Genomic DNA, 144,179 nt, shown 5'->3' on the forward strand with positions numbered 1-144,179 from the left:
TTTAGGAAGATAGGCTTCCTCATTCTTTTCTCTTCCTCTCTTTTCCTCTCTCCCACCTCCTACCATCTCTTTATGCCATTTGCTATTTCTGACCTCTACTTTCTTTGTCTTTCTTTGACCCATCTCTCCTCTTGGAACCACATGGCCATCCTCCTTCGAGCTCCTAGACCTTCTAGGGAGTTCAGACCAAGTCGGAGGAGAAACTACTAGGGACCCTTTGTCTCTGAAACACAAACCTAACACCCAAGGGAGTGGCTTCTCCCACTCAGGTTGACCGTCTGTAATCTAGACACGGTGGTGCCTGAGATGAGCAAAGAAGCTCCCTGATGGGAAGGCCTAAATTTAAAGCCATCCTCCGCTTTGTAGCAGCTGTGTGACCTCAGACAAGTAACTCTCCTCTTCGAGAACTGTTTTTTCCTTATTTTTAAAATGAGACTATTTCCAGGGTTAATGGTAACGGCAACACGGTACCTGGTTGGCATTTGGTAGGTGAATAAGAACCGGTTGCTACAGTGACTGTAATGGGGGTATGTGGTGGGGACTTGATCATGGGGGGAGTCTGGGAACCATAATGTTGCTCATGTAATTGTAGATTAATAATACCTAAATTTAGAAAAAAAGGAGAGTTGGTAAATAAAAAAAAAAAAGAACCAGTTGCTAGTATTGCAGTCATACTGTTCCTTACCAAAGAATCACTTATAATGTCTGTTAGGATTATTTTGCACGTAATTTCCCTGCATACATCAAATGTCATACAATTTTCAATATGCCTTTCCTTTTCTACTAGAAACTTGGAAGTTTTCCTTTTCCAACAGACTAATTATATGTACATCCAAGGTGTGTTTTCTCACTAAAATGGGCAATGCCACTAAATAAAAAGATGTAAACAAGGAACGCCACCAATGTTGGGCTGATGGAAATTATATGCATCCCTACAGTAATCCAAACAGCACATATCTGAAAAAAAAAAGTGCACCTCAATAACCTCACATAGCAAAATGTACTTTTAAATAGCCCTTCCATGCCACCAAAATGTTCCTATCATTTACTCAAGAATTCCACATTAGGGAATATAGGCATATGAAAATATTCTGAAAGGCTTTAAATACGTTTTAAAGATGTTTGTCCCAACGTTATGTATTACTGGATAAAATTGGAAGCAAATGAAATGTCCAAGACCATGAAAATGATTTAGTAAATTCTGATAATGTGGGTGATAGAACTCGTGTAGCTGTTTACAACTGAGACAGCTTCCAAGGAAAAACGAACAAACAGGGAGGAACAGTACACAGTGGACACTTATGATTATGTAAACCTAACAAAAATATATGGGAAAGGAAACCACTAGAAGGAAGTACAGGAGAAGGTGAATAGGATCTCTCTCTGGATGGTGGGGCTATAGAGTAAATATTTTCCTTTTTCCAAATGCTTGATAATAGAAAGATCATACATTATATTTTTAATTTTTAATTGGGATAAAATACACATAATGTAAAATTTACCATCTTAACCATTTTGAAGTGTATAGTTTAGTGGCATTAAGTCCATTCACATGGCTGTGCAACTATCACTACTATCCATCTCCAGAACTTTTTCCTCTTGCAAAACTGAAATTCTGTACTCATTACACAGTAATTCCCGTTCCCCAGCCCCAGCAAGCACCATCCTGCTTCATGTCCCTGGGAGTTTGACCCCTCTAGGTACCTCACGTAGGTGAAATCATATAGCATCTGTCATTTCATGGCTGGCTTTTTTTCCCTTAGCTCAGTGTCCTTGAGGTACCTCTGTGCTGCATCATGTATCAGAATTTCCTCCTTTTTATGGCCAAATAATACTCCTTTGTTAGTATGCACTACATCTTCTTTACCCATTCATAGTCATTTTGGTTGCTTCCACCTTTTAACTATTGTGAAAATGCTACTAGGAACATGGGTGTACGAATAGCTCTTCCATATATTTGTTTAAAGATTTTTTTTTTCCAAAATTGGCTCTTCCTTTCTATGTCCCATCATGTGGTTATTTCATACCCTAGACTAAACTGTGTTGCTATGCAGAATGTTAACACACATGAAGTTATGTAGGTGGGCAATCTACCTGGGGGAAATGGCCAACTGAGCTATTCCTCAGAAAATAATGTATCTTTTTCTGTTGTTCTGATTTCCATTACAGGACAAATGCCTTAGTTTCAACTTTCCAGCCTGGACCCCCCTCACACGGAGTCCTCCGTTGTTATCACCCTGCTTCTGACATTGAACTCCTCCTGACACCCTGCTCTGAGAAGACTGCCAAAAAAAAAAAAAAAAAAAAAAAAACCCACCCCAGCCATTTCTCTTCATTCTCACTAACAATTTGGTAATGAAGTATTGATTTCCACTTCTCTGCTTATGGACGATATTAGATTTTCATTGATAAACTGCAATGGGGCTGTCTTGTCTCCACGGTCCCCTTTTCACTGTCACAAGAAAACAAAGTGCCACCGAAGAAAAATAATGACTGAGGACACGGGTGTACTTATTTTGTTGGTTTGTTGGTTTGTAACACTTGACAGGAAGAGGGCAGTGGGGGGAGGGGACCGACATAAGTCTTCACGGTGTAACTGCCAAGTGAGCTGCGAGATGCACATGCCTGGAAGCTTCCTTTTCATGGTAATGTCCATTTCCTATTTATAACCCCTCTGGGAACGTTTGTCTAAAGGAAATGTTTCTGTTCGGTGCAACAATTACGGTTGCACCTGGATTGCCCAGTCCTGCCCCGGGAACCAGGGAGCCATCAATCACCGCAAAGTGGAACAATTATTAAGTTAAACCAGAGTTTGAGCCAAGAAAGCCTCTAAACAATGTTCACCGTGTGCGAAAGTGGCTCAGACAGTCAGGCTTAACCATGTTGCTGCCAAAGACTTTCTCCCATGCAGTCGTGGGCATCTTTTTTTTATCATCGTTATCTTTATTGGTTTAAAAAAAAAAAAAGTCCTAAGCACGCACCACTGTCCTAGGAGACCTACAAAGTGGGAGGAGCGGGGACATGCGTGAGATGTAGGATGTGAAAGAGAGGACGAAGATGAGACCATTGCAGGGTGGAAGGTTCAGCAGCAGCCTTTCCTGGTCATCTCTTTCCTAAGACCTGTTGTTTATGGGCTCAAAAACACACCTTAGCTTGAGAAGCAACAGAAAGCATGAAATAGGGTGTCCATTTTAAATGTGTTCCTGCAACTTTTTTCATTAAAACTTTGAGGGCCCAATTTTAATTTGTGGAATATTCCCGTTAATAATGAGATCTAATTAAGACATCCATTAAAAGCCCGTTAAAGTTAATTTAACGTAAAAATTCCAATAGAACTGTATTAGATTTTCTCCATTAAATTAACGTTATGGATTTTTAACGGATGTCTTAATTACACATTATTATTAACGGGAATACTGTATTACACAGATTAAAATCAGGTCCTAAGTCAACTTGGAAAAGCTAAGAGCATGTTGTAATATTAAAAGTCATGCCTAACTAGTGCACAGTTTGGAAATTCAGGGGTAGATCTGTTTACTCTAGTTGAGAATTTTCCATACCACTGAAAGCAACCTGTAATAGATAAATCCATCATTGCTTTAAACGATGAATTTCCTTATTCTCAAAAGACAAATAATTCTGGATTGTGTTGTAAACTGCTACTCAGCTATACATGAAATATTTAAACTATTCTAGGTACAACACTAGGAACTAGATGATTCTTAAACAAAAGAAATGTTTTTTTGTTTTTGCTTTAAGTACCAAGGTTATCACACAAAACAAATCTCAACACCAACAAAATGAAGCCAAATATACCCAAATATACCCTCTTCACCATTTCTCATGGAGGCTGCTTTTTGGAATTGCTTTGGAAATTTTGACATGATCCCTAAATTCAACACTGGGATTAAAAAAAAAAAAAACTTCTTATTTACCTCCTAGGGAAAGTGTTGCCCTTATGCCACATATAATAGCAAATTGCTTTTTTTATGGCATGCATAACCTAGATGGGAAAAAATATGGCGCTTCGGGGAAGGAGGGAAAAAGTAAATGAAGTTCCAGGAATGTCATTCTGAAGTAATGAGGCATGGACAGAAAATATACCCCTCACATCATCGGATTGAGATGGCAGTCGAAATAGCTTCATTGAAGTGTCAGCACTCATCCATCAATCAATCACCCACAAGGAAAAATAGCAGCAGTACAACGGGGCGGCTTTTATGGGATTTACTCATGGGCATAGGGAATAGCAGCTCAAATGTAGTTCTGACATGAAAAGCAAGGTGCTGATATTATTTTTTATGATGGGAGGATCATAAAGTGAATTGAGAACAGCGAGGTCTGTCTTTGCTTAACCTATTCAACCAGAAATGAATGGAGCTCAACTGGAAAGACACAGTCTTCGGATGGGTTAAGATTGAAGGGTGGACTCTACTGAGCACTGTCCTTTGACAACGAAATTCTATTAAAGGAAAATCAATGCATTAGCATTGGGGTTTTTAAAGCTGTTAAAAATTGCCTGCTCCAACCCAGGGTTATTAGATAAAGTTACATAATTCAGATTCTGTCGCAACCCTCCAAAAGCAGATTCTTGAGCTCCTGCTCCAACTCGGGAGCAACAATATAATTCTCAATTCCATGGAAATTGTTTTAAGAAGGAAAAAAATAAATCATCCCCTTCAACATACATATAATCTATATGGTTTTGTTAATGCAATTTCTACGGCGGGGTGGGGTGGGGCACAAGAGACAAAAATATTGATGAATTTGGTAAGACTCATGAATTGTCGCTTGGTAACCGTAAATGTCACTGCTGAGGGACAGCTGCTAATGTTCTCCTTAGGAAACAAGATCTGGGCTCACACTGTGAGATACACAGCTCTCAGGATATTCCTAGAGACCAGGCCTGTCTTCATTTGGCAAGCCCTATGAGGCTTCTAGAAAGTTCCTTCTGGAGGGAAAACTAAATAACATGAACTCAGGAGAATGTTTTTATCTGCTTCCTCCCTCTGAATATATGTAGTTTTGATAAGTTGGAAATGGAAAGAAAGATGACATGCAAATATCATGCAAATTACACTCGAGTATCTCCATTCTGTCACCAACCCTTGGCATCAGTGAGGGTGAGAGATTGCTTTCCTTCCCCATCCCTCCTTCTAGCTAAGGCTACTAACTAGCTGCAAACTGAAATGTCCATTGAAAAAAGTCATATATAAATATTTAAGTTTTATGTATGTAGCCCCATTTTGTAATTCAGCAAATTCATTAAGTGTATGGCATGTCACAAAGCACCCAGGGCACAGGGCATAACAAGAAACACAATTTATTCAGCAAATTCATTCAACAAGTATTAGTGGGCATCTACTGTGGGCAGGACACTGTTCTAGGTGCTCTGGGAAACAACAGTGAGTAATTCACACAATATCCGGGTCCTCCTGTTGTTTGCAGCAGCTCCTAAAGGGAGCTGAAGCCAGACCCCCAGGGGAGGTGTTCACATAGGTCCAACTCTCTCTGTGTTGTTTGCATTTTATTCCTGTTTTCCAAAATAACAATATTTTAGAATAAGGAATTCTCCTTCTGGAAAGCATTCAGGGTTACAATAGCTTAAAGGTAGGTCAAGGCCTAAAAGTAGAATATAATCACAGAATATATTGGATAGCCCAGACAGTGCCCACAGAAGTTCTTTCAGGTCACAAGCAGATTTCTTAGAACTCACACCCCAAGTGTGCCTGCTCTGTTATTTGAGTCTTGCATAATTAATGTCATAGCCACCAGCCGCTGAACTTAGTTGAAATGCAGAAAACAAACAAATGAAATGACATATTTGGGAAGCATTTATGTAACTCTGGTTAAGCCGGGAGGAGGTGGGTGTGTGCATGTGTGAATTCATTTAGGTAAACAAGAATTACACTGTTTCCAGGGTCTATGGACAGTGACACAATAAGAGTCTGATTCTCTGAAACTTTTCACAGTAAATCCAAAGATTACAAGGCCTTAAAAGGTGCTTGCGTTCTGTTGCTTTTCCATCTGTCATGTCCCCAGGTTATTCGAGTGCGTTCAAACCTTTTTCATTGGGTTTCATTTTTTTAAGCTTGTTAAATGTTTTTGTTTAAAAACAAAAAAACATTAAAAAATGTCACTTTCACATTATCCTCTATTCTCTGCAACAAGAAGTGTGTAGATGAATGCTAAAATAATAATTTTTTATTATTAGGAAGTACTGAAGGCTTTAACACAGACATGCACATATGTAGATCTAAAGAGCAATAAAAGTAATATCTATGTTGAACATGCATTAGGAAGAAAAATTACAACTAAAGTTTCAGTTTATTTTTTTCCCCTGTGAGATGTTAAAATGCTAATTTCATTTTCTCCCTTCCTGTATGCGGCACTTTCTCAAAATATCCATGAAATACTTTTAGACAAGGATTAAACAGGAGAAAGAGATACAAATTTCCATCCCCGCAGACAGAGAGACATGCTTCCATTGTAAGGAAGCATTAAACATTTTGAAACTTGTGAATCATCTTCAGAATTTTTACAGGGGAATTTTACCTCTTCACCCAAAGTAAAGTCACTTATCTCCTTTGGTTTCCTGTGACAGGTTCAGAGACATATGCAGATGTACAATTTCCAGGCTCTACTTAATCTTCTTGCAATAGTTTCGAACAATGGGCTAACGGGTGTGGGTGTTTCTCCAAAAATTATTCATGCGCAAGGCAGCCCAAAGCTTCAGGGAAAACTAGAAATGTTTTATGGATTAGAATAAGACTGTTTTAAAATGCTAGTACCAGGTGGAATGCTATTTCTGCACCAGGACTCTGTCCATTTCCTTTGGAAAAATATATTCCAAGTAAAATGGTTCTTCCAAGTAATGGCAACCAGATATGACACCTTTCAGTATACAAATGATTTTACCAATAGCCATATGATTATCATTAAGGCCTTTTAACAAGTGATCTGTTTTTATAAGACAGATTAAATAGTCACAGCTCTTTGTACAATGTTTATTTGCTTAAATCTGCATTTGGAAGTACAAATAACAACTCCTTTATGAGAACCCCCAGGGGAAGTTGAAAAATTCGAACAAATGCATTCTTAAAAAATGAAAATCTACCACTCCCTTAAACCCCCCCAGAAAATGAATTTCAGTGTTTCACTGAATTATCTGGGACCTGAAACCTGCATTTGGCTATTAGTCTCCAGGCAAAGGCTTATATTTACAGAACTTGAACAATCTTGAGTATATCTCAAATGTGAAGACTTTGTACAGTAATATTTTCACTTTCTCAGTGACCCTTAGAACATTCAATTATGAATGTGTATGTATATTTTTTAAATACTCAAAGTTCAACTGGTCTGCAGAGAAGAAATAAAAAACTGTTCCTGAGATAAATACTACAGGAACACTCCAGTTTTGCAATACATTTTGGCTTATAACACATCACACTCTATAATGTGCAGTGCAAGTCAAAAATAAAAGCTGACATCTGAAACAATTCTCATTGGCTCAGGGTTCTTAAATGTCATAATATCTTGGGATATAATATACTTTTTGGTCTCTGATATACTGGTATCCTTCGAATCCCTTCCAACTTTGATTCCTAACAGCCAGGCACTGTCAGCATGAATCATAAACTTCCAAACCCCTTTAAAATTAAGAAGGTAGTTGATCACACACGGTCTTTTTAATGGTCAGCCAGTTCTTCATCTGCAGAACACTTGTAGCTTTTTAGGAAATTCGGTACCAACCATGTTTACATTACCTATTTGCCCTCTTGTGTTAATTCTGGACTTTCTTTTTCTTTAGAAAAGGCAGTTGGGGCGGTAGGGCCGAGTGAGTTGGGAGAATTACATTCATCCTTGCTCTGAGGGAAACTGTTTATTTGCCAGCAAAGAAAGGCAAACACATTTTTATATTAGGAAAGCAGACTAGTCATTTTCAAAGAAAAATGACCACAACTGTACCTGTAGAATGTTTCTGTGCAAGGGCACTAATTTTCTATCCCCTGCATGCTGTATATAATACATTTGCCTGTCTATTAGGAGGAAAATTCAGGCTGTTTTCCTTGTGTACAATGCAGCTTGGATGGCTGGGAACATAAGCCTTCCGTACATTTTTATACTGTACATATTTGTATATACTAACTATATCGCCATGTATGAACACAGATTTCGTTATATTTGCTTGTTTCTGTTTCCTACCAAACTGGCCCACGATGGGGATTCTTTTGTATAGAAAAAAATATGCTTGTAATTTTTTCCTGATCATTCTCTTTCAATAGCTTCTGAAAGAATTAGATCTGAGTTTACAAAGAAATTATGAGAACCAAGTTTGTCTGTCTGCATGAGTCCCATCCAGTTGCTGGATCTAGGGAGATACCAACATTCGGATTCAGAGTTTTCCTTCAAAGGCATGCTTTACCCCTTGGGGAAACTGCAAACTCATCCATGTAGAATTATCCTCTTTGTATTTTATCTAATAGTGCCTGAAAATTTTTTTAATGTCTTCTTAGAGGAAGAATTCATAATTGTCAAAATTTGAAGCATTAGCTTAATTTTGTTTTTATGACCTCGCAATTCTTCTCCTTATTTATTCGGTTGCTATTGTAATGGGGCCCCAGGCCATTCCTGACATCGGCGTGTTCTTCTTCTGCATTAAGGATGTTTTTAAAATTACAGAGATTATTGAGCCAACAGGCTGTTTTAATCAAAACCATGTTTCACTTGTTTTTGATGATTATAAATTGTCCTTGCTATGAAAAAAAAAAAGAAAATTTCTGCTAGGAAAATCATACCACCCTGTGGCCAAACGGATTCATCACAGATAGGCATCCATGCCCACTTCTCTGGGATCCACAAAATTCTTCCCTTGGCTGGCCATACTTTCTTTGACTCCCCATCACTCCAATGCTAGTATAGTCACTACTTGCAAATGTCCAAAGGCTTGGCCATATTGTCGCTGCCCGATAACAAAGAGCCCAGCTGGGAATGATGGCTTTCCAGCTTGAAAAAAAAAATGCAGGGATTTTCAGAAAAGGTGCTACCTGCCTTTGTCCCTTGGTGCCACCATCCTGTCATCCCTCCTAATTATAAACAATCTGGTCTTGACAGCCCATGTAACTTAAGTCAGGTCAAAAGAAACATTCAGATCAGCCCCTTACTGACTAAAAACGACTTGTTTAGACGCACTCAAGATGTGTGCCTGTGTATGATCTGCCGCACTGAAATCACCTCTACCATGAAAGCTTATTTTTTAAATGCAGTTTTACCAGTAGAAATAAATTCTGATGGTGGAGATGAAGAAAACCCTTAAATTATATCACAGAAGCCATTATTTTTTACATCTAAAGGCGGTTTTTTTTTTTTTTTTTTAGTAAAATCATTCTACTTTGAGAACTGTAATTAAAGCCCTAAATAATAGATACTATTTCTTTTAGCTTTTGTGAGAAAATAGTAATACACTTGCCAAGGTTATATAGAGCCCCTCATTTCCATCAAAAAGGTTTCTATATTATTTACATTTTTAAACATGATAACTCTTTCCTTTGTGATGAAAGTCTTTTTTCTTTTTTTTCCACTCAGTGGTGGAAAATAGACTGTTCCCATCTGAAACCTTACTGTAATTTGCATCAGGAAACCCAACTGCCGACATTTAGGACCTGGGTGTGCTCAATTATGATTTTTCTGGAGGTTGTCCCTCATTTTAAGGTGCTGCAGACATTGAAGCACCTTTCGGAAACCTTGCTGGTACAGGATAGCCTAGACATGCCCCTCAACACCATTAGTTTTGCAAATGGCTTCACTTCAGTCAATGCCGACTTCCGCTTTGGCCAATTGAAAAATGGAAAATTAAAGGAGAGAAGAAGAAGAAGAAAAAAAAACACAGATGCACTTAAAACATGAAAAGAATTATTTATATGATAAAAATATATTTAGATTTTCAAAGCACAAGACTGAATAGAAGTGCTCTTTTTATGCTTTCTGAAGATGTTCCTGTTAAATGTCTTTCTAAATCAGGCTTAATAAATCTGTAATGACATTTGATGGATTGATTTCTGCCTATGTGTGTTTTTTAAAGATGGCAAGAGAGGAGCGAGGCAAAGGAGAGGGAAGGAGGGAGTTGGGGGGACCGGACTGACCTCCAGGGAGGCCAAGCAAGGAAATGATTGGCGGACCTCTCTGTTGCTCAGACCTACTGACCCACTTCCAGCATCTGTGCTCATCTCCAGCAGATTTTTTCTCTTTACAAATGCCACCACCTCTTGCTTGGTTCCGGGACTGCCTTTGCATGCTCTCAAATCCAGTCAGCTTGTGCCTGAGTAATTTATGATGTCGTCTCAACAGTGGCAGCGGGCGGCTGTCTCACAAATGCAAAGACACAAGGCAGAGGGTGGAAGTGGTGGAGGTGACCGGGACTTCTCGGCCTCGGAGCCAGGGCCCTGCTTGACACTCAGTGTCCCTACATCCCCCCGCCTCTTTTTCCTTTAAAGTCCGGGGGAACATGCTTCATACACAAGCTGCCAGAGCAGATCCTGATGCCCCACAGCCAGCTGGCCGCCCCCATGTTGCGTGGCTGCATGACCCCTTAAATCAGGATGGCCACGATGGCACCTGTAGCGCCACTTCACTGCCATGGTCCCATGTCTAGGCCATAAATATAAGAGGCCAGAGGAGAGAAAGCAAGACAGGGCAGGAAAGGAGGCAGCCAAGGTGGAGGTGTTGGGAGAAGCAGTTTGGACCAAACCAAGGAGTTCTGGGTCTTCATTCAGTTACTGCCAATTGACTGAGCACCTACTATATGCTGGCTCCTAGGGTTACATGGATAAGCCAGTGTGGTGATGGTCATGACAGCTGGTCTAGGAGGAAATTACACTAAAAACCCAGGCTGTGTCATGTGCTATCTCCGTGATCCAAGGTGAGATTACAGGAAGAAGAGACCATGAGAGGGTGAGCAGAGAGATTGTAAGTGCACACAGGTGGCCCCCGGCCAACCTGAGAACCCACAAAGGATTCCTGGAGGAAGTGATGCTGAAGAAGGAGTTGACTCCTTAAAGATGCATAAGACGAACACAAAGCGCTCAAAAACGCTTGCCTTACCCACCCCCTTCCTCCAAGCGATCAACAAGTCCAGTTGTTTCTAACTTCAAGATACACTCAAACCCATTCACTTTCTCCCCTACACTTTGGCCGTAGTGTCCCAACGGGTCCTGAAGCCTCCAACCCCAAATCCATCCTCCACGCAGCTGCTGGAGTGACCTTTTAATAAAGTAAACCAGATTGTGCCATTTTGCTCCTCAAGACCAAAGGTGACATGCATTTTCTTTGAAGGGTCAGATAAATATGTTCGGCCTTGGGGAACCTCTAGTCTCTGACAACTCAGCTCTGCCAGCATAGTGAAAAGCAGCCGCTGACAACAGTAAACAAAACAGGCAACAGGCCGGATGTGGCCCATGGGCCATAGTGAGCAGATCCCTGCCCAAGATCCTCTAACACCCAGGATTTCCTACAGAAACAGCCTTGAGATGAGCTGCGAGGACAAGTAGTTTGCAGGGGAAGTGAATCCAAGGAACACCAAGTGGGGAGCAGGGAAGGGAAATGGGAGAGGAGAGGATGCCAGTGAAGGGGCTTTCAGAGCAATGACCACAATGGGCAATGGGCCCAGCACCCTGGGAACCTGCAAGACAGGGCAGAACATGCCTCGGCTATTCCTACCCCACCTCTGCTCCATTAACGGTTGCTGCCAGGGAGGGTGGAAGGGCTTTAACTCTCCAGCACTTCCGGCCTGCCCACGGGTCAGGAGATACAGGCTTCTGGGGCCAGAGACCTCCCCCCAGGCATGGATGGAGCCATGGGTGCTCAGAGCTGGAAACAGAGATGAGCAGCACACAGTGAAAGGGCTGGTGCCAGGGCTTGACAGGGCTTCCATCTCACTGTGAATAAGACCCAAACTCCTCCCGCCCCGCCTGGTGTGTGTCCTCCTGCCTCCCCGTCTCCTTGCACACCCAGCCCCGGCTACGCTTCCCCCTACAGTGCCCAAGGGACACCTTATTATTTCCCCCAGCAGGAGTATATATCATCCTGCTGGGCTTCACATTCCCAGGAACCCAGCTGTCTGAGCCCCTGTCTAAAGCACCCCATTGCTCCCCCAGAGCCCTGGCCGTGAGCTGCTGTTGTTTCATCCGGGTATTGTTAGTTTCCCCAGCTGGCCCCAGGAGAGAGCAGAAACTAACCTGTGTCCTGTTACCATGTGACCAGTTCCCTGTTACATATTACCAGTCTGAGGTGCAGTATCTGGCATACAGTGGGTGTCCAACAGATATTTGTTAAGTAAATGAATGGTGTTTTCTTGCAGACCTGAGAACTCCCCAGTCACTCTCTCTGAAATGCTCCCGCCTTATTCCTGTCCACTCTTGCCTGAATCTTCCAAAATTCACCTCTTTCTTCCCACCGCCCTCGTAGTGAGCATTTCTTAAGAATTTCATGGGGCCAACGACCATGATCGACTCCATCTTGGGATGCACTATTGAGCCAACTTAACCACGGCCTCATTGAGCACCCTCTTGAGTGAGCTGCTGTGGTCTCAGGGAAGAGCCAGAGAGGAGGAAGTCGGCACTGTGCCCAGCAAAGTCCGCAGACTCAAGGCAAAACCTCAGAAGTCCAAGTGCAGAAGCCACACCCAGGCAAGCCCCGAGGAGGCCAGGCCACAGCTCCCAAGGTAAGAGGGGTCCCACATGTACCCAATTTGTTGTACAACCTGCACATTCCAAATCGGAACCTATATTGAACAAACTGGCATTTAAAAACACAACAGTCATGTTGAGTTTTCTATTAAGTGCACGTATTACCTTTTGAAAATTAAAGAACAAATAAAGATGATAGACTAGCAAAAAAATATGATGAAGGAAGGTACCTATTAGGTATGAAAATATCCTATCAAGCTGTAATAATTTTAAAATGCTGGACTGGCACAAGAGGGAACAAACAACTCAATGAAAACAAAATAACATCCAGGAATATGTTAAATGTTTAAATAAGAGTTTAGCATATTATCAAAGTAGAATTTTTAATTTGTAAAGAAAGGTACACTGATAACCCATAAAATAGTTCTCAATTGGCAAACTTTACAGGAAAAAAAAGTTAAATATGTATCTTATGCTATACATTAAATTATATTTCAAAGGAATTTAAAGAATTAAATCTAGGAATAAAATCACAAAACAATTAGAGGAAAATATAAGTCAACAGTTACCTAATATCAGGCAGGGAAATTATTTCCAGGTACAAATGCTAAGGAAGAAATCACAGGAACTAAAATTCCAGGGGTCAAAACAAAAAACATAAACACAATGAAAAGTCACAGTTGAGGGAAAATGACTTGTGCTAATATATGATTAATGGTGACTGGCATAATTAATTATATAGAGAGTGTTTATTATCTCTAAAAAAATGAATAAATATCCAAATAGAAAAATTTTGGCAAAATTCATGAATTGACAGCATGCAAATAAAGAAATACAGATGCTTAATGAACATTTAAGAAAATATCAAATGACAGTAATCACCAAAGAGACATATATTAAAACAAGGAGAAATCATTTTCACTTACCAAACTGACAAAAATAAAACATAATGTTTTCATTATTATAGAGAGCTCAGGGAAGAGATAGCCATACACTTTGCTGCCAGTAGTCAAGAAAATGAGTGTGCTTGAAAAACTGCCACAGGTTGGTTCAGTAAGCAAGTTTGTAAGTTGTCCTTGTGTCCTAACAACAAGCAAAAATCTGAAAAATCAACAATGGCCCCATAAAAGAGGGAAGGACACAGGGTAAACCTCTACCCCCAAGAATAGAGAGACAGGCCCAAAAGGGAATCAAAGCTTAGTAAAGAGGAAACTCTAGTGCAAAACCACCATGAGAACCAGCGCCACATTGGAAAACTCAACTGTAAAGGGCAAATCATTAGAGGCTGAGTGCAAATAAGTCTGAGAGTTAAAAACTCCAGGGGACCCCTGACATTGGGGGCCCCTACAATATTGTGAGATTTACCTCCAAGGCCTCAACTGGATTCCTACAGTAAATATCAGAGAAAAGTCTCCTCAGGCTTCTAGCAGGGAGAGGGGGAAAAGGAACCGTTTTGACATACAGTTCACCCTTGAACAGCATGCAGATTAGGGATACGAACTCCCTGGGCAGCCAAAAATCCACATACAGCTTCGGACTCCCCCAGCATTTAACTACTAATAGCCTACTACTGACCTTATGGGTAACATAAACAGTTGATTAAAACACATCTTGTAGGTAAATATATTATATACTGTATTCTTATAATAAGGTAAGCTAAAGAAAAATTTTCCAAATTGTTGCAAATCTCAAAAAAAATTTCCAACATATTTATTGAAAAATATCTATCATGTAAGTGGGCCCATCCTTTTCAAACACATGTTGTTCGAGGGTCACCTGTACACCAGAGCATTCTGTTCTTAACTAGGCCTCACCTCCGGGAAAAAGAACCAGAGCCTAACTGAGCTGGGGAAGGGAAACACCCAAGCCCAGCCCACTCGAGCCTTCCCATCCCACACAAGGCGGAGGGAAAAACTGCGAAGCTCTTGTGAGCACAGTCCAGGGGCCCAGGCTCACTGAAAAGCTTTGACCTAATCAGAGGCTATGGGATACTTCATATCCCCTTGCATCTCACCCCATTACTACAGTCCTATTTACAGCAGTTCCTTTTATCCAGTATATCATGTCTGGCTACTGAGAAAAAATTACAAGGCATACTAAAAGACAGAAAACACAATTTGAAGAGACAGAGCAAGCATCAGAACCAGACATGGCAGATACATTGAAATCATCAGACCAGAATTTTTAAACAACTATGATTAAGATGCTAAAGGCTCTAATGCATAAAGGAGACCGCATATAAGAACGTATGGGCAGTGTGAGCAGAGAGATGTAAATCCTAGGAAAAAAACAGAAGGAAATGCTAGAGATTAAAAACAAAACAAAACACTAACAGAATTAAAGCATATCTTTGATGGACTTATTAGTTGATTGGCCATGGCTAAGGAAAGAATCTCTGAGCTAGATGTATCAATAGAATCCTCAAAACTGAAAAGCAAAGAGAACACAGACTAAAAAAAAAGTACAGAATATGCGAGGATTGTGGGGAAACTACAAAAGGTGAAACATATGTGTAATGGGAATACCAGAAAGAGAAGAGAGAAAGGAACAGAGGAAGTATTTGAAACAATAATGAATAAGTTCCCCCAAAATAATGTCAGACAACAAACCACAGACTGAGGAAGTCTGAGAAAGAGAATAAATACCAAAAGAAAAAAAAAAAGGAACAAGGTGCATCAGACAATCAAAGATAAATACTGAGAGAAATCAGAATAAAAAACACTTAACCAATACAGGAACAAAGATAAGAATTATATCCAACTTCCTCTAGGAAGCCATGCAAGCAAGAAGAGAGGGGAGTGAAATACTTACACTGTTGAAAGTGAAAAAAAAACAAAAACAACCTAGAAGTCTGTATCATGAGAAATAATCTTTCAAAAGTGAAGGAGAAATACACACTTTATCAGACAAACAAAAATTGAGGAAATTTGTTGCCAGTAGGCCTGCCTTACAAGAAATGTTAAAAGAAGTTCTTTAGAGAGAAGGAAAATAATGTAAGTCAGAAACCTGGGTCTCCATAAAGAAAGGAAAAGCATTAGACAAGGAATAATTGCAGGTAAAACAAAACTTTTATTTTTCTTACTTATAATGCTCTAACAATATGTTCAAATGATAAACCCAACAATGTTATTTGATTATGCTTGCATATGTATGCTACACACACACATGCACACACACACTTCTGTACACTTGTATGTAAGTTAAATGAATATTGAAACTTTCCCACTAAGATCAGGTACAAGGCAAGGATGTTCCCTCTCATCACTGGAAGTCCTTGCTAATGCAATAAGGCAAGAAAAAGGAAAAATAATGTATACACATGTGAAGGAAAACCTCAAACTGTAATTGTCTCAAACAGATGACATGATTGTCTATATAGAAAATCTGAAAGAATTGACCAAAAAAACTTCTGGACTGACAAGCAGTTATAGCAAGGTTGCAGGTTATAAGGTTAATATACAAAAATTAATGCTTTTCCTATATACCAACAATGAACAAATAGAATTTGAAACTAAAAACACAATAGCATTTACATCAGCACCCCAAAAAAATGAAACACTTAGGTGTAAATCTAACAAAATATGTATGAGATCTATTTGAGGAAAACTATAAAACTCTCATTAACAATATCAATGAAGAACTAAATAAATGGATAGTCCATGTTCATAGATAAGAAGGCTCAATATTGTCAAGATGTCAGTTCTTCCCAACTTGATCGACAGAGTCAATGTAATCCCAATCAAAGTTCCACTGAGTTATTTTAAGGATAACAACACATTGATTCTAAAGTTTACATGGAGAATCAAAAGACCTGAAGAACAAAGTTGGAAGACTGACACTATGCAATTACAAGACTTACTATAAAGCTACATAATCAAGACAGTGTGGTTGTGATGAAAGAATAGATAAATAGATCAACAGAGGAAAATAGAGAGCCCAGAAATATCCTCCATAAATATAGTCACCTGATCTTTGACAAAGGAGCAAAGACAGTCTCTTCAACAAGGTACCAGAACAACAGGACATCCACATGCAAAAAAGTGAATCTAGACACAGACCTCACGCCCTTCCCAAAAATTAACTCAAGATGGATCTTATACCTAAACGTAGTTCGATTTTTTTCTCACCATCCCCAAAACCAAAAATATTTACTATCTGGCCTTTCCAAAAAACATTTGCTAACCCCTGTTACACTCACACTAGAGGACAGGAACCAAATCCTGCTTGGTTCACCATGGTATCCCCAACTTCTAGGACACTCTATCGTGCCTCACACTTCACAGATGGACAAGATAATATTTGTTGAAAGAATCGATGAATGAATGAGTGCTCATTAATATCTTAATATGTACTATATACTGATGCTTACCTAGTGAGTAAGATGTAATATTAAGAAATGTCCCAGTCCTTACAATGACCCCAGGAGGTACCTACTCATACCCCATTTTACAGTTGAGGTGACCCAAGTTGTCCCATATCCCATAGTGTTCAGTGTGGTGAACCTGGAGTTCAGACCTAAGTTGGTGATATGGGAAAGAAATGTTAAAAGAAGTTCTTTAGAGAGAAAGAAAATAAGCTCTTAGCATGAAGCTTGGCAAATGGTAAACCTTTTTTAAAAGATGGTTTATCCACCACCATCATGATCCCTGGGCCTAAGTTCTGTGGTGTGAGCAGAATATGTCCCAGGACCTCTAAGGGCCAGCAGTGAGGTCTGCAGAGCTGCAGGATGACAAACAGGAGAGACACACTGGCACAAGGCAAACGTGACAGGCAACGATCTTTGAAGAATGAACTGGGGTCTCATTTCCCCCTACATTACGCAGTCCCCCCTTGGTCAGCTTCTCAGGATCCAGAGCTAAGATCCTCTCATCCTGAGGAAAATGGGAAGATTTGGGAAAACACATGATGTTCTAAGATGTAAAAGCCAGTTTCCTGCACCCCCTTCTACCCACCTCCTCCCTTGATTGATTACTTTCAATGGCTCCCCATTAAATGGCCTGGGGTACAGCCAACAGCCTCACTGGCCTGAGACCCTGCCTGGCCTGGCTCCTGCCATTCCAGGACACTCACCTCCTCTAGCACATTCTACACTCCAGCCAGGCTGGAGTCCTCTCAGTTCCAGCACCCACCAGGCGCTCTCCGGCCTCAGCAAAGAGCACTTTGCTCCTGCTGTGACCCTGCCTTTTTCTCTGGCCCTCAGTCTAGGAAATGTCCCTGGCCCTCTGGTGGCACCTGGACTGCCCTTTTGCATACAGTGACTTGTGCTGTCTGCTTCCCTACTATACACACCAGGGGGTGGCCGGGCAGGCAGCCTTCCCCTGGGCCTCCCAGCAGCATGCCCGTGGCCATGGCGTGGCACGCACTCAGTGTTTGGCACAAATGACAAAGCTCTGGGACGGTCTTCCTCCAGGGTTCTTGGATTTACTCTTTCCTGCACCGTAGAGAGGAGAAGCGTGCTGCGCCCAGGGCAGAGATGAAGACACAGGGATCCAGAAGGGCTAAACCACGCCCCCAAGGTCACAAGATATGAAATGAACTTGAAACACAAGCCTCAATTCAAATCCTCCTGAACTATTGCTGTTACAGGCCCTCGGCACCCCGAGCTTGCTTCTGAATCTCTGCCTTCTTCTGCACCTTTGTGCTTCCACTCATACCCAACATGCAGGTATAAGACTGAGAGTATAATTAAAACATAATGCAATACAATGCAATATAGTACAATATAACATGCAGTATGCGTTATATTCTTTAACGTAGTTTATATAACTCACATTAATACTTAACAGTTATCGAATATTTACTCTCCATCAGGTCTCGCCAGAAATTATCTTTCTTAATCCTTACAGTTGTCCTAAAATATGCATTCTCAACAGGGTGATCTCACTCCCATGCAGGTGAAAACTTGTTCTTCCGGGATGAAAAATCTTAGCTATTACAATGCTTTGTGTCCCTCCACAGGGCCACGATAAATAAACAGACATATCGGGTCCTTGTGGCATTAAAATTTGATGGGGAGGGAGATAATGAGAGGAAAAAAGATCTAAAAAAGTTCTTCAAGCAGACAATTTTTTTAAAACATGTTGAGTAATCCTGCCCCAAAATAAAAGTATTCTCATTAACCCCTGGCTCAGAGAGGTGAGCTCTCACTTGCCCCAAACCAGACAGCCAGTGATTTGTGCAGCCAGAATGCAAACCGAAGTGTGTCTAATGCCAAAAGCCAGGCCCTAAATGACTTCTGAAAGGAGGAACATCCTAGAATACGGGGTCTGCAAACCGGCGGTTCACCTGGGAACTGGTGAGAAATGCAGAATCCCAGGCCCAGGGCCCACTCTGCACATTCCTACGCAAAGGGCGCTGGGATTCCCGAGGTCACAAGTGAATGACCCTCATCGGCGGAAGACAAAGACGCCTGCAACTGTTCCCACATCTCAGGCCCCAGGCCCTATCGGAAATTCCCTTGTCAGACTAATTATATTTAAGGGTGTTTTGTGACTGGCTGTATTCCCTGAAAAAGAAAGAAAAATGAAGTTCTCTTTCAGGTTTTCAGTGTAGATAATGTCAAATATTTACAGAGCAAACATCATTCTAGAGGCGTGCCATTCTCTTCCCGCTGATTAGGGGCACTGTCAATCACGCCTCGAGGAGAGGGCCTGTCAGCTGTTCTCAACAGAAGCCACCTGTCATCTCAGCTGAACTATGCATGCTTGCCATGCTGGGGAACGCAGGAGGAGGGGTCTGAAGACAGGCCTGCGGAAGCTGGGCGCTCAGGGTTGCACAAGACCTACCTTTGTGGATGGGACGGCTTGAGGCTGGCTCTTCACTGAAGTTGCTGAACAGGAGGTGGGAGAGACGCCTTGAGTACAGAGGAGACTGGCACGCTCTCATAGAACATGCTGGCGTCAGAACCACCTGCAGGGCTTGACAGAACCCAGATGGCTGGCCCCGCCCCGGGATTCAGGAGTGTCAGCCTGGGGCCTGAGGATCTGCATGTGTACCCAGTTCCCAGGCCATGCCGCTATTCTGAGGACCATGCTTTGAGAACCAGGACAGAACCTTTGCTACCCAAAGTGTGGGCCACGGACCAGCAGCTTTAGGGACCCACAGAAGCTGTTCGAAGTGCAGACTCATGAAACCCACCCCAGCTATTGAAGAGAATCTGCATTTCAACGAGATCCACGGTAACCAAGCACACTGAACTTTGAGAAGCACTCGCCTGTATCTCATTACAGATCAGAATCATCTGGAGCAACTGCTAAACAGATTCCTGGAGCCAACTCTGCATTCAAGTAATCAGAGTATTTGAGGGACAGGATCAAGGAAATAGTCTTTTTCAGAACACACCCAAGAGAAGGCTCCTAAAGTTGGCACCACTGGTCTAGGCAGTGCCATGAGGGTGTCTGCACCTGTCACCAGACAGATCTGAGTTTAGTTAGGTAGACAATGTACACATCCTTTATGCATACTATATATATACTTATATATGCTATTAATAATTTTCTACCCACAGCCATGGAGCTCTTGCTCACCGCTCACTGGACACCACGGGGAGCAACAGTTACATGTTTCTCGGGAAACTGTGCCAGTCACTTTGCTTAAACACCCTCATTTAATCTTCACAACAACCTACACGGCTGAGATCACTCTTCCCATTTGACAGATGAGAGAGCTCAAGTTCAGAGAGGGGAGGGAGCTGCCCACAGTCACAGCTTGCACATTACTGCTTCGGTGTTCATACCTCTTCTCACCGTGTCGTCAGCACTCAACCGCGATGCTTCCAGCCTGGGGTCACCACATGCCGGGGCTCTCTGCAAGGGACCTCCCGAGAACAAGGTCCAAATGCAGGTGATCCCAAGCAGTCTGGGCTCCGTTGGGCTCCCTGCAGCACCTGCTAAATACTAGGTCCTGTGACAACTTGGAGGGGCCCAAAGATGACGGGGGCTTGATCTCTGCCCCTGAGTTTATCCGTGTATAACAGATCATTTCAGTATGATCACGGATTATCGTGTTTTAAGTACTAAGACCTAGGTACACAGAGGGTACGAGCGGATAGGAGGGGCAGCTGAAGTCTGGGCTCAACCCTTGGCCTTCCTCCATCATTGCTGCCGTCTCCTGCTCTCACTTCGCCTCCTAACTGGTCGCCTCATTTCTCCCCCCCCCACCGTACAGTCTTTCATGATCAGGTGGCCAGTGTGATCCTTGCAAACCAGGAAGGATCAGTTCACATCAACCCCTGCTAAAAACCTCCAGCGGCCCCCATCTCACTCAGTTTACAGTCCCAAGACCCTTCCGTGGGCTCCTTGCTCAGGTTCCCAGCTGCTACCTTGCCTCCCCAGACACTCTACCTCTCCTCTCTAACCACTCAGGGCTCCTGGCCCCTCCTCCCTTAGACCAAGTCACCCCACCACAGGGCCTTTGCACTGGCTACTCCTCGGCCTAGAACACTCTCCCAAGGTGTAGCTTGTTCCCACACTTCCCTTATGTCTCTGCTAAGAGCCACCATGTCACTGATTCTTCCTTCTCTAATCCTTAACCCACTTTAAAGGTTCCTTTGTAGCACACACCACCACCTGATGTGGTGTTACATCATTATTTGTCTTCATCACTGGTTGACGACTGGGCAATTTTGCCCCCCAGGAGACACTGGGCAATGGCTGGAGACAGTTTTCATTGTCAGGACCAGGGGGTTTGCTACTGGTATCTAGTGGGTGGAGGCCAGGGATGTGGCTGAACATCCTTCAGCCCGTAAGACGGCCCCAGCAGGGAGTGACACAGCCTTCAGTGTCAGCAGTGCTGAGGTGGAGACCCGAGGTTCACATGTTGTCTCTGGGTGATTGGGACGGTGCCTGCCAAATAATAGATGCTCAAGAAGTACTTGTTGGATGGGTGAGTGGACAGACAGATGGACAGACAGTGGCTCAGTCTGAGAACTCAGAAAAGGTATTACTCATCCCTCACCTCCTTGCCTGCAACCCTGATCCAGCTTACATGAGGCTTCTTTGACTCACAGCACACACACACTCTGGGTGAGGTCCTCCTGGACGCACTTACCAGCCCTCTACTTTCCCCAGTAGCCCTGATCGGACGGCCATAATTATTTGTTCACTTGTCTGCGCCACACTGCCTCCCCCACTCAACTACCCATTCCATGTGAAGAGAGCTCTGCCTGCCTGTTCACCAATTAATCCCCACAGTGCCTGGCAGAGTAACCACTCCCCACATTTGTTGAATAAATAAAAATAATTTAGGGGAAAAAGCTTTGAAATGTGGCAATAAATATGTCTGTTGAACAAATGAATTTGTAGAAGGATTATTTACTGAAATATGAATTTGTCTTGTTCAGCCTGAGATGTAGAAATAGCAGAAGATATTTCCATTGCCCCCCTCTTCTGAAAGCAGCCTGGGCCCCAGGGTCTCTTTTCCCCAAGAGAGAATGAACAGACCTTTGTTTCCAAATAGAAGGTGCTGGAAGGAGCTGAATGGCCCAAAGAGAGGATCTCCAAGGGTTGGAGGAGGGGAGCAAGACATCAGTGGCCCAGATCTAGGAACAGAGGGTTCAAGGGCAGCTGGAGGACAGCAATGCTCCAACATTACCCCCAAGGCTTCCAGAGGAGGCTGACCACCTAGCAGAGGTGCCAGCATGGAAACCTGCAGCTCCCTGGATGAAAGGCACCATTCCTTGATGGCTAGACCCAGTGCTCAAGCTTGGAATATAGTGAACCACCTGGCCTTTGAAAGGGTGAAAATACTTTAGACAGTGAATATGTCAGTTTTGATCACAAGGCAATCAAGACCAGGCACCCATTTCCTCAATTTTCTAGAGCCTGGAAGCTTTGCTTCACTCTAGGGAGGGTGTCTTGCCAATGGGTTTCAGCCCCGGGCAAGTTTGTTATGGATTCAGTGTGACCAAAGGAATCGACAGCAAAACGTTCTTGGGGTGAAAGGGTTTATGACCAGGCTCGTTCTCCGGCCGTAGGTCGAGCACTAGCGTCTCTGCCTCCGCGCAGAGCACTGGGCCGAGCTCTCTACATAGCACGATAATAGCTTATTGCCTAAAGGTGTGGAGGCGGCAGCCCAGCAACAGGCCAGTTACATCAGGTGGTTTAAGTTCAGTGAGAATCCTGGCCATAGGAACCCCAACTTTCCCACAGAGGGGAAGGAATTCCACCTAAATAAGACGGAGTAGAAATATCCCTAACTATAGAACAACAATGCCCAACAGAGATGCAACGCAAGCCATATATGCAAAGGGTCAAATTTTCTAGCAGCCTCATTTTAAAAATAAAAGAAACAGGTCAATTAAATGTAAGAACATTTCATTTAACCCAATATATCCAAAATATTTCAACATGGAATCAATATAAAAATACTGATCAATATTTTTCTTTTTTTTTTCATTCTAATTCAAGATCTGATGTGCATTGTATACTCACAGCACCTGCCAATTCAGACCAGCCACATTTCAAATGCTCAGGGGCCACATGTGGCTGGTGATTACTGTATTAGCTCATTTCTACTGGATGGCAACTTGTAATATATTTGGGGATCTTTTTTTTTTTTTGATGGTATAGCATCCATTTTCCTCTTCTAATAATCATGCCCACATTTCTTTTGGGGAATTAACTCTCTACATTAGCTATCTCCTGCTCGTTGTTGGGTTAAATTATGTCCTCTCAAAAAAGATATGCTGAAGTCCTAACCCCCTAGTACTTATGAATGTGATCTTATTTGGAAATATGGTCTTTGTGGAAGTCATCAGTTTAAGATGAGGTTAGGCCTTAATCCAATATGACTGGTACCCTTATAAAACAGGGAAGTTTGGACACAGACCGATAGGCATGCACGAAGGGAAGATTATGCACACAGACACAGGGAGATGGACATCTACAAGCCAAGGAATGCCTGAGGCTACCAGAAGCTAGGAGACAGACTGGGCACAGATCCTTCCTTCATGCCTTGGGAGGGAGCAGAGACCTGGTGATGTCTTGACTTTGGACTTCTGACCTCCAACACCGTGAGAAAATAAATTTCTGTTGTTCTAAACCACCCAGTTTGTGGCACTTTGTTACAGCGGCCCTCAGAAATAATATGCCATCTAAAACATTTTCCCAAAATGTAGCAACTCAAAACAACAAACAATATGATCTCACGGTTTCAGTGGGCCAGGAATCCAAGTGTGGCTTGGCTCAGTCCTCTGCTACCGGGCCTCCCACAGTTTGCTGTCACGGGGTCATCGGAGCTACGGGCTCTCTCAAGTTCCAACTGGGGAAGGATCCACTCCAAGTCAAATCAGTGGTGTGGGAAGGACCAGGTCCTCGTGGGCTGTTGGACGAAGGGCCTCAGTTCCTCAGTGGCTGTTGGCTGGAGGCCTCAGTCAGTTCGTGGCCATGTGGGATTCTCCGTAGGACAGCTGACACATAGCAGCTGTTTCATCAGAGCAAGCAAGTAAGAAAACAAGAGAGTGTGATGAGACAGAAGCCAGAGCCTTTTGTAACCCAGGCAGGAAGGTGGCATCCCCTCACGTGTGCCCCGTTCTGTTCAGGAGAAGCAAGCCGTTAGTCCAGCCACACCCCAGGGCAGGCAGGAGCCCCAGGAAGTGGGGATCAGTGGGGCTGTTGCAGAGGCTGTCTGCTACACTCTCCCAGACTGTCTGGGGTGCCAGGGGTGCCGGGCTATCACACTCTTTCTCATCCAGGAGAAACTGGAACCGCAGAGCGGTGCTGTTTCCTGCCCTCCCCAAACCCCGCCCTTTGCGTGGCAGCTTGTCAGCTGCCCTGTGCCGTTTCAAAACGGATGAGTCGATTTTGTTTCTTGTATCCATCCAACTCTGACTGATAAAGGACGAATTTGCCTAATTTAGCAAGGGAATGAATTAGAAACCTGAATCTAAGTATTATAAAGCAAATGCCCACCTGCCCAAATGGATTTATAAACGGATGAATGGATACATGGGTGGATTTGAATATCTATGTGACATGTCCCCTTTCATCTGCCCAAGAATTTTTAATAGCAAGGTCATGATAACATCAAGCTTCCCATTTCAGTTATATTCCTTGGATTTTATTTGCTTAAAGCAGAGTAGCAGCAACAAGAGTGGATGTGTGTGTGTGTGTGTGTGTGTGTGTGTGTGTGTGTGTGTGTGTGTGTGTGTGTGTCTGTCGTAGTTCACATTTATTGGCTTTCTTAGGTATTCCGAAATTAACCATGCCTGCTAAGGGACATTAGTAAATATTTGGTCATAAAGTATCCTCAGAGAACCATTTTCTGAGTTTTTAACCACACCTGATAAAACCCTCTTGCATCACTGAAAGGCTTGTCTGGCTGTCAAGCAATGAGATCGTTTTATTGAAAAGACTCATGATACAGTGAACAAAAGCTTAGGAAATAAACTCTAATCCCCAAAGGAACAGTCAATACAACTCTACTCACACTAAAATATTCAATTTATGGCCCATATTGAATCCTATGTCTATAATTTACTGCCCTAACTACAAAGTAGTTTTTTTTTAAATACAAACCAATTTCAATATATTTTACTATTTTCTTTGCCTCTTTTAAAGCAGAAATAACAAATTTTGCTGAAAGATGAGGAGACAGATGCACTAGAGATTCCCAGGACTGCATTTTACAATGCCCTAGTTTGCATCAGATTCTAACTGGGGGCCTGGGATTGTGTTTGGTGGCCTGTGCACCCCGAAGGGCATTCTTATTTTTAACTGGCTTCCTAGGAAGTCCTTATATACACCAAAGAAAATAATTTCTAGGAAAACAACAATATGCTTGCTCAATAAATACTTACAGGGTACCTACCATGTGCAAGAATCATTCTGGGTGCTGGGGACCCAACAATAAAACCAACTACACAACAAAGTCCCTCTCTTTAAGGAGCTATCATTCTAGAAAGGAGAGAGAAAATAAATCAGTAAAATTTGTTGTTTTCCTTTGTGGAGGATGCCCAGGAGTCAGAAAAGTCCTCACTAGAAAGGTCGTATTTGGGAACAGATTTGAAGGAAGTTGAAGGAGGGAGCCATTCATAGATCTGGAGCTACTGTAAACCATGAGCCATGAGGGGTTTGGAACAGAGGAATTGACAACTGGGCTTATATTTGTAAAGAATCCTTCCAGCTACTATATTTAGATTCGGCTGTAGGAATACCAGAGAAAAGGGGAGATTAGGTAGATGGCGATTGGAACCAGCCCAGTGAGAGTGATGGGGGATCACCAGGACGGGAATGGAGGATATGGGAAGACGTGAGTGGATTTGGGGTATGTCTTAAAGTCAGGATAATGGGGATTGCTCTTACATTAGATATGGGTTGTGAAATTAAAGACAGGCTTGAAAGATGTCTTCAAGATTTTAGTCAGAGGAACAAGAACTGTGACATCGCCATTTCCTGAATAGTGAAGACAGAGGAATTTCAGCTTTTGACATGTCATGTTTGAGATGCTGTACTATCTATTGTTACATAGTAAATTTCCCCAAAACTTTGCATCTTAAAACAACAAATTTTATTATCTCGGTTTCTGTGAGTCAGGGACATGGGAACAGCGGATGTGGGTGGTTATGGCCTGGGGTCTCTCACGAGTTTGCAGTTGAGATATCACCTGGGGCTCCAGTGTCACCAGAAGGCTTGGCTTGGACTGGAGGGTTGACTTACAAAGTGGTGCCCTCACATGGCTGTTGGCGGGGGGTCTCAGTTCCTTACCAAGGGGGCCTCTCCACAGGACCTATTGAATGTCCCCACATGATGGCAGCTGGCTTTCCCCACAGTGAGTAATCCAAGAGACCAGGGCAGAATCACAGTGTCTTTCATGACCTTGTCTTGGAAATCACATGCTGTCATTTCCATAATATTCTGTTAGAAGCAAGCCATTAATTCAACCCACACTGAAGGAGCTTCACTCCTTGAAGGACATTGTATCAAACAATTCATGAACATTTTTTTAAGTTTTCACAGATTCCTATTAGACAGTCAGAGGGAGATATTATCTATGCACTTGAATATACAAATCTGGAGCTCAGTGGAGACGTCTGGAAGGCAGATTCAGTCTGGGAATTGGCAGTATGTGTTTCTCATCATTATTGGTATATTCCCATACCATAGTGGTTATGAGCACAAGCTATGGTGTTAGGTCTGAGTTCAAATTCCAAATCATGCCTCACTAGCTATATGGTCTTAATCGCCATATGGCAGTCTCTTGCAGTCTTCATTCCTTCTTTATAAATGGAGATGATAATACTTAGCTAGTCTTATCCCCATGGAGCTCTGCTCTACCCAAAACCTGAATGTGAGGTAGGCTGGTGTCCCAAAGAAAATACAAATTGCAGTACCGGGTTAAAGAGGAAGGGAAGTAGACAAACAAAACCAGCAAACCCTACAGACCTTTTAAGCTGAGCAGTGCCAACCCACCCTGCCAAATATGTTTGCCTGTTGGAATGTAAAACCTTTCTCTGTTCATCTTAAGAAATGATCAATGAAGTCCTTAGTACCTACTAAAGGATGGGTCTGAGTGGGTGTTTGTGGTTTAAAATGAAGGAGAGACAGAGTTGCAGGGAGGCAGGGAAGAGAAAGAAGTTCAGAAACCAGAGCCAATAGGAGGCAACACTCTCTATTCCCTAAACCCCCAGGAATTAGCAGAAGTCTCTGGATGAGCTTTCCAATTACACGGCCTTAGGGAATGGGAACATCAGGGCCTGGTTGCCTCACATCAGGGGGCAGGGAGTCCACTCACTGTCATCCAAGCAGTATTTAGAATATTGATCATGCTTTTCTAACTGCCTCCACCAGCCCACCCAATAGAGATTAGGAAAATTCACCTGAGTTACGACCTTCCAAACTTCCGACCTCTGGTACTTGGGTCCAATGGGTGGAAAATGGAAAAGTTAGGATGACCGACAACTCCAAGTATACAAAAAAGCTAGTGGGATGCAAGACAGACGAATCCAGCTGTAGAAAAGTTTAAGATCAATAAATGTGTAGACATAGAGCTGTTCTGGGAGAGGTTTATTCATTTTTTATAATGATTTTATGAATAGCTGAGCCATTTCTAATGAAATGTTTCAGATTTATAAAAAGATATTAGAGAATAATAGAGCAAACACCTATGTTCCTACAACCCAGTTTTTTAAAAAAGAAGAAGTTTAGGAAAGAAACCTTGTAGAATAATTTGTCTTTAAAGCATGGGCTTGGATGGCTGTGATAAATGTAAAAAAATGAAAACAAGTTATTAAAAAATAAAACTAAGAGTAGACAGAGCAATAGAAGGAATTTTAACAGTAAAACTATAGTGGCAGTGTGTATGTGCTCATAATGGACTATATTTTTAAGCAGCTGTTTCTCTTTAATGAATAATCACATCCAAACTTTTTTACAACAGACCTTTGTGAACCTCTCCACTGTCTGATCATATTTCTCTCCCTCTTCCCTAAGATAACCATTGTCCAGAATTTGATATTTTTCATTCCCATTCAGATCTTTGTATTTCCTGTTTTTATCCTTACAGCTATGCAGTGTCATTTTGCATATTTTTTGAACTTTCTATCAATGATAACATTCTGGATTTCTGCAACTTGCTTTTTTTACTCAGGGTTAGTTTTTGAAATGTATCCATGCTGCACAGCATAGCTCCACCTCCTTCCTTTATGGCTCAGCATGGCTGTGTGTTCTCTGAGCACAATACAATTAATCTATTCAGTCTCCTAATGTTGAACCTTTTCTTCGTTTCCAGTGTCTGGCAGCACAGACATTCTTGCAGTTGACTCCTCGTCCACATGTGATTCTAGGTACCTACCTAGGATTCAAATCGCTGAGTTGTGGAGTGTGCCCCCTGGAAATCCACTTTGCTCTCATCTTTTACAATTCTTACCAAAAATTTCAAATTAAATTTTGCCTGAGTTTTTTCATACATGCAGCAAAATTGCTCCAAATTTCTCAGCAGAGGGGCCTTACCTCCACCATCTCCCCAGTCCGTATGCCATTCTTTCTTAGCACCACTGACACACTGCTCTTTCTAGAAAATTCTGGCATCCATATTCCTTCTCAGTCTTCCTCCTCAAATCCTTGGCACTATCTGACCCTGTTGACCCAGGGTCCAGCAGGGAGAGAAATTCAGCGAGTAAAGACACATTTTTTACCCACAGGCAGCCTGCGCCACAGAACAGCATTGTCCAGGAGAAATACAATGTGAGCCACACACGTACTTTAAATTTCTAGTAACCACATTAAAAAAGAGAGAGAACTAGGTTTTAATAAAATTGTCCGTTTAATCCAATATATGCAAAATATTATCATTTTAACCTGTAATAAGTATAAAAGTTATAAAATATATTTTATAGAGTTTTTAAAAATAAATCTTCAAAATCTAGTGTGTATTTTACACATACAGTACACCCCAGTTTGAATTAGCCACACGGCAAATGTGCAAGAGCCATGTGTGGCTAGTGACGACCAGGGAGACACATAGCCATCCTGACTTTGTTTCTCAGCCAGGATACCACCCGAGATGGAGTGTGACCCCTCAGGAACAGGGGGTGACCTCATTCTCTCTCCTCACTTGCTGTCCTGGGCTCCACATGGAGGAGAGGCCACACAGGGAACAGGCAGGCCAGGCAGGGTGGTCTCTGCCTTCAGCAGTCCCTCCCTTCCAGCAAGAACACCAGCAGGTGTTCAGGCCCACCAAAATGTAGGGTGAACACAGATGTCTCTTTAGGGAACCAATCTTCCCCATCTCTTGTACCTCAGTGTCAAATCACCCACATCTGCTGTATCCAGCTCAATCTAGAAAATTCTACAAAGTAATGGTGAAGAACATGAGGCCTGGGCCTACCTGACAGGTTCAGTTCCCAGCTCTGCCAAATTACTGGAGATGTGATCTCAGGAGAGTTACTGGACGTCTCAATTCCTCCGTATCTTCGTCTGTCAAATGGGTCAAATCATGGTGACTTCCCAGGGGTGGGAGGGTGAATGGGCGCATTGGCTGCACGGTAGGTGCAGTGAAGTTAGTTGTGGCTATAGTCCCTTCACGATCACTCCAGTGAAGAACAACACTTAACTGCAGCAATTTGTGCTTCTACGCTAAAGGGTCTGAAAGACCAGGAAGCAGCTTCGACTGACAAGGCTGACATGCTCGGTAAGCACCTGTCCCTCTACAACTGCTAAGCTGGAAACACTCTTGGAATAGTAATAATAATACATATCGCTGTCAATAACTGAGAATGTAAAATGTTCCAGACATTGCTAAGTCTACCTTCCGGGCAATCTCATGCAAGCCTCATGACAGCTCTACGTGGGGGGTGCCATTTTGGTGCCCTTTTAAAGAGAAGACCTGAGAGCTCAGTGAGGTCCTGTGATTTGATCACCTTAGGAGGTAAGTCACCAAACCAGGGCCTCCATTCTCCCTGACCCCAAAGGCCATGTTCTTAATTGTCAGCAGGGTCGCAGTGCTATATAAAGTGGTGAGATGCTCAGCTGTCAGACTGGAATGAATTTAGTAGATTGAGAATATTCAGCTTTGGCAAGAGTGTGGAGAATGGGGTATTGTCAGACCCTGCTGGTGGGCATGTAAATGTGTGCACCTATGTTAGAAGCGAATTTAGCAATAAAAATTGAAATTGGATATGCACATACCCAACAACCTGGCAATCCCGCCTCTTGGGAGATACCCAAGAGAAATGCTCTCACATGTGCACAAGTGGGCAAAACAAGACTATGTACAACAGCTCTGTGTGCAAGGATGGACAGCTGGAAACAGCCTCCAAACATACTAGTAGAGGAACTCCTGCACATATTATGGATACACCCACTGGCAGGCTTCCACCAGGCTGTATATGGGATAAGTCTAGGGGCACACCAACCAAAATCCTATATATAATGTTAAAAGTGAAAATTAAGCAAATTACAGAAAAAATATGAAGAGAATGGGGCTATTTGCATTTTTTTAAAACCCTACACCTCTATGTAATGCACGGGAGAACACCATGGCAGACACCCATCAAACTGCTAGCAGGGATTATCCCTGAGGAGGGGAATGGATGGGGGGAGGGCAGAGGATTAAAGGGTGACTTGCTTTTCTGCATTATTTGAATATCTTACAAGACTCTGTTTATGTTTTCTTGGGAAGATTTTGCAGAGTGGTGGGCTGAGATAAGGTTCGGTAAAAAGGAAAACCAGCGGGCAGAGATTCCTCATCTTCCTGACAGCTCATCTCACTGAAAAAAAGTGTCACACTTTGCACATCTGTACACAACTGCTTTCAGGACATTCAGAGATTCCCTGGAAGCTGTCTGTGAGATCCAGGAACCTCTGGTTTAAAACACTTGGAGATGGAGAGAAGGAGTATGGCAGATTAATGCCCCAAGATTCTCGCTGCTCTTCCCATGGACAGGCAGGGTCTGATCCCCCCACCTTGAATCTGAGCCAGCTGAGGTGATTTGTTTAGCCAATAGAATGTGCTACAAGTGGCATTCTGGGACCACCTAGGCTACTCATGAGAAGCCTTGCTTGTATCTCTGCCCAGACCCCTTGGGGCTCTCGTTCCTGGGGAATCCAGCCTCCATGCAAGGACACTGATTTCCCGACATCGCCATGTTGCAGAGGCCACAGGGACTAGACAGTCCCAGCTGAGCCTGGCCATGCAGCCATCCTCGCCAAGACCCCAGACACTGAGGGAAGCCACCCTGCTCCTTCCAGCCCAGCCCATCCACCAGCCTTCAAATCATCTCAGATGACACCATGAGGAGCAGAAAATCTGCCCAGGTGAGCCTGCTGCCACTCCTGAACCACAAAATCAGGTGATATCATGCACTGGCTGTGGCTTTAAGCCACTGTGTGTTGGGGGAATTTGTTCCTAAGCAATAATTGGAACAAGAAGGGGAGGCAGTCCTACGATCTGAGGTGAAGGCTGGGATCCCACCCATCCTGGGCCCTGGGGAGAGGTCCTCCCTTCAAATTTGATATTTTAGTTATGTCTTAAGCTCCCATTGGGAAAACTAAATTCCTCCCTCCCTCCCTCCCTCCCTTCTTTCCTTCCTCAAACATTAATTGCACACCTTTCAAATAAGTGCAAAGCATGGGTCAGACTCTGGGGAAACACAGATCAGTTAGCTATGGTCTCCGTCCTCCAGGGACTCACAGTCTAAGCTAAACAGATATGCAAACACATATGTGATGATATGCATTTTATATAATATGTAATATAAATTACAATATGTTTTGAAATTATATAGTAACCACTGTTGTTTTATAATGACAATAATAACATCTTTTGCATTAATTGGCTTTATACAGATGAATTTATTTAATCCTCAAAATAATCCCCTGAGGTGGGCCCCGTTACCATTTCCTTTCATCCGGTAGGGAAATCGACGCACACAGTCGCTAAGAGAAGCATCCAAAAGCACACGCATAAGAAGGAATAGAGTCAGAATTTACACCCAAGCTGTCTGGCTCCAAAACCATCAGAGCCATTAGGGGAAGGAATGGACTGTGGGGCCCTGAGAAGTGGGGAGCCCCCTGAGGGGGCGAGGGCAGCTGCTCGGGTCTGGGTCATGGTGTTGGCACTAGCTGGGACAGAAGGGGTGGAGGTGGTAAGAAGTGATTAGGTTCAAGTGTATGTGGAAGGGCGGCTAGAAGGTTGGCTGATGGTTGCACTGAGGGAAAGAGGATAGAGATAAAAAAAAAGGGCAAGATTGGGTGGGAACCCCGAGAGTTCAGTTTAGGATGTGTGATGCGGTACCCACTGGAAACCCACACACATTCTGGTAAATGAGCCACTTTTTTATAAAGGAGGAAAGTTCACTCTTTAACAAATAACCTGCTCAAATCAGAGGCACAGGAAGTCACGTGGTGGGTGCCAGGGGCTGTGGGGAGGCAGTGAGGCGTTCGTGTGCAGGTGTGTGAAGATGAGAAGTTCGGTAGACCGAGGGCAGTGATGGACACCCTGCAATATGAAGGGACTTAAGATCACAGAACGGCATGCTTAAAAATGGGGAAAGTGGTCAATGACATGTTATGTGTATTTTACCACAATTAAAAAAAAATAACCTGGATTTCCGGACTGTCCTGAAAAGTTGGGGGATCTGGCAAGACCGTGACGCTGCTGCGGGTCGCCACAGCCCTCCTGGTTGTAGGCTCCTCAGGAGGCCCGGCCTGCTTCCCAGACTCTGTCCTGGCTGCAGACACCCTGGGCTCCCGCCTGCGCATCCCAGGCTGCTGTGAGGGACGTCAGGTCCCGGGGGCAGAGGAGGGCCGCCGGCTGGGACATCCTGCCTCCCGCGGGTCACTCATTGTGACGATGACTGTTGCCCAGGGATTAGCTGGCCCTGCTGCCAGCATCAAACAGTCATTTATCAAACCCTGAAACTCCTTCCTCAGTGGAAGAGCGTGGCCCATGCCCTGCACCCAAGCAGACAGGGGCCACGCCAGTCAGCCCTTGTCAACGTGGGGGCCGGGGCTGTGGCCTGCTGGGCACTGGACGCCAGCATGGAAAAGCGAGGGCAAGGCCACGGGGCACGGCGAGGGGACACGTCTGCCTGCTGCCGGAGTGTGTGCATGTGCATGCTTGTGTGTGTGTGCGTGCTTGCATGTGTGCATGTGCGTGTGTGTGCATGTGTGCGTGCATGTGTGCGTGCGTGCACATGTGCGTGTGTGTGTGCATGTGTCTGCTTTAGCACTCAGAGCCCCTGTTACCCATGGGTGAGGCCCTGTGTGCTCGCCTCCTGGATTTGGCAGCCCCCAGTCTTGGCCCACAGACTGAGGGAGCTAAGAAAGAGCAGCTATGTTTTTCTTTCTTTTGAATTGTTTTTAAGAGTCCTTCTGTGTGTATTTCCCAGGCTGCTACCACAAATGGCCACAAGCCGAGTGGCCTAAAACAATGAAATCTTCTTTTCCCACAGACCTGGGGGCTGGAAGCCCAAAGCCAGGCGTCAGCGGGGCTCTGCCCCCTCCTGGGCTGCAGGGCAGACTCTCCCCTCCCTCACCCAGCCTCCCGGGGCCCGGGCTCCCTGGCTCACGACAGCGCCACTGCGGTCCCTGCCTCTGTCCTCACGCGCACCCCCAGCAGCGGCCGCAGGGCCTCCCCCAAGCCAGGCTGACCTCGTCCGGAGGCCCCTGCCCTAATGACATCTGCAGACTCCTGTTCCAAATCAGGGCACATTCTGAGGTTCCACATGGACCTCTCTTTTCCGGGGGGCATACAATTCAACCCACACACCCTCTAATTTCAGGCGACGGTCCTCCAGGCCACCAGGCCTACGGAATACATCACCTCAGCCCTTCTAAGTCTCCCCCCCTCGGAGGGTGTGTAGCACAGTCCTGGGGCCTTAGGCACGGAGATGAGGTGAGAGAGAGAGAATCTGGTCCTCTGCCCCCAGCTGACCCAGGAAAAGACCAAGGCTGCCCTGTCCGAGACTGCGCAGGACCTCCAGGGTCACCACGCGACACCAGACCACCACACCACACACCTTCTCAGGGCGCCATGCCCCAAAGGCCGTGAGGTGCACGGCCGCACCCCCAGCTGCAGCAGGCCCCTGGCCACATGTCCTTCAGGGTTGCATCTAAGGGCAGGGCACTTAGGTTCAAATCCTCACTCAGGCACTTCCTAGCTATGCATCTTTGGGTTGCTTACCTAACTTCTCTGTGCAGCTTCCTCCTGTGTAAAATAGGGGTAAAGTAGTACAACCCCTAGGATCAGTGTAAGCACTGGGTGAGTTAGCGTAGGTGCACCTGTACGGCAAGTTCTGGCTGTGTGTGTCTAGTGTTACTCTCGGCATCACCATCCTTCGAGTGGCATAGGCCAGGATGTATCAGTTGGAAGCTCACAAAGGTGTTTCACTTGTTTACATATGTCTTTGACATTTTGAACCAGTATTTTTTGTAAAGAGAGATTTCACATAAAAATCCAGATTTCTGGCTTCTCTAAAAAATCTAAAGACTAGGCAAGCATAGGATTTGCATTCCCACCTGGTCCCCAGGCCCCTTCCCTAATCCCCAGGGGCACATACCCACTCACACACCTGAGCCACTGTGTGGTTCCCTGGCCCCGAGGCACTGGAGTTGCCACCTCTGCTGGTCCGATCCCTTCATTTCCCCAGTGAGGAGCCTGATGCTCAGATAGGTTGTGTGGCTCACCCAAAGTCACACAGCAAGTCATGATGGAACTGGCCTGGACCCCAGGCCTCCTGGCTTCCAGCTTCCTTGTTGTCATTACAATATTTGTAAATGTGGGATGACCCTACTTGATGCTTCAAAGTGATGGGCATAAAAAAGACATGTGTAGCTTTCTCTACCTGTTTAACTTTCAGGCCAACCATTTGCAAATGATGGAAGTTGGTCCAGAGCAAATGTCCTTGAAATAGAGGCCCCTGGGGCAGTGCGATGAAGCCCAAGACCCCTGCGCAGAACAGCATCTAAAACCACATGAAATAAAATCCATAGAATCACAAGCAAAATTAATTCTTTTTAAATGTCATTAAAACATTTATAAAAACAAACTTGAGATACTGTAACACATGTGCTTCTTCATTAATGCATTAAGTAACAAGATGCAGAGTAGAGTTTAGTAATGACCATAATTCCTAAGTAAGGATGAGGGAATAGTATTTTTAGACACCCACCACTGCTCTAATATGGTAGGAAAGTACCCGTGGCATCTCTAGGTGGAAGGGTCTCAGGGACCCTCCTGCTCTGTGGCTTGCTGCAGCTCTTGCAATCAAGGAAATGCTACATTAGAATTAAACCTGGCGAAAGAAATGTTTGTGATTTTTTTCCTATGCAAGTTCATAGAACTGCTGGATTCTATCCCTGAGCAGCCCAGGCTAAGAATCCCTATCAGAGGCCGACAAGGAGATGAAAAAGGCAGAATGAAGGGCTGAGTGAGGAAGGTGATACACAGAGAGGTGGCATAAGTAGTATTACTTGGGCAGAGCTGAGACCAGAAAGAGACAAGAGGGTTACTCACTTTGGGCACCAAATGTAAGGCGGTCCCCAAAGATCTCAGTAACCAAGGTAAATGATATTCTAATGCAATGTTTTTTTTAAAAAAACAAAAACAAAATTAATACCCTCAAAAATCCATACTGAAGAAAATACCAAAATTTTACATGGAGACAGGACTGGGGGCCTGGGGATAACAGTGGCAATCAGTTGAAAAGGAAAGCCTTCTTGAAGCTTCCGCAGGTCACCTGTCTCGCTCTGGGCCCTAAGGACGGGTGGCCCTTGGAACTTCCGAGATAGAGCCCACCACGGATGCTGGCATCTTCAAGGCATCCCAGCGCAGCAGAGCTTTGCTCCTGAGCCTGAGTGAGACCTGCCCCAGGGATGTGCCAGGAGGCCCGTGGAAGGCAGGGAGGTCCCACTCTCCCCAGTTATGGGCTGGGAGCCACTACAATTTAAACATCAGTGAGAGAGTGAAACCTAGAGGTGTCAGGTGTCCTTCCAACACAGACGGATGCCCAGCATGTGCCAGGCACCTACAACCCCCTGTGCAGCTCCCAGTCCGGAGGCAGAGGCAGGAAGAGGATTAAACCATAGTCACGTGCACTGCAAGCTGTGAGGCGGGGCTCAGTGGAAGAACAGAGAAAGGGTCCAGGTCAAGACCCTGGGCTTGAAGACAAATAAGTTCAGGAGACCTAATGTACAGCATGGTGATTCTAGTTAACAATACTGTATTCTCTACTAGAAAGTTGCTACAAGAGTAGACCTTAAAGGTCCTCACCACAAAAAAGAAATGGTAATTATATGACATGATGGAGGTACTAGCAAACCCTATGGTGGGTTTTTTTTGACAAATATTTTGCAGTATGTGTCAGTACATTGTACACCTTGAATTTACACAGTGTTATATGTCAGTTGTATCTCAATAAAGCTGGGGGAAGATAATAAAGGAGGTTAAAGAGGATTAAAAAAAAAAAGGATTGGCTCTGAGAAGTTGCCAGAGCTCAGGTCAGCCCTCTGCCTTCCCTCCCCTCGTGCTCTTTCCAGAACCTTCCTATTCCCTCTTGCTCAGCTCCCTCATTCTCTTCCCTCCTTTGCCCACACCACTGGAAGTTCCCAGCCTTGCTCAGCTCACTGGGAGAACTCAGGGCCAACAGGCTCATCATTAAAATGCTTCTGATGTGAAAAACGTGGGAAACAGGGAGGAAAGACTCAGTGGTGTGCATTCGGATGACCGAGATGATGTAAAAAGTACGTTCACTAAAAAATAACAATCACTAGAAGACAATGACGTTGATCCTTGTGATGGACTGAATGTTTGTGTTCCCCAAAAAGTCATATGTGAAACACTATTCTTCAATAGGATTTTGGGGAGAAAGTGATTAGCTCCTGAGGATGGAGCCTTTGTGAAGCACCAATTGCCTGTGCAAGAAGGGACAAAGGAACTGTGTCGTGTCTGCTCTCCGCCATGCGAGGACACAGCTGTCCTCAAGGCAGGACGCGGGCTCTCCCCGGACGTCAGCTCTGCCAGCACCTTGATGGTGGACTTCCAGCCTCCAGAACTGTGAGAAATAACTGTCTGTGGCTTCAGCCACCCAGTCGGTGGTGTATTTATTCCAGCAGCTGGAGCTGACTGAGACCATCTTGTCTTGGAATGCTGAGCTCTTGAAAAAGAAGCCCCTTTCTTTGGACCGACTATTTTCCCCAAAAATAAAATATGATTTTTAAAAGATGTTTTGCTTAGACTTAGGCTCCAGAAATGACTAAGGAGGAGATAACTTTCTCTTCTCTCACAAGAAAATGTATAGGTGATATTTCTGTGTATATAGATTATATCATATGGCCTTTTATGATGACATTTTAAAATGTATGTTCTGCCTCATTTCACAAAAAGATTAAAACAGAAATTTGGGCATATTTTATGGAAACAACTGACTGAGACCATGCTTTGTTACAACATTCAAAGACTTTCTTTGAGGATTAAATGTTTAATGGCATGCACAGGCCTTCTAAAGAGCAGCTAGCTTAGGGACAGCAAATTTGTTCTGTGAAGGGCTGCATATTGTATCTGGTTACACGGTCCATGTTACCACTACTTAACCCTGCCATTGGAATACAAAACAGCCACAGGCAGGGCCAAGGGACACTGTTTGGGAAGCACACCTCTAGGTCCTAGGGCAGGGTCCATCAACTGTTAAATTTTCATGCCAGATACTCCTTGGGGAGGTGGGGGGCGCAGTGGGGGTGTCCCATGCCCTGGAGGGCCTTCAAAGACACAACAAGGAGGGCCCTCAGCCTACCACGCTGGTACCCTGAGCTCAGACTTCCAGGCCCAAGAACTGTGGGAAATAAATGTCTGTTGCTGGAAGCCACGCAGTCTGTGGGATTCTGGTCTATCAGCCTAAACTAACTGAGGCACTAAGTGTAGGACAGTAGAGTCAAAGCACATGTTTCATTCATTCAATAACAGACGCTGCAACCTTCAAAATTATGGTATGGAGGATATTAAAAGTTCAACTTAAAAAAAAAAAACCGTTCTTTTAAAACCACATTAGCTGCCTAAACACTGGGAGTTCACAGGTGGTTTTCTTGTTTGATAGTCAATTGGGGCGGTGGTGGTGGTTTGGTATACCGGGAAATACTGCTTGTCTTTCTAGAGCCCCGTGACGCGGCGTCCCCCAGGGTTAGGGAGGGGACCTTATTGCTGCCAGTCTGTTTGAATCCCAGCGGCACACCCTGTCTAGCTGTCTGCACATTGCAGGAACTCCTCAAGGTCTAGTTCTGGTGCCTATTCCACGGGAATGATAAAAAGTTTGTACCTTGAAGGGGAGTTTTGAGAATTAAATGAGACAGTGCGTGGAGAGGCCACAGCCCTCTGCATGTGCTCAGCAAAAGTGGACTCTTCCGGGCAACGTGCTTGGGGAAATCCGGAGGAATATTCATCCTTTCTTACCTTGATTTCTTTGAGAACTTCCTCCCAAACCAAGAGAGTGGCACCTTTAGAATAATGCCTCCCAGCACGCGTCTCTGTGGGAGCTTTAAGCTTTCACTGCTTGGTTTATCGGGAGGCCAGTGGGTTTTGCATTTTTTTGTCCATTTAAAGGACTGCCCCTTCCTTAGTCTCCAGTTACATTTTCCCTCTGCCTCGCCCTCTCTTTCGGTGAAGTGCTGGTGATAGTGAATCCCAACGATATATTTTTTCAATACACTTAACTGGCAAGATCAAAACGTGTATCCATCCCTAGAATGACAACCGTTTTGCCAGTGTTATTGGTTAATGAATTTCAAAACGCTGAGCACCTCTGCCCCCACCAAAATGAAAGGCCATCCTGGACGTCTGCTTCATTCCGCTTTTGGCATAAATTGTGCCATGCAATGACCTGCCCTCTCAGAAAAAGAGGCATGAGCAGGTTCGTCCACAGGTAAGCAGTGCCCTTCCCTTTGGGTCCTCCTCTGTCTGGGACAGCCTAAGTGCTCGGGGATTAAACCTGGGATGGTGTCCGGGCAGCTCTGGACACTCATGTCCAGTGGGCAGTTAGGAGAGTGTGCTGAGGCCTGTCAAGGAGGTGCAAATCCACGCTGTGATTTTCCGAGCTGATGCCTGGTCTCTTTCACAGTTGTTTACCCAGAGTTCTGTTGTTGCTGATTAATTTCCTAAAGTTGGCCTAGAATCCAGGAGCCAGCTTCTCGGTGGGTAACCGCAGCCTTTTGTTTCCAAGTTACAGGAATTGCTACTCTTAGCTCATCCTGCCCCCATGTGGACAGAAGCTGCATTACTGTAGCCTGGGGAAAAACCTTCCCTCGTCCACCCTTAAAGTCACCTTAATGGGCTTTCAGTGTAATAAAAGAACCCGTGTCTGGGGTCTGAGCGTTCCAGAGTTCCCCAGAGAAAATAACCCAATTCAGTGCTCTAGGATGTGGGTGTGCATCTAGACTCCTCTGCTGACAGGACACCCCTTCGGGCCTCAGTTTCCTAACCAATAAAATGGAACAGCAGGCCCCATACTAATTATAATGATATATAACAATTATAATTAGTGAGGTCCCGCACATAATTTGTGAGGCTGAGATAGAAAAATTAAAAACCAAATATAGCCTCTGCCCTTCGGCATGAATAAGGGCTCAGTAAACATTCACTATAATTCAGTTCCTGGAGAGACTCAATTACAAGCCCAGAAAATAGTACACATACAACAATTTTTCAAATGTTGTAATTACTAAGGTACAAATTCACTGGGCTAGCACAGTAGATGTCCTGGAGTTTTGGGTCATTAAGGGTTTTCTCAATGACTATCATTCATTTATTCAAAATATATCTATTTAGCACCCCTGTTTATCAGTCACTCTTCCAAGCATTAGAGACTCAATAGAAAAAAAAAAAACATGCAATTACTATCACTTAGACTAAAATTCTGGAGGAAAGCATCGCACTGAAAAAGAAAACATTTTCATGTTTGAAAAAAGTAAAACAAGTCTGTGGGATACAGTGGCCTGTGTGATGAAGGATTTCCAAAAGAAGGGAAAATAAGGTTTCAAACAAAAACCTGGACGTCACGTTCATAACAACCCTACTCACAGGAGCCAAAAGGTGGAATCAACCTAAAAATCCATCAGCTGGTGTTTGCCATGTGGGTACTGTGTACCCCCTGCCCTCCCTTCCTCATAACAATGTGATGGGACCGCCCTCCACCTGTCATATACTCCCCAGAACCCAGGACCCCAGGCTAATTCAGACAAAACAGCCCGGACTGGGCACATGATACCGACCAACACTGCTCAATACTGTCCACGTGACAAATAAGGAAAATCAGAAACTGTCACAGGCTGACGGGGCCTGGAGACATGACACCTGACTGCAGCGTGGTGCCAGAAACTGGTCCTGGGACGGGAAGGGGGCCATTGGTGGGGCAAGCGGTGCGTTCTGAGCAAGGCGATTTGCCACGTAACTGCTTGGTACCAACAAAGGCAACATGGTTAGACAAGAAGCGAGCATTCGGGGCACCAGGACAGGGGTCCCGGGAACTCTCTGTACTATCTTTACAACTTTCCTCTGCATATAAAATCATCCCCAAATGAAAGGGTTATCTAACAAATTTAAATATATGATCTGCTCAGGTTGCTGTAACAAAATACCACGGGTATTTTTTTGTGTTTAAGCACAAAATTCCTGTGCTTAAACAACAGGAATTTCTTTCTCACAGTTCTAGAGGCCAGAAAGTCCCAGGACTGGGTCTGGAGCAGAGCCCTCTTCCTGGCTGCAGAGGGCCACTGTATTGCCGTGTCCTCACATGGCAGCGGGAAGGGATGAGGACCTTGTGCCTCTGCTTGTGAGGGCGCTGACCCCATCATGAGGTCCCACCCTCCAACCTGTCAGCTCCCAAAGGCCCCACCTCCTAATCCCATCACCCTGGGGGCCAGGGCTTCAGCATATGAATGTGGAGTGGACATGACTCTGTCCACAGCAAACAGATGTGTGTGTGTATGTGCACGTATGTGCTGCATGCAGAAACCTGTGAGCTGTCAGCGCTGTAGAAGGGACCTTACCAGAGCCTTGGAGTCCTTTGTCATCTCTAGCCCCCTCCAGCTTTCCAAGAAGCAGCTCAATCTTCCCAAAGTGAATTTGCTGAAAAATCAAGTTACCAAATGATCATTTTGCCAAATTCACTAATTGTGATTTTAACACCTTTAACAGCTTTTTTAAAAACTGGAATATTTTAGCAGCTTTAGTGGGAAAGTACAATTATATTACTGCTTATGAAATGTAATTGTCTGAATATTAACTAACCAAAGCTTGATATGCTATCTGAGAAATTGTTGGAAAAATCCTAGAAATGTTATAAAATAGGCAAAATTGAAATCAATACAAACTAAAACATTTCCTTATGATGTATTGCTTTTCCCAATCAGAATTCAGAGCATTCTCTATATACTAAGATGTCTGGGATACCCACATTCGGCAAATTCTACTGAATGATGACTTCTATTCTTTTATGCAAAATTTAGTTCTCTTTTGCCAATTGAACCAATAGCATAGCAGTCTTAGATTTCTAAAAATGGGCATTTTTAAAATTAAAGTTTCATTTACATCATTTTATTTCTTACACTTACACCTCCAGCCCCTACCACATACTGGGCCTTATGCTGTGCGCTGGGCAGAGTCATGAATGAAACAATCACCACCCTTGCCTTCCAGGAGCTCACAGCTTGCTGGGGCCTATGGGTGAAGAAATAGTGATTAGAGCCCCACAGGGGCGGTGCAGGTGCTCCTAGCAGCAGAGAGCTAAGAAGGGAGAGACAGCTGGGCCCCCAAAATGGATGGAAGCAATGCGGAAGGCAGTGGGACATTTTAGGGGAAGTCTCAGAGTTGGACAGAACACAGGGAGCATCAGAGGTCAGAGAGACAGCCGGGAGGAGCAGGGGTCCCTCAGGCCTCCTTGCCCCCATCAACCCACTTGGTGCCCTTTTCTCCCCGAAGTACAGAAGGCACTGGACAGAAGGTGAAGGATCTTTTGGGGCTGTCTTGCCAATGGGTTTCAGCCCCGGGCAAGTTCGCTATGGATTCAATGTGACCAAAGAAAATGACACTAAAATGTTCTTGGGGTGAAAGGGTTATACCCAACTTTATTTTCAGGTGGCAGGTCAGTCACTAGAATCCCATTCTCTCAGAGTGAGTCTGCAGGCAGCAAGCTGGTCTCTGCCTCTGGGCCTCTGTGTCTGCACAGCTGTCCTGCACAGCCATCCTCTGGGCCTCTGTCCTCGGTGCTGCCACCACTCCAGCCTCTGCTCTGCTCTCCTGCAGCCTTGCAGCCCTGCCACCGTGTCACACCCAGAGCACTGGGCAGAGCTCTTTATATAGAGTCAACAGCCATGTATTGCCCACAGGTGTGCAGTGAGCTAGTCAACCAGGGCCAGGTGAGAATCCTGGCCACAGGAACTCTCATTTCATCCACAGGGCCCAGGGGTATGTTTTCATTTTAATTTCTATTAAAATCAAGAAAGAAAAATGAATATAATAATAATAATAAATATATAATAATAAGCCCATCCAGCCTGGATTATATTCATCTTCCTACCAGTGCCGGGGCCAGAGATCGCTCCTTCCACCGGGTCTTTTCTTATTTGTGTGTGCACGCGCAGGAGGAGAAGCAGCCCACGCAGGCAAAAGTTCCCAGGGCCCACAAAAATCCTGAAGTGCCTGCAGCTCCTCATATCCCAGCCAAGCCCAGCTCTCCTTCCTTCTGACATTGCCTAAGCGGTCAGGCCGGGTCCTGGTCCCCAGAGAGGCCAGGTGGACAAGGCCAGCTCGGCCCTCACACAGCTCTGTCTCGTGGGCAAGAACAGACAAGAAGATACCCAAATGGTAAGACCAGGAGGTTGTGGAGTATAATAAAAGAGGAATGATCAGAGCATCCGATTGGGCTGTTCAATAGACAGCATTTATTTGCTCTAACTACTGATTTTTCAGCATTTGGAATCAACCTGCATAAGCATGGACAACGGTCTTTTGGTTCCAGAACCCAAACCTAGTGTCACACGTCTTGAACATGGAACAGAAAGAGTACCAATGGCAGAAAGGAGAAGTAGAAGTAGAGACTGGGGAGGCCAGAAACACAGATGGGGGGGAAACAAAAATGAGACGCCACTATAGAGAGTTACAAAGGTAAGTGTTCTCAGCTGAGGGGAGGGAACACCCACCCAAAGAACATTTGGAAGCGATTCCCTCCCGTGATCAGCAGATCCTCCACTTTGGGTGGGGGTGGGGCAGGAATGCTAACGTTCCATCTTGAAATAGATAGACAGTCCCACCTCTCAAAAAGCTGTCCCACCCCTGATGCCAGTAGGACCAAGTAAACGGGCATTGAGATGCACTGCATTGGGCCAAGTAAAAATCCTGGCAAAACTCAACGGAGAGGATTCAGGAGGCAGGAGCCAGCGATGCCGCCAGGAGAAGCTTGGCAAAACGGAGGTCTTGCATCTGAACAGGATTAGGCTATGGAGAGGTAGAGGAGACTCTTGTTTTGCATTATCAGTACTATCTGATTGCTTTAACTATCTGCATATATGATTGCATTTGTTTTTCTTAAAACAGCAATGTCAACAGTATGGAAATGGCTACAACAGAAAGGAACCCCATCGCTGTTCAATTAAGGGATCAGCTACAACCTTTCGTTTGAATTTTTAAATGTTTTCTTTCACCAAATGGTCTTTGATTTCAAAAGCATGAGCGGCTGCGTTGTTTTTTAAGGGACGAAAACCCAAAACTCTCAACTCATTTGAAGCTACCTACGTCAAGCCTAAATCCCCAGGGGATCGCCCGCATTTCTGGTTACCTGACGGTGGGCGCCACCACGCGGCAACGAGGTTTACCGGATCTTTAGCTCACACCGCCTGAAAGAAAATCTCTTGGAGAATTTTTATTTTTGTGGGATTCACACCATTGCAGATTTGAAACCTGCGATGGAACTCTATTTAAACACGTATCTAATTCATAAGTTTAGATTTGCATAATTCAAATCTGCATAGAATAAGACCTCGCTGTGTCAGCTGGGGTCCAGTCAGGCTGATGTTACGTCTAAAAACCTTTAAAGCTTCTCAGCTCCAAGTGCCATTTGTATTATAGATGCAAGGAAGCCCTCGAGCCGGCTGTAATATATGATTATTTGTTTTATATTAAGGATCAGCAAAAAGCAATAAAGAGTCCCCTTTAGAGGACTCCATTTTCCAATTCACTAGCTTGCTCACCTTCAAATTCTAGCTGATAATAATTTAATATTATTTAAATAGAGTGAGTTGATACAAGTTCAACCAGAAGTTCAAGTCTTATCTTTGATTTTTGACGTTGCCTTTTGGCTTCTGATCGATAAAACTGTGGATCTTCTTCACCAGCTTTGTGGCTGAATATCTCCTATTGGCCACAAGATGATGGGAAACCCCTCAGCCAGCTGACCGGCGCCTCTTCAGCCTCCTGAAATCCTTCCTGGAAGAAAACTCCACTCACGTGGTTCCCACCTACCAATGATCTTGGGTCTTGATACCTTCAGCTTCCCAGAGCGGAAGAGCAGAGCGAAGAGCAGGTGCGAACCCTCCCAGCTCCTTAAGCAAATCTTGAAGTAGATGGCACTTCTTCCAGGAAGCCCTTCCAAACCTCATGGGGGTCAAATGTACCGACAGCTGGGTGCTTCCAGAAGCAGAAAGCTAGCTCATCTTGGTGGAACGAGCAGCCCCACGTGTCTGCTTACTGCATGAAGAGTCAACCTCATTTGGGGGTAGCAGCGATTCAATGACGGTGGTGGGAGCTGGAAATGCAGCTGTGATTAAGTCCAGTCACGTTAATCCTCTGCTCAACCCCCTAGGGTCCCCTGCCCTGCTCAGAGCAAAAGCCAAAATCCTTCCAGCAGCCCAGCAGCACCCCACCCCCACTCCTCTCCTTGGCTGCCTGGCAGCCAGCCCGCCGCGGCTCCTCGCTGTTCTGGAGTAATCCAGGGCCTTTGAACCGCATCGCCCATCACCCCGACCTCTGATGGCAGGGGCTACTTTGGCCTGGTTTTGTCCTTTACGTAAGTGGAATCCTACAAAATGTTCTCTTTTGTGCTGGGGCATCTTTCCCTCAAAATTAAGGTTGTGAGTAATTCTGTAGAATTTTAGATGGTTCAGTTCCACCCTGTATAGTGTTCTCCGGTAAGGAGATGCCACATCTTATTTATCCATGCTATTCCCGGTAAGCATTTGTACCTAGGCTGTTTTAAAGTACCAAAATATAGATATTATTGTTCATATAATACCATCATTTCTGTACTTTAAAAAGGCCTAATATCAGAACCATTTCCATAAGGTGGCACGCCTGAGGGGACATTTGTCGCATTAAACTTGTATCTGACCAGAAGTCCAAGAAGTCTTGTGACCACTGTTACCCTGTTGTTTTAATTCCCATTCGGAGGCAATTGGTGAGTTTGATCATTTATCCATGTTAGTTTTCTTTGGGGACCCTGGGCCATCCCCAGATCTACTTCTGGAAGTTCCTGATAGAGGATCTTAGAATAGGGGGTGGAGGGAAGAGAAGTGGGGATGGGAGAAGCAGGAGTGGATGTGGTAGAGAAAGAGGAAGGAGACCGCAGGCTCACCCTGCCCTGTGTGGAACCTGAGAGATTCCCTTCCCGCAGGACGAGATTTTCTATTAGGACTTCACACCTCACCAGGATAATCGGTTTGAACGTAGACCTTCTTACCTAACATCCCTCCCTGCCAGCCAGGGGGCAGAGGCACCTGCCCCATCTCTCAAAAGCCAACCACTGAGGGCAAAGTGAAGTAGACAGTGTTTCTTTCTTTTTTAAAAAAATTAAACTGGGTCGTGGGCATTACTGGAAATAAATACCAAAACAAAAATGGGGTCATTTTGCTTCAATGTTGAAGTCACTAAGCACAAGGACTGAACGAGGTCATGAATGTAAAGCCTAGCTCACAGAATGTTGAAATATTAAAATGTTAAACACCTCAGTTAAACTCAGAGAGACAGTGCCTGGAAACCTGTGGGATTCACATCTGAGAAGTTTAAACATTCCCATAATATATAGAACGGTTTACCTTGGACCCTGCCAATCCAAGCATCATTGATCAAGATTAACATAATAAAGCCATTCTGAAGACTTTTGGCTTAAGAATACCTATACACTCTTCAAAAACTCTGAGATTAATCATATTAATACAGTCCTGTATTTCCTGCAACATTTGATATAACGTAAACATCGGTCTGTGAAAATTTGTCCCAAACAGTTGAATATCAAAGCTGGCAGGACCAGGAAATGAAGTGTGTTTACAACAGCATCACCTGGTGGCGGGCGTTTAACTCACCAGTGTTAAAACGGGTCGTTGGTCAGTTAGTTTTGTGGGAAAGTCTTGAATTATTCAAAGTGTTCATTATTAACTGTCTTCAGGAATGCACCTCTTGCATAGTTTGGCAGAGTGTCTTGTGCTCATTACCTTCCTCGTGACTAGAAACAGGTTTGGTTCCAAATATACTGCTTCAGCTAAATTCACAGAAATATCCACCTTTTACAAAACTCACCTATAAACTGTAGCCAGCTACCTATCTGTATATTAAAAGCACAGATCTAGCTTAGTCCCTTTACCAGCCATGGGCAAGTTACTTAACGTCTCTGGCCCTCAGTTTCCTCATCTGTAAAATGGTGAGAATAAACTGCCCACTTAAGATAATGCATGTGAAACTCTTTAGTGCTCCCTCTAGCACAAAGTAAATGCTCAATGCTTAAATATTAAGTCAGGGGGAAAAGAGCAATTTTCAAAAGGCTATAGAATAATCCCATTTCTGGTAATAGTAATAAATAAATACTAGTATGGGCATAGAGAAAAACCAAAAGACATAACTTCTGAGCTATTGAAGTTGGTTATCTTTAGATGAGAGAGGTTTTACTTTCCACACTATAAAGGTACATGAGGCTCACTTTTTTACATTAGGCTTATAATTTTAAAAGTTTGGGGGCTTTTTGTACTGTGATAAAACATACATCACATAGCATTTACCATTTTAATCATTTTTAAGTGTACAATTCACTGGCATTAAGCACATCCACTTTGTGCTACCGTCCCTGCTATCCGTTTCCAGAATTTCTTCATCTTCCCCAGCTGCAACTCTGTCCCCATTACACCCTCCCTCCTTCTCCCCCACCCCTCATCCCTGGCAATCACCATTCTACTTTCTGCCTCTGTGGACTGGATGATTTTAGGGACCTCATGTAAGTGAAATCATATAAGAGAAATGTCCTTTTGAAATCATGTAAGTGAAATGTCCATTTGTTGCCAAATCAGGTTTTTTAATGGAGCCAATAGGAGGTGCTAAAGCAATATCTCGGTCCCGTGGAAAACCCTCAATCACTCACTGTTCTATTGCAGAAGTTCTAACAGTGTCATCCATGGACCTCGGAGGGTCCCAAGACACCTCAGGGGGCACACAGAGTCAAAAGGATCTAATACTATGAAGTAATTTGACATTCAACCTCTCATTCTCTCAGGAGTGGAGTTTTCTGGAGGCCACATGTTGTGTGATGTCGTCAAGGACAATGCTGGGCCCAGATGACCATCCCACTCAGTTACTAAGTAAGACACGAAACACAGTTACCAAAGGTGAAGTAATGCTTCTCACATAATTTTCTCTGGAAATTTTGTCATTTACCATGAAAAGATATGCTATTTATATTAACATGTAGTGGTTTCTTGTTGTTCCTCTCGAATTAATGTTTTAATTGTTTTAAATTCTAATATGGTAATTATCAATAGGCATAACCCCCATACACAAAAACTTTTGAGGACCCTGAATAATTTTGAAGAGTGTATAGGTATTCTGAAGCCAAAAGTCTTCAGAATGGCTCTATTATGTTAATCTTGATCAATGATGCTTGGATTGGCAGGGTCCAAGGTAAACCGTTCTATATATTATGGGAATGTTTAAACTTCTCAGATGTGAATCCCACAGGTTTCCAGGCACTGTCTCTAATCTCCTGTAATCTGATTATCAAACTCTGCCCGCCAGGCATCTCTGCCACTCCTACCCACCCACCACCCACACTCAGAAAAAATAACCAAATACTCCAAAACTCTCTTGATCCTAGCTCAATTTGCTCTCTTCTAAAACACCTGCCCCACCCACACGTCATTCTCTGTAAAAGCCTTTTCCCTCACTGTGATGATGTGTAAGGAGTAATAAACTTACCAGTAGTGAGTGTGCATTACATTTATCGCCATGGATAGATGGGAGTGCTCATGTGAAGTAACTCAGTAAATAATCTCAGAGGAGATCAGCTCTCTGTCATCAAAGAACCACTGGGCTAGAATAAATGTATATTCAGCCGTCCATCCAACCAACCTATATTAAAGGAGTGTAGTGTTACGTCAACCACATTGCAGTAAGGTATGCGTGCGTCTATGAAAGGGGTGCCAAGTTCCGCCCTCGGGGAGCTCACCCTCAAGAGGGGGAGACAGGCAAGCACCCAGTCTAAAGGCAGGTAGAGCTGACTGAGCACTAGAAAGAGAAATAATGCCAGATGGGGATAAAGCTGGGAAGACTTGGGGGCAGGTGATGCATTGTGCGCACCAGGCATCGAAACAGCAGGGGCACCATGGCTGAAAGACAAAGGTGCCTAGAAGATTCCAGAAGGAACGCCGAGTTCCCAGAGGCTGTTGTTATAAATGAGAGGAGAGGGGAAGCCAGGGGTCAAGCCTTGTAAGCGAGCCTCGGCAAGGATTTGAGGTTTTATTCTGTGTGGCATGAAGTCAGTGGAGGGTTGGAGCAGGGATGAGAGTAAAATCATCGATAGTTTTCTTTAAAAGAGCCCATGTGGAAATTCGATTGAAGGAGAAAATGTTAAATAGGAAAAGGGGAGACTGGAGACGTTCTACGTGGTTCAGGTGAACAGGAGGCAGCTTCGATGGTGGAATGGGAGGCTGGGGTACGTCCGGTCATGCTCCGGAGGAATAGAGGCGGCAGGTTGCTTAGACTAGATGGGGAATGAGACAGCGGCGGCCAGGTGCCGGAAGGATGCTGTGCATGGAATGCGGTGGGGAGACAGGGTGTGGTGGGCTGCCTCCAAGGGGGTGCGTGGCGTCCAGATGCCAGTCGGCACCCAGATGTGGAGCCAACTGTGAGTGACAACAGGGCTGGGGGTGGGACCAGGGCTTTAAAGTCCTGAGATTGGACCAGTGCGGACAGAGCTCGGAGCCCTGGGCCCTGAAAGGTGAGAGGCCTGGAGGGAAAACCCTCTGTTCCTAAAAACCCCTTCTGGAGGGGATGGGGATTAAAGGGCAAATCCCTGAGGGCTGAGGGAGGTGACAAATTAAGGCAATGCCTGAGAGATACTTCGCTCAGGAACATTTCAGTAATCATTAAGATGAGACTATAGTTGCCAGTTCGAATCTATTTTAGGTCACGTAGAATTCCAAATCAAAAATCTAGGAAGCTTAGATAATTTCTCACTCTTTAATTTTGGAGTAAATAAGCAGCAGCTGATGTTCCTGGTAGTCGTGCAGACATCTCAGCCCACCTCTAGACCCACCGACCAGACTTGAGGAGGTTGGGACTTGGAAATACGTGACTGGTGGGTACGGCCTATAGCAGCTGTAGAAGTTCGGGGCTTTGATAGGTGTGCCGAAGTGGTTATGAAATTTCACTGTGATGAATGAAGGGCAGTAACGTGACCTCCTTCCTTGGTAATAACTTTATAAACTCACAAATTGGAAATCTTGTCAGCCCTGCTTCTCTGGTCTATTTTGCCATTACCCTAGAACATAAATCTGTCCCCATCATTTGCCTGAACACCTTCAAAGGTCCCCAGTGCCTTCACCACCAAACTCAAATCCTTCCCAAATTCAATACAAACTCTTGCCTCAACCCTCCAAACTCGTCCCAGGAGCAGCAGCTCTCCACCAGGGGCATGTTCCCCAGGCCATTTGGATTGCCTGAAGACATTTTTGGCTGTTACAACAGGAAAAGGAAGGGGTGCTACTGGCCTCTAGTGGGTAGAGGCCAGAGATGCTGAACACCCTACATGCACAGGACACCCCTCCAACAGAGGATGATCTGGCCCCCAAATATCAGTAGTGGCCAGGTGAAGATCTCTGCTCTGTAGCCACGGCTGGTCTCCTCAGGTCTTCAAATACATGGGACTCCCTCCAACCCCAGAGCCATGCCCACACCTCACTAAGGGACACTTTACTAAAGGCTGGAGCTGCATGACCAGCCAACTTTTCTCCTTCAGCTCTCGGCTTAGAGCCTGCACCGACCACAGCTTGTTGATTCTCTACATTCTTCGGTCTCCCATGGGTTCCTTCCACTGTTGCAAAGTCATAATTGGGTCTGTTTGCCAGTTTCCTGTCCATTTTCAGCACTGCCACAGAGAATGTTAGCTCCAAAGTAGGAATTTCTATTGCAGTTCATGGGATCATAGCCCCCAGCACTAGCCCTAAGCACTTAGTTAAAGCTCAGTAAGTATGCCGAGTGAATAAAAACAAGCTGGCCACAAACTTTGCTTGACCTCCCCAAATTAGTTTTTCGGTCATTTAATTTTGGGGAGAAACGTGTACTCTTTCATTCTTAAGAAAAAATTAATGAAATAGGGCTAAAACCAGCCTGCAGTAATGTGCACTGTATGCTTTGTATGAGAAGGGATGTGAATATACCTGCATATATGCTTATTTTTTCAAAAAGGAACAATGGAAAGATAAATCAAAAACCAATTTTTAAAAAGTCACTTCCAAAAAAGGAGGAAATAGGCTTAAAGAGACGGAAAGGTATACTTCCCCAAACATACCTGGTTTTATAGTTTTGACTATGACACTTCTACGTAACAAAATTATATTAAAAAGGGGAAAAAGCAGTGTCTCGAGATGGAAAACAATGAACCTAACAGTACATGAAGTTGTCAGCATACCCACACAGATAAGTAACTGCGCAGACTTTATAATCCGTGACGACATTCCTTGAGTGGAATTTGCTCAGAGACCAGTGAACACAGGGAGACTTGACTACTGCCTCCCACGCCCACCCAATAAGTTCCTGAGTCAGCAGACCTGGGGTCAGCCTGACAATTTGCATTTCTAACAATTTCCCAGTGATGATTTTGATAGTCTGGAACTATAAGTTGAAAAATACCACTATATACAAGTAAAACTACATAAAAAGATCTGAAAGCTTCCCTTAGCAACTCTGCTAATAATGGCATCATGACTTGTTACCAGATAACAGAGTAGGATGAAGTCACGATGTTAGTATCACCAGGAACCTGGATTTTCAGATAATGAATATAAAATCAAGAAAGTAAAAATCTCAATTAGAAACAGCAGTACAATTCATTGAGAATTTTTTTCCCTAAAAAGCTTTTTCCTGTTCCCTCACCAGAACTGCACAGGAGCTAAAGGAACCCAGCAGTAATGAATGCTACCCCAAAATTACCACTCCTAATTACCACTTCCCATAAAAGGAACCCGGGATCCTTGGAGAAATAACTGTCTCCAGGTCCTGGTCAGGCAACATTCAAGATGAGGTGGAAACTCTTCCCATGACAAAACCTAAGAAGCCTTCAGACAGTGTCTCAAACACACTGAGCCAACTTGGGAGTCCCTGTTGGCCAAAGACAGGAGCATCAAAATGCCTACCATTGCTTAATCGAACGTACAATACGCTCGTAACAAAAAATCGGTAAGTTCTTGCACCATTCATGTCTTAAAGATGGACACCAAATTCATTATTCTCAAAGCTGGTGAATCAATGGAAAAATCAAGCATTTATCCTTCTCTGTTCAAGGTATTTCAAGGTTACCCAATAATCACAAGTGAGAACTTCTTTACAGAATTCCAACTAACAAATGCATAAGGAATGACAGAGCTTTACCTCTCTACATTCCTAATGTTCATAAATGGCTGCTAAAATCTAAAGGAGAAATATTGATGGGGAACTTTATAATGGCTGGTTAGTCCACAACCCGACACACCAAACAATATCACTAAAGGTTGGAAAAGCAAAATACTGTATGTGTCGTAGAGCCGCCAGCTCTCCAAAACTGAGCTCAAATCTACTTTAAACCTGTAGACTTAAATCGACCAGTTTATAAGACATATAAAAGCTGAGAAACAGGTTAGATGAAACCACAAATGATTATGTGAAAACTTCTACAGGACGAATGACCCAGTTTCTTCAATAAACTTCATTGTGCAGGGGAGGCAGGGGCATGTGGGAGGGGGGGTGAGTGGGGAGGTTAGATTAAAATAGGTTTAAGATTAACCTATCAATTAAAACAGATTATATCAATCTTGTTTGGATCCTGATCACAATTTACAACTGTAAGACGACATTTTGGACACAACAGAGAAACACAGATACGGAAATTGGTTGTGAGAAATCCTTGTCCATTTAGTTAGGTGTGATCACGAAAAACCCTTATCTGTTAGAGACAGTACTGAAGTACTTGGGGGTTGAAATTAAATCACATCAAAGATTTGCTCTAAAATACTTGGAGGGGGTGTGGGGGCACTGCAAAGACTGGCAAAATGGGTCTGACAGGCATGTGTGGACTATTTCCTTTCTCCATTACTGTGCATTTTAAAATTGTATTTATGAAAAGTTACATAAAACAAAATCAGAAACCAGGAACACACAATAAAGACCAAAACCCCAGACTGCAAAACACCAAATCTATATTTACATTCACATATAATAACATAACTTTAAGCTGAAATATATCATAAATAAAACAAGTAATGTCTACTGTTGGACAACTTAAGTATCAACAATTAAAATAAATCAAAATGGAATGAAATAAATACATAAACAAAAATCCAACGGACTGTACCTCTATTATATGTACTGTTGTTTCAAAGAAAGAAAAAAAATACATACAAAACCAGTAGTATCCCAATATATAATACTGATGGATAAAAAAACATTTTGGAGTACAAGGGCTGTAGAAAAAGAAACTGGTATTTTTTGCAGTCAGAAATGTGGATAGAAAGGAGAAATCTGAAAGTCCCCACAATTTCAGCATAACATGAATTGACTTGGTTTCAAATAGATTTGGTGATTTTTTTTTAAATACAGGGCTAAACTTCAGCCCTCTATTATTAAGTATCCCCTTTTAAGATTTACATTTATAGTCACAGCAAGCTTTCTGTAACACTCATTGGATTAGGCAAAGATCAAGTTAATCACCTTGCAAGTGTGTTAATCTTCAAAAATAGGCTATAAAAGTGCAAAACTATGAAAACAAAAATCTAGATTATGTACATATGGCTCAGCTTGTGAACAGGAAATAAGGTAAATAGTGTACACTTTCCTGATACAAAGCACTTCATTGCAATGCCAGCAGACCGATCCCCAATCAGGTCTCCCTTTAACACAGGAGTTTAAGACTTCTCTATCAAGTACGCCTCATGTTGCATTATGAAAACAAAATAAAAAACATCAGGATTCTTTCAGGACTTTTCCCTTTACAGTGCAAAATTATTTCTGAAACAGTTTTCTTAATAAAATATTCTGTGTTGCTAACCCCATGTACTGCTGAATACACTCAGCCATGGATTGCATATTAAGGGAACAAAAATTTAAAACATCTAGCAAGCCAGCTGATGGCTATTCTCTCTTTAAAACCTAAGTTGTATGTGCACTGAGAAAAACACTGCTGCTTCAAAACAACCAAAAATGGGAAGACAACTGAGGTCCAGAAACAGATGACCTCTTCCCCAACTCCCAGAAGGCTCAGCTGGCGGTTCCTTATTCAGTATGTGTGTCTGTGATTCACACGAACATGTCAACTGTTAACCCAAATGACTGACACACCGAGACTTACAAATGCAAACCTAAAATTTACCCAAAAACCTTCATTTCCTTTAAAATTGTTTCTAATATATGTAATTCACATGTAGTAAGTTGGCATTTCTATTTTCTAAATATTAATTTAGGCAAATGCTCAGAAAAATGAATTTTCCCACAAATTATTACTTTGATAGGAAACAGATTTAAGTAACTCCACACACAATTTGGTACATCCACTGGATATTCGGCTGCTTTGCAGAGAAAATGTTTCTCTGTAGACACATGGCAGTTAAAAATCCCACAAATACCCCACTCCCTCAGAAAAGGACTGTGGATCTGGACTCTCCTTCAGTTGATACTGAAATTTGCAATCCAAGGGCACCAAAATCAGAATGGCTGACCTCAATTACATGCAGCACATATTCATAGAGGGTCAATACTTCCGTTAACAATTTTGTTAAGACAATAGACGGCAGAGGATTTACCATAATACAAATAATTGAAAAACAAATTTTTTTAAACATACATTTTAAATGAAAGAGCACAAATAGCAGAAACTGCTCAAAGTGATGAGCTACTTTAGAAAAAAAGAAGACACACAGTATTTAAACAAGGTTACAACTTATGCATTTACAGATTTTTACCTGAGGTGCAAGCATTATATACTTTCTCCCTACCCAACCCACCCACCCCCAATCCAAATGATTCCTTGTCAGCAGCGCTCAAGTATGCAAAGAACTCCACTTATTTGGTCAATTCTAAAAAAAAATATTATTCAGGCGCAAAATAGAGATTTCCGTCTCCATTTGTGAACAATTCAACTGTTCCAGCTATAGTTTTTTATTGCTATTTGGTTCAAAAGTTAGAACAGCTTTACAAAACCGTAGTGTTCCTTGTATATCGTATGCACAGTGCAGTCACAGCTTAACTCAGTAGCTTTCACCGTTTGCTTTCTCAAAGGATGAGCTAATTTAATCTGGCGGAGGGTACACACTTATATCCACCAAGACCTATGGGGAAAAAGGTTTAAAAAGTGATTAAAATAAAACACAATACAACTTAGAAACACCTTTTACTTCTTTTTAAAGAAAAGGGTGTAATAAATAAATAGAACTAAAGGGATCTAGAACTGCAATAAGGTTCCACTTAGGCTCAAATTCTGCAATCAAAGTAACAGGAGACTAAATAGATGATGCTGTGCTACTTAGGGGATGCTAATTCAGACTTAAGAGTGATGTAACAAAGGTAATTCAAGCAAGTGTCAGAATTTCTATCACAGTAAGTCTGGCAAAGGCAATTACCACCCACAAGAAATTGCATGTTTGTACCTTATGAAAGGAAAATACATAGCACGGACCAGGAGTACTTTTGACAAAACAAATGACTTACAATTACCTCCCTCCAGGAGGAAGGTGCATGAACCATAACATCATTTGTTCAGCCAACATCTACCAACTTTTATCCATATTCCTGGCAGTGAGGTGGGCACTAAACAAAGGGTCTCCCTCTCAAGCTTTGCTAGCAGTGAAGTCAGACACAGGGTAAGATGGGCAGAAATGGGTATGAACCACCACAGAGGGAACACAAATGAGGAAGCCCCTAGCTCCCAGCACACATTTTGTAGAAATGACGTGACCTGCTCCAGAAGTATCAGAAAGAGATTGTTTGGCAGAGGGTGCGGGAGGCATGTTCCGGGTGGACGGAAACGCAGAGAAGCCCAGAGGCTGCAGGAGACCAGTGCTGGACAAACGGGCTAACCATGCGCCGTTACTGACTGGCTGTAATGTATCGTGCATCTGTCCTCCTAACCCATAGACTGCTTCCATGTTTTCCTGGGGAGTGGACAGAATCTCATTCCTGTGACGACACCATCTTACTCACTCATTCTGCTTATAACGTCTGACGGGGAGAGAACGTGGTAGAGCTGCTTGTGCCTGATGTGCCCCGGGTATGTCGGGGTGAAAACAGAAAGGAAAGATTCTGCCCTGAACCATGACTATCTTTTCATCTCTGGGTCTGGATCCAGCAGGCATCAGTCAGAGGCTGCCGTGAGTATGAGTCCTAGTGTAACCAGTACATGGACATCACAGCCTCGACCCAAACTCGGAACTAACTAAAACTAACATGCATGTAACTCCAAGGCTACTTACTACCTGAGTCACGTGGGGAGCTACAGTTAGATACACGTGCCATGTGAACCAAAAAGTCAAAATAAACCCACTTGCTCCTATGCCAATCCCCTCCACAACAGGTAAGGATTTACAAAGGTTTTGAACAAGCTCCTAAACTGGAGGACTGGGGCAGAGGCTCTCACGGTGCAGGTCTAGGCCAAAAACCAGGCAGAGTGAGGCACTGGGCAAGTTGCACGATCCAAGCCTCAGTCTCCACATCTGTAAAGTGTGCACAGGACCCCCGAATCCAGGGCTTAGCAAACTTTTTCTGGAAAGGGCCAGAGAGTAAGTATTTTCAGCTCTGCAGCCCATGTGGTCCCTGTGGCAATTACCCAACTCTGGCAGTTTAGCACAGAAGCAGCCATAGACAGGAGGTAAAAGAATGAACATGGCTGTGTGCCAAAAGAACTTTACTGACAAAAATAGGGAGGACAATTTGCTAATTCCTGACCTAAAGCCCCCTGGTGTAAAGGATTAAATGAGGTCATTATTATAAAACACTTCATTGACCATTTAGTAAATTCCAGTTGCTATTATACATTCTTTTATATTTTCCATCATCACTGATATCCAGACACCCAGAGCACTCTCAGTCTTAATTCAAAATTAACATGAAAAGCAATTTTACTTCATGTTGTATTGGTTTAAAGCTAGATGGTTTCTCTTCAATTAAATAAAATCAATACACTGTATATGCTCACCTTTCTTCCCCCAAATAGGAAGTTAAGTTTTTTTGTCATTTGGTTGATAATGTGCATTCCCAATAAAATTCTCGTAGTTTCTCTTTTGTAGCATGCTGCTAGATAAGTGTTGATAGGACACAGGCCTTTTTCCTAATTTAAAAAAAAAAGTGTAGAAGGGCATTCAGAATTCAGTTCAACAATTAGGTAAGATGTATTTGGGGAGTGGGGGAGGGTCCTGACTGCTAATGTGATCAGAATATATCAGCCACACACATGAAATTACAGCAGAAATGTCTAAGAAGATTTGTTAGCACAGAATTTTAAGTCACTGAAGCTAAAATCATCTAAGGACATGTCATCAAGAATTTTAAAAAGCCAAAAAAAAAAGGTAACATAAAATATTTTAAACTTAAGTGCATCATAAACCAAAACTGCATAAAAGACAAAAACACCAATTTAAAAAAGGGCTTCATTTGCAACACAGAGCCCTCTCTCTTCAAGTCGTGTCCATTTTAAGTGAAGGAGGAAAAATGCATTCCTTTAATCAAAAGGCTGCAAAATTTAATATTTCATTACAATTTTTATAACATTCACTGGAGTGTGTTAAAGCAATTGTTTTTTAATTTGGTATCCGTACCAGATCAACTGTCATCCAGCTGTCCTGACAGAGCACAGCCCCCAAACAGAACCTTAATTTGAAATACAAACTGAGAGGTTTCAAATGGGTTGTCTCTGGGGCTGGCACAGACCTACAGTTTATATCCCACAAAGGCAGGCATGGTTTAATCCCGTTTGCCAAGTGGGACAGACTGATCCACCTTTTACATGCACAGGCATGGGCCGGACACATCTAGGAAACGCAGCCAGGAGGAAGCAGGAGCTTTAAAACTATTTCCAGGGGAGCAATCCAAAGTATCCACAAAATAAGGTGACTTTTAAAATTCACTTAACATTTAACAAAGTCTAGAATATAGATAAGGTGGTATAATTCTAGAAGTCCTAACATCACAACTGGTCAACGATGATTTAACCAGCAGTTCTTACACTTTATGCTCCAGGCAGGCCAAGGATCTTCAGGGATATTTCACCCTCTTGAGTCCCCTTATGGGGGCATAACAGGGCTGCTGGCAATTCAAAGTGACAGAAGGGGCATTTTGTGGTCTGACAGAGTTCAGAGTCTGGTGGGGGTGGGTAAGCATGGACAGAAATGTCCCAAATCCCAGGCGAGGCTGGGGCTGAGGGCTGGGCAGCCAACAGTGTGCCAGGATAAAACGAGGCCAATGTGAGAGGTGAGCCGAGTCTACGTGCACCTGGACCTTCCACAGCGGGCCAGGAATGGGCCGGACTACGGTCCTGCCCTCTTTACATCACCACCCCAAAGGGAAAGAAACCAAAGTAATTGGAGAAACTGAATACTCAGGGGTAAGGTTTTGTCTTGTAGGGCTGAGTTTGGGGTCACAACCATGGCCGAGTCTAAGAACATGTTGGGTGTCACCTGGCCCCCACATCCACAACTCCAGCAAGCTGGGCCCAACCGTACCTTCCAACGCCGGGCCAGCCGTGGGGCTACCCGCGGGGCCGCAGGCGAAGAGTGGCCCGGAGCCCCCAAAGGGCTTCTGCGCAGTCAGCAGGCCAGCGGGCTCCGCCTCACTGGATCCCATGAACCTGGGCTTGGGGGGCAGCCCTGCGGGAGGTGGGCACACACACTCTTGGGGCAGCAGCGACGGCACCCCACGCACCACGTGGTACTTGGGGAGTTCGAAGCCCCGCCGGTAAGTGGGCCCCGACTGGTCCCCATCCAGAGATGCCGTGCAGGGCTTGAGCCTTTTGGGGAGCGGCTCCCCGAATTCGGGGGTGGCACGGCCGCAGAAATAGTCCCTCCCCGGTGGGGCCCAGGGCGCATCCCGGGCGGGCTTCAGCCGGGTCTCGGGTCGCCTCGCCTTCTCCGGAGCAGGCACCTCGGGCAGCGGCCGGGGCGCCTTCAGGTTGCTGGGTGCTAAAGTGCTGGTGTCAGGCCCCGGTGGGGGCATCCGGCCCGGGCCTGGGGGGCTCGGCTTGGCTCGGTTGGCCGGCAGAGGCCTGGGCTGCGCGGGCAGGGCAGGCTTGGGCTTGGGCTTGCGGAAGGTCACCAGCGGAGGCACGTCCTTCCCCTGGAGTGCGGGTGGGCACCCGGTGCGCCTGCTCCGGAGCGAAGACTTGCCTCTGCAGTTTTTGTTAATGTCAGGGTTGTACTTATGCTCCAGTCTCTGGTGCATCATTAAAACTTCAGGATAAAACGTCTTGAAGGTACAAAATGGGCAGGTGATGCTTGGGATTAAACTTTTGCTCAAAGAAATTGCCGGGCAGCTGTGCAGAGCCCCAAGAGATAAGTTCAAAGGCTTCTCTTGAGAGTCCTCCTTGCAGTTGGCCGCAGCCTCCGCCCTCCTCTCCCGGCGGCCGGCCTCCCCCTTGGCCTCCCCTGACGGGGCGGCGCCGTCCGCTTCAGTTCTGCAGGTGAGGTCACTCGGCGCAGGTTTCACAGCTGGCCTCTTCTTTAACTTGTCCAAATAAGCTGGCGCAGGAGTTTTGATCATTTTATCAGCACTGTCATTGGTTGCATTATGAATGAAATCCTGAGTATCTCTGCGTACTGGTGAGAGGACAGCGCTGCCCAGAATGTTCTGGAAGGCAGCGGCCATCCCCTTAAATTGCTTTGTGGGTGGGCTGCCTTTAACATCTTTGGCACCATTAGAAAATCGTTTCGAATTTTTGGTTTGCGTGTTGTGGGCGGTGAGTAGTGCATCGTCGGCGTCCAGGTGTTTGCTGGCGTCCCTGGCCTCGGGGGCGGTGTCCATCTGCTTGTCCCTGTGGTGCCTCTCCAGGTGGTACCGCAGGGAGGTCTTCTGCGCTGCAGCATAGTCACAGAATTCACATTTGTAAGGTTTTTCACCTGAAACAAGAATTGTCACTATGTTACCCAAGTTTATGAAACAGGCATCAAAGCAGAAGACTAACCTGGAGAGAAAACCACTCTTTCCTTTCTGCTCATCTTCACAACCACGATTTTTCATGAGCTGTTTTATCACCCTTATCATACCGAATATTGGAAAATGTGAACACATCTTGAATTAAAACAGTAAAACAGCACACTTTAAGCTTATCTAATTTATCAATTGCCCTCTGGAAGGTGCTACCACCATCCCACTCTTACTTCCCACAACCAGGGCGCAGAAAACTGCCCAACGTCACACAACCAGAACGTGCAAGAGAGGAAATTCAAGTCCCCGTGGCCTCCTAAACCATTACATCATAGCTGCTTCTGCAATCTAAGGACAAGGCTACTAAATATATTCTCATTTCATTCTAAAAAAAAAGGCTGTGGCATAATAAAACATTAAAGAGATTTTAATAAGATGAGAGTCAGGACACAGTGGTAAGAAACTAAACAAAAAGCTAACTTCAAAACAGCAAGTTTGTTCAAGTTACAATGACACTAAAAGAACTGAACTGACAGCTGCAATCAACACATTACATGTTTATGCTTAAGCTTTTTCAAGGATCTAACAGAGTATTTGAACAAAATAAGACACAGAACTACATAATTCTTTGAATACATGCTTTCAAAAAAAATCTTAAATTCTTACCTGTATGCGTTCTGAGATGAATATTGAGGTAATAATTGGAACGGAAAAACTTTCCACAATAACTACATTCTCTTGAGGACGTAAGATGCTTTATTTTTCCTCCATCATTTTTGTCTGAAAGCAGAAACAAAAATACTTATGTGAGAAGATAGTTCAAGTACATGAGGAAGGCTAGGTGGCTTAACTACTGATACAAACATCTTTGGAAAGCATACAATAACCTAGGGTTGGTTGGCATAAAACCAAAAAGGCTAAAAACACACCAAGTGTTGTTTTGAGGTTATATGAAGTTTTGAAAACTTCCTAACACGTTTTTGTTTTGTTTTGTTCTGTTTTTGTTCGTTTTTTTCTGAGGATAGCAGAGTTTGATATTAAAGATTCAGTTCTTCATTTGTCTTAAACCCAATAAAGACCACATAATAGTCCAAATGCACGGGGCAGCTCTGTGCTCTCCCAACAGGTCTCAAAAGAGCAGACCTGGCAACTGAGGCAAGACTGCAAACGCTGGCTGGACCAACCAGCCTCTTCAGAATAAGGACTGAGAAAACTGAGCTAATATGAAAGACCAATTTTCCCAACCACCAAAGAAAGTTTTTTATCTTAAGATTAGGCAAGTTACCACTAGAGGGTAGCAAGCACAATTTAATCTTTACAGAAAATGAAAGACTGGAGACTGGACAAACACCCAGGAAAGTTTGTCAAAATTTAGCAGCTTTGGGGAACAGATAGTATCATCCACAGGCACCCACATGGGCAAAATCATATCTGACAAATCAGAGTCTGCTGCCAAATTACAATGCATTAAACTTTCACCGTCGATCCCTGCAGGATGATCAGGACAGTGAACAACACTGGGGACACTAATTAAAGGATGATTGTTCTTCAAACACCAGCCCTCCAAAGACAATTAGGTATGCTGCAGTTAAAACACCACTCTCCAAACCCAAGTGTGAAAGTTCCAGATAAAGCCCTGACTTCAGGTCACATCACAACACATTACAATGGTAACAACAGAAGTCATCTCTTAAATATGGAAAACCTGGTAAGAGGCCTCTCCTCTACTCCTCCCGCATTCGGCATTTAGATATTAAATAAACCTATATTATTGACAGCTTACTGATTTATAAAAAGCAACTTACAAGCAAACCTTAGTGATCCTCCAGATACAATGAAGTCGATGGGACAATCCCTGACGCCTCTAAACTCCCTGAGGAAAATGTATCCACCTATGACCCAACCACCTCATCCAACTGTGAGACAACCTCTGCTCTAAAAAGGTGTCATGACATGTATAATTATTACAATTCATAAAAGTTGGAAAAAATAAAATATTAATTTGCCTTTTGATCTTCTTGAAGTAAATCCAAAGAAAGCCAGGTTGACAGTAGTAACACTAAGGTAAATCTAGAAGACCACATCATACTACAGATCTAGGAAAATCCATTCCCTAAACAGAGAATGTCCAGCTTTCTTACAAACACACCCAACTAGCTGAGTTTGCTATAGCTGAGCCTGCACCTTATTGCAATTTCCTACTTCCAACTATGTGTCAGGATTTATGGTATGTTGCATCATATCCAATAAGTTATGAAATGTCCGTATTTTAACACAAGGGACCTGAAATGTCTGCATCTGCCTGGTTCCTGCTCCTTTAGCACAACCTTTGATTTTCAATGCTGTCCTTTAAAGGAATGTGAACTTTTTATAAATAGGCTGTTGAAATCATCCTTGGGAGATGGGAAGACAAGGGTGGATCAACCAATGTTGCAAACAAGGAAATCAGGGCAAAGAAAGGTTAATCAACATGTTATCAGTCACAGAACCACGCAGTGGTAGAACCAGACTAAAGGCAAGTCTCGGCGCTCCCAGCTATTATCTGGTACTCTATCCACCTGATGACCTAGCCCCAGTCTTCTGCCTGACTCTTCCGGCCACACCACCTCAGAGCAGAATGTGACTGGCCATTTCATGTCTGCCAGTGCACTGGGGCATCGCCCAGGCCCACTCATCTGTCCACTGCTGCACCTGAGGGTGCCCGCACGCACAGGGATCACTTAGAGAAGCCTAGAGGTCTGTGTTTAGAGCCCCTTTGGGGATGGCATTCAGACAGCATTACATGTTTTCTAGACTGCTGAAAACGGAAGGTTTTGTGTGCTAAGCGCTAGGTCTCTTGTGTCCCAAGAAACTGAAAACATTCTAAACATTTGATATGAAAACTGCACATCCATCACGTGATCAGAACAAACCCCGGCTTCCGAGAAGCGCAGAGCCCAGTGTATCATCTGGTCAGCCTCACCCTGGGCCCCACACACGGAGTCTTCCAAGACCAACACATGAGCAAATTACAATGAAAGAAGGCAGCACTGGTCTAAGCCAAGACAATTTTGTAAATGATAATGTTTCTCTAAGACTAATTCATGTTCTCATCATTCACTTGTTGATTATGCAGGGGCTTTAACTGTTTCCAAGCAGCAGAATCCTTTATCCAAACAAAATATTAAATGGACAAGAGAAGCCCTGTTTAAGTGAAGATGGGCAAGATCTGAACCACAGGTGGAATCCTCTGCCCTAAACAATGCCCATTAGGACTCAAGAAACACTAACGACAAGCCTTCAGTGATGGCCTCCACTTCCTAAGAATGCCACCAGTACATTAAAAATTTGGGTTAGCAAATGAGGGTTCTTTAAAACATCTGATGCATTCACTTTTCCCTTTATTTTACAAATTGTTTTAGTTACTGAGCTATTAATGAATACTAGACCCCCACACATAAATGACAGGGTACCAAGAAGTACCAAATGGTCAAACATCTAGTATTTTTTGCTCTGGTTTATCCTTTCCCAATACCTTTTGTGACCACTAGAAATCCATGTGGAATAAATGTGTGAGCTGGGCCTGGACAGAAAGGGAAGTTTCCTGCATGTAAAGATAACCTGTTTTCATAGGTAACATCGGGAATGCCAGAAAAACATAAGCAAAGGCCAGGGTCTCTTAGCCCTGATGCTGCTGACATTTGGGGTCCTATCCTTCTGGCGGGGCTGTCCTTTGCAGTGTGCACTGGGTCACTGGGTGCCAGCTCACATGCCAACACAGTTGTGGTGACAAAAAGTAATCTCCAGATGCTGCCAGACATCCGCTGGTGGCAAAAATCACCCCAGTTAAGAAGCACTGTTTAGGGGGATGCACAAGTTAAAATGGGTGTGTGGGAGGCTCCTGTTAGCAAAACAAAAGCACAGAATTTTCAGAACAGGAAGAAACCTTGAGAGTAAGGAGGCCTCCTCATTGGCCCTGTTGTTCAAGAAATGAGAAAACTAAGGTCCTGAGAGGTTCAGCGACTTACACCGGAGTGGCTCCGGGAAAGAGCTTGGACTCAGACCCTCTCCTCGCACCCCCAGCCTGCCGGTGGGGCCACTCACCCAAATGGAGCCCTTCTGGAAGGCCATCCTCGGAGCCGTCCTCAGAGCCACCCTCTCGGTCAGTGGCTCCATTTTCCTCCACGGTGGTGGTCAGGTCTGGAGCACACGTCCTGGGCCGCCTTCTGTCTGCGGCCATGGTCGGCGACTCGGCACCCACCCTCCGGTCCTTCTTGTGTACCCTGGAGTGCAGGACCAGCTGGTGGTAGGTCCTGAAGGCCTTGCCGCACTCGGAGCAATGCGTCGGCTTCTCCTTGGCACTGGGCGACTTGGGGTCTGCATCCACGGAAGGCACTTCACTGCTGGCGTGTCTAGGCTTCTCTTTATCTTGTGAGAGGCCCGCACAACCGCTTTTACTTGTTCTGGACTTCCCAGAACCTTCGGGATGGCTTTTGTTCACATTCCAAATTTCTAGAAGCTCTTCTCTCTCTGAGCACGAATCGTCATTGTCGGTGCTCCCTTCTTGCCCTGGATGCTCCTTCACTTGTCGGCAAATGGCCACCTTCCCTTTGGTGGCCAGCTGCCATGCCTGGTAGGTGGTGAATGGGTCGAGCTGAGGTATCCATTTTGCAGGCGTCTTCACGGTTTCAGGGTCAGATTTTGGCCTCAGGTTTAAAAACTGCAAGAACTCTTGCCCTGGAGATGGCATCCCCTCCTGCTGAGAGTCTGTCTGTGCGCTGCTCGTACCGGAAGCTGTTTCTTTGGTGTGCATCTTCCTGTGATCAATTAGACTTTCCTTATTCGGAAACAGGAAGCCACAGACCATGCAGATTTTGTAAGGAGATGAGATGCTCTGGGCTGTGGACTCCTGCACCACCTCGTTGATGGTCGCGGGGCTCCCCGAGCCAGCCTGCAGTTTGCTCTTGGCCCCGGACTTGCCTGTGTGTGTTCGCATGTGATTTTTAAGAAACCACGGCTCCTTGAATCTTCTTCCACACACATTACACCCGTAAGTGAAAGAGTCCTTATGTTTCTTCATGTGGATCTCAACGTCGAAAGGGACCCTGAATGTCTGCCCACATACCTCACAGCTAAAATCTTCATTTTCTTTGCAATTCTTCTCCTTTGGAGGTCCTGTTCTCACTTGCTTCTTATCAAGAGGACTGAGATATTCTGCTTCAACACACAGAACTGCTGGTTCACAAAGTGTAGGCCGATGTTGCATTAAGACATGTTTATTAAGGTCTTCTGAATGTGTGAAGGTCTGATCGCAAAACATGCAGTCCAAGGGCATGTATCCTTCTATTTGGATTGAGTTTTTTTCTTGCGTGTCTCTGAAAGGAACAGTGGCAGTCCCTTTTAGTGTCATGGCATCCTCTATCTCCATTTGGCTGCCAGGAGAATTGCCAATAACTTCTGATCCATCTAGATACACTAAAAGGGACTGGGTTGGCATGTTTTCTGTCACTTTAGGATTGCATATAAAAGAAGAATCCGGTTGAGGAATTACTGGAGTTGGAATAAGGTCACTTGTAAGACTTGTCATTCACAAAGCCCAGCAGCCCTGGGCTTCAAAACTAGAGCAAATATTTGTTATAAAAGTTCAAAAGAAAGTATGTATTCCTCTAACTTCTTATCTTCAGAAGTCTTAGGAAGCTCAGTGATACAGACTATCACTGGTTCTTTCCACAAACAAGTCAGACAGACTCCCCAATGCTTTGATTCAAATATGAGTCAGCACAAAGCATTAGTTCTCTTTGTCTCCATTGGGTGATTCACTTGAGCAAGTCAATTCCAGCAATCTGGAGACAAGGGATTTCCAAAATCTAAAGAGACAAAAATAGAAATGGTTAGCTAGAACCAGAGAAAAGAGAAGGTGGGTGTGGATGATTCAGAGGTCTTTCCATGCAGCAGAGAAGGCACCTCATTCAATGCTTCACTCGCAACCACTAGAGTGCATCCTGGTAAACATGTTCATTAATTACATCATTAGCACTTGTCCAATCAGTACACTACACTTACCAAATCGCTATAATTTCATCCAGTTAAGAAACTAAAAACACAGTGCTTTAATGTTTAAATCTAAAATGTACAGTTTCAGGACAGAAACTACAAATCCAGAGACTCTAACAATTGTGAAAAATTACAACTGAAGCACTTCAGGTAAAATTTTCAGAGCCTCAGTTTCAAATTATTTTACATATAAACATACAAGAAACACAACACCTAAAAAGTACATTTGAAGATTACAAACACATAGGTCAATAACATAAGCATACAAGACCAGAAATCTTTCCTAAAATTCCCATTCAAGAAATACAGAACATCTCAGAATTGTTGCTCACCTTGGCCAAGGGGAACCTTGATAATAATGTATTTTGTTTCAGTGGATTTCTAAACCTCAAATCCACAGCCCAAATCCCAGTTTGCTTCCAACAATTTTCCACCTTCAACAAGCATCAGGGTAGGGCTTCCTTGTCCAAACAATAAATAAGAAAATACACAAATCTACCTTATGAATGTACACATTTAAAATAAAATCTTTAACACAGCACAGTCTTTAATCAGAAAATGGATCCTTTCATTTTTAATCCACCTCTCACATTATGCACTGGCCAGGTGAAAATGGATTACTTTGTTTAGAAGCTCATTTTCACTCTTGGAGAAGAATTAACCTCTACAGTCAATACCCTCCACCTTTATGGCAAGCACAGAAAGGTTTTTAAGTAGTCCCAATTTCTTTGGCTGAAGTCACTTAATTCTTCCCAAGCACACAAAAAGCCATGCAAACTACTCCCACCAACAGCAATGTTAACAAAAAATTTTACTTTCCTTCTCTCCACTTCCTCAAAGAGCAGGGCCAGCTGGCTCAGAGAAGACGAGGAAACATTTCTTCCCCTTGTTTGCACTCAAAAAGGAAAATTCTCATGCTTCTTGCTATCTTTAGTTTTCAATAAACCAGATCTTTAACTTAGGCTTTTCTAAATAAGACTGCAGATCAAAGATTAGGGTAAAGAAAGAATGTACTCAAGTGTTTTATCTTAATTTCTCAGTCTTTTGTTGTAATCACAATGGAGGGTAAACACACCCACTGACTACCAAGGAGGTGGGATATAATAGAACACTCCAGAGACCTGAGTTCTAGTCCTGCCTACATCACAACCTTAAAGTTGTCACCACCACATACCTCACTTTTCTCTACCTAACACAGACAGTGAAATTATAGGATCACTCTCAGAGTCCTAAAATTCTATGGTTCTGGGGGTAGATCTCCATCTGTGGAAAGACATACTCAAAAGAATATTTAATGAGTAAGCTAATCAAGACATTTAATGGTATTTGGACGAGAATGATAGTTTAGGTTTTTATGTAGTCATTTACTCATTCAGTAAGTACTGACTTAATGCCAGTGTCCTGGTAATATTTTAACTTTAGAAATTAACAGCACATATTCTAGAAAGGCAGTTATCAGACTCTGACAACTCTCCCTTCACTGGCCAACAGCTAAATGAGAAACAGAAACAACTCAAGAGTTCTACACAAAGCTACAAGGATTAATTTCAATTTGAATAAAGAGGGTCCTTTATTTTAGACCCTTTCTACTTTCTGATGCCAAAATACCCTTTTGAAAAAATGAAAGAGTGGCAATCGCAAATAGCAGTTTTTGTTTAATGTCCTAACTTGGCAAAATCCAAGCCAGTTCTCCCTAGGTCACAACCTCAACTTTATCTTTTGTCTTTTTCTTTTTCTTTTTTAAAGAAATTTGACTAGTCTGTGACGTTTTTAAATTTGGGGGAGCTCTGCTGTTCTATAAATAATCTTTCCCCAAAAGACACCAACCCTAAACTCAACCTCTGGATGAGAAACATGATTTGGGTGCATTCCTATTATTTATCAGCCAGGGTAATGGCATATGCTGGAAATATCTGTCTTAGAGAGATGGTTTAGTTTCTATTTTTAATCTCTGAAATGTTCACATAATCCAGGTTAAGTCAGTCATCATCAGTTTCTAAGGATTGGTAAAGGAGGCACAGTGGGAAAAAATCTCAGGAGAAAGAGGAGCTTCAGTTTTGTCCCAGAGGGTAAATAGGATGGAGGCTGGGAGGTGAAGGGAAGGAAGTAGAGGAGGAGGAAGTTGTGGGCCAGGAAGTCTTCCAGTAGGGTCGGAAGACGACCCTCCCAGGCAGAACTGAGGCACTGCCTGCAGGGCAGCTTCTGGGCCAGATTCTGACAGCCATTAATTGTGCTCACCGTCCTGAGCACCAGACTACCATGCATCACAGCAATCTACTATTCACGCAAAGGCCAAAACGTGGGTCATTCCTTTAAAGCAGAGACCCCACCGGCCTTGTTTGCCACTGAACCCCAGTGCCCAGAAGAGGCCCCTGGCACAGGCCCTCAGTGAGCACCTGGTGAACAAATGGACAAACACTCCATCATCCGTACAGGTGTAGAATCAGTATTCGCACATCCCTGGCCACAGCCACCAGCCGTAACTGATCTTAGGGTAAAAATTACTGTTCAACAAAACTTCTACACAGCTATGTAGGGCCATCATTGGATTATCATTCTCTACAATTTCAAGAGTATAATTTTAAAATCACATATAATCATACTGTAAAGATGACGGGCACAAGCAAAACTCCATCACTTGGATCTACAACCACCCTCCTTATCGACCCACCAAAACAAAAATGTGCAGCAAACTAGGGAAATCTCTGATAAGCAAACGCCTTCAACTCTTGACTTAGGAACTGTAAGCAGACAAAACACTTTCTTAAGCTGCAATACATCACTTAAAACCAACCTGCTGAACAAAAATATAAAATCTTTAGAGTGAGTTTAATACTTAAACAGGAACAACTTTTGAAAAATAGCAGACATTCTAATCTACTGACTGTTAATAACAAATCACCATTGTAATCGATTCGAGTGTGTATGCACACACACAGCCTTCCCAGAACCTTTGCCTTCCGCATGTAGGTCACACAGAAGCCAACAGAACAAGGATGGCACTGCTAATAACTTGTCTGTTTTGACAAAGCAGCCCAGGGTGTTAAGGAGGGCATTACAGCCCAACACCTACAGTCTAATGCTTTTAGTTTGCAGAAAAAACATTCTCAACACACTTGGTTATTGAAAGGTACTTCACAAAAATGTTCTTCAATGTTAAAGAAAAAAAATTTTAAACTTTACTCAGATAAATGATAGCACTTAACCTTCAACCATATACCCCAAAGCACCTAAGGTAAGAGGTTATCCAGTATAACCTGATATTTTGAGAGAATACTAGGATATAATTTATATTTTGATTACTTATGTAGATACTTTCTTTTAAATTTACAACACAACCTTTGGGGGGAAAAAATAGAAAGCGCATTGTTGTAACTGCCTAAAATATAAGTCTGATTTCTTCTGTTGTGTTTTTTAAAGCAGGTATTCATTTGTGAGTAAACCTATGTGAATTCTGCCACAGCTGTAGATCTTGAGATCAGCAAATATGACACATCATGCAATGCTTAATGAAAAAGCACAACTAGGTAAATGCCACCTTGGTGACAACTGCTCTAACTTGGAGAGACTGTTCTTTATGTACAGATGTACTCAAACTAGGAACCTTCAGAGCCAGCACACCTCTACTTCAGCAACAGGTTACCTTACATTTCTCAATATGGAATATTTATGACCGTGGTATGGTATTCAAAGTCCTCAAAAACCCATAGAAATTGTATTTACAGCCGAGTAATTCCTACACATCTCCACCGACCCCACTCCAAGTTATTTAAGTGTCCAAACATGGGATCATTAAAACATGCAAGCTAAACAAACTGCTAGTCTCTGGCCAGTTCATTTGCATCCTCTGAACTACTAAATTATCTCCCAGATCTGGCTAGAAAACAGTGTAAGTTTTCTATAAATTTCCCTTCTGTGTTTTACACATACTACTTTTTTTTCTTAATCTGACAGGCAGAGAGAGACCTCTATGTAGTAGTCTACAGTAGCAATCAAAATCTGTAACTTTAAATCCTTCAACACTATTCTAAGGAAATCACGAAGGTCACACCCATGAGCTAGTCAACCCGACTTTCCTAATATCTCTGCGGAAAGATGCTTAAAAGTTGTCTTTAAACACTGAAAAGATGGTTAATGAAAGAAAAAGTATAAAATATTCAAAAAATATTCTACATTACCTAAACTATTCAAAAGTAAATGATTTGTTCAAAGGCAAAAAGCTTGGCAAGTTCCTATAGGACATGGTCTCATGTAAGTGCTCAGTTCTAAACAGGATTAGAGACCAAAGTACAATAAAAATGTAGTATTAGAATTATTTGAGTGTCATGATTAAAAACTGCCTGATTCATTCCAAATCAGTTAAGGTCCATTAGAGGATCTTAATGTGAACTTAAAGCACCACACATTGGTTTTAGTTTCAGTATTATCAATATTAACAGATACTAGTCTGTAAACTGGCTTTTAAAAACTCAATCTTGACTTGAAAAAGAAAACTAAGAGGGAAATGAATACAAAGAATTTCAATTAAGGAAGATTAAACATTGCTATCCATGAGTCTATTATTTATTACTCCCTTAACCAGCGGTATCTTAAATATTTTGAAAAGATTTTAGATCTTTAGATTCCTGTACAGAAGAGTGAGAGGTCAATGAACTAAAAAATTAAATGGTTCTATCTTACCCTGTATTCTTAAACTCTCTACAAAGAAAACAGGCATGTGTACACGCACACACACACCACAGATAACGGTATACAGAGACTTACAAATACCTACAACCATTTTAACTAAACCACTACCCTAACATACCTACACTTTTTTCCCCACAAGGCTGAATGGTGCATGTTCTTAATTATACCCAATTTAACTAACTTCAGATTAAATATAAACATGGGTAATGCCTCTTAGAGGCATGAGGTCTTTCTTTAACACCATTTAAATATTCCCCTATCTCTGTTGAGTAAATACTAAAGTTAGTATGTCTGGCTCTTTGAAGTCACCTGTTTGCTTTCAAAATTTAGAAAAAAAGTCTCCCTTCAAATAACACATACAATCACTGTTCAGTATCTGTATACTGAACTGGTAAAAAAAAAAAAAAAACTTAGCCCTGATTTTGAAAACACAGAAACACTTCTGTTTTAACAGAACTGTTTTAAAGTTATCCTGACTTGATACAGTTTGGAAGAATAAAAGCATTTCTTCTAATGCTGACTCAAGAACAAAACATATCTGGCCTCCCAATCTCCAGTCCATATAACCATATTTTAAATTCAAAAGGTTTCCTGACACTAGAAACTAATTACACAAAACACTATACGAGGCCATGTGAAGCATTAGCATCTGACTCCTAGGCAGTTCTCCTGTGTGAAATGGAAGAATGGGTAGTCAAAAAATCAACCTTGGTACCAAGTTTAAGAACAAAAGCTAAGGTAGTAAAGTAATTCTTTCATATAACTTACTCAGCAGTCTTTTCAGATTTAGTAATTTTATTTCTCAACTTGTCATAAAATTACCAAACTGGCCCTAAATTTCCAGTAACTCAGTTATGTTGTTACCCTGGGCAGGAAGTAATGGGATGGTAAGAAGAGCCAGTCAACAAACGTTCAAATGTGAAGTTTTTTAATGAGCATTCCAATGTTAAGCATAAAAGGGCAATCTGTGAGGGCAGCTGGCTGACAGGGGCTGCCCCTCCATTTATTTGGAAGACAGATTTATACAAGAATTGAGCTTGCTCATCAAGAGCTGCAGATTTTAGGAAAGGATGGTCCCTGTCCCACTTCCTCAAAGTAAGATTTCTATGTAGCCTCATGGTCTCAATTCAAAATCCTTTGCCCCGCCCACCACTGCAAATTTGCCTAACTGTATCACCAGTGGCAGAAAAACAATCCAGATCACCTTGTTCCTAAAAGCCAACATTTCAGGTTTTACGCTGCCCCTCCAAAATGAGGCCATGCAGTTATAATGATCAAGCTTCCCTCACCCAAACTGAAGAAATTTCCTGCTGTCTCCATGTAATTCATTCTTGCTCCCATGTCTGTTTTAACTAGCTAACACCCCTCCAGCCCAAATCTGGAGATAGGGTCCACCAATCAAGACTCTTCCACTGTTGCCAGTTCAGTTTACAGGCTATAGCCAAACCCTTCCCTATTTAGATTATTTGCTATGGTTGGGATTCCTTTAATTCCAGCTCAGTAGCTGGTCTGCAAACACCTCCTAGGTTTTTATTTTGTAATAACCTCAGTAATTTGAAAACTATTCTGTATATTCCATTAGTCTTTTAACTCAAAATCTCACAACACTTGTTTTATTCTGTTGGAACACCCATCAGTTTATACAACTGTCTTGTATTTTCATTTCTACGGTATAATTCTAAAGCTTGAGAACATATAACTAACCACTGTTCAGTATTTTGGCTTCACCTTTCCAATTCATTTGTCGAACATACTGCTGCAGGATTAAACTGAAATAGGCCATTAGAAAGGACCATTTAAAACAAGTCATACCCAGCAACCTCAAAAACCCTAACATACAGGTCCTACCGGCACCCATGATGAGCAAATTAGAGATGAACAATCTAAACTGAGTATTTTTTCTGAGCAAGGGGAAACAAAGTTTCATGTAAAACATAAAGATGGGCTAGCCACTTGTGGCCTTTGGAGAGTCAGAGACAAGTGTGTCTTTTTTTTTCTTTAAAGTAGTAAATTGTAGGCAGTCAAGAGTCATTAAAACTACTCAGAAGTTCTTATTAACCAGTATCATGTTTGCGACAACGGGGAGAAAAGAATGTAATTTTATGAAGTGGGAAAACAGCACATCTTTTGGGACCCCTGAGGCTCTAATCAAGCGTCTCAGAATTAAGAGTGCTCCAGGGCTGGGAAAAGGCAACCCTGCTGTGGCAAAAACATGCCATTTCATCATCAACGTTCAGAGAGAAAAGCGATTATCTAAAACGAGGAGATAGAGGGACTCTGTCCTTGCCAGGCCATTACGTTCCCTAATTATTTCATCAGTTTGTAAGTGACTTGATGATGAAGTCTTATTTTCAGATTTCCTCTGTAAAAAGCCCACTGGAAGGGAAACCGGCTGCTGCCATTCCTCAAGTCCCACTGCTGAAAATGGAGGATTACAAAGAGAATGCAAATCTACCTCCACCTTAAAAGTAAAGCAAAGTCAAAACCTTTGCTCCTCCTCCTTCCTCCCCTACTACCTGGGGGGTGGGGGGTGGGGTGGGAAACAAAGCTGTCTGATTCTTCAGGGTGAAGGGGGAAAATATTATCTACAAATTTTATCTAAGCAGTGTATTCGTTCCTTTCTTTTTTTTTTTGATTAAGAAGTGAAAGGAATAATATGAACCCAAGACAACTGCTAAACTTTGACCTCGCAAGTTATTTAAAAACAGCAAAGGTCAAACTTCATTGTGTTAGGTGTGAAGATAAAAGGATTGGAAGAAGTTGGACACTAAAGAGAAGGATATGTCCTTCATCTTCTAGAAAAGTCATCTTTCCCCCACTTCCTCCTCCAGCATGCAAATCAATGTGCTGCTCTGAAGCAGCAGCCTCGCTCTCCTCACAATTCATTAAAATTCCAAATCAGAATAACCCTATTCTAACAAGCCACATACATTATAAAACTGTCTTGTAGCTACTGACAACTGAGTTTTTAAATAAACCACGGCCTCTTGAATTTGGTAACTTATGTATCTGCTTTAAAATGGTAGCATTTGGGGTAGAGGAGGTGGACTTCGACTAAAAACACCAGGACTGATTACACACACACATAGGTACAGTCTACTACAGTCTTTGGAATACTGAACAAAACAGTATCTAAAATAAATATGACTTCTCAGAAAAAGTCATCTACCATTAAGGACACACCTTAAAAGTTCTCAGCACACATTAACTAAGCAAGCACAAACTAGTGGTTTGACTTCTATTTTTTCAGACAAAAAGCAATTAGGTTATTACTGCACTTGTCACTACAGACATGAGGCTTTTGAGAAACTCTACTCAATCTCAAAGTATTATAAAATTTAGCATTTTGAGTCTTATTTTTATATCAATCAAGGCAGTCCATCCACTCCAGGAAGGGGGAGGTGGGGGGGGGAGTACAGTGAAAGACCATCTTAAATGTACTTCTTGACACACACAAAGAGAAGGTGAAAGGCCTGAGAAGACCCCTACCTAGTGGCCAGGCCTGGCGGGCAGCTGCTGTTACCCTGCCTTTTCTTTTATTGAGCTTAATCTCATGTCAACTCATTCAACCAACTCAAAAGCAATGAAGACATAATTGAATCAACCTGAACTAAATCAGACCTAGGCTTCTTAAAACATACAGCTTAATGGTTCCAAACGACCTAGCAAACTAGGAAGCCAGCTAAGGCTGTAGTATGCCCGGTGGCCAATACACGACCCCGACTTGGCCAGAGGACCACTGCAACCGGTCAGGAATGTCCAAGCCCTATAGGCTGATTCCAAAAGATAAACTGAGGCTCAAGGAATTTCAAAACGGTACACGCCAAAGCCTCAAACTCTAAAGTGGCTATCCTTTCCTTGGGAAAGCAAGAAACAGAAAGAGAAAAAACAAAGTTTCTGCTGCTCCAAGCGTAAACGGGCCACTAGGGTCCCAGAGGTGGCCACTTTCCTGCCCCAGTTGCCAAGCCTTGCGGGAAAACTCCCCGCCCGCCCAGGACCGCGGCCTCGAGTCCGCGGGCTCTCCCCTGCCTCCCAGAGGGTCCCCACTGCCCGGTTCCGCTCCGGGGGCAGGTACCCCGCGACCCCGCAGGCCGCCCTCCCATAGCGAGGCCGCTACCCCCCACCCCGTCCTGCTCGCACTTCGGGGCCAGATCAAGAGTGAAGTGGGCTCTACATCTGAAACCGCGCGGTTTCGCCACTCAGCGCCTCCTGGCAGAAACTTCCCTTTTAAAAAAAAGAAACACTTTCAAGCTAACGTTTCAATCCCTCCTGCCCTTTCGAGTTCCTAGTCCGCCTTCCAGCTGGCTTTGGGTCGGCCGTGAGAACTGACTTAGAAATATACCCTTCAAGCGTTTAAGGGCTATTTTAAAAGTTTTTCAAACATCCCTAAGATTACAGGGGAGAAAAAAAGTCACCACCTTATCACACACATCCCGGAAACGGAGCCCCTGCACCGCCTGCTCGGATGGGTAGAGCCTGAGACTCGAGGATGGATTTGGGGCGCCCGGGGGGCGGCGGGGTCCGCGGGGAGGCTGCGCCCCTCCCCCGGCCCCTGTAGACGCGCCCTCCGCCCGGCCCGGGTTGACGGTCCCGGCCATTGTCCGATGGGGACGCCAGTTAGGACGCATTGTTTTGGCTGCTCCCCACTCGCCCCGGCCCCTCCCAGGCCATCGCAGGATACCCGCGCGGCCCCCCGCCCCCTCGCTCGCCCCCTGCGGCCGGGCAGGCGAGCGGGACGACCTGCCGGGCCGAGCCTCCCAACTTTTCCGGAACAGCCCCCCGCCACCCGCCCACGCACTCAGCTCGGCGCCCTCCGGCCAACCCCGCGGCCCCCACCCAGAGGAGGGGACTCCCTGCCCGGCCACCTCGACTGTCGCCAGAATGAGTGTGATAGACACGGTACGCACCGGGGGCTGGCCCGGCGCCCCCCGCCGGCGGGACGCTCTGCAGCGCTGGGGAGAGGGCGGGGGCGCGGCAAGGAGCGCGGAGACTCGGGCGCGGGCTTGGGGGCCGGAGGCAGCGCGGAGCCCCAGGCCCCGCAGGGCGGGGGGCGCGCCCCTTTTACCTGCGGCTCCGGCTGCTCGGCCATCTCCTCGCTCGGCCGCGGCCGGGCTGAACCGACACCACCCGAGCGAGCCGAGGTTTGAATGAGGAGGGCGCCGGCGAGCAGGGGAGGGGGCGGGGAGGGGAGGCGACGGGGAGTTTCTCTCGGCCTTTTGTGCGGACACCTCCCGGATTCCGCGTCCGCACCGGCCCCCCAGAAGAGATGGGGGCCACTAGGCGAGAGGCCAGGCTATCTCCCAGGGCTCCCCGGAGTCCCGCGCCTGGAAGCCCCCCAGAGGGAGCGCCCCCCACCCCCACCCCGCCCGGAGGATTTGGGGGCCGGGCTCACCTCGGGTGCGGGGCTAAGGTGAGCGGGGTGGGAGTGCGCATGGGGGCAAAGGCGCGGGCGCCCCCTACTCGTCCGCGCCGGGACAGTGCAGGCGCGGCGGGGGGGTCCCTAGAGCCGCCGGGGCGCAGCGCGTCCGGCGCTGGGGGACTGTTCGGTCAGAAAGTGCTCAGGGAGCAGCTGTTGCGCCCTCCCTCGGCTCCGTCGCTTAGCGACGCCCCGCCTCCTGCCTACACCGGCCGTAAGGCCCCGCCCCTTAGGCCCCGCCCGCGCTCACGTGATCCGCGCAGGCGCGCCCCCGCTCCGCCCACCGCCATTGGCTCCGCCTCCGGGGCGCGAGCGAGCACACGAGCGCGCGCACTCCCATTCTTGTTCCTTGATTCCCGCGCACGCACGCGCCTTTCGTCGTCCCCGCCTCCCTCCCGCCGGCTAAACGTGGCGCGCGCCCGGCCGTTGCAGTGACAGGTATGCGGGGAGGGGGCCGCGAAGGCAGCGCGCAGGCGCAGGCCCAGGACCCGGCCTCGCCGCCTCCTCCCCCACCGCAAGGTGTGCCCAGGCGAGGGGAGGGGCTGGTAGCCCGAACTCCTGGGTCACCGAGAATTACCTACAAACAAAAAGCCTTGCACCCGTTCGTACGGGTTAGAGGGCACCCGTGCGCAAACGATACTTTTTCAAATCCAGTATGAGGAAGGTCGGTGAGATAAGATGATTAAAATGTTCTTAATTAGTATCCTCAGAAATCTTTCCTTTAATTGTTTTCCTGAAAGGGTTGGCCTTGCGCTGCTACTATAATAACTTGAGATTTCTGAACTTGGCCTGGGCTCCAAGAAGCCACTTGGCTTTGATGGACAGAAATACACGGGGTTAAAACCTTGCTTAAACTGGCGACAAAAAAAAAAAAACTTGCCCCCTCCTCCCCATGCCCAACTCGTTTTAAAGGTTTCCCAACTGTTCTTTTCCTTGCTCACAAAAAAAGGAAAGGGTATGATTCCGAAGGCGAGTGATAAATCCCCCCATTTTTAGGACGCCCCACAGAGGAACCATAGAAGCAACAATCACACCCAGCAAGTTTTCTGTCTGCCCCAACAAGCAAACGAATTCAAGTGTACCCAAAATGGAAAATTTTTAAACATATTAAGGAAGGCACTTGAAAGTATACATTTAATAAATCGGAGGGGAGGAGGAGGAAGCACTACCCAAATGCCCCGCTGGTGAGCAATGAAGTCCTTAATAAATAGGAAATGGAATCTGAGAGACAGCTTCCTAGCAAAGGGGAAGAACTTGCCAAGTGTGATATTTTGCTGTCATTCTATACATAACTACTAACCCTACATATGGTCTGGCTAGTCTTTTCTTAAAAGGAAGTGAACCAATTACTTACACTTAATTAATTAGCAGTGCCAGATGTAAATTCTTAGACCAGAACTCTTTCTTCAGTCACTCTAGTACACTGATATTGATCACTTCTACTACCAGGGTTCCTGCTCTCAGGGAAGATAAATACCTTCCTTTAAACCATTTCTCAAAGCCTTATAGTCACATCTTAAAATACAGATATGTTCTTCATCAACAAAAAACTTCATTTAACTTATAAAAACAAATGACTTGAAGCGCTGCAACAAAACAAAAGAAACTCAGAGCAAGTGGAACCAGGTTATCTTAACATAAGTGTAGCCTCACTCTACATGTTAATGGATAACCTTTGAACTCTGAAACCTTGAATGCCGTAAACACAATAGCACTGATAGTTAAAAATCCTAGCGTCAAAATTGAGCAGAAAGAGAAGTCCAAACTTTTCAGGAGTAACAGGGAAACAATCCAATGTTTTGACAAATAATCGTTTCACTAAGAACAATGAGTGTCCTGGCTCTCAGACCTTGTTGCTACCGAATTATTTTCTGAGCAGAAACGGTTGTGCTTTTCTCTGTGCCCTCACAAAGCTGCTACTTTGTTAGGATAAAAGCATCATATGGTTTGTTAGTTACTCTCTCCTCGCCCCCCCCCAAAAAAACCCTTACAGTGTTGTAACTATTAAAATTGAAAGGTAATTGTACTAACTGATCTGTCTGCTAAGAGTTTTACATGTGATCCTTATGTTTGAGCAAAGAATTACAAAGAACCTTATTCCTGGAGATGTGCCAACAAAACTGGGAAATCATTGCAAAATTCTGCCAGTGGCTGAGTGCTGGGTTGCAAACACGTATACAGTGTTCTCAGATGGACTTATTAAAGAGTGATCTGAATTCGCTCTAAGGGCGTCTGTGAGTCACATTCTGCCCTTAGAATGTGGAGACGTGAGGTTTATTTGGAAAGTGCGTCCAGTTAATTAAAAGTGGAAACTCCAAAAGTAGCAGGAGAACACTAGGAATATTTGGTTTTGTAATAAAATCTAAGAACTCCTATTATTCTCTTGAAATGAAAACTGAAAATCGAACGTTGGTCTTCGTGTCCTTAGCTCCACCCACACGTATTCCCGTTGTGCCGTCCTCCCCCCAACCCCCAGCCAGGCTATCTCTGAAGGAGACAGGTGCTGCAGAGGCAGGCAACACAAACAAAGAATAGAAGCAGAAACGTCCTTCCAAATGTGAGCTGATGCCCAGCACATGTTACCAGGGAAAGAGCGAAGAAAGCCCCACTTCACCTCTGTTTAATGCGACAAACATCAGCTACACCTCATTTTTCACAATTATCCAAACCAGACCAGGCCTCCTTAAGATCTATTTCCCAATGTACACCTATAAAATCGCACCATTATCTCTGATTTTGTCCTAGTGATATGAGACCTCTTCTTTTAGCTAACTTCTGATTTTCTCTCCAGATCCTGTCTGCCATCGCGTTCTCAGATCTAACAACAAAAAAAACGCTACTAATTTGCTATATTTAACATTTATTGGAATCATCTTTTGAGACTTAGCCTTAATTAGAAGATCAGAATGCAGTATGATCTTCTTATTTCACAAGTATTTATTTTACTATGGAACTATTACAGAAAAACAATTTGGAAACTGTATGTAAATCCATGGGGCTGAAATGCAGCCAACATAGATACTCAACTTCAAAGAATTCAGTGTTCAGAGCAGGAAAACCTGAAAAACTGCAGTGAGGAGTTAGCAGGAAAAGAAAATGAAGAAGTTAGGTAAACCTGCCAGCTTTTGCAAACTACAAAGGACATTTGAGAAGGAAACGGGGACAGCCCTTTAACACGACTGAATGCACTAAATTAAGTAGGGATCACCAACAGCTCCAGGGAACGCGCACTCCGCTCTTTTCTATTAAGTTTCCCCATCCCACTCAAGTCATTTCAAATTGTTAAACCCTCTATAAAACATCACAATAATATGAATAAACAATAAATAGCAGAAATTACCTTTCAGAAGCGGAGGCGGTGCGTACAACCCGGAGACGCTCTCTCTCTCCGAGTTTGCCAGTCCACCTGGCTCGCAACAATACTGGAAGAGAAGTGATTGCTGTTTTTTACAAGCAAACCAAAATGGGAGGGGCCACGAATAAGGCTCTACTTAAATAGACGTTTAGATAATCCCAACCTGATTAAATTAATCAATCTCAATAACGTGCGAAGAACGTGGTTCACTTTCAACTCTATTTGTCCCGTGGTCAGGTTTGATGAGTGCCCTCCCCTCCTTTGCCAGAGCAACTTTTGTCTCCCTCTAATGTTCTGGACGGTTTTCCAAGGTTGACTTCGCTCAAAGTGTAAATGTAAACTCTCCTTAAAAATCACATGGGTCCCATAACGCGCAGAGCACCTCTTTAAAGCGGCGTGCTCTCGCCTGATATTCCAAATGAGGAGCTCTGGGATGAGAGGAGGCCATGGAAGATGAAGTTAACCAACATTCATTGAAATCCGATTCCCATCATCATCTCAATAAATGGAACCATCTTCCATCCACCCATGCAGGCCAAAACGTAGCAGAAGTCAAACTATGGTATTTCATCTCCACCCGCACATACACATTTAATCCATCAGCAAGCCCTGTAATTTCTCTCGTAGTATATATCCTCTTATCCTCACCTCTAACACAAACCTACTGTGCAGCACCAGACCTCTTAACTCTCTCCTCCAAATATACTGAGTGCGCCAGGCTTCTCCCAGCCTCTTCCTTTTTAGTTTGAAGTTTGAAATTTTGAAATCTGCCATAATACATTCTCTACCCATAGCCCAGGAGATCTTTGTGTAAACCAGATTGTGTCATCTCCCTGCTTAGTGGCTTCCTCTGGCCTCAGGAAAGAAGACACTCCAGGGCTCCCCTCACTGGCCCTGTGGGTCTTGCCCCTGCCTAACAGTCCTGCCTCTATCTTGGCAAACCCTTCACCACGTGGGGTCCTAAGCTTCAGCCATTAGGCCTTTTTCTCCGGCCCAGGGCCTTCAGATTTAGGATTGCCTTTGCCTAACCCTCTCTTCCCAGTCCTTCAACAGTCCCACCTCATGAAAGCTGAATTAATCCTAGAATATTGTTGAATCTCTCCACCAAAATGATGATGAAGAGGAGGAAGAGGAGGAGGAGGGAGACAGAGAGCAAGAAGAGGAAATAAGTTAAAGGTTCTCACAAGGAAAATAATTGTGACTATGTGGTGCTGGATGTTAACTAAACATACAGTGCTAATCATTTGCCATATATGTACATATATCAGATCATTGTGCTGTCCACCTTAAACTTACACAGTGTTGTATGTCAGTTATACCTCAATAAGGCGAGAAAAAAATATTTATGTAAACAAACACTTATGTTTACATAAGACTTTCTGGAGAATTCAGTGAGACACACCGCAGAGCTGTAAGGGCAGAGTTCCGGGGGGCTTGGCACTGGGCTGTGTTTTGGGGGAGAGGGCTTACAGTGAAAACAGCCCAGGCCTTGCCCCTTTAGAGCTTATCTTCTCGAGGAGACAGACAACATACGGATCGTTCCATTGGCCACACAGATCACTGGAGAGGAGAAGATGCCTGCTGTTTTAGATTGGGGCTCCCTGAGGAGCAGAGACACCCCCAGGAAGTCAGGTGCCAAGGCACATTGAAACGGGGCACAGAATGAGGAGGCGCAGCGCAGAAGGGAGGTGGTTTGAGGCCAGAAAGTCCGGCCCAGCGAGTGAGGACGGCGAGCTAGGGAATAAGGTGGGACCTTGTGAGGACAGTGACAAGGGCTGGCTTTTGACTGGTTTGGGTAGGTGTCCTCAAATCCCCATCGTCCGTTTATTTGCCCCATCTACAGCACTTGATAGAGTGGGTCCCTTCCTCTTTCTTAGAGCACTTTTTCCCGGGGGCTCCACATTCTCCCGTCGTCCCTCGGCAGTGCCTCCTCAGTCCCCTCTGCTGGGTCTTTCTCCTTTCCCTGACCTCCAGGCGTTGAAGTGCCCCAGGACCCAAAGCTGGCACCTTGTCTCCTTTCTCATTCATTCCCTAGGTGATTTCATCCAGTCCAAAGGTTCAAAATACCATCTGCATGCTGAGGGCTCCTCCATTTATTTATTTCCCACCCAGACCTCTCTCCTCAATTCCCATATATTTCCAGCTGCCTGCTCCCATCTCCATTTAGATGTCCAGTAATGAAATTCCAGATTTCACTTTCAGATCTTGAATCCTCCACCACTGGATAGTCAATATCATGGAATTAGATGAAACTCTTGGGGAAGTACATGGAGGTAGAAAAGAAAGAGTGGGTAGAGAGGTGGGTTGGCCTCTGACACTGGATCATCTATCCCCAGATACCTGCCAGGTACCCCCAAAACTCAGACCCAGGCAGCTATATCTTACACATTACAGTAATTATTCATTCCCACCTGTCCTCCTGCCACTATCAGTCCATAAAAATAGTTGACACCGTGTCTTGTTCTCAGACGCATCTCCAAGTCTTAGCATGACGTCTGCCTACAGCAGTGATCAACGAGTGGGTCCAAAACAAATACATATAGAAATGAATAGTAACATAACATGCCTCAGCCCCAGTGAGTTCCAGCGGAAGGAAACTGAAATTAGGGTCTTCAGGCCAGTCACTGGAGTCATAGCTAGTCCATCTCAGTAAATGGAACCATCTTCCATCCACCCATTCAAGCCAAAATGTAGCAGAAGTCAAACGATGGTATTTCAACTCCACCCCCACTCAGTTTCCTTGTCTGTAACCTCTACTCGGCCTGCCCCATGGGACGGTTGGGTAGCCCTGTGTCATATTACATTGGGGATGCTCCGTGTTGTACAACAGTAAAAAGTGTTTATGACGTCTCTGATCCTGGATACAGAGTATCATCAACTGCACAAAGGGCACTGCTTCTGTGAAGGGCTCATCTGCAGCACACCTTGTGCTCTCTCCCAGCCCCCGGGTGACATTTACACTAGACCTGAAACCCGAGAGGCTCTGCCTTTGCCGGGAAGAACGTTCAGAGTCCTTGGCCTCACTTTGCAACTTTTCCTTCCCTCTGTCCCTTTTGGATGGGACAAATCTTACGTTCTTTTTACGTTTTGGTTGGAATCAGACTGTTAACTCCATCAAGGGCAGGGACTTGCCAAACTCACACCCAGACTTGCCTCCCGCCTTTCTGTGCCTTGGGATGCGTTGGGTGGACGAGAGCACAGACAGTTCAAACACATCCTAGGCCAAAAGCAGGGCCTGCAGGCTGAGAGGCTGGCTGATAAGCAGGAGCATTTTTTGAGTCCCCAGTGTGATTCTCACTCTGTAACTCTCAATCCTCCTAACGACCCTGTGAGGTAGAGCTTACATTTTTCTCTGTTTTTAAGGAAGAGCCTTGGCACAGAGGGATGAAGCAGCTCTCCTAAGGTCCACTGGTAATGGGCAGCAGGGCTGGGAGCCTAAATCCAGCATCTGCATCTACAGCCTTTGTCCTAGTCCAAAGACGTATGGCCTCCCTCACATGCCGTCCCTGACCCAGGTCTCCAACCTCAGCTCCTGTCCCCTGCCCCCAGGCCCCGCCATTCTCTGTCCTGGGCAGACACTGGCCAAGCCTCATCCCCACACCTTACAGGTGTATCCCTAGGCCCTTGAACCATGCCTAGCACTTTGTAGATGCTCATTAAATACTGGAGGAAAAAAAAGAGTAAATGGACACTGGGTGCCAGGAACTTTATACATCCACTATCTCATTACATTCTCCTAGTAACGCACTGAAACTAATAGTAATACATTTAGTCTTGCTTTAAATGTGGAAAGATTAAATATTCATTCAACCAACAGGAAGCCCACCTATACAATGTTCTGTGCCTGGCATTTTTTCCACATGCCAGGGATACAACTATAAGAAAACTCTGTTTACAGAGCTACCATTCTAGCAGGAATGCAGACAAGCCCATCTCTGTCACACTGAACTTTTCAAAAGCCACATGGATCTTTTCAGAAGTCCAATCTAATTACATCAGGGCCCTGTCTAAAACTCCGTATGTATAACAAAAGAAAAAGAAAAATTCCTAACAACATGGCTAGCAGGATTTGGGGTCTTGTTCCAAGAACACTGGGATGCCACTGCAAGGAGGTGGCAGTAAACCTGAACAAGAGGTTATCTCCTGGAAGATCTCCTGGTTAGCAAAGAGGACACGGCCGACTTTAAGAAGCTTCAGTCCTTTTTCGTCCTCTCCTTGGGCTGCAGGTCTGACCATACTCAGAGCTGTCCCCAGTAAGCGCACCTGGCAGTGGACTGGCTGTAATCTTATCAGTCTCCACTCAGCATTAGTTACTAGTGCCTTTTCTTTAAAAAGAGGAAACTGAGGCTCAGCATGGTTAGGTAGCCTCCCTGAGGTCAATACTGAGGCCAACGGGCCATCTGACCCAAACATCAAACCCCAGCTCTGTCACCAACCTAAATTTCCTCACTTGTAAAAATCTACACTGATGCGCGTTTCTGGATACTCTATTTACTGAATGTTCTCTGGTCAGCCACATGTGGCTCTGGGACAAGGTTGAAACCTCCTCACCCAACATTCCTCCCCTCCCCCCATTCTGGGACAGCAATATCTCACTTGGTTGCCCCAGGGCCAGTCCCCTCCCACCTCAGGCACTCCCTTGCGTTCTTGGTGTACCTGTGGACACGGCTGTCTTCCCCAAGCCTGCAAAGCGCCCTTGAAGGTAGGAGGAAGGGTCGTGCAAATTTATATTCCAACAGCAATTAGCACAGTGCTTTCTGCACAGAGCTGAGAGTCAACAAATATTTGTAAAATGAAATCGTCCTAGAATGGGTCTCAATCTTCCATGCCTTTCTTTACATTGCTCCTCAAAGCTAATCAGTGTAAATTAGTAAATTTTGCAGATCCTATCATCCCAAAAATCTCTCAGATTCACCCTTTCCCGTCTATTCCCACCATCCTTGTTTCTTGTTTCCTTCTGATCTTTGTAATAATCTCGTAACAGGTCCTCCTTCAACTCTCTTCTTCCTAGCCCAGAACACTTTTTCCACAAACCCTCAAATAATCATCCTGCTACTCCCCTGTGCAAAATTCTCCAATTTTACCAAAATAAGTCATAGTTCCCTGTCTTTTAAGATGCAGAACTACACCAGGGCCCCAGCCAACCTTTCAGCCAAATTCATTCCATAAATATTTACTGACCACTCCTTTGTCCCAGGCACTTAGCTGGGTCATAATTAAAGAGTGAGGTACAAAACAATTTGAATTCCTGCCCTTGTGGAGCTTATATGTTAATAGTTAATAGGAGAAATAGTAAACAAATGAAAGCACAACAAAATAAATAAGCATAATTATAGTACCTACTCTAGAGAAATAAGCACTCAGGTGCACCAAGAAACCTATACAAGGATGTTCTTAGCAGCATTGTTTATAACTGTGAAAAATTAGAAACAAACTACATATTCATCAAAAGGAAAATGGCCACATGAACTGTGGATATCCAAATTTAAGACTATAGATAGCCACTGAAAAAAATGTAGTACCACATGTACTCATATGCTAGATCACCAAGGCCTTGTCGGGTAAAAAAGAAATAAAGCCACAAAAAAAACAGGCCATTTTTGTTTAAAAATGCATGGACAATTATATAGTCTCTAAAGGAAATAAAATTTCTCTAGAGAAATTTTCTTTAAAAATTCCTTTAAAAATTTCCTTAAAGGAAATTTCAAAATTGTATGTGTATATAATATAGATGTATCATATACAACATTTATACATACAGACCATAGAAATATATATGATTTTGCAATATATACAAATATTCAATCATTATGCTGTACATCTGAAACTAATATATCAATTATATATCAATCAATTAATATATGAATAAAAGTTGGTTAGTTCTCAAATGTGGGCAAGGATCGAGGACAGTTTGGTGGCAGCTAATATGTTCATCCTTTTTACATGTAGAACATATTCCTATATAACAAAAGATTCATTGCCTGCGAACACAGAATTCCAAGCTGCGTTAAATACCATGAGAAAAAATGAGAATAAAATGTTTAGTATTTCCATATTTTGCTTTTGGATCAACATTTGATAATCTATTCTCTACTTACCCATCTCCTTGCTGTGCCCACTTCCTGTCCCACCTCCACTTTGAATCTCCCCAAATCCACATGCCATGTATGTGGGAAATCAACCTGGAGCCATTCTGGCCAGCCCCTAGGTCCACTCCAAATGCCACCACTGTCTCTTTGTTCAGTCACTCTCTTTATGACATATGCTGGCTTAAGCCTAGTCATGTGGGTTTGTCCACCTGATAGGCTCCCCAAAGGGAAGGTCAGTTTCCTCCATGTCAGGGCACAGCAGCCACCTGCAAAAAGTGTCTGCACTATTTCGCTGTTCTGTTTAACTAAATAAATACCCTCTCTGGTTCTTTCACTCATTCATTCACTTTTACACAACAAATTTTATTAAGCATGTACTATGTACCAGGCACTGTTCTAGTTGCTGGGAATGCAACAAGAAAGTAAACCAGTCAAAATGCCTATCCTCCTTCATGTAATTGTAGATTAATGATATCAAAATTAAAAATTTTTTTAAATTAAAAAATTAAAAAAAAATGCCTATCTTCAAGAAGTTAATGCTTAATATTATGCAGTAGTAGATGATAAGTACTATGGAGAAAAATAAGGCATAGAGGCCGGAAAATGGAGTGGGGCAGTGGGGTGGTATTAAATAGGCTAGTCGGGGAAAACTTCACAGGTAGAGACATCTGAGTAAAGGTCCTACGGTGGGAGCCATGTGGAGTTCTGGGTAAAGCGCATTCCAGGTTAAAGGACTGACATGCAGAGACCTTGGTGCAGTGTGCCCAGTGTCTTAAGGAACTGCCAGGAAGCCATCGTGGCTGGCTTGGAGCAATGAGAGGAGACAAGTGAGAAAATCAGAATGGAGGAGGTGCACAGTGATTACGTGGGGCCTTTTAGGCATTATAAAGACTGGATTTTATTTTGAATGAATCTGAGAGCCACTCAGTGGTGTGACCAGAGGAATTGTATCAAGGGGCTTATTAAGCAGACTGATAAAACCAAAATGTAGAGTCTCCTTTGCTGAAATCACTCAGATATTTAAGTGAGTCCATTATGTTCAGGTTACTTTTACAACAGGGATGATAGTAACAGTAAGAAGAGATGAGAAAAAGGATAACAGAGGAAAAATAAAACAACTTATTGAGCCCCACCTGGTGCCAGAGTCTTAGCGCCACAGCTGAGTTATCCAATCGTGGGGTTATTTCATCCTTCTGCTAACCTGTACTCTGAAATCCATTTGGCAGATGAGGAAACTGTAGCCATCAGACTTAAGAATTCTCTAACTTACCTGAGGTTCTACAACAAGAATAAAGTGGAATTCTAGCACAAACTAATTCCAAAACCCATGCTGACTCATGCCATTCTTTTTTGTCCAAAGTGGTTAACCTCGCCTTTAAGAGAATAGGGAATAATAATAGCCATCACTGATTAAGTACTTAGACGCCAAGTACATTCTATGCACCATTTCTAGGAACCCAGGCAGCCAGGACCCCCAGTGCCTGAATTAGAAAGCTGCACCTCTAAGTGGTGACAGGAATAGAGGGTAAAGGACTGAGGCCCTGAAACTGGCTTTCTGGGTTCCCACCAAGACTCTGAGCTACACGGCTGTGTCACCTCTGCCACCTCTGTTGAGCTCTTTGCCTCTGTTTCCCCTATTTTGCAAATGGAGGTAAGAGTACTCACTGGCAAGTATACTGGGGAGGAATAAATAAATCCTCACTTATAACATGCTTTGGGGAGAATTTGGCACCCAGTACTCAATTAAGACACACTATTATTACAGAGACCATTGCCCATCGTCACAGAAGCTCACCAGCATTCAAAAGCAGGCCAGTTCTTCACCACTGCAGGGTCCAGCCAGGTACTTATTGATGGGTTAGAAAAAGAGAAGTGAGTGTGTTTAATAGCAGGTGAGGGAGACTTCAGATTTGGACCCAGATTTGTCCACTCCAAATCCTGAGTAGCCCTCAATCACCAGCGAGACCACCCAATTAGAGAAAGCCAGTGGAATTCTCTGACAGGTACCTGGATCTGGGTGGTCCTCACGGCCCCTGGGAGCGACCACCTGCCTTTCAGTGTTCCTTGAGCATCTTCTCCACACTGGAAGTCAAGCAAGACGTGAGAGGCCTCCGAAGGAGACAGCCGGGCGAGAGGCAGCAAAAAGAACGTGAAATTGATGAGTTCCAAGGCTCCTTGCTATAGGTGTGCCCTCGCAGGCCACACCCTCAAACAGGATATTGGGATTTGGGGAAAATGCTAGAGAGTAGATTATAAGGTCAGAGCCACACCCCTGATAGGCGATGAGTGACCAAAAAATATGTCTAGACTAAAGGTCAGACAGCAGCCCTCGAGTTCAGAGTGTAGCTAATCCAGAAACACGCCACGGCACTTCACTTTCAGCCGAGGGGTTTCTGCTCAGCAGCTCCCAGCACTTAGCACAGCAGCCTGCCTCGGAAACCGGAACTGAACAGGGCACAGTCTTCAGAGCCTGCCTGCCTCCGAATCCCGGCTCCACCGCGCAGCTGCCGAGAGACCTCAGCCCGATGGCTCAAGCGCCCTGCCTCACCTGTAAAAGGGAAATAATAACGTCTCCCGGTGCATCGGGAGCTTCTGAGGGTTAAATGAGCTAATGACAATGAAACCTGAAAACTGGCGCATGGCGATCCCCCAGTAAACGTCAGCCAGAGTGACATTAGTCATTATTCTCTCTGGATGTCTCCCTGTTCCAAAACAGCCCTGCTTTTTGGACTTCACTAATCCCTTCGGCTTCTTTAACAACTTTTTAAAAACGTGATCAGCACATCTTGTTGACATATTTTTACAAACACCAAGCCTGCATGTCCTCTTAAAATATTTCAAGAGATTATGTTTTGTTCCCACTTGCTTTGAGGAACTACTTCAACGTCATTGAGTGGGATGAAAACAGTGAAAAAAAAAAAAAAAAAAAGCAAATGCGGATAGTTAGGATCATCTTTCCTCAACTTCTTCAAAAAAAATTTTGTTTTAAAGTAAGATTCAGATGCTGGGCTCTTGAGGACTATCTTGCTAAGCATTCTCTTATCCGGTTCGTTTTTTTTTTTTTTTTCCTCCCCCATAAACACGACAGTAATGAGATAGTTTTTCTTTCTCCCTGTCTCAAAAAAAAAAAATCTATCATATAAATTTCTCCAAACCAACTGAATTTTCTACAAGGATTTATAACTGATGTGCTCTATTCTTCAAAGAAAATAAGAATACCCTGAGCAGAAGTACTGCTTCTGAAGCAGTTTTACTTGAAATCAACAAATAAGAACAACGTGTCCCCAAGGAAACAAAGTAGTATTTGGACTCGAAGCTAAAATGGCTCTGCCTTAATCCTCTGTTACCCAGTGCTCTGGAGCTGCGTTTACAGGAAACGCCTGCCACCAGAAGTTTTCTGCTAGTTTCCAACCATATTTCTGCACCATCAACTCAGCCATATGGAAACAAATAAAATACCCAGCTTAAAAAAAAAAATCGTAAAGGAAAGGAAGAGAATGCTGACCTGTTCATTTCTACCTTCTTCAGAATGGGTAGAGAAGCAAGAAAGGCAGGCTCCCCTCCCCCTCCAGAACTGGGCTTCCCGGCTGGGTGGAAACTATCTCATTACCACATTTTCAACAAGTAGACCGGTTTCCTCGTTTAATCAAAGTTAGTTTGTGGTTGTGTGGCAGGCTGCGCATGCCATGTTTTTATAGCTATAGAAAATGTGTATTTATTTATTTTGAGATGGCTGTGACCATATGACAAACATAAGCCAGCCTTAGCCCATGATTTATAAGAGCTCTGAAAAGCACTGCCTTTAAACATTTTAATAGGAGCTCTCTCATCCTTTGTAAGTGGAAGTGTAAATTGGTACAGTCCTTTTGTAAACAACTCAGTGAGACAAGTCAAGGGCCTTACAAATGTTCATACATGTGGGTGTAGTAATAACACTTATGGTTCCAATCCTAAGGAAGTAGCCCTAATCAAGGAAAAGGTGTTATGAACAAAGATATTCATGGCAACAAGATTTACTATAAGGGAGAGAAGAATACACACACACACTCACTCTCCATATTTATGTAGAAACATACAAATAAAGGAATAGTTAATCATCCAAGTTTCTCCTCCACTCTTGCACACAGCCCTCTCAAAATTAGTTTTGAAAATATGCCATTGGGAAATAGTTAAAATAGTAAAAGAAAAAATCAAGATGCAAAATCAAATTTTTAATGAACTATAAGTCTTTTTATTAGTAAGGAAAAGGGGAATCTATAGGTATATGTAAAAATGTTAAAAGTGGTTTTCTTAGAATGGACAGGGTATTACTGGGGTACTAAGAATTTATTGTTATTTCATTAGCAATAATAATGGCATTATGGGGGAGTTACATTAGAAAAAAGGTAAATATATTCTTTAGATACATATACTGAAGCATACAAGAGGAGAATGACATGAAATGTCAGCATTTATTATATTTTAAGCAATTTTTTTTTTAAACAGGAGGATTGAAGCAAGGGGGTTAACTTGAACTTCAGAACTGTGTGCCAGGTATGGGGGCAAGGGGTTCATTTTACTATTCTTTCTACTTTGTGTGCATTTCAAAATTTCTATTAAAATAGTTTAAATGGTTGTTCTTTGATAATGGTATATCCATGACCTTTTCCTACCTCCTATTTTTCTCAGATTACTTTCTATAATAAGCTTGTATTATCTTTGAAATGAAACAAATTAACATTTATTTTCCTAAAAAGAAATAAAAACTAAGAAGAGTTGACAGTCCCACGGAGATGTTTTTATTGCTGTGTAATAGAAGTGAATCCTCCAAATGCTGTGATAAGCCTGTGTGCCTTAAAATGTGAGCTCATAAATGATCCAAATCCTCTCTATTAGACAGCACCGTGCCATCTGAGACTATGCTGTAAATATGATCAGCTGATAAAAAGGCCAGCTGCAACGAACCATTTTAAAGATTAGGAACCATTTAAAAACACACACACATGCCACCTCTTGCCTCTTAAATGTTAAGTGGCAAGATACTCTGGTTTTGTTTCTAAAGTTTCATGCAATCATCGTTTAAGCAGCACAGAGTTCCACATACTGCCAAGCTGACTCAGAAGGAAGGGTTCCACATTCCTTAATTAGCAGCAACAGAAAAGCACCACTTCCTGCACTGGACTTTCCCATTTCATCCAGCTACTCAACTGGCTCAACACACCAGACAAGTTCATGTAGAGGATTTCCATAAAGCCTGGAAACAGAGAGATAGTGCTATGTAATTGACTCTACAAATTTGTTTTCTTTAATTCTACGTTACTCTGTTACACCCTATTGTATTCTAATTTTTGCAGATTACAGATGACCATGATAACATTCTGCATATTCTTTGTTTCCAGGTTTCATGAACACCCTGTGTGTACTGAGATCACAGTTAGTTGCAGAAAAGATGAACGCTTCACCAACTTGAAAATACAGTTCTCTGGATTAGTGATAGTCAAAAGATTCAAACTACTGGGGCCAGAAGTTTCTTTTTTAGTAGCAGTTACTTAAGTTTCTGATTTGTATTAAAGTTCTCTGGCAGAACTCACACAGGATTTAAGAGCATGAGGAAGATTTCCCAACAAGATTACACGGTTTTCCAATGTTATAGATTTGATCATCTCTGAAAAGTTGCAGCTTTAATTGAAATGTCAGATTCCCAGGAAACACTCTCCTTGTAAAGATTGGATTTAACCGCTGTAACAGTTACTTACTTTGAACTTCAGGGATTTTGAAGGAATGTAGAATAGCCCTAAGCAAGTGATTGACAGATTTACAGACAAAAAAAAAAGATTGGGAAAACACTATGTTGGTGCTTTGAGGGACCCTATGATGCATTGTTTCATTTTTCCCTTCTAGTTCTCTCTTCCTAAAACTGTGTCTTTTCAAAGAATTCTGCTCCTCTTTGACCACCGGGTTGCCAGATTTATATTTGTTTATCAGTCAAGTACTTTCAATGTAAATAAGAGAAGAGATGAGAAAAGCCAACAGTCATATGTATACCCCAAGAGACAAAACATGTTTGCCTTAGCAGCAAACCTGCCTTCTCAAGGATCTAAGAAGGAGCAAAGAAATTCTGCTTAGGAATTTTTTTTTTCTTCTGAAGACCTCTTATGGCATTTGAGAACATCTGAGGCTGTTCAGTAGGGTAGACCAACCCTTGACTGGATCTCTTCAGAATGAAAGTCTTTCCTTCTCACCCCGGAGAATATTGAATTACTTCTAATACTACATAATTATGATGAAAAATGTATTTTTTTAATTCATGAACTTTAAATAACAATTATGACAAGTTGAGTCCAGAGCCAAAGGTACTGGCTTAAATTAAATACACTTTGGGCTTTTGAACCTTAAAATACCTATCCCCTGGGCTCCAATATCCCCTATTAAACTTATTTTTGTATTAAAAAAAAAATAGGCTTTTGGTATTCTTGGGCCATGTGAGAGGTGCACTTTGACTCTCTCTCTCTGACTCAGTTTCCCTGCTTCCTCCTTGTATCACAAGATACTACAAAGGTGCATGAAAAGTGTCCCATGACTATGATACTGTCTTTTTTGGAGACATAAAGATTTGTCATAGAGTTCTTTCCTTGAAAATAATGTTTAGAAAAACAGCACATTGTAAAACATGACCCTGAGCCCAGGCAGCTGACTCTTCTTTCACCTTCAAAATAATAATATCCCCAAAATACGAGTAAGAGCAATCTTGTTTCAATTTTGATTCTAAATAAAATTCAGAGAACTCAAGATTGAAATAAAATTATTAATATTTGGGGGATACTATTCATAGCTAAGAGTTTGGCCCATGAAAAGCAAGGGTGTCTGAATTGACTCTAAAATTTTGCCTCCCTCCATTCTGTATATTAAAACACCACTTCTGCCATCCTCTTTACTTCCCCAAGGCATTAAAGATTTTCATGTCCTTACTTTCCAAGTAGGCCGCCACACGCTGTAAGTCCATCCGAGAAACACGGGAATTGTGACCTGTAATAATTCAAAGCTTGGGCTTTGCACACAGGGTGCCCACCATTGGCCGTATTTCCTATTCTGTTCATGGAGACTCCGGCGTGAATGGTGCCCACCTGGAGCTGTTCAATGCACTGAAATAATCTTAGTAAACCTGCAGTAGTTTGAGCACAACCTCTGCTCCTGCCTCATCTCGCTGGACGGGCTGCTGTGTCGCCCTCTGTTAGATAGCGAACCTCCGAGGCCTCCTGGCCTTGTTGATATTTCTTGGCTTATCAGCACATCATTAGTTGGAGTATTTCCTTAGTCATAGAGTCTGGCCGTTTATTGGGATGTTCTCAGTAGGAACTACAGTTGAAGATAACAAAGTAGTTATTGAAACATGAATGTGAAAAAATATATGCTGTTTCTTCTTGGGGGCTTACGATGGTTTTACCACTTTCTGATTTTCAAACTTTGAGTTGTTTTTCAGAGTGGAGACCTGATTTTATCTTTTCTTTCCTATGACACGTGCATGTTTTAATCTTCTGAAAATATGGACATTTTCTGACCAGGTAACAACACTAAATATCTTCTACCATTCCTAACACCGAGAAAATAAGAGAAAGCTAGGGAGAGAGAGTTGGCAAGCAAGGAGGTAATAATCTGGCAAGGAAACTCTTGACCAAGAGTATCTGGGTTTGAATTTATTGGAACATTTGAAAGCAATTAACATGTTTTTTTGCCCCAAAAACTTATTTTTGTCTTTTTTTTACTTTAAGTACACACAGGCGTACAGCTGAAAAAAAAAAAATTACAAGCATAAATGAATCATTAAGCCATTCAAACCAAGAAACTACAATTAAGGATCTTCACAGAATGTTAGGAGTGTCTATAGTCCATTCTCAGGCTTATAGCAGGTGTCAAGGCCTTCGAAAAATAAGATGATCAGATCCTCGATATTCACATTTAATTTATATTTATTGACCTGATATTGAATGTCCCACACAGTTAAAAATACTACCTTCCAAAATGGGGTCATGGGTGCTGAAATGATATCTATGTAATTAAACTATATATAAACATGTGTTGAATGAATGTAAGTAGAATATAGTAGGAACCACATTAGCTGAATCAGAATTATTTGGGGTATCAAACAACAAAGCAAAACTGAAGGAACAAAACAGCAGCAGACTCACAGACTCCAAGAAGGGAAAGGGGTGGGGAAGGAGGGAGAAGGGGATTAAGGGGCAGTATAATTAGCACACATAATATAGGGGGGTCACGGGAAAGGCAGTACAGCATGGAGAAGACAAGTAAAGACTCTATAGCATCTCACTAAGCTGATGGACAGTGACTGCAATGGGGTGTGGGGGGGACTTGATAATATGGGGTGAATGTTGTAACCACAATGTTGCTCATGTGAAACCTTCATAAGATTGCATATCAGTGATACCTTAATAAAAAAAAGAAAGAATTATTTGGGATAACAATGCAATAAGCTAGAAGAATATTGTTATTAGGTCTACGTACCTGCCATATCTTAAATATAAGAGTCACATAACACTCAGAAACACTGTGGTTCTGATGTTGGTATGTTTCCTAGCAGCTTCTTTTTAAGAGGCCTTGTATTTGATAGTATCCTGATTTTCTTCACCTGATCATTTACAATAATGATTTTTCTCATGTGTTTAAAAATAATGTTAGCTACTTCAATGGTGTCTTTTCTTTCTCTTATAAAAGTCAATAGAACACAAATGCTGGACAGACTCCCCAACTCCCCTCAGCTGCCCACCCACGTCCTTTCGGCTGGACAGGGTGGTGAGTGTCTCTGAAAAGTGAAACAATAAAAAAATGGTTTCACTGACAGTTGAATTAAATTCCAACAAGTGAAGATGATCATAGCCCTGGAACTTTTTTTCTTCTGTGTCTTCAGATATTTCAGAGCAAATTATCCAGGAATAAAGACCACAAGAGGGGTATTCGTATTGTAAAGGAAAACCCAATCGACAGGGTAATAATCTCCTTTAAAAAATCTTTACTGTGGTCATAGTGGACGTCTAGGGAGGGGACCTGGGGGGTTGAGGGGTCACAGTGGGAGGGGGACTGGCTTTTCTCTGGGTACCCTTTGTACCTCTTGAATTTGATCATCAGGAGCAGGTATGTGTAGATTTTTCTGAAGTGCAGGAATACATGTCTGCATTACAATTCTAAGGAACCAAACTCATTAAATAACAAACCCACCACCTCTGCCTCCCAGTACATAAGGTCTGGTCACTCCTTCTCTCCCTTTCCACCTGAGAATCAAACTTTATTGCGGGGTGGGGGTGGGAGGTTTTGCACAGTAACAAAACGTAGGACACCTGCTCTGTTTCATCCATGAGAAATTGTCAGAAGAGTCTTTCCAGTGCACCCAAAACTGTATTATCTAACCCCATAAAGTAGAAGCACCTAAAGATACTCATGAAAGGAATCTTTACAGCATTAATACAATTTCCATTCGAAGTGTTTTCACACGTTCTCCTGAAGCGTCTGACCTGGGGGCTGAACTGATGTCCACTTTGCTGCACCCAAAGTGTGAGATGCTATGGAAAGTGCCACCTGGAGGCTTCTTCAGGGCACCTGGCTGCTGTTGTGTTTTCTCTACACCCCCTCCTCCATTGTGGGTGTGACTTATTTAGACATTTCTTAAGTATTTATTCACATCCATCTCTTCCTGAGTCAACATGGACTTTGCTCATCCTATTTCCTGGAAATATTTCCACCTTGCATGGATGAGCAGTTGCACTGCTTTCTGCCAGAGCACAAAATAGATAATATGTGCACACACGTAATATGTAAAAAGATGTACCATTTGAGCTTCCCTTCTAAAATGACCACAACTGCTTTCTGACTTTAATTCACAGTATTAAACACTGCAAGATCTTTAAGTTGATACTTAGCTGAGACTCTCCTGTGGGACACCCCTCTTTTTTGGCTATACTCCATTTCTATTGGATTGTCTACCTGGCTTGGACAACTAGCCAGGGACACAGGTAGTGGTTAGCCCAACAACCAAGCAGGGCTGTGTCCTGAAACACAATCAGTCCTGACCTAACACACCAGACTTAGGTGACAAAAAGTTTGATTGTGCAGTTTTCTCAGTAAGATGACCTGAGGCTAGTCCATGATGTTTGCTTTCTACATTCTAGAAAATGTTTTTAATGGGTTTGGGATTCTTTCACACTAACCATTCTTTGCCTGTTAACATGGCCTGAACTGTTGGCCTCATGATGAGATTGTGTTTTGAGAACATGTGGTGAAAGTTGGGATTTTTCTCTTCCTCCTCTTTTTTTCCCTCTGCTGCTTTAAAAACAAGATAAGCCTGTATGCAAATAGAGTCCACGGTGACCACAGTAATCCCCAACTTTATTTATTGAATTGCAGGGTCTTCCTTCACCCATTAAACTCTGTTTGCATATCTTTAACATTAGAAACATATATTCCAGTAATGAGTCATTTGAGACATCTTCTGGGTTTTATAGCTCTGAGGCTGGATTCAGCAGTACTAATGCCGGAAGAATGGATGTCTCCTAGATGAGAACGTCAGCATTGTTTATGTGCAGACGGAGACAGAAAGAGATTTTTAGTTTTTCATTTCTTTTTAACTCTAAAATGGAAATGTGTTCAAATGAATTAAAAGTAGTATTTAAAACATATTGAGCTCTGTATTTCATACATGAAGGAAATATGCCATATGACATGCTCTTTCTATGTAGAGATAAATGACAGGCTGTTCTCTTCTTGGGAGTCTATATATATAACTAGTCTCTCAAAAAAGAATAATAGCTTTCTATTTTGAGTATTTTTTCCATCCTTATTGAGATGTAATTGACACATAACATTAAGTTTAAGGTGTCCAGTGTGTTGATTTGTTACATTATGTTTTGAATATTTTTAAATGGAAAAACAAAAAGGAAAGAGAGAAAGAGAAAGACAACCTCAAAGCTTTTTCTCAGAAAGAACAGGAAGCCTGAAGGAGGAAGTATGTGACAGTTTATTTTTCAACAAGCACACGTTATCAAGTGAATGAAATTCCTCTGGATGCAATAAAAATGAAGATTGCAGGATGGCTGTGTTCAGATAGCACAAAAGGCTCCTCAATATTTAGGACCTTTTTCCAAAGCCGAGTTATTAATGAAGACCAATTATTGCGCTTTTCCAAAAGGAAACACTGAGTCATTCATGAAATGATCTAAGATTTCGAAACTTGCTTACACCATTTTTTTTTTTTTTCCTCCTTCTTTCCTACCTGTGCCAAAAAGCAGGCTCAGAAAAGCCAACCAGCAGCCGCGGCCTAAATCCAGGGAGCCGGCACTAAATTAGCTCAAGACTGGAGTGATTTCACAAAGACTCCTGGTGCCCCGAAAGGTTGCTGTCCCACCGGAAGGGCAGGCTGGAAAGTGCGTCCACAGCCTGCCAGGATCCCGCGCGGAGGGGCCTCTGTCTTGCCCTTTGCAGGGGCCTCTGATTAACTAGTTCTGGTACAGCAATTATTTGGCCATACCCCTGGCCTGCCTCCAAGTTTCATGTGGAACAGCAGATGGGCGTGGGCCCCCAGATAGGCAGGCCCGTGTTCCTAGGAGGCATTACATATTTACGGCCAGAGCCCTACAGAATTTGGCCAGAGATGAGATACAGATGAGAATGTGTTTGGCGAGGAAGGCCTGACTTCTTGATCCATTTATCAAGAGTGCTTAAGGTTAGGCCATTAAACCATGTTCCACAGACAGTCAACAAATGTTTGGGCTGGGAATAAACGGTGAGTGAGGTGGTTTTAACCCGGGGGGTGGGGGGCAGAGCTGCATTGCATCTGTTCTTGCTGAGGAAGAGTATTTCCAGGTAGTTATTTTTAAAAACATGACTTTACATAAATTCACTAAGAATTAAACTACCAAAGTTTCTGAACAGCCCATTAGAAGCTGCTTATTTCATCTTTACAAACAGCTGTTCAGTCCATGTAGACAAGGAAACAATGTTTTTGTCCAAACAATGCAGAAAAGCTTGGAATTGTGCCTCCTTGACAGAATGCCTCGTGTTTGCATATTATGCTTGTGAAAGGACTTTACAGGTACACTGTCCCAGTGTGGCTGTAAGACAGTGAGGAAGAGAAGGGAAGAGCCATGTCCCATTTCACAGATTAGGAAACTGGCTCAGAGAGACCACGACTTTTTTAAAGTCACAGAAATTAGTTACTTGTAGAGCCCGAACTTCAGTCCTCCTGGCAGAGAACACTAGTTCTTCCCACGCACACCTTATCCTCTTACACCCCTGATCTGAACGTTCCCTTCTGTATATGTGAACTCTGTGAACTTCTATGTCTGCTGCTTTTACATGAAGCCTGTGTTTTTTCACTCCTAGAATTCCCAAGGAATATTCACTTCATGCCTCTACTTCCTACCTTGAAGATCATGGTGCATTTTCACAAAGGGGATGTACCTATTTGATAAGGAAGTAGTCTAGATTCTAGTATTAATATAGAATGGCTTCCTCTTTTTCTCCTTGAATTTATTATGGTATTATTTTATCCTGACAAAAAAAAAAATCCCAGACTTTTGCACCACATGAGGGACTTTTTAAAAACCCTTTCTCATGCACTAAGATGTTACTAATCATCACCAGTGATTTTTTAATTTCCTGTGCTTTTTTTCACATTTTTTACAATGAGTTTTTTTTTTTCTAGTCATTTAGGGAAAAAAATATTTTAAAAAACCATCTTACTGTGTGTGTGTGAGTGTGTGTGTGTGTGTGTAACCCACATGGTGTAATTCACACAGTGGGTGGTTATTACAAACACCAATAGAAAAAGATATTACAAAATTTAAAGACAAACCATTAGACACTCGTGTAGGTCTCACGTACTTAGAATGTGCTGCTTAAGTACTGGTGATTCCAGGGCAGTCTTTCTCAAGTGGTTTTTGTAAAATACCTAGGAGACCTTGAACATTCTGTTACAGTTTTACAATCACGGGGAGAAGGACAGAGGGTGGTGTTCAGGAGGAATATTGCTTTATTACTCAGCTAAAAGTCCCTTTGGCTCTAAAAGTCCCTCCCCTCTGGTGCTTCAGGCTGGGAGAAGTCAGCATTTTCTCTCCCTTCTTGGCATTTTTGCTATGCAGAAGTGCTGTCTGCATTTTCAAAACACGTAAAAGAAAACTTTGTTCTTTTAGTAAATGATTTCCCCCCGATGGTTACAGATCCTTCCCTCTCAAGGAGACTCTTATTTGCAGGGCAGCAGCCACTTGGGGGAGGGGGAGCTGTCAGCAGCTCACATTGCAATAACGCAAACATTTTTGGAACTTGCTCACCACGTCTCTAGCGCTATTCTAAGCGTTTTATATGCATTAATTTAGTGACTCCTTCCTTACTACAGCCCTATGGAACAGATGCTATTTTCCAGAGGAAGAAACTGAGGCACAGAAAAATGAACTAACCTGCCCAAGATCACACAGCTAACAGCCATGCTCTGATCCATTATTCTTTGCTGCCGGCAGGCACATTAATGCACCTGGCAAACCTTGGGTGAAGTCAGTCCGCTGAGCTCTGTCCCAGAGGCAGAATTGTTTTTCCTAATGTCACAGGAATGTAGGAGAAAGTCTGGAAGTCTCACTATGGGCACCTGGATTGAATGGTGGGAACCCATTGAGAAAGAGGTGCGTGACACTGATCTGGGTGAATGCTTTATTTTTACCTATTAATATTTCTTTTTAATCTTTGAGCCAACTCAGTTGTTGCAACACAAACGTGTAGAGGTTCTCTGGCTCTGTCAGGTCAGCTAGAAAATATGATGTATGTTTAAGAGTAAGTACTAGATGCTTTAACTTTAAACAAGCAGGATCATTTCATTTCAGTTGAAATGCTCATAAAAACTTAAATGGTAAAATGTTGAAACTTGGAGGATTTTAGTCCAGAAGCTGAAGGACCTGTAGTTGCTGTCTTGAAAACAGCAATCAGCAAGCAAACTGGAAACAAAAACCAACACACAACAAATTAGATCTAGCCATAATACTTGAGAAAATACGTGTTTTGCTTAATTACATTTTCTGGTTACTCAGATGTCCACACATAAACATCTTGTTTCATCTTTTATATATTTTTAAAAAGTATTTTTAAAGACATTTACATGTATATACACATCTTGTACATTTTTAAATACACAAGAAACATTTTTCAACCTTAAACGTGTAATATGGTGAATATATCCTCTTTTATGAAACAAGTTTGGATAGCAATGAACTAAAACACAAGTAGAGAAAAAGTCATCATTTTCCTTGAACCATTCACAATTCTTCAGTGCCCTTATTCAGAACTGAATAATCATTCATGATGAAAGAGAAAGAATGTTACATCAAGTTTTACCTGCATGGATTTCATAACATTCCTGGAAGCTTCTTTTTTGGGACCAGATTCCTAATGTCAGTTCTGGTCTCATGATTTATTACTTCCTCCCTCTAAGGAGGAAGTGAAACAGCGAAAGGGCCCGGTTTTTATAAATACCCCCGCACACATGAAAGCTGTCTCTGGGACACAATTGAAGTACGCAAGCTTACACGGGTCATTAAAACTTGTCTTATTGTCAAGGTGCTGAACGGTAAAGCACACACACACGCAAACGCTGTGACAAGTGTGATTTAATTAACCTTTTCGTGTGTGACAAGGACCTGAGGCTCTAGTCTTAAAGTGAACTCAATGTAAATCCCACGGGAGAAAGTGGAAATGATCTCATTGTATGAAAGAGTTCAGTGAGCTTGCAAATTCTTATTGAGCAAAATAGTTGCATACTGATAAAGACAACAGCATCAGGAAGGCAAATAGTCTGTAATCCCTGCTCCACTACATAACCTCCTCCCATTGGATGTCCACCATTCACCCAAATCTTAACTGAAGGAACACATACTAACCAAATGCAGCCAAATGGATCATCTATGTAAAAATTCATGGACTCCTTATGTCTGCGGCATTAAAAATCTCAGATTCAAATACTTACAGAAAGAGATCTATGAAATGATTCATCTGTAATCTGAGTAAAATCATGATGGTGTGTAAATATGAAAACCTTAAGTGCATGAACAACCATTCAACAAGATGTATCTATTGCAGAACTAATCTACCAAGCAATGTTTTAGGGCACAGAGATATATCGGTGTGTAAGACACACAAGGACTTGAAAATGGTTATTTTCCTACAGCCATTACAAATGGGAGCCTTCCAAAAGTGGCCAGGAACATTCCCTTTCTTTTTTTTATTCATTGGAAATCAATTGAGCACTTACTATGTGTCAGAACCTGTGTTGGTATAGAAATGCAGAATTGCACCACCAAAAAATAGTCCTAACTGGAATCAAAGTTTTAGCCCAGGGAACAGATAGATATTAAACAGCTAGTTCTGGTGGATTGCAACCGTTTGTAAGCATTAGAATTAGCACCGGCTGATCAAAATGCAGATTGGCTGACCCAGTGTCACCCCAGGAATTCAGATGCAGATAAAGCTAGCACCACCTTGCAGAAAGTATTTAACTCCAATTGGAATAGAAAAGTTAGAAAAATTACACAAGCACTGCGAGGGCCAGCTTCTCCATGAGGACTAGGAGGTATAGGCCTGGGGGCCTGGGATACTTCTAGGAGCCCACAAAAATGTTTTTATTTTATTAAAAAGCTAGAAGTAAGAGTGACTATAACAATAGTGAACCTATAATAATAAATCAGTCTGGATTATATTTGTCTTTATGCCAATGCAGTTGCAAAAATGATTTTTCATATCCTTTTTTGGAGGAAGGGGCCCACAAAGGCTAAACTATCTTGAGCCCGCAACAGTTATGACTCAGCCCTGGTGCTGTGGGAATATACAGACAAGGGACCTGGCCCTAAAAGTGGATAAGGCTTCCAGGGAGAAGGGACAGTTAGCTGAGACCTGCAGGGAGAACAGAAATCAACTATGCTGAAGGCAGGGTGAGAAGGAATGAGCTGGGAGAAATTAGATCTATAAGGAGAGGGAAAGGATATGCAAAGGTCCTGGGGTAGGGAAGAGCATGAAAATATGTGTAGCAAAAAGACAACAGTAAGGTTAGAGAAACTCTGGCAGGGGGAAGAATAGTGTGAACTGAAGCAGGAACCAGTCAATGATGGGCTTACAGACAACAAAGAAAACTGTGATCCTGGTTTTTCTCCCCTTTGCCTGATTTCCTAGTTTGCTTCCAAGAGGACACAAACCTTTCAGATATGTTGATTTTTGTCTTATTGATTTGCAAAGTGTACACGAGTATTTACTTTTAGTTGTTATCTTCTTAATATTAATCATCATCTAGATTTTTGTTAGAATTTGGGGGTACCTCTGAGAAAAGAAGGAAGAAAACATTCAGTGTTTCTGCATACAGAATGAACCAACATTTTTGTCTTCCAGAAGTTCTCTTGGTTTCTTTGATACCGAGATCTGATAGCTAGGCAAGATAATCAAGTTGTCAGTCACTGGTGCTACAGTTGGGAAGGTTCTCCAAAGCTTTATGTCTGATTAATATTGTAAGAATATTCATGATGATTTTGGTTTTAAAATACTTACTCTGTTCCGGTAACGGGGAAAGAGGAGAGAAATAAAACTGTAAATACAGTGATCTTCACTTAATATCACAAGCATTGGAAGCACAAGGCACGTGAAATTGTCACATTGTGTCACACAGGGCCTTGGGTAACCATACTCCCTATCACAGGCTCAAAGAGGGCTGGGAACTGGGACAAAGGAAACATGCAGTGTGAAGGGGGCAGCCAGATCCATTTTTAGCCAGGTGCAGTGTAGAATGCTGGTATAAATCGATGAACATTCCACTTTTTCTAAAGAAACCAGAAATCTGGGTTTTTATGTGAAATCTCTCAACTTTCTCCACACTACAGACCAATCCAAATGCATCTGTGGCCGCAGTCAGCCTGTGAGCCTTAAATTCAGGGTCACTGCTGTGGCTTTATGTAAATCCAGGGGGCACCATCCATAGAGCAGTGCCCTGGAGTCGGGCAACGGGGCTGCCTTGCCTCCAAATCACAACTTACTCATTCTAATATCCACAGGAATTCAGGCCTCACAAGTGTTCCATTCTTAGCTAGAATGGTGCCTGACCCACAGCAAGCACTCAATATGTTTGTTGAATGGATCAGGATCTTGTCTTCTTTGCAAAGGTTTGCCAGGGGACCCTAGTCCTTTCTCTGCTTCCAAAGCCTTCTTTATCAATAACTATCTGTCCACCCTATCTCCTCAGCTACATGAGTTTGGACAAGTTACTTAGCCTCTCTGGGCTTCTATTTACTCATCTGTAAATGGGAATGGTAAGAACTTTTTTTTAAGTATAGTTGATATGCAATATTATATTGGTTTCAAACATACAACATAGTGATTCAACAGTTATATACATGAAATCCTCACTCCAACTAGTGCAGTTAGAATGCAGTCATATAGCTACCCTTAGGTGTAAGGGAACTGGGAGGCATAGTCTTTTATCTGGGTGGCCATATGCCAACTAGCAGTTGGGAATTTTACTGCTGACAGAAAAGGGGAGAGAGATATTGGTCTCAGTTCTGGAGTTCAGTTCACTGTGAATGGGAATGATTAACCCTCTGGAAAGAAGCTGGTAACATGGGCCTGGCTGCGGTTCCTATAAAAACGGTGCTTTATCTTCCACTCAAAATTCTAATAATACTTTTAGAATTGATGGCTTTGCATTTATAAATGTCAGGTTTCACTTATAATGGAATTCCCTAAGGAAGAAAGACATATATATATAAAACCGGATGATTAAGTCGTTTTTGAAAGTTTTCTTATAATGGACAGTTTCAAGCAAATACCACAACATAGAGAAGAGTTTAATAAATCTCCATCTACCTATTACACAGCTTCTGCAACTATCAACTCATGAACCTCTTGAATCATCTGTACCCCCACACCCTCCACTATGTTATTTTGATGCAAATCCCAAATATGATATAATTACATCTCTTGATATTTTAGTGGCTCTAAAAGATCAGGACCTTCCTTAAAAAGCCCATCCAGTTTCATTACCACCCTTTACATAATTAGCAGTAGGTCTTAAATCATCATCAAATATTTTTGCCAGGGTTTAGATTTCCCTCATTGTCTCATAGATTTTTTTTTGAAGTTCATTTGTTTGACTAAGAATCCAAAAGAGATCTTTACAGTGTGACTGGTTGACAAATCTCTAAATACCTTTCAATCTATAGCTGCACATTCAGCATAGTAGCCACCAGTCACATGTGCCTATTTAAATAAATTAATATTAAAAATAGAATAGTTGGTCCCTCAGCCCCACAAGCCACCTTTTAAGTGATCCATAGCTACATATGGCTGGTGCCGACCATACTGGACAGTATGGATATAAAACACTTCCAGCATTGCAGAAAATTCTACTGGACGGCTCTGGTCTATAGGATGCTCCTGACCCTTTTTTTTTTTTCCTCGCAGTTCATTTGTTGAAGAAGCTGGGGTGTTTGTCCTTAGAGGTCCCTACATTTTAAACTCTGCTGATGGAACCTTCCCATGTCACTGCACACGTTCCTGCATTTCTCTGTACTCCCAGCAAACTAGGAGTTAGACCTACAGCCTTGATCTGATTCAGGGTGGATTCTTTGGTGCCGTTTAAGATGACAGGCAACCAATTCTCAGTTATCATGCTCAAAAGCACACAGAGAGATCAACATCTGGAAGGATGTGCACACAACACTATCAGAAGTTATTTTGGGGAAGTCGGTTGACTGTAGTCTTGCTGATCTGTATTTCGTTATTTGTCCCACAGTGAGCCTACCTTCTAACCAAAAGCAAGTAAGAGCTGCTATTGATCGCAAACAATGTGCTGGGCACTGTGCTGATTCACTTGCGTTAGCTCTGTGACTCCTCGTGACAATTCTATGAGGTAATTATTATCTCCGTTTTGCAGTGCACACTCAGGAAGATTAAGTAACTTGCCCAAGGTCATACGGTCCGTATTTGGTGGAGTCTGGATTTAATCTCTCAACTGTCTGATTCTCCAGGGATTCTGATTTTGGTGAGAGTGGTGTGAGCCTGAGGGACATAATTTCTGGAAGACTCCGTCAAGTTATCCTGGGAACTGAAGTCCGTGCCTGCCCACCACACTGTATCATCATCTGCAAACATCTCGGGTTCCCGTGCCAAGCCCTAGTCTCAGCTGAAAAGTATTCTGCATCTGGCACGGATGAAGCCTGATGCCTGCACAGAACGTGTGCTCAGCAGAGGGACCTGCCTCTCTCTCCCTGCTCCTGGAAGACAGTACTTGAAACAGTATCACCCCTGCTTGCCCGGCAGTCCTCCTGCTTCGTGTGGAGCTCCCCCTGTGTGTCAGGTATGTTAGGGACATCAGACAGGGTGGGGCACCAAGCAGATACAAGTCCCTGCCCTCATGCACCTCATAGTTGGAATCTGGGAGGAGAGAGAAGAAAAGAAACAAGACAATAAATTAAATATAGACAAAGTCAGACGGCAATAAGCTATAAAAAAACATGAGAAATAAAGAGAGAGAGAGAGTATGTGCATGTGTCTTGTATGTGTGTACGTGTCATTTTTGAGAGGATGGCCAGGGAAGTACTTTCTAAGGCCCACTGCCCATTTTCAGACAGCTGTTAAGAATGGTGTTTCCATTTTTAACTTGTTGGAATAAAAATCAAAAGAACAACATTTTGTAGCACATGAAAACTACAGGAAATTCCATTTCAGTATCTATAAATAAAGTTTTATTGGAACATAGCTCTGCTCATTTGTTTCTTGTCTGTGTGCTTCTGCATGACAATGGGAAGCGTGTGTATTGCCAAGGAGACCATGTATCCCGTGCCTAAAATATTATTCCCTGGCCTTTTATAGAAGTAGTTTGCCAAACACCTCCCCTAAGGTGTCATTGGAAGAAGGACCTGAAGTAGGTAAGGGAGGAAGCCATGCCTTTATCTGAGCAAACATCCCAGCAGATATTACAGTACATGCAAAGGCTTGTAGGATGAGGTAGGGTCATATCTGGTACACTCTTGAGTAGAACCTGGCATGGTAGGCACTCAGATATTTGTCGAATACTTTAATAAAAGAATGGATAAGGTATAATTTTCTAGTTTTTATATTTTTGCCTTCTCTGCCCAAAAGCCTTACCAATCTACTACCTAAACCCTTGGTTTAGAAATCTTTGGTGTCAATTGTAGGCTTAAGATCTCAACACTAGACATGCATGCAGTCAAGGAGGGGACTTGGGAGCAAGACAGTGCATCTTCAAGAGGAGGGCAGGAAACAGTCCTGGGCTGGGGAGGCTTAATAAGATAATCAGGATGTGTAACTGTACAATAAGGCAAGTAGGGAGCAGAGGAGGGCGACGGCTGGACACACCACTTCCGGTTCCTTGCTTGCTTTCCCTTATCATTTCGGGGAAAGGGGCTTCCTCTTGGGCGTTTGGCAAAGCACGGTTCGGTATTTCTCTGCATGGCCAAAAATCAACAACAAGGGAGGAGATTTTCCAGGGATGTGCATGTTGCAGCCAAAGTGACTTTCTGTGGGTCTCTGCCAGAAAGGAGAATCAGCTCCCATCTATTCCTAAAATACAAGGCCTTAGAGAAAAAAAGAGTGGGGGTGAGGGGGGGGGGAAATAGCAGTTAGGTTGAAAGTACAGAATTAGAATGGCTGCTTGCTGAAACAGAAAGGGGAATTTTTAGGGCAGTGAAACTGTTCCGTAGGACACTAACAGTAGCTACACGCCACTATGCATGTCAAAACCCACACGATTCTACAGCATAAAGAATGAACCTTAATATATTAACTGTGGACTTCAGTTAATAATCAGATATTGCTATTGGTTCATCAGTTACATCAAATGTACCACTAATGCAAGATGTTAATAATAGGGAAATTGTATGGAGAAGGGGAGGAGGGTATCTGGCAACTTTCAATTATTATCTGTTCAATTTGTCTGTATACCTACAACCACTTTACAAAAATAAAGTCTATTAAAAAAATAAAAGCTTAAGAGGCACACTTTTTAATAAGAGCAAAACTTGTAAAGATAACCCTTCATTTCACTATTGTATGCAGGGGAAATGGAAACATACTCAAGCATAAATAGCAAACAACGGGCAGCCACCATTCATGTGTTTGGAATCGATCCAGGGCTGTTGAGTTTGGACAGCGTGTGGCTCTGTTTTTGCTGTTACTGCTTTTAAATGTCATTACTCTGTCACCCAGAGAAAGCCCTCAGAGCCTATGACTCTTAAAAGACAATATCAAATGTTTCAACAACTGACAAACCTCAGACTTCCTGTATTTCTGTAACCTGTAGTTTTCCCTTCCTCCTCCTTTTAATTTGTTAATGATCTCTCCAGCCACGGGCTCTCTGTCACACGTCCCTAACTAGATCAGGAGATCAAAGGTGAGGCTTGGCCAAGTCATCAGTGTAACTCACCCAGGTAGCAAGCTATTAAGAACAGACCTACAAGGTTTTTGATTCAGCACCCAGAAACTCCTCTAGTGCAAAGCGGTAATATAAGGCCCGTGTTTCTTTCCGCACCACCACGAAACGATGCCTTTCCACCCCTGTTCCCAGTGAAATCCTTCAAGGCCTCCGAGAAAGCAAAGATACCCAGTCTCCCAGCCCAGTTCCCGCCTTCAGAAAGGAATTTCACTATTATCAATTGGGCAAAGGACACAAATCCTCCTCTTTACTTTGACAAGCCTGTCTGTTTTTGTTTTTCAGAGAGATCTGTTTTCTCATGCATACTTTCCCCTCCCAGTTGTCACACCTTTATGTGGATTTTCTTTTTTTGAAGAGTGTATTCCTTATGTCATTTGTTTTGCATTTCTGGAATGAGGAACCTTTTCTGCTCATATTGTTAAACTCTAGACGAGGCGCTGGGGTGAGAGATCACCCCGAGCCTTGGGAGGAAGTGATTCACCACAATACTGTAACCGAAAGCGCTCTGGCACCAGGGAAGAAGCCAGTCATTAACCGCGTTACCTGCCCGAGGCAGCTACTGGAGGCACCAGAGCCTCCTCAGCCCAGCCTGGCCTTCTGCATTTCCCCGCGCCCGGCTTTGCCTGCTCCCATCAGGTTTTGGTCTTGTTCTGTGTTCTCTGTCTGAAAGCAGTTGATGCTGAGAACTCATCCTCCATTTTTAATCTTTAAATGAAACCTGACAAATTTGTGATTTTTAATCATCCACATTTGGTCCGTCTACTTCCCAATGATCCTTACCAGGCTACTATCTCATTCTGCACTTAAATATTTTGCCCTTAAACGTGTTGGATAAATGGATAAATAAACCCAAAGATGTTTTGAGTAAACCCAAAGTCGTAAAAATAAAATGTATCTTTTAAAAAATAAAAATAAATGTTCATTTAAACAAAAAAGCACTAAAGCAACATGTGGGAGAGGTGAACACCAGTCACACCTATCACCAATAAAAAGATGTCAAACGAAAACCAAAAAAATGGGAAAATGAAAAAATGAAAAATGTGTATTTTTCCCCCTCTGAATGATTTGGTGAAAGCAGATCACAGACATACTCAGAGGTTCATCATTCTTTGTGAAAAGTGATGAGAAATATTTTGAATCTTTATTTAGTTACATTTCACAATTGGAAATTGATCACTACTGATGGAAAATTATCTGAATATTTTACACATTGAGAGTTAAGTTGCTACTTTTATTCCATTTATTCCACATTGAAGCAACCAGATTTGATCCATGTACTTTGAACAAATATGCTAAAACTAGATAGGGCCACAGTATGATTTTCATGGGCCTCTTTTATCATTAAAAAATGATAACAATTATATTTTGTAACTACACTGGTGCAAAAATGAGCATATTATTATTAAATATCTAAACATTTTCTTCAATCTAAGAGGTCACTTTTTTCTTCTGATTTTAAAAGACATCAAAACTTTTTTGTGGGCCTACTGTGTCCAAGGGAGAAGTCTGCCCTGGAGGAAGATCATTTTATAGAAACACAGATTAAGCAATCACAAAATCCAATGAAAGAAGACACATATTTTTAACATTAAAATAATCTGTCAACGAATTGTCACAATTACAAAAAATATTTGTACTGGTTAAAAAAAGAAAAAGAAAACTTCAATACAAAGTAAAAGCAACTGAGTGTTCAAATTGGGGGAATATAAATAACTTCTGGTTCCTCTGTTCAATGGGACATTATTTCATCACTAAGAAAATCAGAGTTTGCACCAGATAACCATTTTAAAAATGCATTTGAAGTGCAAAAAAATTTTTTTAAATGGATTTTCTCTCTAAAGTTGTGAAAATCTGTGGAAATGGAAAGCCATGTATTTAGTGTGTAAGCTAGCCTTGACTTTTTCAAACTCTTTGGGAGGCATATGGGTGACATCTATTGAACTATAAACTATGTATACTGTTTAATTCACAAATTCCACTTCTAGGCATGTGTCCTATAAATTCACTCCCCCAAGTGGGCTTACATAAAGACACAGATACTCATGGTAATCTTGTAACAGCAGAGAGTTGAAAAAGAAATTAATAATCATTGTGAGTGGACTGGTTATATAAAGGATGGTCATTCCATCTGCGGAATACCATACAGTCATGAAGGAGAATAAGGTGGACATGTAATAACATGACTCGTTGGCAAGAATTGTTATATGTCCTATTCCTAAGCCAGTGATTCTCAGTGAGGCCCATTTCTGTCCCCTAGGGGACATTTGACCATGTCTGGAGATATTGTCGGTTGTCACAGCTGTGTGTGTGTGTGTTGGGTGGCGAGGAGTTCTAGTGGGCAGAGGCCAGGGATGTGTTAAACATCCTGCCCAGAACAGCCCCCCCGCCCCCCCAACAGCAGAGAATGATCCAGCTCCAATGTCAAAAGCTCTGTGGCTAAGGAATCCTGTTCTAAATCAATCACTGGCAAGGAGAATGGAATATCCAGCTTTGGGTGCTGAACGAATCAAGTTTTACCTTCTGGGACCAGGGTGGGTCTAGCCTCCCTTCTGCTGTGTGAAATCTGCAAAGGGTCAGGATTCTGTGTGCAAGGAAGAATAGAATAGTTGTCCTGTTGTGTGAACAGTCAATAGTGTCTGCCACATACATCGATAATAGAGGGAGAGCAATAAACCCCAAGAATATTTTCACATGGATATAAAAGATTGAAAGGCTATGTGCCAAACTGTTAAAATCATTAGCTGGGAAGCAGGCGAATTGTGAGCCCTTTTTGTTTTCTTTTTTGTGCTGCCTCATATTGTAAAATATTTCTGTAATGGTCATATCTTACCTTTCCTATCAGAAAAAAAAAAACATAAAAATCACTCAGTAAAATTTAGGTATAAATCTGGTAGGAATCTAGTTCATAAAGTTTTTTTTAACTGTGCTATAACCCAAAGTTAATTGATGACAATTAAGAACCAGAGTGACTGTCTATGAAGTCTGAATAAATTCCACGTTTTCAGAAAAACACTTGATTTTCCCAGATTACAGCTGAAACTGAGTTAAGCTGGTACAAATATTCAGGTTGTTTCTTTCTCTTTTGCTTTTTTAAAATTTATTTTCCATACATAACATTGAAGGGGAAGTGGAGTGAAATGGGCATTAGAAAGCCTGGCTTCTAGAATGGTTTGTTAGGCATGAGAAACTGGGCAAGTTGTTCACTTATCACAGTAATAACAGTTCGCAAAGGACGTGAAATCACCACCTAGATGTGCTGTCTGCACTCATGTGCACTGCACCATTATTTACAATAGGTAAGATATGAAAACAACCTAAGTGTCCATCAAGGGATAAATAGATGGGGACAATATATACACTTCATAATGGAAATTATCTGTATATATAAGATGAAATATTATTCAGCCATTACAAAAAACAAAAATGAAATCCTGCCATTTGTGGCAACGTGAATGGATCCAGAGGACATTATGCTAGGTGAAACAAGCCAGACAGAGAGAAACCAACACTATATGGTATAACTTATATGTAGAATGTTTTTAAAAGTCAAACTTAAAGAAAGAGAGTAGCATGGTGGTTGACAGGAGCTGGGGGGTGAGGGAAATGGGGAGATGTCAGTCAAAGGGTACACACTTTCAGTTATAAGATGAATAAGTTCTAAGGGTCTAATGTGTAGCATGGTGACTAGAGTTTATAATACTGTATTACTGTATATATTGAAATTTACTAAAAGAGTAGATCTTAAGCATTCATACACACACACACACACATGGTGACTGACAAGGTATACAACTGCAATTCATCACTTTGTACACTTTAAATCTACCATATTATTATTTGTCAATGATACCTCGGTGAAGCTGGGGGAAAATAATAAGAGCCAGTCTAGAACCTGTTGTGTGCTGGGCACTGCTCTACGTACTGCACAGCCAGCCATTCGATCACTGAGTCGTCCTCAGAGACTTTATGAAGTGGGTGCTGCTCTGATCCCCATTTCATACAGGTGCACACACAGCCCTGGCACCTTGCCAAGGTCACAGTGCCGAATGGCAGGTTGGGGATTTGAACCCAGGATTCTGGGCCCAGAACTCATGCTCTGGGTCACTATGTCAGCAGGTTTTGCTGGGTTACTACACTGACCTCCTAACTCATCACCTATCTAGAGTCTTGCTCCCCACCTATCTGTCCTAGCCCCTTCTTGCCACCAGTGTCATTTTTCTAAGACGATTCCTGTCACTCACCTTCTTGGAATTTCTCAGTGGCTCCTTACTCATGCAGGAGGGAATTAAACTCCCAGGCCTAGGGGCCACTGAGGCAAGGTGGGTCACTACCAACTCTCAGCAGAGCCTGGGCACTGGGGGGCTGAATTCTACCTGCAGATGAACTGCCCGCAGTGTGCCTTACACAATGATTTACGTTTTTAAAAAATACTTTACATCAAAAGTCCTGGAGAATGAGCAAATAGCCACACAAATCCCCAAAAAGGGGCATTCTATGGGACAATTGGCCTCACCTAGTTATCAAATCAAGGCAGGGAGAAAAAAAAGGGACAGTGCTAGATTAGAAAAATCTTGGGTGACATTGACAACCCAGTTTATGTCTGCGCCTGGATTGCATCTTGGTTGGGATAAACCAAGTCGTTTTTTGGGTCAGTGGGGAAATTTGAATACCTACCGTGTAGTACCAGGTAAGAAAAAAATATCTTGGAATGGAAAGTTGGAGATTGCAAACTCAATAAATGCAGGCATGATTTCCTTTTGGTAAAAAATTGATGGATATTTGTGTATGCATATAGAAAAAGATCTGGAAGCATCAAGTGTTGACAGAGGTCAGAGTCTGATGTTTTCATTTTTTTTCACTATTGTCTAGCTCTATTTTCTAACTTTTTACAAAACGCATGCATACTGCACATGAGATAATGAAGGCTTTTTAAAAAAAATAAAAATAAAGTAACTTGCAAACTTTGCATGATCAAATCCAGATTTTTGGCTTATCTTGAAAAATTGAAGGAAGTTCCTAGATTCTCTTCCAGCTCAATCAGCGGAAGATAATATGAGGTGCCCCTTTGGATACAGCATGAACTCTTTGACTCAGAACCACCCCATCTGGCCTGTTATATTCATTCATTCATTCATTCATCATTCAACAGATATTTTTTGAGGGCTTCCCTTGTACCCAGCACTGTTCTGGACACAGTGAATAGAAGTATGTCTCTGCCTTCATGAGCTTATAGTCTCCTGAGGGTGAGCACATAACAAACAAATGATTATTTAACACACATTTCAGGTGGGAATGCAACTCTGAAGAAATACAGAGAATCATGAGGCCAGTGGTTTTGTCTAAGGATGCAGATGGACAATCAAGACTGAGAATCGGGCTAGAGAAGGGGGCTTCGGGGGGAGGTGGGTGAGTGTTCAGCTGGTGGATGGGATGGAAAGCCCAGGGACTGGGTGAGGTCACCGTCAGGGAGCCCAACCACCGCTTTGTGCAGTGACCAGGCAATGCGTACTGCTCAGAGCTCCTAGTACCAGGCACTCAATGGTACTCTGACAAGGAGAGAAAAATAACCATGAGAACATGTGGAGGTCAAGAAAGCCAGCATGAGCTAAGTGGTGAGGTCCTCAGAAGTGAACTCCAGGACAAGCCAGACGCAGCCTCCAGCGACAGGCATCCCAGGACCAGAGGAAGTGAGCTCAAGGGCAGGATGTTGGTCTGAAGCCTGTCAGTCAAAAGCTTTGACAGCACATGCGCTTTGCTGCCTCCCAGGAGAGCAAGTGACCAGAAAGGGCTGAGCTAACCCAACCCAGTTCTCCTTCCAAATTCAGTCATTAGACTGAACCTCTCCACCCACCCAGGGTGGGAGGTGTGAGAAGCTGAGAGAGGCCAGGATAACGTGCCAGCAGCGCCCCTCCTCCGTGGACGGAGACACCAGGGACGTGGGAAGTGTTGCTCTCCACCTCCCCTCGAGTGGCACCAATCCCCACAGACATTTCTCAGTTTTTTTTTACTTGCCTCTGAGTAGGATGCTTTTCTACTGACCCATGAGCATAGCCCAGGATGCCTACACATACGTCTTGCAATAATAATGGATAAAATTGCCCATTCAGTGACTGTGGTCCAGGCTCCTTTCCAAGCTCTCTTGCTGATATTAGCTCATTTAATCTTTAGCAGGATTAGACATTATTATGATCCCATCATACACGTGATGAGGTGAGGCTGGGGTTACGCCCACTGTCCAACCTGTCACAGGCAGTAAATGGAGAAGTCTGGATTCGAACACACCACTCTGGTTCCTGAGTCTGCACCATTGGTAGTAGAATTAACAGATAATGCTCACTTCTGTAACAGGGAAAATGGGCGTTCAAATGCCAGTTTCTATAGTCATTAGCCGTGTGCCTGGGATTAAGTTACTCCTCTCCAGCTTTAGTTTTCCCTTTAAAATGGGATGATGATGACAATACTCTGGCCTCAGAGGTGGCTGTGTATTGAATGACTTAATGCATCTAAAGCAGCTTTTAGCAATCTACCACCTGTAGGCAAATCTGGGCAGCTACCTGTTTTTATAAATAAAAGTTTATTGGAACACAGTCATGGCCCATTCATTTACAGATTATGTATAGGTGCTTTCTCACTGCTAGTTGAGACAGACTATATGGTGCAGCCCTCAAAGCCTAAAATATATACTGGCTGACCCTTTACACGATCAGTTTGCTGACTCCTGGTCTAAAGCATTCAGTATAGTCACTTGCACCTGGAAGACACCTGCTATTTGTATTTTACATAAACTCATGAACAGACAGCAGGTCCTATTTGTCATTCTTTCTCTGGGGCCAACAAAGGCCTTGCATGTATGAGGTGTATTATAAAAATTAAAGTTAGCATAATAGTGACACTAAAGCGTAATAGTTGTGACATAGCATTCAGAGGAAATTGATTAATAATAAAATTAGTCATGTTTCCAATTTAAAATGACCCACATTTACTTTTTCAGTGTTCTGTAATTTCTGTTAGAATGCAAATAATTATATAATATTGGAATGTCATTCAGCTGGCTTGCATTTACAGAAGAGGGTTGGTTGACGTGGGACACCAACTTTGCTATTTTTAATTATTTTTGCAACTGTACTGATCATAAGATGAAATACAAATATATTCTGCAAACTTTTATGTAATGTGTTTTAATGGCTTAAACTCCTGGTAAAGCTCGCTTTGAGCGCAAATGCAAAACAGAGCAGGGTGCTGGATACTGGCTGATGCAGTCCTCACAGGCTGCAGGCAGAGAGCAAAGAACAGGAGAAAGAACTGCTGCCTTGCCACCCCAGTTCCACACCAGTACCCAGCATGGACACTTCTAAGTCTGCTCTGTGAGCATTTTGTTTCCAAGGGAGGAATGTTAACTTCCAAACCACTTACCCAGAGGTAACAAAGGACTCCCAGGGAATGACCAGCTTCGCGGCCGTTCCACCACACGGGGAGAGGAGGCCGTTTTCCCCAGCAGTCTACAGATCCACCATGGCTTGCCCTGCCTTGTCGACAATTACTGGGTCTTTACCCTCATTTTCACTATTGATATAAGGGCCAAAAGGAACAAAGAAAACCAAAACTCTTAGCCCTCCCCAAAAGTGTCTTAAAAGCCAAATGTAGAGAAATTTGGGGACCAGTTTGCATTCGCCACTTTATCTTCAAACCGTGCAGGAAACAGTGTTAATAGGGCTCAACTAAGGTGTCCCTGCTTTATGTAATTTTTTTACTTGTTTATGCAAAGGCTGTAACCCGTGAAGACAGAAACCAGCTCACAGCTGTATACGCAGCGTCTAGAACATCTGACAGGTAGCAGGTATTCAAGGCTATTTGCTGAAAGGAAGTGTAAGCTGGTTCCCTTCTAACTGGTAGTGATACAACAGTAAGTGCGATAAACATTTTCCCCGGCCCCCTTGGGGCATTTTTGCTAGAGAGAGGCTCACACTAATCAAGAAAGCAAACAAGTTCATTATTCCTAATTTTGATAACTACAAGGAAGGAGACAGGGCAGCCAATTAAGAGTATAGGGTCTAATGTCAGACTGTGTGGATTTGAATTTTGGTTTCTCAACCCAGGCCCAAGATGAGGAGGGTGAGGCAAGTGAGGTGGGCCACACCAGCCTCTCCATTCTTGTTTCTCCATCTCCAAAATGAGATAACAATAGTATCGACCTTTTAGGGCTTTATGAGTATTAAATATTAGGGAATTTGCATAACTACTGACACACAGGAAGAGCTCAATAATGGTAGCAATTTTTATTTTATTATTTTTGTCAATGTTATTAATCCTATGGAATTTCATCGTGGAAGAAAGTATTACTTAAGTAATGACATCAAAATAATTGAGAAATCTAAAGGGGCTAATTATTATATTTTCTCGAACTTCAAACATCACCACTTCTAAGGCACTCCATTATTTTATGGACTATTAAGAAAGAGAAGCTGCCAAATATAATTTCAAGAAACCATCGACTGCAAAATGGACACTAGTTTCAGTTATGTTAAAACTGTGAAAACTAAAACCCACCTTGGAATCGATAGAGGATAATATGGGTCACCCCAATTCCATCTCAATGAAACATGAATGTGTGTATTGAAAATTACCTGCTTCCAAACGATTGAGTGTTTAAATAAACTTTCTTTGGAAATGTTCACTAGTTCATAAGATCGAAATTTTAGGATCCCTGAGGCTCTAGACCAGTCATGTTTAAAAATAATTGAATGAAAAAAATGAGAAATGAATTATTTAAATCTACAATTGAAAAGAGTCTGTTCTTAAACAGAATGAAATTATGTAAAAAAACAACAAATGCCCTGGAGAATGGTAGATGGAAAACATGATAAAAAAAAATAATAGAGACTTGGGCAGACATTTTCTTAATTAAAATAGCAATGCCAATTACTAACCTGAAATGTTTTTAGAACTTTACGTCATCTTGACACAATGACACTATGTTAAAATCCACTTACGTATCAAGCCCCCATCCTGTCTCTATCCTGGATATGTAAACTGTGAGTCATCATTTTTAGGAGGGGAATCTTAATAAATATTAAGTGAGTAAATGAATGAATTCTGTACATATAGGAGCTGGAACCTAATTCTATGACCAAATGCAACGTAATCTACTAATTTAATCAGTCCTAAAACTTTTCAACTGCAGCAAAGTATTTGAATTACTCTCACAGACAGACTATTTATAAGATAGTTAAGCATCCTTTCAAGGGGGTCAGAACTCAACTGAGGTTTACAACATTGAATTTAAAACAAAAACTGTCCATTTTAAAAACTATTATAATTTCCAGACATTTCACAAGAAAGGAATCACACCCATGTCTGTAACTAACACATTACTTTCCTACTGAGAGTTAATTTTTTACAGTCACTTTATATAGTTACATGAGGTAGTTTTTCCCAAGAATAGTAGCACTTTTTCTGGGGGAAAGATTTTCATCAAAATTGCCCAGGAATATGATCACCGTTCCATAACATTGCTTTGTTCAGTTAAGTACACACCTTTGCATTTATAAAATTGTACCTTTCTGGTTATTGTTCTTTGGAAGCCAGGGGAAAAAAAAACTATATCCCCCATGTTAAATTAAGAGTATACAAACTACATCCCCCCCTTTTAAAATGTTTTGGCAGTTGAAAACAGGTGCCCACTCAATTCATTCACTACATGAGAAAGATCGATGTACATCTGAAACTCCTCCTTCTTCAGAGCAGAAAATTGTAAGGGTTGAGCAAAACAGAAAAGAGTCCTTTGCTAAATATAGCAAGGTCATATGACCCACTCATCTTTGTACTCAGAGCATTAAGGTATTAGACACATTGCTTCATGGATGTAGCATATAATTACTCTAGGAAAGAGGAAGCATGACCAACCGGCAGAGATATGAATGTTGGGCTTCTGTCTGTCCTTTTTGATCTAAGGAAATAGACTTTAGGATGTCGGGGCATCCCCACGTGACAGCTTGTTATTTGGGTAAACTTCCCCACTGCACACAGAGAACTGTTCTTCCATCTCCTTGGTTTTATTTTTATAACCCGTTGCACACAGTAGATTCTGGGGTTTTTTTTCCGTTTACTTCTTTAACTGTGAGGCCTCAAACTGAGTCGAATTCGCTTTTGTGGGTTATGATCATTCATGCCAACATTATATAGTTCTCAGTTTAGATTCTCTGTAATTAATCTCGGAATGGAGCGTTTCGTTTGCTTTATTTTTAAAAGACTTCTTGTAGGGTAATTTGGACACATATCCTTAAAGCTTTGGGAGCTAGAAAATTTATTTAAAGAAGAGCATTTCAGGTTTGCTGTATTTCTGGAATTTTCCGTGAAAAATTAAATTTGGAATGAGACGTTCAGGAGCTATCATTGCATTTAGGTATGTTTAGGTGTAAGCTAAGATTCTTAAAATGCCATTTCTGTTTTGCAGAAAGTAGGTCTTCCTAGCCAAACAAGGGTTTGCAAAGTCAGGGTTAGGTACTAAGACTTGCTTTTTACAAGGTTGGAGGAGGGGTGGACCCCAAACATATGAAAATTGAGAAAGGACGAGACTAGGCCTACCCAAGCTTGGGGAAAAGCACTGGTTCTCACACGACTATTAGCATTTATCAGGAGGGAAATTTTGACATGTTCGTCCTCTGGGTCCACAGGAGGGAAGGAGTAAGAGGAAGTTACCGGATTGTCCCCTACTTGAAGGAAGCAGAGCCTCAGCTGTGCTAAAAAGTTTTCAGTTAAAAAAAATGGTAGCCCAGGCATTCAGACAGTTGTGGACCAGAACTGAGAATTTAGTGTCAGGATTCTGGTGCTTATATTCCCTTACCCTGTTCCCTTACCCTGTCTTTAAACATGTCTGAGGATGACATCCATTGATTAGTTTCAGGTGCCCCTTATGAGATCCATTTTTTCCATAAACCTTTCACTGTACAGTGATTTGTTTTACAATTAGAATGATTACTACAGAGTTAAAATTATTTTTTAAACTGTATCCTTGGCAAATAAATCCAAAGACTCTAAATTTCTTTAACACCTCTCTTTTCAAAACAATCCCCCCCACCCCCCGAAGTTAGATCAAAAGTTGAGTTGGTCTCTTTGACCTTTACTTGCCTTAAAAAACAAACTAAACAAACTGCTGTTTTGGAATGTCCCTTGCAAAATGATAAATCATAACTTGATCAACTTCCCCAGGGGCCTTCAGAACAAAAGAAAAAAATTCAGCTCCGTTCAACTGCCCTATAAACTCATCCTAGAAGGTAGCATTTTCCCTGCGATGGATTTTGTTCTCAAGGCAGCATTTAAACAACGGGGAAACCCGCTTTACTTTTTGATGCTGAGTGAGGATTCTCAGTCTGCGGGACAGGGGCCGACGGCAGCAGGAGCCAGGGATCGCCCCAGCTTCAAAGTTCGGCTTCTTTGATTGCCCAGCTGAAGCCTGCTCCGTGTTGAGTGATCAAGAATGAAGAGTTTCCAAGTTAGGGAAGCAGTAGACTCATTTCCAAGAGTCGTCTTCCCAAATTACTCCTGCTGCTAAATATGGAAGCTTCCTTTGTTTCTCAGTGCGTTGAGCATTTTCCTAGTCTACAAACGACAGAGCTCTCTCCCCTCTTCTCTCTTAATAATCCGAAGTACTTGAGAGCTCATTAATACTCAAGAGGGTTTTGTAGTTTACTTTGTAAAATGCCGAGAATGTCAAGAAGGGAGAGTTCCTCCAATAACATTATGGACATTTTCTGCCTCTTTTTAAAACCTCCCTGAATCCTATTTCTGACTTCTTTTCTGATTAATCACTTGGCTCACAAGATTATTCAGGAACCACGGTCTACTGGCAGTGAACTATCTTTAGGAGACGAATTCGCTAGAATTCACTCTGTTTTATTACTTAGGTTTGCCTATCCTGCAGCAGTTTCTTTTCTTATAAAATCTAGAGATATTTCAATCCTTGCAATGAAATAGTGAGGTGGATTAAAAAAAAAAAAACCCAAACACTATTTTCCCATATCTTTCTAATCATTTTCATTTTTATCTCAAAAATGGAGAATTTAAAATCTCCAGAAATATCTGGCTTCCCTTTTTTTTTCTTACATCCTTAGTAGGTCAAAAAAACCCACATGTAGTAATAGTAAGTGATTACATTAGACAAATGTTTAAAAAATTCTGTCATGTACTAATCATTTAAACTTGAATCCTTAAAACTTTGCTCCTATAGAACTTTTTATTGAAGTGTAACATTGTAATATATATGTGTATATTTATATATGTTTATATGTACATAAATACTTAGGCAAGTGAGATTATTGAGAAAGAATATCTGGAACCAAGATACTAAAACCACAGTGCTTGCGAACTGGAAATCATACAGTTTTGTTTATCCCAGCTCTTTGATTTTAGGGAAATTTAGGCCGAGAAAACTATCTAGCTTACCTTAGGGTTGTTCGGCTCTGGACCTGGATACGCCATATAATTTTTCACTGAACTGTAGGGACTTCTTTTCCTCATCTGTAAAATGGGTCCATTGGGAGACCTGATTTTTAAGTTATTAAATGTGTACAATTTTGTGAGCACAGGATTTGGGTCATGCAAAGGAAGACTTCCAGGATTCCATGTGACCAGTCAGCCTGGCCTTTTCACCAACGCCTAGGTTCATTTTGGCCTTGAATAGGCATTAGCCATCCTTAACCCAAAGGCTGGGTACTGTCAGCTGGGGTTTCCTGCCCATTGGGTCTGTACATTTTCATCAGCTTTTGACTCTGAAGAATCCACTTAGAGTTGATTCCTTTGGTGCAAGTGGCAGCAGATACTAGAATATCCAGAATTGTCAAAATCTCATTTCCTGCTTCCCCCAGCCTCCCTGTCTCATTTTTGCATAGTTTTCAGCTTTGCTAAAAAGGGTCCATGTTGTACTTTTGGGAATTTCCTCAACCACTCACCATTTCAGGCTGAACTTTAATGATTTACCCAGCAAGAGTTATTAAAATGGACTGTGGTCTCTGAAGAAGGGATATTTTGTCAAACCTACATCTTCAGACTAATTGGATACATCTTGCATGAACTGTGATTAATGCAAGGTAATTTCAGAGGATGGCTTTTACTAATTAATAAATCAATCACATTGACTCATCCTGGCGATCTAAACTTTCAAAGTTCATTATTGACTTGTTCAAAACCGGGATCCTATACGTACATAGTTTGAGTGGTTTAATGCATTTCTTAAGAAAGCCGGCAGATTGAGCAATACTTTAATTCAGAAATAAGTTGCTCAATGTGGGTCCTCTGCAAATAACAAGGCTGAGAGAGGGAAACTATAAAACAAAGGCACTGCACTAATGTATTCTCTGCTTCTTGACTGATTTCACATTTACAACAAAGCTCACATTATTATAAAGGGTTTGGAAAGGTCAGCGGGAAGCATCTCGCTACCCGTAGAAGGGTTTCTAAATAGTCCAAGGCTCCAAATTAACTTAAAACAACAAAATAAAGAGAAGCTTTACCTGTTGTTGTGTATGACTCTAAAAGTCTACAGGGCTTATAAAATAAATGCAGGTGAATTTTTTTTTTTCCTTCTGCCCACGGAAGACTTTAGTTACTTAGAAAGGCACTAGAGTTATGTTTTGCAGAAAGGAAAATGAAATGGTTCGTATTTTTCTTATCATGTCCTTTCACAGAAAGCAGGAAGGGGCCTTTCAAGAACGTCTCCCTGGACCTAATGGCAGTTGGGGTCTGAATCAGGTAGTGACACACACCTAGAAGCTTTTAGGATAAAAAAGAAAGGAAGAAAGAGGAAATAGTCAATTCAGTTCCTGTGTGAATTAAACCTAAAATGCCTTTCTCAAAGAGTAATTTCTGTTTTCTGTTACTAGAGTATTTAAACAATCTCTCCATTGAGGAACAGGTACTTAATGAATGCCCTTACACAAAAGAAGGCAGAGCCTGGGTCCGAGCCCTGGAGGGGTTAACAACCACATAAACACTTGCAGAACCACAATTCTGCCCTTCTAGAATATTCACTGCAGTGGACTTCAGTGACTCTGGACCCAGGATCCTACAGACTTCTGCCAGGCCTTTCTGGATGGGGAGGCAGGGGTCAGCGAGTGAGCACAGCTGCCTAAGGTGTGCGTGGGGTTAAGAGAGGTGGGGCAGAGATGAGTCTAGAAGGGTTTGGACCCTCAAGAATCTCTCTCCACACCTGCCCTGAATAGCTGTTGCTCACGTGATTCTTCCTCCTTTGGCATGACAAGGTGCTCTTCCCAGCCAATCAGGTTCTCTGAGTGGATTACCATTCGGTCAGTCATTTTGCTTGTGGGGGGAGGAGGAGGCAGAAAAGAGGGAGAGAGAAGAAAACGAATTTCCTTTTAAGTAAAAGAAGTTAGAGATAGAGTAATAATAACAATAATGGTTAATGATCATGGCAGCTAACTCGTGTGGATGTTTCTGAGATACCAGGCCTGGGCTAAGCACAAGTTTTCTATTCTTAATTCCTTAAACCTCCGGTTAGGTGAACCTCACCCTAGCTGACACTCCCTCAGTTTCCTAAAATCATTTAGTCATTTTCCCTGAGGGCATCTGATGTTTTTCCTACCTGAAACTCCCATTCTTGCTGAGGCTGTCTATGTAAGACAGGTGCACTGTCCAGGGTGAAGTTATGAGGTTCCTAATTAAAATGTGACAAGGGAAGAAATCACTAGATTCTTCAGTGATGTCATGTCCAGTCTCCGATACCCTAAACAGTCTAGCTTTTTTTCACAAGAGTCTCCATTCTGCTACTCGAAGCTGTGTGACCTTGGGCAACCTCAGTATTGCCATCTATAAACTGGGGGTATAATATAATCAAGACCTAAGCATCCTTATACGAGGGCAAAATATGTTAATGAGTGTGTCTGAAATGGCCCTAAGTATAGGCTGGCCATTGTCTTTTTGTGGTTGTGTTTTGGCTTGTCTGCTAAGAAATTACTGATCGTGTTCATGTAGAGACTTTCTTCAGCCTGGAATTGGATGAACTAATTAGCATATAAAGAAAATATTACAAATCAGTGGTTCTTGAGAAAATTTATCTCATCAATATCAATTTACCCTCTATAAAATCTGCCAAAAGGTAAATTAATTTCTAAACGACTCATGTTTAGAAATGAAATTCTACATACATGGATGCACTTTATCTCCTAAGAACATAGTAATTCCATGAGAGAAGGAACTGGGCCCCACCAGTTTTCTGCAGTGGGCATTTATTGAATACTGCATTGACCGGGCAGTTATGCAAAAGTAATACTTCAGGTGGAAACGGAACGCCTGATGGGCTAACTTCAGTTCTTCATTTCTTTCCCTTGACAAAGGTAGGTTTTTCAAGCCAAAGGTACATAATAGTGCCCCAGATTTTTAAGTGTGCTCTCTGCATGTAGTGATATGTTTTCTTTTCTTGATGGTGTTTGTAAGTGGTTTTTCTCTTCTTTTTCTTACTCATTCCTGCCAACAGCAATCTGTCTTGATTTTATTGGACTTTGCAAAGGACCAGGGATTGATATTAGTTGCTTTTTAAAATTCATGTCACAATTTTCTGCTTTGAAGTTTACTAATTCCTTTCTTCTACTTACATTTATAGATATTATCCATATCTACATCATCTGGAAGGTACAGAGCACATTGAGAATAGCACTTGGGATGGAAGAATAGAGAGGAGGGAGGAAAATTGGAAAAGGCCCCTCACAGATCAGTTCACCCTGAACAGAGATGGTTTTGTTTTGCTCTGATATTACTTTTTTACAAGAAGAATATATTCACGTATTACTTGAATTAAAAATACATAGCAAACACCCTAAGGTATCTTAACCATCTGCTGCCTGCTGGGCTCACCTGCCAGGTGAAAGGAACAGAAAGCAGGAGAGGGGCAGCCGGAGAGCGTGGAAGGGGGCGGCTGGGGCGGGAGGAAACAGTGGCTCAGGCTGTCTTAGGGCACCTTGTTCCCAGCCTTTTTCTGTGTCCCCCACCCACGGATTTCCCCAAAGGGTGCAAGGACCTGCGCATCTCAAAATGCCGCAGCGCCCACGATGACTGTGTGAAAGTTGGTGCACCACCTGGGTGGGGAGAGAGACAGACAGACAGACAGAAAGAGAGAGAGACACACACACACATACACAGAGGGAGACAGAGAGAGAGAGAGAGAGAGAGAGGAGAGAGAGAGAGGTGGGCAGAGGGGTTTAGAGATCATTCACCTTTTTATTTTGATTCTTTCTTCAGTCAACTTATTCCCAAAATGTACGGGGTGAATCGGAAAGGGTGAATTCAGTCACATTTCACTGGAAAGGGTCACTTCTTAAGTTCACATGAACTTACTCTTTGATCCTCCCTCACTGCTCTTAAGATTTACTTCTCTTTCAAATCCAATAACTTGTTTCTCATTCTGAGAAACGCTTTCTAGATGTGATTTCCTATTTGAAACAAAGACTTTGAAGTCTTTCTCTAGCACATCCTTTCCTAAAGGGATATGGTAAGAGGAGACAGGCTTTTGGGGCCAGAGCATTTAAAAAAGTCGCTTTCCAAATACTCTGTCTTCCCATTAAGAGTCTTGAATTGAAACCTCCCAGCTGCTGGAAGACATTTCCAAATGCATCTCTGTGGCTGGAACACCTCTGCTTCCAGGAGTGGCTCCCAAATTTCTCTCTTTGGACTGTGGGGGCTGGGTGAATGCGAAGGTGGGCAGAGCAGAAGGGAAGTGTGCTTTCATTTTTGAGTAAAGCCATTTCCATGCAAGGGCTATTGGCTTTGAATTAGCAAGGAATCTTAAATTTATTTAGTCCTGGTCTCCTAGGACTTCAAGGCAGCAACAGCCGAAATCCAGCGCTGTACATTTCCTGGGGTGTGTAGACTTCAGGCTTTTCTGGTCTGTGGAGTATTACCTTAATCCTGTCTGGAGAATCTATGCGGACTGTGCCAGGCTGAGCACCTGCCCCACAGTGGCCAAACGTGTAGACAGCAGTTCAAGCCTCTCAGTGCAGAATGAGATGTCTGTACACGAAGTGACCTTTAATTGTGTCTTAGAAACTCCTGTGAGATCAACATGTGGTTTCACTTATTCATCAGAGGTTATTATATTTCAAGCTGTTTTGTGTTAGTTTTCAGCATTTAAATGAAACATTTTCTCTTTCGTATATTTGATGTGGCTCAAAGAAGCTTGCTTTTTTTTTTCCTCATAGATTTTATTGTTTGATTAAATCTTTTTGCAAGTCAGATCAAGGATAGCTTTTCTTTCTTTAGGAGAGATCTTTTCTTAAATCAACAGAGCGGATTCCACAGTAAAGAAGGATTTTATTTAAAAGATTTCGAAAAGGGAAAAGATTTCAATGGGAGTGAAAAAGAGATGTTTTCATTTTTGCATTGTCTGTCAGAAAGTTCGGTGGAAGTAAATACTCAGGCATTCTAAAGTTCGGATTTACGATGGACAGACTTTTGCAGTTTCAGCTAGATAGACATTTCATTAAAGAAAACACTTACTTAGGATTTTATGATTTGGGAATATCAAAGAGTTAGTACCTACCTCTCCCCCCTCTTGCCTTTAATATCGATAGATGCTGACCTGCTGGTGTTTGCTCATGATGTTCCAGCCTCCTGGAATGTCCTTTCCATGTGTCTTTGTTGGACAAACTCCTTCTTATACTTCAAGAGGAAATTCAGCAGTTTCCAGAAAGCATCCCTGCTCCCATAGCAACCTGGAGTTACCTCTGTCAAGGGCCTGCCAAGCTGTACTGAAATTATGTACTTATTTGGTGGCCCTGCTATGCCTCCGGGGCAGGAAATGTGTGTTGCCCTTTGTCCCTCTCCCCTCCTTGTACTAACTGGAGCTCCACATATGTCTGTCACTCCAAACGTGGTCGGTATTCACTTCACTAGAAAAAAGGACGATGAGGATTATATTGGGAGTAGTTAGTAGTCACACAGTAAATAACATCTGTCAGACATACAACATGGACTATATGGATGCTCCTACATAGGGTGTATTATGATCTCAGACGATATGTACTTTTCTAATTTACTGCATTAATTAACATTTCACTTTAAAATGTCTGCTCCACCTCCACATCGCTAATCATCAGGGAAATGCAAATTAAAACCGCAATGAGATATCACCTCACACCAGTAAGGATGGCCAACATCCAAAAGACAAACAACAACAAATGCTGGCAAGGATGTGGAAAAAGGGGAACCCTCCTGCACTGCTGGTGGGAATGTAAATTAGTTCAACCATGTGGAAAGCAGTATGGAGGTTCATCAAAAAACTCAAAATAGAAATACCACTTGACATAGGAATTCCACTCCTAGGAATTTACCCTAAGAAAACAAGATCACAGATTCAAAAAGACATATGCACCCCTATGTTTATCGCAGCACTATTTACAACAGCCAAGAAATGGAAGAACCTAAGTGTCCATCAGTAGATGAATGGATAAAGGAGATGTGGTACATATACACAATGGAATATTATTCAGCCATAAGAAGAAAACAAACCCTACCATTTGCAACAACATGGATGGAGCTAGAGGGTATTATGTTCAGTGAAATGTGCCAGGTAGAGAAAGATAAATACCAAATGAATTCACCTATTTATTGAGTATAACAAGCAAAAACTGAAGGAACAGAACAGCAGCAGACTCACAGACTCCAAGAAGGAACTAGCAGTTACCAAAGGGAAGGGGTGGGAAGGGAGGAAGAAGGGGATTACGGGGCATTGTGATTAGCACACATAATGTAGGGGTGGGGGGGGCATGGGGAAGGCAGTATAGCACAGAGAAGACAAGTAGTGACTCTATAGCATCTTACTATGCTGATGGACAGTGACTGTAATGGGGTATGGGGGGGACTTGATAATAGGGGGAATGTAGTAACCACAGGGTTGTTCATGTGAAACCTGAGCATAAGGTTGTATATCTATGATACCTTAATTAAAAAAATAATAGTGTCTGCTCCACAGGGCAGGACTTTTGTCTTGATTTCTTTGCTGCTGTATCCCCAGCGCTCAGAACAACACGTTGAGATATAGTAATAGCGCAAAAATTATTTGTTGAAGGAATGAAATAATCTGTACTTCATTATCCCCCACTTCCGGTCATGATGATGGGGGAAACTGAGACAGTTCTCTAAATAATCCAAAGATTGCTAAGTAAGTGCTGGGGATGAGATGTACTGCATGGTGACTATAGTTAATCATACTGCATCGTATATTTGAAAGTTGCTGAGAGTAGATCTTCAAAGCTTTTATCATGAAAAAAACATTTTGTAACTATGTATGGTGGTGGACGTTCAGTTAACTTACTGTGCTGATTGTTTTGCAATGTACACATATATTGAATCACTATGTTGTACACTTGAAACTAATGTTAGACAGATGTCAGTTATAGCTCAATTTTTAAAAATTCTCTTTTATCAGCATGTGAGGGACTTCAGTTATGTGGCTGGTGGTTACAATTCTCCAGTTGCACTGAACGTGAGGTTCAGCCTTAGGTGGCCAAATAGTACGTCATGCGGTTGATGCGTCTCCTACGTGCCAAACAATATATTCTTTTTTCATTCACAAAATCAGGCAATTCGATGAAAAAAAGATAAATCAGGAAAATGCATTATTCAGTGTCATGAAGAATTGCCAAAACTAAATTTTAAAATACTCTTTTGCTCACCTCTCCCCCAGGATTCTTCAAAGGGAAGGTGCTTACAGAACTTTCTTAACTTGACCCCAACCAAGGAAATTAAAAAAGTCAAAGCATTTGGTGTTTAAAACACATACTCTGATCCCAAGAACCAGCTAGGTTGTGTTCTGTAGAACACACCCTTTACTAGTAGAATGACTAGCACATAATAGCTGATCAAGAACTGTGCTGATGGATGAATGAATGAATGAACAAACGAATGAATAGTCTATCTCCACTGCTGTTGTATAGATTGAACTTCAGGCACTGTGTGAGATGGTGAAAAGTTGTATAAGAAATTTCCCCTGCGTTTACAATGTAGTGGTTGAATGGCTAGCCATTTAATTTGAACATTTAAGTGGCCACTTGAATGCCCAATTAAAAGTTTCCAGCCACAATTTTGCCTGTGTACACATTGCCGGTGTAATTAACCATGTGGGTAAAATACACTAGGTTTTTTGGTAATAGAAGAAATAAGAAGGAAATATATACACCTTTGGAAGCAAGATGAGCATGAAAGGAATTCTAGGAGTGAAAAACAACAGAAAAAATTAAAGTAGTTAGATAATATTTTTTCCTTCTTTACAGCATGCCCTGGCCAAAAGTAAATAAGTAAGTAAATAAATAAATTTTTAAGGCCAATGCAAGGTCTGGCCACCTAAATATCTTTAATCAGTATATCAGCTAACTTTTTCTGTGTAACAAACCACCCAAAATGTTGCGCCTTAAAGCAGGTAACTGTTTAAAAAAAACTATTTTAAGATTGTATTTATTTAGAGCAGTTTTAGGTTCACAGCAAAATTGAGAGGAAGGTACAGAGATTCCCTGTATACTCGTTCCCAGACATGCACAGCCTCCCCCAACCATTTTTTTTCTAGGTCACATTTTTCTAGATTAAACCAAATAGCTGCTGGATGTTGTAGGATGGTCTTTCTCACCTGTTTGCAGGCCATGCTACTGGGTAGTCTAGGAGGCCTAGGCTGGCATGGCTTGTGTCTGTTCCATGGGGTCATTCATGCTCCATCAGGGCAGTTCCAACTTCTTCCCCTGATGGTCTCAAGGTCCCAAAGGGCAAGAAAAGTGAAATACATGTGTCTTGAGGCCTGGGCTCAGGCCCTGTGCCATATTATCAGGGCTTGGAGTTAATGCTAATAAAGTATTACTACTGGGGAAAACTGGCTTAGGTAAAACTAAGTCATATATTTAGTAAATTGACTCAATCTGGCAGACATAAACCACTGAATAGCCAACGCAGAAGAGAGGATATCACTGTTGGGGTTGCTGCATTTAGCAAAGCAATATTAGCATGCCATAGTTGGGCCATACTTTTACTAAATAATTATTTGTTGTTTATCTGAAAGTCAAATTTAACTGGGCATCCTATATATATTTTTGGCAACACTAATGTTAACTGCCCCCACCCCATGTTGTGTTATCTTTACTTTTCCTTCAAGATGTCCAGAACTCACTGCATGACAAATGATCAAATGACCAACAGACAGGGTGGGGCAGGCATGGATCAACTGTATATCAAATAATAGTCAAGCTTAAGACCTTTCTTATTATTTTAATATAAGATGTGAATAGAAACGGAAGTTTTAATTTTTTCTTTTGCTACCCAGTGGATCACCTGGCACCAACCACATTTTCTACTTTGGAGACAAAGACACGCTACATTCTAAGCTTTTAAAGGCTCTTGCATTTCCATGGCTAATTATGAGTTCCTGACAGACCATATGACCTCGTGCAAATATTTTAAATCTTCTCTCAGTCTCCTTGTCTATTAGTGAAGTTAATAAAAGTACTTACCTCATAAAGCCATGTGAAGATCATATGTATAGTACATGTAAAATGCCCAGCACATGTCAGACACATGTAGACCCTCATTACATGTTAGCTATTATTAGTCTTACTATTGCTCTCATTGTTATTGGCAATTATGATTGCTCAGTTCTACTACAAGAAAAACTGTTATAACATTGTTTTAAAAAGGAATCGTGAAATTACTTTCAAACTCCATATGTATTTTCTAAAAAGATATCTAATGCAACCAAACATACATAAAATTAGCATTCTGAACACAGTAGGAATTTACTTATATTTCAGACTTAGCATTGAAGTGGAAGTCTTAGAGCATTTTCAGTATATATATCGCACAACCTTGGAAATGTATATTGGACCCATTAAATTTGTAAGGAGGAGATAACACCCCAACCAACTGGAGGTACTGGGGGATTTTCAGACCCCAAAGGATCCATTAAAATTATTCCCAAGTTTATGGTTGAAAATCTAACAAACACCTTACCTAATCTTACATCCCAGCTTCTTTTAATCATAATGTTTTGATGATCACTGATGTGCATGAGTGAGCCTTGTGGGCTGAACACAGTACCCAGTGGACCCAATACCCAGCTTTTCATAGGTACTCAAGGTACAGTTGCTGATTAAAGAATTAAATGAAGAAATGAATTCATGGCTGCTCTGGGATGTCCTGAGGAAATGGACACACTTTAGGGTGGAGAAGATCCTGCCCATGTTTACAGGGTTAATTTCACTACTGCAGGTTGTTCTAAGCCTGTGCTCTGTTCAGCTCCTTCCTGAGGTCCTTATAGGTGGGACTGAAGTCCAATCTAGCCCAGAGAACCACTCCCTGAAATAAAGCAGGTAGCACACATAAGCATAACAAGAGCTGCCAAGAAAGTTTTTGCTTTGTGCCGGGCCGGGGGCTATGTTCATTAGAAGTTTTACTGGTTGGGTTTGAACTCCGGGGTCAGATGATCTGGGTTTTGATGCTCCACACTGTTTACTACTGTGTGACTTTGTGCAACTTTCTTAACTGTTCTGGGCCTCCATCCATAAATTGAAGGAGCCAATAGGAACTCTCTAACTGAGTTACTATAATTATAAGAAGAGACGTATTTGGATAATATTTACTGCTACTTATCACATGTCAGGCATTTTCTCACATGTAATCACCATGGCTAGAATCCATCAAGGTAGGTAAATTAATTTATAAAAATATACCCTACCAACGCAATCAAGCTATCTATCTCACTTTGAATGACTTATACATATATAATACCTTTTCAAACATTTTCATTTTTTCTGAATTGCCTCTTATGCCAAAATCTTTACACACCCCTGGGATAGAGGGGTGAAGGAAGAAAAGAATAGCTATGGATCAGTAGGAAATAGTAGAGGGCTATAATAAATAAGGATTTTTTTTTTTTAAAGCAAGGATGACTCACACATGATTCTACGTCCGAAGAACTGAACTGTTCTTTGGGGAGGGACTAGTTCCATGGCTAATAAATTCAGGAAATACAATCTTCTCCCTTTGGAAATCCACAGCCCAAGTTTACGTGTTAAAGGAGTTAGGAAGTTCTGTCGGAAAGAACAGTTTGACTTCTCTCTAGCCCAGCATTTCCTATGCTGATTTGACCACAGGAATTTTTGTTGTTCAAGGTTTATTCTATTGCTTATTAACATCGTGGCACGTGGTCTGGAAACTTCCGGCACCTTGCTATGTCTACAGGAAACCCAAGCAAACACTGGGTATGCTCACCCGACTGCAAAGGTGGCTTCGCGCGAGCTGTGGGTTAGAATCCAGAGGGCGCGGCAGGCCAAGGAGCAGCTCAGTTGGTTTGTCGACTTGTTCCTGGGGGTGTGCACTTGTGGTTTCAAAAGCTGAATCACAAACGGCAGAAGACCTGATGCAGAGCCGCCAGAGCTGGGACGACAAAAGGAAAAGTGATGTTTGTGCTTGAGAGTGTGACAGAGGCACCCTGGCCCTTCCTTCTTTCAGCCAGCCCCCCCCACGCGGGGTAATGCTGTGGCAGCAAGCTGAGGTGTGCAGGGCAGACCTGCCAGGTGCCAGGGGATGCCTTGTTCGGAGTGAGAGCTGGTCTAACCTCAGGAAATCACAGTCACGACTGTTCCTCAATTGCCGGTCACCACTATCAGTTCATGGAGAAAGTTATTTATTTATTCAGATTTATTTTATGCTTCTTTGTTTCTTCTCATTCCCACTCAGCACTAAGTCCTTTCTTGACTTGATGCATCGCTAATGCTTTGAAAAAGATTTTGGTTGTTGTTTACGTCTCCTGTGTTCAGCTTTAAGGGAAGTCCAAAGTGAAAATCATTAAAATTCTACCACATTTGGGCCCTCCTAACATTTGAGGAACACCATTCCTGACTCCTCCTACGCACATGGGAGTTTTACATAAATTCTGTGCTTTACGTCCTACACCTTGTCCTGCAATAATGAACACAGGTGAACATTATCTTTCCTAAAGGCTGAAAATACTCCATTGGGTTTATTTTATGCGATCCTTTTGCCTGTTGCTTAGGGACATTCTGGTTGTTTGCAATCTATCATCATTCCAAACCCGGCCTTGTGCAAACGACCTTGTATAATTCAGCTTTTCACATCTGAGAGATGGTCTCCTTAAGGTCAATCTCCAAAGGTGGGATATCAGTAGCAGAATCTACCCATATCTTGTATTTGGTTCCATGTTGCCAAATTGCCCTCCAGAAAGGTTATACCAAATGATCCTCACACTAAACTGGCAAAAAATTGCTTCTTTTGATATCTGCAATTTTTAAACCATTTACAAGCCTGATCTTGATCTCCACTCGAACATACTACTATTCCCTAGGGAAAAAGACTACGTCTGTTGAAAAGTAGATCACTTCCGAGAAAAAAAATGCCGGCGACACAAAAACCAGTTAATTTCCCATTTGTCCACATACTGCCAAAAGATTAAGGTGAATGTCCCTTTCAGGGAATTACTAGCGTTGTAAGCAGGACAGAGATAAAATGTGGGCTCCATACTATAACACAAACACAGATAAGAAAAAGTTTCATCTTTTCTAAGGCCTGGGAAACCCTTAATGAGTGTCTTTAAGTAGATATGAATCTATTAAATCAAATATTTAATTACTTCATGTGCAATACAAATCCTGCAAATTTAAGAGAAAATACTGCCTTTCAAACTAGCTTTAGGTAACTTCCCTGGAATTATTTCTTGGAATTATTGAATTAAAAGATCAAGGTTCTGATACTGGATTTCCCTTGAGACAAGAGCACTCCACACAGTGCCTAGTTCCTGGCACATAGTAAATATTCAGTAAAACACAGCTGAATGACTACATGGCATATGACAAAGATAAGAAGTAACATGTGCATCCTATCAGTCAGGATCTATCCAATCAGACAGTTATTCAGGAAAGATTAGCAAGGAACTGATAGGTGTTAAGTGCTTGCTCTGAGCAGCCTTCCTGGATTCCATGTGGACTGTAAGTGGGGGGAGCAAATTGGTGGGCACTAGCTCACCCTCATGGTTTTTTGCTTTTGTTTTGGCTGAGATAGTATTTCAACATTTTGAAATAGTTGCCAACGTTTCTCAAGTAAGCTTTTCAAAACAAATCTGGATTTCTGGGTTTCCTTGACAAAACGTGAGCTTGGACCACACCGAGTCTGAACTCCCAGCCCCGTGGCAGTGTCGCCGGGGCCGGGAGATGAAGGGTATCTTCCCCCATCCCGCCGTCCCCGGCACCCCCACTGCCCAAGCCCCCGCCAGGCGTCTGGCTTACCCTCTCTCCCTGCCTGGCCTCTGTAGGCACCCTGATTTTGTCATACCTTTATATATTTTTAAAGTTTGGAATGTGTACCTTGGTGATTTTCTTATCTTTACTCCCCCAGTTCAAAGACATTTACTTGCCCCGTCTCCTCCTGATTTTTAAGAACTTGCTATTCCTGAACCTTCCCTGATAGCCTGTATTTTGTTCTTTGTCGTCATCAGACTAGCAGGGACAACTCTCCAGAGAGATTTGTCTCCCAGCAAATACTCCACCGTAGGTTGATGGCAATCAAAGACACTGGAATACTTTCTCCCTTGCACATGGGGTGGGGGAGGGGAGACGGACAGAAGGGGAGAGACACAAAGATTACGCAGGTTTATTGCACAACCTTCCTGTCCTTGGCCAGTCCCGGCTGTCAAATGAACCCCAGCAAGACATTTACTTGAAATGTGTATATATTGTGGGGGACAGAGGGGCAGAAATATTGATTCTGCTGTGCTTTGAGGAAAAAAAACAAAACTGTTGCCTCTTTCTGTTATATAATTAGACATCAAAATACAGAGAAACAGGTCTTAACATTTTGCTCTTAGAAGAGCAGACATTTTAAACACTGAAGATTACATACCGGATAAACCCATTCCCCATTCTCCTCCTTCTCTCCAAATAATGTGAGAATAAATGCCAAACTTCTATTACCAATTCATAGGTAGTCTGAATGGGTTTTATTTTCTCCTCCAACAGTAGGTGTTTGGTGTCAATGTACATTTTTTCTACCACGATGTTTCCTTTCCCAAACTATTAATTTTGTTTTTATGAATAATACAGTATGTGCCGGTGATTATTTAGTTTGATTGTATGCTAGCCTCATGCTCTGCATTTTAATCTAAGTGTAACTGCTCAGGAAAAATGCAAATCTCTCCTATTCAAAATCAAAAGAAAATAAATGGATTTTTTATGGCCTAAAGGATCTATTCATTACCAAATCATTTATCTTTTCAGAAAGAACAGTTTATATATCCAATATGCTCTAGTGCTATCTTTATTTTCTTCATTTTTTTTCCTCCTTTGATAAATATGCTCGCTCTTTCAACTCTCTCTTGAATCTCTGCCGATAGGGGCAGATTATAGCAGACTGAACAAGAATATAATTAATAGCATGAAGCAGAAAGCAAAGGTTGCATGGAAAGCTAGAACATACTGGCTATTTAAAATAATAATAATAAGCAAATCTAAAACTTAGATTGCCGTATTTAAAAAAAAAAAAAGATACATGCCTGGCCTCATTAAAGCAAAATAACATAAAGGGGTGGGGGGAGAAGAGAGAAGTATTTGTCTTTTTAAACCGACTAGCTTTTCTCGAATCTTGCTGCTGATATCTTAAGAGCCAGGAACACTAATGTGGGCTCTGGTTTTGCTTCTAACATTCTCTGCTATTAGAAGTTTGGCATTTTGAGTGTCAGGCAGTATTTTTATTGAACACTGGTTTATATTTATATCCTGATTGAGGGAAACCAGTTTAGAGAGCATGGCTTCGGGGAGGGTGTCGGAATACACAAACAGCTGTGATTCACAAAGCGATTTCCGCTAAATACCTTTTGCTGGAGCAGCTGGAATGGCTTCTTGCTGAATTAGGAAGGCCCCTAAGTGAGAAATAGTAACGGAAAGTGTGAGTTTATGGCTTTTTTTTTTTTTTTTTTAGACATTTGCCTTTCTCTGGTGTATGGCATTGAAAAATAATATGATTGCGTTCAAGTTAGCCAGAACGTTGACTTTGCCCATTCACGTTTATGTATTAAATCGGATTCCAGGGCAAACTGAATGGATTTCTTTGTTCTGACTAGATTAAGTCCAGATAGATAATCTGGTTTGGTTATGGCTACATTGTTTAAACAGAGCCAATTATAGTGTTTACGGCACAATGGCAGAGGGGTGGTTTAAATGTTCATTTTGAAGAAAGAACAAAAAGTCATATGCTAAGCTCTAAAATATATAGTCACTCATTTCGCACCCTGAAGGCCAATTTAGACTGGTCTTTGAAGAACCGGTTACCTTGAAATTCTTACACAGCAGCCATGCTTCCGAACACGCAGCCTGGGCATAGATCCTCAGTGATCTTGGTTTTGAGTCTTAACACAGAGCAGAGCTGTGATTTCAGACCGGCCAGCAAGGGCTGCTCAGCACACAACCTCCGGAAGGGAAGGAGCAGGGTGAGACCATCCCGGCCACAGACCAGAGGGCCCTTTTTGACTGAAGGCTTCCCAAATAAAGGAGGGGGATGGTTCAGAGAGATGAAAGAAGAGGTATTTGAGGGAAGGACTGATTGAGCGGGTATTAGCAGGCCCGGGGGCAGAGCCATCCAGAGAACATCTGATAGCTAACTCCTGAAGAGACAAAAATAAATCAGGGTTTCATGAGGTGCTTTTATTAAGTGCTGTGTATTTCCTATAAAGAGAAATTACGGGATCAGGAAAGGAAGGGAAATAGAAGCAAATGTTTACCTAGGCTACTTCTTTCTAAATTCCAGGGATTGGCTCTCCAACTGTCCTCCATTTCAGGATTTATTTGGGAAATTCCTGCGGTGGGAGCAAAGGGTATATCAAGGTCTTGGCACCTCCAACTAAAACAAATAACACATTGGAATATATTTAGCAGATGATAATGCAGAACACAGAAAAACAGATCAGGGGTGATTAAAAAGAAATAAATAGCACCGTTCTGACCTAAGAGTGATGGAATACCGAAGGCAAGACACAGGTTATTTAGGGAATGCATGTGGAATTTTTCTCTATAAATCACCTATCACCCAGGGTCTACATGACTATACGAGGTGGATAGAAATACAGCCCCTCTTGGAAAGAAAAGCCATGAGAATCCCTGGGACAAGCGAGAGCTCTCTTGTTTTTTAATGTGTCACAAACAGTAATACAGATAAGACATTCCGCTTTAAAAAAAAAAAAATGGGTGCCACATATGAATAGGATCCTGAATCAGGTTTAAACACTTTTTTTTTCCGTGAAGGACATTAATAGGGCAATAGGCAAAATGCAAGTAAGTTTGTAGATTAAATAATGGTACTAGATCCATGATAATTTTATGATTTTGATAATTATCCTGTGATAAGAGTAATGTCTTTTTTAGACAAAAAATACACACCAAAAAGGCGACAAACAAAAAAAAAACCTGGGAATGTGGGAAGAGGATTAACTTTTGTCTGTCGCCGAATTTCGTGGAATCGTGCATGACTGGAGACTACTGTGATTTCAGGAAAGAATAGTTTTGGAAAGGAAAGTCACCTGGCTGCTCAACTGTTGGGCTGACCTGCTTTGCTGTTCAAGATCCTGGGCAAGCATTTCCCGAAGCTAGAAAATGGGTTTCATAGTAATCCATCCCATTTAGTTGTTGCAAGGATTCGAGGACATAATGTGCATAGAACATTCAGCTAGTACCTGGCTCAAGGCAGGTGTCAGAAGTTGTCTAGTATGTGGCCACAATTATGCTTAAAATCATTTCTGTAGCTTCTATTTCGATGAGTTGGCTTTTGTGTGTTTGGTAATAACTGAAAATAGAATGGCTTGCCTATAAAGCCAGGTACTGGGAAAACATTCACATGCTTTAGAAAACACAGGATTTGGAACCTGGACTTAATTCTTACTAAGATAAACACGTTTATAGTTACATGGTTCTGCTTTCTCCTTGTGGAAAAATATTTTAGGAAAAGCCTATAAACTTGGGCTTAGAAGAATGGAGTTATACTGGTGATAGCGAGTAGTGGCTGTTTTTCGTGTGTGTGAGAAGAAAGGGGAAATTTGTCCAAAAATAGACACTCGAGAGTCATAGTAACAAGTGCCAGAATTTGAGGACGTAGTACAGCCCCAATTCCTAATCTTTGCTATAACCTTGAGGGGAAAGTTCTGGAAGTTTTACAGTTTCACCTAATTTTTTACAATCTTTATTTTTGGGACGTTGAGAAGGGGGAAAGAACATCACAAGATAATGAAACTACTCCAAATCTAAGTTTATCCGTTACTTTTTTTGCCTTCTTTTCATCATAAACATACCATATGTTCAGTGCAGAAAACTGGGAAAGAGCTACAATCAACAGTATCAAGTAGAACAGGAAAAATTCTCCATAACCCTCCACCCAGATGTGTCAGCATTTTTGGCTGTTTGTTGAACCAACCGACGGACCAGTTTCCTGACTATCTACTTATCTACTTGTTGGTGCACTTCAGGGTCATCTGAGGACAGAGAAGCACCATGGCCCTTTCTGCGCCGGGGCACATCTCTGCAGAAGCAGTCAACCATACTCGGAGTCACTGGAATATCAGATGCTATGAAAAGGTGGTTGGCAGAGAGGGACAGATAAGGTCTAGAAAGGACCAAGCAGGCACAGGGCTGGCAGGCAAGAAGACTTAAAAGGTCAAAAGTGGCAAGAGCGCTAACCAAAGATATTATCAGCCTATGTAGCTGTTAAGAATGTGAACTTAAAATTCACCAGCCTTACGAAGGAGTCCTGACTGTCGTTATTTGCAAGCTACGTGGCCTTGAGCAGCTGGTTAGGGTTTGGAAGTTTGCATTTTCTAATCTGTAACATGAGATGATAATGGTATCTTCCTAATAGGTGACAAAACGATGGAATGAGAAAAAAAATGAATGTGCGACACCCCTGAGAAAGGACCACAACTGTTGATATGATGACTGTCATTTACCAGTTTGGGGAGCCTGGGTGGGGTAGGGGCTGCAGACTGAGGAACAGGTCGCCACCCCGGGGGCCAGATCACACTGGCAGCCATGCTGTGTTTGGCTCCCTGAGTATTTCATCATTTTTGCAAGGAGGTGGATTCATGTACACATGCAGATATTCCCTAGAAAAGGAGGAAAGTCAGGCGACTCTGGGTCCACATTCCCTGCATGACAAGAATAGCTAAGTAACAACTTACTTTGATCCGCATGAACTTTGCTGGAATCCTTCTCCAGGAGCTTTGATTCTTCTCACCCTTGAGTTTGAAACTCTTGAATTTACTTCTTTTCTGTAATACTTGCATTAAAGGCAACCGATGTTAACACAGAGGATACCAGTGGTGGAATTTCTGGCACCTCTACGAATGCATTTTGGGGTGGGCTGGGGATTCCTCTTCAATGTCCTCAGGACACAGAGCAGGGCCTTTCAGACTCTAGCCTGTACCAGAATCCCCTGGAGGGCTTGTTCAAGCGCAGGTTGCTGGACCCCACACCTGAGTTTCAGATTCAGTAGGTGTGGGGCGGGGCTTAAATATCTGCATTTCTATCAAGTTCCCAGGTGAGGGTGCTTCTGCTGGTCTGGAATCCACACTTTAACATCCAGGGACCTAGAAAATACAGATCTTTGTTTGGCTTTATTTGCAAAAGTGACATTTGTTTACCTTAATAAAATGCAGACAATGCAGAAAGGTATGAAGTGAAAATCTGCTGTTTTCCTACTAGGTAATTACAGTCAACAGTTACTTTCTACCCTTCTAGAAGAATTAAGAAAAAAGTTAATTAAATAATCTTTTCTTTATCAGCTGTTTCTTTAGAAACTGATGTGATAAAGCCCATACCATAGTTTGTTTTTCTTTTCTAGGTTGGCCTGAAGGTATAACAAATTAAACAGAATAAATACGACGGGCAGAAGAAAGGTGAAATGAGCACTAACGTAGACAGAGAGACTCATCGCATACCTAAAGCTGTGCTTGGTGAGTAGCTCATTTAACCCCCAGAGCAGGGTAGTATGGGTGGCCCTAGTTATTATGCTCCTTTTACAGATGAGGAAATAGAGGCTTCACAATGTGAGTGACTCATAAGGTCACACAGCTAGTGACAGCAGAGTTGGGATGTGAACGTGAGCAACTTCCATCAAGGCTGTTTGCTCTCCTACCCACTCACCCACTCTTACCTACCTTTGCCAGTTGGCATTTACTGATTGTCCATTAGATGCCAGACACCATGCTAAGTGCTGGTAAATACAGAGGTCTCAGAAAACCTGGTACAGTGAGTGGCTCTAAGTCCCTGTTTTTGTAATCATGGATTCTCTATGAACCATTTTCTCAGAAAAGGCCCACACACATGTGGTGCACAATTTCAGGGGCTTCATAGACACCCCCCAAGCTTATTTATGAATCTCCTAGCCTCTGACTTGTCGCATAATTGCCAAATTGTATCCCATGGGCTCATAGAATTATGTGACCTGTGCATGAGACGTAGCTGAGGCCTTGATTGTGTTTAATGTCTTGCACCATTTGAGTGAGCATACCGGCCTCAGTATTCTCATGTCTAGTATATGGAATTATCAGACACAGGGCTGGCTTCTCAGGCACGGATCCTGGGTAACCACATGGCACCATGCTCAGAAGGGCCCCGAACTTGGCAAAATGCCATCTTGAAATTCTAAAAATTTGAACAAGGGGCCTTGCATTTTCTTTCTGCACTGGTTCCCATCAATTATGTAGCAGGTCCTTATTAGACACTGTGGTACCCAAAAGGGACCCACAGAGGACTGGACACTTGAAAGTAATAGTTCCTGGGTAGATATCAGTTCACTTCACTGTCACAGTGGCGCAGTGTGATGGATTCTAGTTTCAGCCCCATTTTGCGGGCAAGGAAAGCATTTTGTAAATGCAGTCATTCCCTGAAATATCTAATGTTTAGTGATCAGTGAGCCTTATTAGTGAGTAATGAGTCTTGAATTTGCCTATTTGTATAAATTTCCCATCTATTTTAAGCACAAAGAAGTTGAATCTCTGGGGACCTTGCCCAGCTGCACAGATCCTTTCTTTCTGAAAACACTGAGTTGTTATCTTCAGTGTCCTCCGGCTAATTCAGGACCCACTTTGATCTTGATTCATCTACTGATCACATCAAAATCCAGCTCCCAATAATAATGAATGTGATTAGAATCCCCCAAACTGGGCGGGTCTGCAGGCTGCTTGCTCAGCCACTGATGGCTGTGATGTGTCTGTTAGGGGTTGCGGGGGGGAGGAGGGCCTGTGGTTTCTCACAGCTGGGAGGAGGTGGCCTTCGGGTGAGGAGGCTGTCCTTTCAGCAGCATGTGGGCATCTCTTGTTCATGACCAGTTCTGTAAGGAAACTGGTGTATCAGGCCAGCGTGCAGAAATTCAGACTTCACCTTTACACGCCATTTATCCCAAGTCACTTCACTGCCTGGATATCTGTGCATGGCTGAATTGTGATTATTTAAAAACAATATGGATTGTTAACTCAAAAGAGAACTGAAAGTTTTCTATTTTTACACTAAAAAAAGAAAAAACCCCAATGTGTGGTACCTTTAAGTGCTAAAAGAAATACTATGTTTCCTAATTAATCTTCTCTAATAAAATACTTTTTACAGTCTTCTGTAACAAATGGTATATTGTTCCTATAACCACTTGACTAAAAAGGAAAGAAGTTTTTTGAAAGCCATAGTATTATAATATTAGAAATGAAATTATGCCTGGAATTCCATGTTCTTGCCTATGGCGCTTTTGACCTTTTGCATTATACCAATTTTTTCCTTCTTTCTGTGGGAAACCCCTGTGGTCCTTCCTTCCTTCTTTCTTTTTTCCCTCCATTCTTCCCTCCTACGCTATCTTTATCTCCTATTTCTTTCTTTGAAAAGCAATAAATTGGTTCTCATTTTCATATGATATGTTCTGTTTACAATATAATTTGGAGTATGAGCTGGCATTCTCTCATGAGTAATTCATTAATAACAGTAACACACTGCATTAAAAAATATATCTAAATATTATAATTGAGCTTGATTGCTTTAAAGATAACTTGAAGGCTGGACATTGAAATAAGTTCCCGAGTATGTTTTTAAACACCCAAATGCTACCTAGGTTTTGTGACAGACACTGAACACTGAGATGATGAAAACCCAGTTTGAAAAATTACTACTTCATTCTTAACATTTATCGAAGTCCTGTGCTAAGAAGTTTACATGGATTATTTCATTTAATCCTCACGACCATCCAGGGAGATAATATTATGATCCTTCACCCATGAGAAAAGCCCAGAGAAGTAAAATAACTTGCCCAAGGACACACAGCTATTGAATAGTGGTGCTGGCTATAAAACCAGATCAGCATATCTTAAATGACTTACATCTTTTTCTTCCTGGAAATAAAACTAAAAATGTGATGTCTTTTGATTTGATTCTATTTCTTTTGGTCTTCAAAGAAAGGGTACTTGCTTATTTCTAAACACTGAAGCTCTGGTATTGAACTGGGGTTGGAATTCAGTCCTAATCCTAACCAGCCATGTGGATGTGTGCAGGTCAGTTCACTTTTCGGAGGCTCAGTTTCCCACTCCTGAAAATAGGGATAATAACGATGATCTCCTTAATGATGTTGTGAGGATTAAATGAGAAGATCCATGTAAAATGTATATAGAAACTGGTGGCTGTCTTGTTACACTCATGAGCTCTGCTTGATCATTGAAGTTTTTTTAAAAGTTGACATATGTAATAATTAGGAGGTAGATTTATTTTTTAAGTTCTTTAAATGCCTAGCTTTTTTAAAGCAGTTTAAGTTCACAGCAAAATTGAGTGGAAGGTACAGAGATTTCCCATAGACCTTTGGACCCCACACATGCACAGCTTTCCTCATTGTCAACATCCTGCATTATATGTTATAACTGATAAACCTACAGTGACACATCATTTTTACACAATTTCTATAGTTTACATTGTGATTCACTCCTGCTGTTGTACATTGTATGGGTTTGGACAGATGTGTAATGACATGTATCCACCATTATAGTGTCATGAAGAATATTTTTTCTGCCCTAAAAGTCCTCTGTGCACCAGATTCATCCCTTTCCCTCCATACCACATCTGTTTTTTTTTTTTTTTAAGTCCTAGAGTTCTGGCTTCCAAAATTTTATACTTGTTGAAATGAAAGAAGAAATGGACTTTCAAGACTTGGAAGATGAAATTCAGAATGCATGGATAAGGAAGAGGCAAACTAGGGTGAGAAGAAAATGTACGAGGAAAGTCATGGAGTTTGTGTAGGTATCTTTAGCTAGCACCAACTAGTTTAGAAATACAGTGGTGGTTTATAAACAGGTTACAGAGGATCTTAAATAAATACCAAGGTTTGGGAAGCAGGGATCTGTGGAAGGGTTTTGAGCACAGATGTGGCATGATTCAACTGGTATTTTAGTTAGAATCAATTAGGGATTTACTACTGACTATTCACATTTTTACTACAGGCCAGCCACCTAGCAGGGTACCTTGGGGAAATAATGATGAGGCTGTGGTGGGCAGCCTCCAAGATGGCTCTATGACCCCACTTCCTGGTGTTCACACCCATGGGTGTGAGCTGAACCCAGGGACTCAGTGTCAATGAACAGACTATGACATGAGTGAGGGGATGTCATTTCCAAGGCTAGGTTACACAAAGACTGATTTCCATCTTGCTTGCCTGCTTGCTCGTGGCTTGCTTGCACCGAGGGAAACCAGCTTCCCTGTTGTGAGCTGCCCTCTAGGGCGGTCCACTTGGCAGGAACTGAACAAGGTCCCAGCCAAGAGCCAGAGAAGAACTGTGTCCATCAGCCCTGCAGGCCCTGAGAAACTGACTGACTGGGTTGGAAGCAGATCCTTCCCCAGCCGAGCCTTTGCAGGAGCCTGCATCCCCAGCCGCTTCGTTTGCACCTTGAATTAGAGGCATCCACTGAAGCCGCTTCCAGATTCACAGTGATACTAACTGCAGTGCTGTCTGTTGTTTAAGCTGCTATGTTTTAGGATACTGCGTTATTCAGCAGTAGATAACTAATACAGTTTCTGTCCTTACGGAGTTTACAGCCTAGTGGGGATGAAAGACGTCAGTTAAATATGATACGCGTTGGTGTGACATTACAGCTGTGCCAGGTGCAGTGGGAGAGAGAGGCATGAAACTAACAAACCACACCACCAAGCAGCCGAATTTCCTGATTTCCCAGGAAGGCAGTGAAGACTTTCCTGGGAAATGATGGTTAAGCTGAGCTCGGAAGAGTACATTGCATTGACTTCAGATGAGAAGAGCATTTCTGGCGGTAGGAATAAACATGCGCAAATGTCTCCTGAGAGGAGGGAACCCGAAGCATGTGGAGGACTGAAACAATAGTGGAGGCCAGGCTGGAGCCCAGATGAGGCTGGGAAGGCACTAGGTCCTGTAGCATCTTGTAGGTCATAGTAAGGAGTTTGGTCTTTATTCTCAGCCCAGTGAGAAGTGTTCTGGTGGGGTCATGCTCACACTTTGTTTTAACCTTTACTCACGCAGTGGAGAAGGGAGAACGGATTGTCCGAGGACAGGGAAAGAGGCAGCGGGGGAGCAGTTTGCAGGCGCTGCAGTTGTTTAATCTAAGAAGGCGGAGTGCATGGGTGTCAGCGGGGAGAGGAAGATGTGTGGACAGTCTTGAGAAATTCCTAGGCAGCAAAATTGGTAGGACTTGATGATTTGGGCCAGGAGGGTGAGGAGGAAGTCGTCAAGACTGACTCACAGTGTTTTTAACTAGGGTGGCAGGAGAGACAGGAAGAAGAGAAGCTATTCAGTTATCTAGGTGAGAGGTCGTGAGCTCACAAAGTCACTGACAGTAGGACTGGCAGAGGGATCCCCAGGGCATTGTAGAAAAAAAAAAATCGGTAGGATTTAGCAGCTGATTGGCTGTTGGGTGAAGGCCTTGTGGGAGAAGGAAGACTCTAGAAGGATATCATCCCCAAGTGTTTTTCCTGTCTCATAGAGAATGATGATGAATATATATCATAGGAAATACCATCAAATCTGTCCATTTACACAGAAGTAAGCTGCTCTGTGAATGGTTAGAGGGAAGCAGCACAAAAAGAGAATAATAGAGCTTTTCAACATCAACAAAGTATTATTCTTAAAGCCAAAGGAAAAAAAATTACTGGTTTAATGGAACCATTAGACGTGCTTTGGGACTTACTGCAGCCATAGAAACTGACCTGTGCTGGTTTCAACTCACCGCCCTATATTGTTGTTGAGACAAATTAAACTTGTAAATAACTGGGCAATTTTAACAACAAATAAAGGGCCTTCAGGCTGTTTTTGAGCTGAGAAGGATGGCCCAGTCCAGGAGGGACAACGGATCAGCTCCTAACCCGTCTCTCTGGTCCGCTGTTGCCCTCCCGCAATCCGTTCCCCTCATGGCAGGTACAGTGATCTTTTCAACAAGTAAATCAGATCATGTCACTCTGTCTACAAACATTCTACAGTAGCTTCCACCTGACGTGAAACAAAACCCAAGCTCCTTACAACGGCCTTGGAGCCTTTGCGAACTGGACCCCTGCCTGCCTCGTTCTCCATCTCTGGCCTTGCTTCTTCCCCTGCTCACGCTCAAACCGCACCAGCTTCCTTTCTATACCTTTACACGTGAAGCCTGTCTCTGCCACAGGGTCTTTGCAACTGCTGTTCTGTCTGCCAGGAAAATGGTTTCCTTAGAGTTTCTGGCTGGCTTCTTGTCTATTTAAATCTAGATTCAGATGGAACCACATCTGAGGTCTCTTCCTACTCCTCCGGCCCTGTCTTCCATTATAGTCTTGTATAACCACAGGAGAACTTTCAACATTCTCTGGTATTATCTTATTTAGCTGTAAGTGTGAACTGGTTTTCGGCTGGCCTCTCACTTGGCTGCCATATCCGAAGGGGCCATGTCCACTTCAGTCTCCTTCATTGCTCTGTCTCCAGATTCTATGACCCTGCTTGACACTTTGTAGGGACTCAAATTTTTTTTGAAATGGATTGGCCTGAGCCCCTCTGAGTGTGAAAGGCTAACTCTGGGTGCGTCACAGCGACTGTGCTCCAGGTCAGGCTTTTAGCATATTCAAATTCATTGCTACAGGCAGAATCCATGCCACACAAAGAGAACCACATGGTGAAAGGCAACTCAGCCTATGAGTCAACGGGCTTGGCGGGAGAGCAGTTAGTTATGTATCGTATAGTATTGGTCATTCATCTCCTCCCAAGGAATAAGTTAGCTATTTAAGAAATAGTTTTATTGAGGTATAATTCACATACAGACTCACATATTTAAAGTATACAATTTAATGGTTTTTCATATATTCACAGAGTTGTGCAATCATCACCACTATCTAATTCCAGAACATTTTTATCATTAAAA

At 42.7% G+C, this 144,179-nt stretch overlaps 2 protein-coding genes and 1 long non-coding RNA gene across 13 annotated transcripts in view; 2 read left to right on the forward strand and 1 right to left on the reverse strand.

Moving 5' to 3' along the window:
• The window catches only part of TSHZ2 (teashirt zinc finger homeobox 2), a 422,987-nt gene extending 413,103 nt beyond the window's left edge, over window positions 1-9,884 (forward strand). For both annotated transcript variants that reach the window (XM_036901945.2, XM_036901947.2), the window contains exon 3: window positions 2,170-9,884. Coding sequence is in view for 1 of the 2 variants with exons in the window: in XM_036901947.2 (XP_036757842.2) it covers window positions 2,170-2,171 (2 nt within the window). In the remaining variant the exon portion in view is untranslated. The remainder of the gene's footprint in view (window positions 1-2,169) is intronic.
• A 42,909-nt stretch (window positions 9,885-52,793) lies between these two features.
• ZNF217 (zinc finger protein 217) lies at window positions 52,794-88,299 on the reverse strand. Of its 8 annotated transcripts, XM_036901938.2 has the most exons (7): window positions 87,325-88,296; window positions 79,214-79,295; window positions 63,819-65,581; window positions 60,402-60,515; window positions 58,319-59,707; window positions 56,797-56,928; window positions 52,794-54,934 (listed from the first exon to the last, which is right to left on the reverse strand). In XM_036901938.2, exons 3-6 carry the CDS (start codon window positions 65,299-65,301, stop codon window positions 56,819-56,821), a joined length of 3,096 nt encoding a protein of 1,031 aa, XP_036757833.2. In that variant the 5' UTR covers window positions 65,302-65,581; window positions 79,214-79,295; window positions 87,325-88,296; the 3' UTR covers window positions 52,794-54,934; window positions 56,797-56,818. The 8 variants fall into 8 exon arrangements, 1 of the variants encoding a protein (XP_036757833.2); XR_008998021.1 differs by lacking the exon at window positions 52,794-54,934 and having other exon boundaries at window positions 56,795-56,928; window positions 57,823-59,707; window positions 87,325-88,299; XR_008998026.1 differs by lacking the exons at window positions 52,794-54,934; window positions 79,214-79,295 and having other exon boundaries at window positions 56,795-56,928; window positions 57,823-59,707; window positions 87,325-88,299.
• On the forward strand, window positions 75,222-107,720 carry LOC118920683 (uncharacterized). 3 transcript variants are annotated; one of them, XR_005028014.2, is made up of 4 exons: window positions 75,227-75,356; window positions 104,114-104,230; window positions 104,349-104,677; window positions 107,204-107,720. It is a non-coding gene; the product is annotated as an uncharacterized LOC118920683 (long non-coding RNA). The 3 variants fall into 3 exon arrangements; XR_008998028.1 differs by lacking the exon at window positions 107,204-107,720 and having other exon boundaries at window positions 75,222-75,356; window positions 104,349-105,883; XR_005028015.2 differs by lacking the exons at window positions 75,227-75,356; window positions 107,204-107,720 and adding an exon at window positions 98,352-98,467 and having other exon boundaries at window positions 104,349-105,883.
• The last annotated feature ends 36,459 nt before the right edge of the window (window positions 107,721-144,179 follow it).

This window comes from Manis pentadactyla, chromosome 5 (genome assembly GCF_030020395.1).
Source record: "Manis pentadactyla isolate mManPen7 chromosome 5, mManPen7.hap1, whole genome shotgun sequence".
In the NCBI taxonomy this organism is placed as follows: Eukaryota; Metazoa; Chordata; class Mammalia; order Pholidota; family Manidae; genus Manis; species Manis pentadactyla.

What these genes read in the sequence shown, in the direction of transcription:
- ZNF217 (XM_036901938.2), bottom strand. Translation starts at nt 65,301, where the DNA reads ATGACAAGTCTTACAAGTGACCTTATTCCAACTCCAGTAATTCCTCAA. An exon ending in TCCAGAAGGGCTCCATTTGG is followed by an intron (nt 60,516 to 63,818) that starts GTGAGTGGCCCC and finishes TTCTGCTTTCAG; the next exon opens with ACAAAAATGATGGAGGAAAA. An exon ending in GGCTGGCCCGGCGTTGGAAG is followed by an intron (nt 56,929 to 58,318) that starts GTACGGTTGGGC and finishes TTTTTAAATTAG; the next exon opens with GAAAAAGGCCTGTGTCCTAT.